We start from the raw sequence: 144,179 nt of genomic DNA, 5'->3' as shown, positions 1-144,179 counted from the left end.
CGAAGTCATCCACAGAGAGGGAGGAGGGAGGGGGAGGAGGAGGAGGATTCAGCAGGGAGGAGAAGGTGGCAAAGAGCTTCCTAGGGTTAGAGGCAGAGGCTTGAAATTTAGAGTGGTAGAAAGTGGCTTTAGCAGCAGAAACAGAGGAAGAAAATGTAGAGAGGAGGGAGTGAAAAGATGACAGGTCGGCAGGGAGTCTAGTTATCCTCCATTTCCGCTCGGCTGCCCGGAGCCCTGTTCTGTGAGCTCGCAATGAGTCGTCAAGCCACGGAGCAGGAGTGGAGGACCGAGCCGGCCGGGAGGATAGGGGACATAGAGAGTCAAAAGATGCAGAAAGGGAGGAGAGGAGGGTTGAGGAGGCAGAATCAGGAGATTGGAGGGAGAAGGATTGAGCAGAGGGAAGAGAAGATAGGATGGAAGAGGAGACAGTAGCGGGAGAGAGAGAGCGAAGGTTGCGACGGCGCATTACCATCTGAGTAGGGGCAGAGTGAGTAGTGTTGGAGGAGAGCGAGAGAGAAAAGGATACAAAGTAGTGGTTGGAGACTTGGAGGGGAGTTGCAGTGAGATTAGTAGAAGAACAGCATCTAGTAAAGATGAGATCAAGCGTATTGCCTGCCTTGTGAGTAGGGGGAGACGGTGAGAGGGTGAGGTCAAAAGAGGAGAGGAGTGGAAAGAAAGAGGCAGAGAGAAATGAGTCAAAGGTAGATGTAGGGAGGTTAAAGTCACCCAGAACTGTGAGGGGTGAGCCATCCTCAGGAAAGGAACTTATCAAGGCGTCAAGCTCATTGATGAACTCTCCAAGGGAACCTGGAGGGCGATAAATGATAAGGATGTTAAGCTTGAATGGGCTAGTGACTCTGACAGCATGGAATTCAAATGAGGAGATAGACAGATGGGTCAGGGGAGAAAGAGAGAATGCCCACTTGGGAGAGATGAGGATTCCTGTGCCACCGCCCCGCTGACCAGATGCTCTCGGGGTATGCAAGAACACATGGTCAGACGAGTAGGAGTAGCAGTGTTTTCTGTGGTAATCCATGTTTCCGTCAGTGCCAAGAAGTCGAGGGACTGGAGGGTTGCATAGGTTGAGATGAACTCTGCCTTGTTGGCCGCAGAACGGCAGTTCCAGAGGCTGCCGGAGACCTGTAACTCCACGTGGGTCGTGCGTGCAGGGACCACCAGGTTAGAGAGGCAGCAGCCACGCGGTGTGAGGCGTTTGTATGGCCTGTGCGGAGAGGAGAGAACAGGGATAGACAGACACATAGTTGACAGGCTACAGAAAAGGCTACACTAATGCAAAGGAGATCTGAATGAAATTAACTAAAAATCTGGGGAAACGAGGCCTCCCTCACTAACCTTTCACTGAAACACTCAAATACAACTCTTCCAACTTCCACTTTAGAAATTATAATTGCTGTAATCTACAGTAGTTCAATGTTTCCAGGAATAGACTAACTTAGTTTATTCAGCTAGCTAACTTGGTACAGTATTCTTCTGTGAAAACCGCCCAGGGCACCGTATCCTATGACGCCATAGCTAACTAGCATGCTAGCATCCAATAACACACGGTTAGTACTATATTTAGTTTAGAAAATAAGTATTTTGGCATTGATAAGCGATTTTATATTCCTTAGTGTTTATTACAGCATTCATGCTGTAAATTTACAGGGATGCTGGAATGTTTTACAGGAAGGAAAATAATACTGTGAAATATATTACAGCATCCTCTTTTTTACAGTATTAAGCTGGCAACTCTGGTGACAAGATAATGCTGTAAATTTCCAGTGAAATTCTCCCTGAAATCTAAATGTAAGAAAAACAATACATTTGTACATAAAATACATTTATTTAAATTGGTATCAACATTAACAAATTAAGAACAGAATTGACAATAGAAGTACCAGTAAACACATACAGTGCATTCGGAAGATATTCAGACCCCTTGACTTTTTACACATTCTGTTATGTTACAGCCTCATTCTAAAATTGATTAAATAAAAATATTCCTCATCAGTCTACACACAATACCCCATAATGACAATGTGAAAACAGTTTAGACATTTTTGCAAATTTATAAAAAATAAGAAACAGAAATATCTTATTTACATAAGTATTCAGACCCATTGCTTTGAGACTCGAAATGGAGCTCAGGTGCATCCGGTTTCCATTGATCATCCTTGAGATGTTTCCATGACTTGATTGGAGTCCACCTGTGGTCAATTCAATTGATTGGGAAGGCACACACCTGTTTATCTAAGGTCACACAGTTGACAGTGAATGTCAGAGCAAAAACCAAGCCATCAGGCCAAAGGAATTGTCCGTAGAGCTCAGAGATAGGATTCTGTCGAGGCACAGATCTGGGGTAGGGTACCAAAAAAATTCTGCAGCATTGAAGGTCCCCAAGAACACAGTGGCCTCCATCATTCTTAAATGGAAGAAGTTTGGAACCAACAAGACTCTTCCTAGAGCTGGCCGCCCGGCCAAACTGAGCAATATGGGGAGAAGGGCCTTTGTCAGGGAGGTGACCAAGAACACAATGGTCACTCTGATAGAGCTCCAGAATTCCTCTGTGGAGATGGGAGAACCTTCCAGAAGGACAACCATCTCTGCAGCACTCCACCAATCAGGCCTTTATGGTAGAGTTGCCAGATGGAAGCCACTCCTCAGTAAGGCACATGATAGCCCACTTGGAGTTTGCCAAAAGGCACCTAAAGGACTCTGACCATGAGAAACAAGATTCTCTAGTCTGATGAAAGCTAGATTTAAATCTTTGGCCTGAATGCCAAGCGCTCATCTGGAGGAAACCTGGCACCTTGCCTACGGTGAAGCATGGTGGTGGCATTATCATGCTGTGGGGATGTTTTTCAGCGGCAGGGACTGGGATACTAGTCAGGATCGAGGGAAAGATGAACAGAGCAAAGTACAGAGAGATCATTGATGAAACCTGCTCCAGAGCACTCTGGACCTCAGACTGGAGCAAAGGTTCACCTTCCAACAGGACAACGACCCTAAGCACACAGCCAAGACAACATAGGAGTAGCTTCGGGACAAGTCTCTGACTGTCCTCGAGTGGCCCAGCCAGAGCCCATACTTGAACCTGATCCAACATCTCTGGAGAGACCTGAAAATGCACTGCTCAAAAAAATTAAGGGAACACTTAAACAACACATCCTAGATCTGAATGAATGAAATAATCTTATTAAATACTTTTTTCTTTACATAGTTAAATGTGCTGAGAACAAAATCACACAAAAATTATCAATGTAAATCAAATTTATCAACCGATGGAGGTCTGGATTTGGAGTCACCCTCAAAATTAAAGTGGAAAACCACACTACAGGCTGATCCAACTTTGATGTAATGTCCTTAAAACAAGTCAAAATGAGGCTCAGTAGTGTGTGTGGCCTCCACGTGCCTGTATGACCTCCCTACAACGCCTGGGCATGCTCCTGATGAGGTGGCGGATGGTCTCCTGAGGGATCTCCTCCCAGACCTGGACTAAAGCATCCGCCAACTCCTGGACAGTCTGTGGTGCAACGTGGCGTTGGTGGATGGAGCGAGATATGATGTCCCAGATGTGCTCAATTGGATTCAGGTCTGGGGAACGGGCGGGCCAGTCCATAGCATCAATGCCTTCCTCTTGCAGGAACTGCTGACACACTCCAACCACATGAGGTCTAGCATTGTCTTGCATTAGGAGGAACCCAGGGCCAACCGCAGCAGCATATGGTCTCACAAGGGGTCTGAGGATCTCATCTCGGTACCTAATGGCAGTCAGGCTACCTCTGGCGAGCACATGGAGGGCTGTGCGGCCCCCAAAGAAATGCCACCCCACACCATGACTGACCCACCGCCAAACCGGTCATGCTGGAGGATGTTGCAGGCAGCAGAACGTTCTCCACGGCGTCACCAGACTCTGTCACGTCTGTCACATGTGCTCAGTGTGAACCTGCTTTCATCTGTGAAGAGCACAGGGCGCCAGTGGCGAATTTGCCAATCTTGGTGTTCTCTGGCAAATGCCAAACGTCCTGCACGGTGTTGGGCTGTAAGCACAACCCCCACCTGTGGACGTCGGGCCCTCATACCACCCTCATGGAGTCTGTTTCTGACCGTTTGAGCAGACACATGCACATTTGTGGCCTGCTGGAGGTCATTTTGCAGGGCTCTGGCAGTGCTCCTCCTGCTCCTCCTTGCACAAAGGCGGAGGTAGCGGTCCTGCTGCTGGGTTGTTACCCTCCTACGGCCTCCTCCACGTCTCCTGATGTACTGGCCTGTCTCCTGGTAGCGCCTCCATGTTCAAAGCACCGCCAGCATTCAAAAGTGACCAAAACATCAGCCAGGAAGCATAGGAACTGAGAAGTGGTCTGTGGTCACCACCTGCAGAACCACCTCTTTATTGGGAGTGTCTTGCTAATTGCCTATAATTTCCACCTGTTGTCTATTCCATTTGCACAACAGCATGTGAAATATGTATTGTCAATCAGTGTTGCTTCCTAAGTGGACAGTTTGATTTCACAGAAGTGTGATTGACTTGGAGTTACATTGTTTTGTTTAAGTGTTCCCTTTATTTTTTTGAGCAGTGTAGCTGTGCAGCGATGCTCCCCATCAAACCCGACAGAGTTTGAGAGGATCTGCAGAGAAGAATGGGAGAGACTCCCCAAATACAGGTGTGCCAATCTTGTAGCGTCATACCCAAGAAGACTCAAGGCTGTAATTGCTGCCAAAGGTGCTTCAACAAAGTACTGAGTAAAGGGTCTGAATACTTATATAAATGTGATATTGTAGTTTTTAATTTTACATTTGCAAACATTTCTTAAAACCTGTTTTTTGTTTGTCATTATGATGTATTGTGTGTGTAGATTAAAATAAATTAAATCAATTTTAAAATAAGGCTGTAATGTAACAAAATGTGGAGAAAGTCAAGGGGTCTGAATACTTTTTTTTTTCACCTTTATTTAACCAGGTAAACCAGTTGAGAACAAGTTCTCATTTACAACTGCGACCTGGCCAAGATAAAGCAAAGCAGTGCGATAAAAACAACAACACAGAATGCACTATATGTAACCAAACGAGCATCACTACAACACATCTAAAAACTATATTGTGTGGGGTGTGGGGGAGAGTTAAAATTGGGATTGGGTACAATCCTAGAGCTGTTATCTGGGGCAACTCTATTTGGGGTAAGGGGGTTCAGAGGCGGTGAAACACACAATGGAACAGTTTGATCAGGAAAGCATCTAGCTGAGAGAAGTCAGTGCAGCATCAGATGTTCCTCATGGGGCTCTCTAGCAATTATCCTCAGTTCTGATTTGATAGATACTCTCACCCCTAGGTGAGCATAGAAAAATAAAGAATAGAATGAGAAACAGAGAGCACCAGGGATGTTACTCTGTGGGTAAAAAGACCGGTGTAAACTGACATATCAAACTGGTGTGTGTGTGTGTGTGTGTGTGTGTGTACTTACCTCATTAGATGTCTTCATTAAAACTCGGTGAGCTCTTGGAAGAATGGGCCAATGTAGGTCGCACAGCAAGATATTTATGCAATTTAGAGCAGACCGAAATGGCTTGTGTCAGCTTGAGCTAACTAACGTTAGCTAGCTAGGTTAGCTAAGAAAACATGCAGTAATTCAACATTGGCTAGCAATAAAGATACTTATAAATAAGTCAAGGTACCTACCCAGCAGCTGCTGAAGATATTCTTCCACTTCACAGCCACTTCAAGAAGATATTTACTCAAGTAGTCTGAGCTTCATGTGTCTCACCTGACAGCATGAGATTGGCGCCTGAAACAAATTTTCATTTAAATCTATAGTAGGCATAAGCCTACTGTAAAGAAAAACAGTATGTTGGAGTAATTTTTACAAGAGGCTTTCAATTACCGTTAATAACAGTATAGGTCAGCATTTTACCCATAATGCAGTGCAATGTACAGCATTAATGCTGTAAAACACATTTACGGTATTTTACTGTGTATTCTACAGTGTTTTACTGCTGAAATTACAGAAAAGTATTTGTGTGCATTTGTTTAAGATATTACAACCCATATCATTAGCACATTCGTCCGTTGCCATGGATTCGCATAATGCATTTTAGGATCCAACCAATTTTTGACTGTCCGGGCGTTAGTGTCAGATCTAGCCGGCTAGCTAGCGAAACACTAGAGCTCTGGCTAAAATGGAACATAGGTATAAATCTGGGGCTCAAAAGTGAAGAGAAAAGGAAGAACATGATAAAAAGAGAGTTTAGGCCTTGCCTTGTAACTTACAACCTTGTGTTCATCATGGTAGATAAAACTTGCTGTACATTTTCGACTTGGGAAATTCTGGTAGCAATTGCCCATACTGCGTAAGATTTTACGCACAAGAGGGCGGCCCCTGGCTCTGCCTCGCATCCATGGGAGTGAAAGCTCTGCCCCTGAAGAATCCTAAATGGATCACCTTGCCTTGTCGCCCACAAGAGAAACACAGGAACAGTCAGCTTAGTTGTTTTTGTTTGAGTATACATCAGCATTAACTGCAGTCCAGCACCATCTGCTCCTCCAGCTCTTGGGCTGGGGTTTGTCATGGACTGTTGACCAGTGGCGATTTTAGCATGTCAATCTTGGTGGGGCAAACTCCCCAATTTGTTTTGTTTAGATGCATGGCAGCAAAGCCACTACACAACACTACAACAATGAACAATACATTAATTGCACTATAACGGTGACAAACGGTGCCCACAAACTGTTAGGGCCTACAAAAAAAGGGACCAAATTATTAGGGTGAGGCACATGGGCTACTAACAGCTTACTCCACAACATACACTTAGTATTACTTTCTTAGCTACAGTATACAGTAAGGGAAAAAAGTATTTGATCCCCTGCTGATTTTCTACGTTTGCCCACTGACAAAGAAATGATCAGTCTATAATTTTAATGGTAGGTTTATTTGAACAGTGAGAGACAGAATAACAACAAAAAAATCCAGAAAAACGCATGTCAAAAATTTTTACAAATGGATTTGCATTTTAATGAGGGAAATAAGTATTTGACCCCCTCTCAATCACAAAGATTTCTGGCTCCCAGGTGTCTTTTATACAGGTAACGAGCTGAGATTAGGAGCACACTCTTAAAGGGAGTGCTCCTAATTTCAGTTTGTTACCTGTATAAAAGACACCTGTCCACAGAAGCAATCAATCAATCAGATTCCAAACTCTCCACCATGGCCAAGACCAAAGAGCTCTCCAAGGATGTCACGGACAAGATTGTAGACCTACACAAGGCTGGAATGGGCTACAAGACCATCGCCAAGCAGCTTGGTGAGAAGGTGACAACAGTTGGTGCGATTATTCGCAAATGGAAGAAACAGAAAATAACTGTCAATCTCCCTCGGCCTGGGGCTCCATGCAAGATCTCACCTCGTGGAGTTGCAATGATCATGAGAACGGTGAGGAATCAGCCCAGAACTACACAGGAGGATCTTGTCAATGATCGCAAGGCAGCTGGGACCATAGTCACCAAGAAAATAATTGGTAACACACTACGCCGTGAAGGACTGAAATCCTGCAGCGCCCGCAAGGTCCCCCTGCTCAAGAAAGCACATATACAGGGCCGTCTGAAGTTTGCCAATGAACATCTGAAGATTTAGAGGAGAACTGGGTGAAAGTGTTGTGGTCAGATGAGACCAAAATCGAGCTCTTTGGCATCAACTCAACTCGCCGTGTTTGGAGGAGGAGGAATGCTGCCTATGACCCCAAGAACACCATCCCCACCGTCAAACATGGAGGTGGAAACATTATGTTTTGGGGGTGTTTTTCTGCTAAGGGGACAGGACAACTTCACCGCATCAAAGGGACGATGGACGGGGCCATGTACCATCAAATCTTGGGTGAGAACCTCCTTCCCTCAGCCAGGGCATTGAAAATGGGTCGTGGATGGGTATTCCAGCATGACAATGACCCAAAACACACGGCCAAGGCAACAAATGAGTGGCTCAAGAAGAAGCACATTAAGGCCTTGGAGTGGCCTAGCCAGTCTCCAGACCTTAATCCCATAGAAAATCTGTGGAGGGAGCTGAAGGTTCGAGTTGCTACAAGAAACGTCTGACCTCTGTGATTGCCAACATTGGTTTTGCCACCAAGTACTAAGTCATGTTTTGCAGAGGGGTCAAATACTTAATTCCCTCATTAAAATGGAAATCAATTTATAACATTTTTGACATGCGTTTTTCTGGATTTTGTTGTTGTTATTCTGTCACTGTTCAAATAAACCTACCATTAAAATTATAGACTGATCATGTCTTTGTCAGTGGGCAAACGTACAAAATCAGCAGGGGATCAAATACTTTTTTCCCTCACTGTACATGTCTCCCTGGCATATTACATAATTTATGCAGCAACATACAAGACATTTTAGGACTCACCATGTGCTGTGCTCACTTGAACAGGAAGGTGGTGCGGCGGCACTTTGTGGGAAATTTTTGTCATCAAACTTTGTCATCAAAGTCTGTCATTCTCTGGATTAATGGCACTTTCAAGACAACTGGGAACTCAGAAAAAAACTAGGTCGAATCATGACGTCTAGAAAGAGGCCAGAGTTCCCGACTTGGAATTCCGAGTTGGATGACCGTTCAAAACGTATTTTCCCAGAGTTACCAGTTGTCTTGAACTCACTGAAGTCTGAGATTTCCCAGTTCCGAGTTTCCAGTTGTTTTGAAAGCGGCAGAAGTAATGCTGGATTGACAGCAGGGCCAATGTATTAAACCTTTTTGGGCCCATGGCATGTGAATGTCTATCCAGTTAAGCTTGGAAAAGAGACCCTTAAACCCAGACTTGGACCACACACCCACTCCACTGAATAGCAGGCTAGTGATTGCTTTGCAACGCTTGCAGTTAGCCACTAATTCTTTCCAAACCACTCATTGTTGAATTTGCGATTTCCAACTTGTGTAAAGTTTATGCCCGATGAGCACCGATACGTTTTATTTATAATTTATATTCATATGACAAGGATTTAACAGGAGATCATCAACTTGATTTATGATGATGACTGCTAGCGTGCTAGCTACGATTTTTAAAGTATGATGTTGACATGATCAGTCCAATCAAAGCTACGGTAGATATAACGTGATTTGACGTCATTTTATCTGTGGCCAATAACCTTGAGTCTTCTTGGATGGGCACTTCTTATGTACAGTGGGGGAAAAAAAAGTATTTAGTCAGCCACCAATTGTGCAAGTTCTCCCACTTAAAAAGATGAGAGAGGCCTGTAATTTTCATCATAGGTACACGTCAACTATGACAGACAAAATGAGGACAAAAAATCCAGAAAATCACATTGTAGGATTTTTTATGAATTTATTTGCAAATTATGGTGGAAAATAAGTATTTGGTCAATAACTAAAGTTTCTCAATACTTTGTTATATACCCTTTGTTGGCAATGACACAGGTCAAACGTTTTCTGTAAGTCTTCACAAGGTTTTCACACACTGTTGCTGGTATTTTGGCCCATTCCTCCATGCAGATCTCCTCCAGGACCTTGAAATGCTTCTTACGAAGCCACTCCTTCATTGCCCGGGCGGTGTGTTTGGGATCATTGTCATGCTGAAAGACCCAGCCACATTTCATCTTCAATGCCCATGCTGATGGAAGGAGGTTTTCACTCAAAATCTCACGATACATGGCCCCATTCATTCTTTCCTTTACACGGATCAGTCGTCCTGGTCCCTTTGCAGAAAAACAGCCCCAAAGCATGATGTTTCCACCCCCATGCTTCACAGTAGGTATGGTGTTCTTTGGATGCAACTAAGCATTCTTTGTCCTCCAAACACGACGAGTTGAGTTTTTACCAAAAAGTTCTATTTTGGTTTCATCTGACCATATGACATTCTCCCAATCCTCTTCTGGATCATCCAAATACACTCTAGCAAACTTCAGACGGGCCTGGACATGTACTGGCTTAAGCAGGGGGACACGTCTGGCACTGCAGGATTTGAGTCCCTGGCGGCGTAGTGTGTTACTGATGGTACGCTTTGTTACTTTGGTCCCAGCTCTCTGCAGGTCATTCACTAGGTTCCCCCGTGTGGTTCTGGGATTTTTGCTCACCGTTCTTGTGATCATTTTGACCCCACGGGGTGAGATCTTGCGAGGAGCCCCAGATCGAGGGAGATTATCAGTGGTCTTGTATGTATTCCATTTCCTAATAATTGCTCCCACAGTTGATTTCTTCAAACCAAGCTGCTCACCTATTGCAGATTCAGTCTTCCCAGCCTGGTGCAGGTCTACAATTTTGTTTCTGGTGTCCTTTGACAGCTCTTTGGTCTTGGCCATAGTGGAGTTTGGAGTGTGACTGTTTGAGGTTGTGGACAGGTGTATTTTATACTGATAACAAGTTCAAACAGGTGCCATTAATACAGGTAACGAGTGGAGGACAGAGGAGCCTCTTAAAGAAGAAGTTACAGGTCTGTGAGAGCCAGAAATCTTGCTTGTTTGTAGGTGACCAAATACTTATTTTCCACCATAATTTGCAAATAAATTCATTAAAAATCCTACAATGTGATTTTCTGGATTTTCTTTCTCTCAATTTGTCTGTCATAGTTGACCTGTACCTATGATGAAAATTACAGGCCTCTCTCATCTTTTTAAGTGGGAGAATTTGCACAATTGGTGGCTGACTAAATACTTTTTTCCCCCACTGTAACTCTATGGCAGCACCCAAGGGGCTTGAATTTTCGAGCTCTCCCCGTAGATTTTGCGGTGACGTAGTATCTACATGAGTGATAGAACACTGAGCCAATCACGGCGCAACTAGAGAACATTACCAACCCCTATATTCCTTATTTTCTGCTGGCTTCCCCACCACCACAGAAAGCACTGAGCTAGACTGAAACACCTGCATTTTGGAGCTGCCTTACTCAAGAAAGCAAAAAAGAGACCATGTTTGTATGCGGCTTTATCATTTTTCTTTTTACATTGTTTGCCAACTGATATGTGACACCTATTACTGTCAAAATAACATGCAAAACAGGGATATTTTTGTATATATATACAGTTGAAGTCGGAAGTTTACATACACCTTAGCCAAATACATTTAAACTCAGTTTTTCACAATTCCTGACATTTAATCCTAGTAAAGATTCCCTGCCTTAGGTCAGTTAGGATCACCACTTTATTTTAAGAATGTGAAATGTCAGAATAATAGTAGAGAGAATGATTTATTTCAGCTTTTATTTATTTCATCATATACCCAGTGTGTCAGAAGTTTGCATACACTCAATTAGTATTTGGTAGCATTGCCTTTAAATTGTTTAACTTGGGTCAAACGTTTTGGGTAGCCTTCCACAAGCTTCCCACAATAAGTTGGGTGAATTTTGGCCCATTCCTCCTGACAGAGCTGGTGTAACTGAGTCAGGTTTGTAGGCCTCCTTGCTCGCACACGCTTTTTCAGTTCTGCCCACACATTTTCTATAGGATTGAGGTCAGGGCTTTGTGATGGCCACTCCAATACCTTGACTTTGTTGTCCTTAAGCCATTTTGCCACAACTTTGGAAGTATGCTTGTGGTCATTGTCTTCCTGACTGATGTCTTGAGATGATGCTTCAATATATCCACATAATTTTCCTTCCTCATGATGCCATCTATTTTGTGAAGTGCACCAGTCCCTCCTGCAGCAAAGCACCCCCACAGCATGATGCTGCCACCCCCGTTCTTCACGGTTGGGATGGTGTTCTTCGGCTTGCAAGCCATCCCCTTTTTCCTCCAAACATAACGATGGTCATTATGGCCAAACAGTTCTATTTTTGTTTCATCAGACCAGAGGAAATTTCTCCAAAAAGTACGATCTTTGTCCCCATGTGCAGTTGCAAACCGTAGTCTGGATTTATTTATGGCGGTTTTGGAGCAGTAGCTTCTTCCTTGCTGAGCGGCCTTTCAGGTTCTGTTGATATAGGACTCGTTTTACTGTGGATATAGATACTTTTGTACCTGTTTCTTCCAGCATCTTCACAAGGTCCTTTGCTGTTGTTCTGGGATTGATTTGCACTTTTCGCACCAAAGTACGTTCATCTCTAGGAGACAGAACGCGTCTCCTTCCTGAGCGGTATGACGGCTGCGTGGTCCCATGGTGTTTATACTTGCGTACTATTGTTTGTACAGATGAATGTGGTACCTTCAGGCGTTTGGAAATTGCTCCCAAGGATGAACCAGACATGTGGAGGTCCACAACTTTTCTTCTGAGGTCTTGGCTGATTTCTTTTGATTTTCCCATGATGTCAAGCAAAGAGGCACTGAGTTTGAAGGTAGGCCTTGAAATACATCCACAGGTACACCTCCAATTGACTCCAATGATGTCAATTAGCCTATCAGAAGCTTCTAAAGCAATGGAATTTTCCAAGCTGTTTAAAGGCACAGTCAACTTAGTGTATGTAAACTTCTAACCCACTGGAATTGTGATACAGTGAATTATAAGTGAAATAATCTGTCTGTAAAGAATTGTTGGAAAAATTACTTGTGCCATGCACAAAGTAGATGTCCTAACCGACTTACCAAAACTATAGTTTGTTAACAAGAAATTTGTGGAGTGGTTGAAAAACAAGTTTTAATGACTCCAACCTAAGTGTATGTAAACTTCTGACTTCAACTGTATATATATATTGTTTTTGCTAAACAGTTGGGGCTCTGCCCCACCTGCCCTGAATGACGGGTCACCACTGCTGTTGACCCATGGCATAGTACGCGGAGCCCCGGCTCCAAACGAATAGCAATGTACAGTGTGTTCTGACATCAGTTTTGTGATCAGGTCCCCTGCCTGTCCGACAGCGGCGTGATCTGTCCATTTACTCTGTAGATCCCTCCATTTTAGAATCCCAATAAGGACCTATTACGAAATACAGGGGAATATTATGATTGCTAATACAGCCTATTACTGACCATCATGGAACAAGAACACTGATAGATACTGCCCTACAGTTCACAAATTATGGTGAAAAATGTATACTGTCATATTGCAAATGAGTTCAGATAAATACTTTGTATGTATCAAAATAGCAGCCATATGCTTGACATACTGTATTACAGTTGCTACATCCCATATGCTGCTATTTCCGAAAGGCCTCACAGCTCGCACCAACTCGATTAGGAGGGTAAAATTGCATTGCGTATATTGCACACTTGTGCTGAGGCTATTCTTTGGGGAATGTCAATGTGACAGTTATTACATGCACAGGGACTATTGCCTGTCTGCACTGTTATCTCCTGCTATTTAAAGTGTTCCCTTTGGGAGCGCGTAGCCTCATACAGCTATCAGCAGCAAGCGTTTACAGTAACTCTCCCCATGCAATTGGGCAGCCCTGGTTAAAACAGGAAAATTATGTATTGGATTTGAACCTCCACATCTGAGAGAACCAGTGTCAATATTAACATGACTGCCCACGGGAACACTTGCAAACAGCATCATTTCCCAACAGTGCCGTAAACACCACCTCACAAAGTGAAGCAACATTTTCCTCTCAGAGAGGCAAGCAATTTTAATGTGCCAAATTAGCAGAGAATGGTGGATCTCTCTGTCTGTCTTGTCTGTCTATCTGTCTGTGTTGTTTGGGGAATTTTGCCTGAAACCACACCACAGAGAATTTTATCAGGCAAATAGGTTTGAATTTATAAAACAAAAGTCATCATTTAACACTAGTAGCATTAGAGAATAAACAATGTAATTCGAGAGATATTGAAATGTGTATAGATGTTTTGATGAACAACTTAATAAGTGTTCTTAATTGTTTTAGTCTCCTTACTTGTGATCATTATCATTTCTCAGCATTTTGGAATGTGTCATTGTGAATTGTGTGAGGTCTTCTTCATACTTAGAGAGTAAAATCTGAAAATGAAACCTTTGCTAAAATAGATAATCCATATACTACTGTTAAAACAAACATAAATGTCTTGATTGAGTAACCCACACTCAGAATAATTTAGTTTCTTGATACAAGAGACCATGTAATTATAGAGTTGTGAAAAGGTGTTACCTATCTGCTGTATTTACCTTTTAGAAAAACGTTTTTTGATAAATGGGGAGCAACAATAAACAGCCTGAATGTAAATAAGACTTATGGAAATTACATCTCATGGCATTAATTAACCTTTAACTGCAGTGGGCTAAATCAGTGTCACACAGAGTGCTTCTTGGTAGTCTTAAACAAATCTACTTTGAAACAAAACTATACACTTCACACACATGGTTAAGGGCTTTAAACCGACACCTGTACCATGTCAGATATACAGTTTAAATGTATTCAATTTTGAGTTTGCATCCCAATATTACACTTTATATACACCAGTCAAAACTTTTAAACACCTACTCATTCAAGGGTTTTTCTATTTTTGTTTTACTATTTTCTACATTGTAGAATAATAGTGAAGACATCAAAACTATGAAATAACACATATGGAATAGTGTTAAACAAATCAAAATGTATTTTAGATTTTAGATTCTTCAAATAGCCACCCTTTGCCCTGATGACAGCTTTGCAAACTCTTGGCATTCTCTAAACCAGCTTCACCTGGAATGCTTTTCCAACAGTCTTGAAAGAGTTCCCATATATGCTGATCACTTGTTGGCTGCTTTTCCTTCACTCTGCGGTCCGACTCATCCCAAACCATCGCAATTTGGTTAAGGTCGGGGGATTGTGGCGGCCAGGTCATCTGATGCAACACTCCATCACTCTCCTTCTTGGTAAAATAGCCCTTACACAGCCTGGAGGTGTGTTGGGTCATTGTCCTGTTGAAAAACAAATGATAGTCCCACTAAGCCCAAACCAGATGGGATGGCGCATCACTGCAGAATGCTGTGGTAGCCATGCTGGTTAAGTGTGCCTTGAATTCTAAATAAATCCCAGACAGTGTCACCAGCAAAGCACCCCCACACCATAACACCTCCTCCTCCATGCTTCACGGTGGGAAATACACATGCGGAGATCATCCATTCACCCACACCGCGTCTCACATAGACACGGCGGTTGGAACCAAAAATCGGAAATTTGGACTCCAGACCAAAATGACAAATTTCCACCAGTCTAATGTCCATTGCTCATGTTTCTTGGCCCAAGCAAGTCTCTTCTTATTATTTAGTAATGGTTTCTTTGCAGTAATTCGACCATGAAGGCCTGATTCACACAGTCTCCTCTGAACAGTTGATGTTGAGATGTCTGTTACTTGAACTCTGTTGCATTTATTTGGGCTGCAATTTCTGAGGCTGGTAACTCTAATGAACTTATCCTCTGCAGCAGAGGTAACGCTGGGTCTTCCATTCCTGTGGTAGTCCTCATGAGAGCCAGTTTCATCATAGCGCTTGATGTTTTTTACGACTGCACTTGAAGAAACTTTAAAAGTTATTGAAATGTTCCGTATTGACTGACCTTCATGTCTTAAAGTAATGATGGACTGTCATTTCTCTTTGCTTATTTGAGCTGTTCTTGCCATAGTATGGTATTTGAAAGCTGCTGCAGGATACACAGGTGAGTAACAGGCAATTACAGGCACTCCCACCCTGTCAGTGTAGTGATGTATTGGCCGGTGGAGGGATGTGCGCTAGTGTCTGCCCATTCATTACCAGGGCCGTGGTTAATACATACCCACCGGCTGAGCATCCATTACATGAAACGACTATATCCTCCACTCACTCTGCTGACAGTGTCAATGGCCCTGAAACTGTGAGTAGGGAGGGGATGTGACATTACAAGCACAAGCAGGGTAAATAGACAGAAGGCCCATGGCATCACATCCATGTGTATTATGACCATGTCAATTAAGCCAAATCCAAGTATTGACATATTCCGGGAAGAAACACATGTTCGTTCTAGTGAGATGCCCGATTTCCCTTTGTTTGAAGACCTGTCACGCCCTGACTCAGGGGACTCTTATATGTTGAGTCAGGGTGTGTGTATTCTTTGTTTGTATATATTCTATGTTGTATATCTAGCATGTGTGGATCTATGTGGTTCCCAATCAGAGGCAGCTGTCGCTCGTTGTCTCTGATTGGGGACCATACTTAAGCAGCCTATTGGCACAGTCTAGTTGTGGGATCTTGTTCCGGTTAAGGTATGTTGTGTGTGCTACCTTGGACTTCACGTTTCGTTTCCTTTGTTGTTTTGTCATGTGTTTAACAGTTAAAATAAACATGTACGCATATCACGCTGCGCCTTGGTCTGACCTGTCCTTCAACGAACGTGACAGAAGATCCCACCAAACAAGGACCAAGCAGCGTGCCGAGAAGGAGCATACGCCTGGGACTCAACAGGAGGTTACGTTAGTAGATGTCCTCCTCGGTTGGGGGAGAATTACGGAGGAGGAGGCCATCCGTTATCGGAGGGCGATGAAGGAGGATGCCCAGGTAGGAGAGGAGAAACGGCGCCAACAGTGCCGACGACGGAGACCCGAGAGGCAACCCCAGTAAAAATGTTTGGGGGGGCACACGTTGTGGACGACGAGGCAGCAGGAGGCTGTTAAAGGGCGGATCTGCAGGTTAGGAGAGGAGGCCACCATGTTACGGGGGCTATTGGTTCAGAGGGAGCAGGAGTTATTCGGTCAGAGGGAGGCGCTACAGGAGGCTAAAAGGGAGAAGGAAAGAGTAGAGGCACGGCGAGAGGAGCTGGTTAGGCAGCAGAGGAGCGGGGGTTAATAAAGGAACCCAGTCCTGCTCCTCGCACCAAGAAAGTGGTGCGTGTCGCCAGTCCAGTCCGGCCCGTTCCTGCTCCTCGCACCAAGCCAGTGGTGGGCGTCGCCAGCCCGGCCCGGCCCGTTCCTGCTCCTCGCACCAAGCCAGTGGTGCGCGTCGCCAGCCCGGCCCGGCCCGTTCCTGCTCCTCGCACCAAGTCAGTGGTGCGCGTCGCCAGCCCGGCCCGGCCCGTTCCTGCTCCTCGCACCAAGCCAGTGGTGCGCGTCGCCAGTCCGGCCCGGCCTGTTCCTGCTCCTCGCACCAAGCCAGTGGTGCGCGTCGCCAGCCCGGCCTGTTCCTGCTCCTCGCACCAAGCCAGTGGTGCGCATCGCCAGCCCGGCCCGGCCTGTTCCTGCTCCTCGCACCAAGCCAGTGGTGCGCGTCGCCAATCCGGCCCGGCATGTTCCTGCTCCTCGCACCAAGCCAGTGGTGCGCGTCGCCAGTCCGGCCCGGCCCGTTCCTGTCCCTCGCACCAAGCCAGCGGTGCGTGTTCCTAGTACGGTCCGGCCTGTGCCTGCTCCTCGCACCAGACCAGTGATGCGTTTGTCCAGTCCGGCACGGCCCGTGCCCGTTCCACCGGTGCCTGTTCGCACAGTCTAGTTGTGGGATCTTGTTCCGGTTAAGGTATGTTGTGTGTGCTACCTTGGACTTCACGTTTCGTTTCCTTTGTTGTTTTGTCGTGTGTTTAACAGTTAAAATAAACATGTACGCATATCACGCTGCGCCTTGGTCTGACCCGCCCTTCAATGAACGTGACAAGACCTTTGCCTTCAATATGTCCTGAGAGAACTATGTAATATTCTCTGTCAAACTTTAGTGACAAAAACTATTAAAATGCAAATTAATTGCTCAATAATTCATTCCAAACCACATAAGAAATATTGAAGATGGATGGGAAACTTGGGGATCAATATGAGCAATAGGCTTAGAGTGTTTGCTCGTATTATTATCTCATATTTATATGCAGAGCTCGAGCCTTGGACATATTTAGTAATTCAGTTCTGCTGGGCTAATCTATACAATGTTATAAAAAACAGCATTCAATATGGGGATGCCACGATTAATATTGATGATGGATAAGATGTGGTGGGGCTGCAGGGTTGCCATAGAGATGGCATTTTCAATTTAAATGATTGAATAAATGACGTGTCATGTTCGGCGTGTATGAGAACAGCTGAACAGTAACTTTTTTATTCATGTCCGTCAAAAAAGACTTCCCAGAATGATGTGTAGGATCCGGCTATGTGATTATCTAACAATTACATTGCTCAGATGTAAAACAGTGCTGGGAAAAGTGACACACTTAATTTATGGTACAAAAGCATATAAGTTAACAAAAATTAATAATAATAACGAATCAAATTAAGAACTGCCTGAAGTGCTGAAGGGCTCATCCCTGACTCCTTCAGGGGCCTTAAGAATCTCAGAGTACTGATTTAGGATCAGTTTTGCATTTTACATCACAATGAATAAAATTACAATGACAGGGGAAACCTGATCCAATACAGCACTTCTACTCTATGATGCTTAATGAATACAGCCCCAGGTGTACACACTGTCCTTCATACTGAATTGCAGGATTTCTCCTTCCTGTGAAACTCCTTGTTTTTGACACTTGCATTTGTGTGAATCAATGCCTTGGCGATTGTGATCCTTCAGTTCTGCGTAAAACATTGTGATAATGACATCTGCAGTAACAGGTTTGTTTATAAAAGTAGCATTTCTAAACTTAGTTGAGTAAAAAAAATCTGGTGCATTGATGACCTCTTAACAAAGTTGCAGCAGATTTTCAAACTGCAGCCACAAATCAGTTATTGAAAATAAATTTACTTGCAAGTTCTTTCAATCTCTCATTCATCTCTTAGAAAAATACCGTACTGCAAACTAATTTAGGTATGACCAGGTAAGACTGCACCAGGCAGAAATTATGGTTTTGCAATGTTTTTAAGTGGTACATTAAGTGAAACTGTATACCACAGCAAACCATTTCTGCTAAGTCAAGAACAAAATAAATAACTTATACTTAGCTTATGTCAAATTAGGTTGACATCAAAGTGCTGATTCTTAAAAGAAGGTACTGGGGTGATATTTGGCTTAGACCAGTCCTCCACTTATGACTCAAATTCAAAATGGGTAAGATGCAATGTACATTAGTGATTCTACAGAAGTGGTGTAAATTGCTGTCTCCAACCTTAGGACATTTATTTACATAATAATATGTTCTAATTCAATCCAAGGCAATAACAAACATTCTTAAATGACTTAGTACAAAGTAATTGTTTATACACATTTCTATTGAGAAGTGGCTGTCCCAAACCCTGACTCATAGACTTCATGTTTGAAAATAAAATAATTCAACAGAACATTATTAATTCAACAGAACATCTTGTTGTTCTATTATTACATTGAAAGATACTAATCTAATTACTAATTTTGTTTATTTAAAAATATATCTTATATTCTGTCCCCAGTTTTGATGTCACTACTGAAACACACACTTTAAAAGACTGTAGAAATAATGTGACCCCTACAAATATCACCAGATGATGGGATTGCACACCTCTCCAGCATGGCCACATGGAGAGTCGTCTGTCTGTTTGCAAACATTTTGGAGAAAATGAGAGAACAAGTTGGTAAATCTTCATGTATTTTTAAGAAGTGTCACTACATAACATCTAATATATAAAGAAATAAGTAGATGTAAATATGTATGTTTTTTGGCTAAAATATACAGTGCATTCGGAAAGTATTCAGACGCCTTTTTCCACATTTTGTTATGTTACAGCCTTATTCTAAAATGGATTAAATTGTTGTTTTTTTCCCATCAATCTACACACAATACCCCATAATGACAAAGCAAAAACAGGTTTTTAGAAATGCTTTAAAATATATATAAAAAACGGATATTACATTTACATAACTATTCAGACCCTTTACTCAGTACTTTGTTGAAGCACCTTTGGCAGCGATTTACAGCCTCGAGTCTTCTTGGGTATGATGCTACACCTGTATTTGGGGAGTTTCTCTCATTCTTCTCTGCAGATCCTCTCAAGCTCTGTCAAGTTGGATGGGGAGCGTTGCTGCACAGCTATTTTCAGGTCTCTCCAGAGATGTTCGATCAGGTTCAAGTCTGGGCTCTGGCTGGGCCACTCAAGGACATTCAGAGACTTGTCCCGAAGCCACCCCTGCATTGTCTTGGCTGTGTGCTTAGGGTCGTTGTCCTGTTGACAGGTGAACCTTCGCCCCAGTCTGATCTCTCTGTACTTTGCTCTGTTCATCTTTCTCTCGAGCCTGACTAGTATCCCAGTCCCTGCCACTGAAAAACATCCCCACAGCATGACGCTGCCACCACCATGCTTCACCGTAGGGATGGTGCCAGGTTTCCTCCAGATGTGATGCTTGGCATTCAGGCCAAAGAGTTCAGTCTTGGTTTCATCAGAACATAGCATCTTGTTTCTCATGGTCTGAGAGTCCTTTAGGTGCCTTTTGGCAAACTCCAGCCAGCTGTCGTGCCTTTTACTGAGGAGTGGCTTCCGTCTGGCCACTCTACCATAAAGGCCTGATTGGAGTGCTGCAGGGATGGTTGTCCTTCTGGAACATTCTCCCATCTCCAGAGGAACTCTGGAGCTCTCTCAGAGTGACCATCGGGTTATTGGTCACCTCCCTGACCAAGGCCCTTCTCCCCCGATTGCTCAGTTTAGCTGGGCGGCCAGCTCTAGGAAGAGTTGTGGTGGTTCCAAACTTCTTCCATTTAAGAATGATAGAGGCTAATATGTTCTTGGGGACCTTCAATGCTGCAGAAATATTTTGGTACCCTTCCCCAGATCTGTGCCTCGACACAATCCTGTCTCGGAGCTCTATGGACAATTATTTCGTTTTTGCTCTGACATGCACTGTCAACTGTGGGACCTTATATAGACAGGTGTGTGCCTTTCCAAATCATGTCCAATCAACTGAATTTACCACAGGTGGATTCCAATGAAGTTGTAGAGACATCTCAAGGATGATCAATGGAAACAGGATGCACCTGAGCTCAATTTTGAGTGTCATACCAAAGGGTCTGAATAATTATGCAAATACATTTTTTATTTTCATAAATTAGCAAACATTTCAAGAAACCTGGTTTTGCATGTCATTATTGGGTATTGTGTGTAGATTGATGAGGATCTTTTAGATGTTTTTACATACAGTCGTGGTCAAAAGTTTTGAGAATGACACAAGTATTGGTCTTCAAAGTTCGCTGCTTCAGTGTTATGAGATATTTTTGTCAGATGTTACTATGGTATACTGAAGTCTAATTACAAGCATTCCATAAGTGTCAAAGGCTTTTATTGACAATAACATTAAGTTTATGCAAAGAGTCAATATTTGCAGTGTTGACCCTTCTTTTTCAAGACCTCTGCAATCCGCCCTGGCATGCTGTCAATTAACTTCTGGGCAACATCCTGAGTGATGGCAGCCCATTCTTGCATAATCAATGCTTGGAGTTTTTCAGAATCTGTGGGTTTTTGTTTGTCCACCCGCCTCTTGAGGATCGACCACAAGTTCTCAATGGGATTAAGGTCTGGTGAGTTTCCTGGCCATGGACCCAAAATGTTGATGTTTTGTTCCCCCGAGCCACTTAGTTATCACTTTTGCCTTATGGCAAGGTGCTCCATCATGCTGGAAAAGGCATTGGTCATCACCAAACTGTTCTTGGATGGTTGGGAGAAGTTTCTCTCAGAGGATGTGTTGGTACCATTCTTTATTCATGGCTGTGTTCTTAGGCAAAAAGGTGAGTGAGCCCACTCCCTTGGCTGAGAAGCAACCCCACACATGAATGGTCTCAGGATGCTTTACTGTTGGCATGACACAGGACTGATGGTAGCGCTCACCCTGTCTTCTCCGGACAAGGTGTTTTCTGGATGCCCCAAACAATTGGAAAGGGGATTCATCAGAGAAAATGACTTTACCCCAGTTCTCAGAAGTCCAATCCCTGTACCTTTTGCAGAATATCAGTCCGTCCCTGATGTTTTTCCTGGAGAGAAGTGGCTTCTTTGCTGCCCTTCTTGACACCAGGCCATCCTCCAAAAGTCTTCGCCTCACTGTGCGTGCAGATGCACTCACACCTGCCTGCTGCCATTCCTGAGCAAGCTCTGCACTGGTGGTGCCCCGATCCTGCAGCTGAATCAACTTTAGGAGACGGTCCTGGCACTTGCTGGACTTTCTTGAGCACCCTGATGCCTTCTTCACAACAATTGAACCTCTCTCCTTGAAGTTGTTGATGATCCGATAAATGGTTGATTTAGGTGCAATCTTACTAGCAGCAATATCCTTGCCTGTGAAGCCCTTTTGTGCAAAGCGCAAACCATGGTTAACAGAGGAAGAACAATGATTTCAAGCGCCACCCTTCTTTTAAAGCTTCCAGTCTGTTATTCTAACTCAATCAGCATGACAGAGTGATCTCCAGCCTTGTCCTCGTCAACACTCTCACCTGTGTTAACGAGAGAATCACTGACATGATGGCAGCTGGTCCTTTTGTGGCAGGGCTGAAATGCAGTGGAAATGTTTTTTGGGGGATTAAGTTTATTTTCATGGCAAAGAGGGACTTTGCAATTCATTAAAATTCATCTGATCACTCTTCATGACATTCTGGAGTATATACAAATTGCCATCATCAAAACTGAGGCAGCAGACTGTGAAAATTAGTATTTGTGTCATTCTCAAAACTTTTGACCACGACTGTACATTTTAGAATAAGGCTGCAATGTGGAAAAAGGGAAGTGGTCTGTATACTTTCCAAATGCACTGTATGTCAAAACTGTAACTCAGCCACTCACTAACATTCACTGTCTCGTTGGTAAGCAACTCCAGTGTAAATTTGTCCTTGTGTTTTAAGTTATTGTCCTGCTGAAAGGTGAATTCATCTCCCAGTGTCTGGTGGAAAGCAGACTGAAGCAGGTTTCCTCTAGGATTTTGCCTGTGCTTCGCTCCATTCCATTTCTTTTTTATCCTGAAAAACTCCCCAGTCCTTAACGATTACAAGCATACCCATAACCTGATGCAGCCACCACTATGCTTGAAAATATGGAGAGTGGTACTCAGTAATGTGTTGTATTGGATTTGCCCCAAACATAACACTTTATATTCAGGACAAAAAGTTAATTGCTTTGCCACATTTTATGCAGAATTACTTTAGTGCCTTGTGTTTTGGAATATTTTTATTCTGTGCAGCCTTCCTTTTTTCACTCTGTCAATTAGGTTAGTACTGTGGAGTAACTACAATCTTGTAGCTCGATCCTCAGTTTTCTCCTATCACAGCCATTAAACTCTGTAACTGTTTTAAAGTCACCATTGGCCTCATTGTGAAATCCCTGTGTGGTTTCCTTCCTCTCCGTCAACTGAGTTAGGAAGGACGCCTGTTATTAATTTTTTTGGGATGGGGTTGGTGCGCATCTACCAATAGGTGCCCTTTGCGAGGCATTGGAAAACCTTCCTGGTCTTTGAGGTTGAATCTGTGTTTGAAATGCACTGCTCGACTGAGGGACCTTACAGATAATTGTATGTGTGGGGTACAGAGATTATGTAGTCATTCAAAACTCACGTTAAACACTAATATTGCACACATTGTCCATGCAACTTATTATGTGACTTGTTAAGCAAAAGTTTACTACTGAACTTATTTAGGCTTGCCATAACAAAGGGGTTATGGCAATATTGTAGTGTATTGTAGTGTATTCGGCTGAGCCCTGTGAAGCACGAGGCTAGCTAGCTAACCCACTACCTGGACCAATAAAGCTAGCTAGCTAGTGGGTAGCTACTGGTAATTTGGTAACTGTTAGCAGCTGTGGATAGTTGTTTCCAATGTTATTTCACGCTTAAGAGTACCTGTAATTATTGTAGGTAGTTATTGTAGGTATTGTAGATAGTTTATCTAGGTAGTTATTGTAGGTAGTTATAGCCAACTTTACCAGTTAGCAGTCAACACCACAGCCACTGCTTGCTAGCCAACCTTACCATCTAGCAGTACTGTAGCAACTAAATACATTTCAACGGAACGATTTGATTAGTGTAAAGTTAGCTAGCTACATAGTTGTCTTGGTATCAAAGACAAAGGTGTAGTATAGAGAAACTATCGAGGTTAGCTAGCCAGCTACATTTTCAAACAGTCAACACCACAGCCACTGCTAGCTAGCCAACATTACCAGCTACCAGTACTGTATCATTTTAGTCAATGAGAATTTTGCAACTTTCTGAACATTCGAGATATGTAGTCCACTTGTGTAGCTAGCATGACTGACTTTGTGCTAGCTAGCCAACGTTTATTTACTTCTGCATTATGAAAGGAACTAGACACGGACATGAATGATCCATTGGTAGTTTGTTGTAACCAAGTATTGGTGCTAAACCGTGTGTTATTGGATGCTAGCATGCTAGTTAGCTATGGCGTCATAGGATACGGTGCCCTGGGCGGTTTTCACAGAAGAATACTGTACCAAGTTAGCTAGCTGAATAAACTAAGTTAGTCTATTCCTGGAAACATTGAACTACTGTAGATTACAGCAATTATAATTTCTAAAGTGGTAGTTGGAAGAGTTGTATTTGAGTGTTTCAGTGAAAGGTTAGTGAGGGAGGCCTCGTTTCCCCAGATGTTTAGTTAATTTCATTCCGATCTCCTTTGCATTAGTGTAGCATTTTCTGTAGCCTGTCAACTATGTGTCTGTCTATCCCTGTTCTCTCCTCTCCGCACAGGCCATACAAACGCCTCACACCGCGTGGCTGCTGCCTCTCTAACCTGGTGGTCCCTGCACGCACGACCCACGTGGAGTTCCAGGTCTCCGGCAGTCTCTGGAACTGCCATTCTGCGGCCAACAAGGCAGAGTTCATCTCAGCCTATGCTACCCTCCAGTCCCTCGACTTCTTGGCGCTGACGGAAACATGGATTACCACAGATAACACTGCTACTCCTACTGCTCTCTCCTCATCTGACCATGTGTTCTCGCATACCCCGAGAGCATCTGGTCAGCGGGGCGGTGGCACAGGCATCCTCATCTCTCCCAAGTGGACATTCTCTCTTTCTCCCCTGACCCATCTGTCTATCTCCTCATTTGAATTCCATGCTGTCACAGTCACTAGCCCATTCAAGCTTAACATCCTTATCATTTATCGCCCTCCAGGTTCCCTTGGAGATTTCATCAATGAGCTTGACGCCTTGAGACATTCCTTTCCTGAGGATGGCTCACCCCTCACAGTTCTGGGTGACGTTAACCTCCCTACGTCTACCTTTGACTCATTTCTCTCTGCCTCCTTCTTTCCACTCCTCTCCTCTTTTGACCTCACCCTCTCACCGTCCCCCCCTACTCACAAGGCAGGCAATACGCTTGACCTCATCTTTACTAGAGAATCTGTCTCCGCAACACGTGCTCTCACCACTGGTGTCCCCCAGGGCTCAGTTCTAGGCCCTCTCCTATTCTCTCTATACACCAAGTCACTTGGCTCTGTCATATCCTCACATGGTCTCTCCTATCATTGCTACGCAGACGACACACAATTAATCTTTTCCTTTCCCCCTTCTGATAACCAGGTGGCGAATCGCATCTCTGCATGTCTGGCAGACATATCAGTGTGGATGGCGGATCACCACCTCAAGCTGAACCTCGGCAAGACGGAGCTGCTCTTCCTCCCGGGGAAGGACTGCCCTCTCCATGATCTCGCCATCACAGTTGACAACTCCGTTGTGTCCTTCTCCCAGAGTGCAAAGAACCTTGGCGTGACCCTGGACAACACCCTGTCGTTCTCCGCTAACATCAAAGCGGTGACCCAATCCTGTAGGTTCATGCTCTACAACATTTGCAGAGTACGACCCTACCTTATACAGGACGCGGCACAGGTCCTAATCCAGGCATTTGTCATCTCCCGTCTGGATTACTGCAACTCGCTGTTGGCTGGGCTCCCTGCCTGTGCCATTAAACCCCTACAACTCATCCAGAACGCTGCAGCCCGTCTGGTGTTCAACCTTCCCAAGTTCTCTCACGTCACCCCGCTCCTCCGCACACTCCACTGGCTTCCAGTTGAAGCCCGCATCTGCTACAAGACCATGGTGCTTGCCTACGGAGCTGTGAGGGGAACGGCACCTCCGTACCTTCAGGCTCTGATCAGTCCCTACACACAAACAAGGGCATTGCGTTCATCCACCTCTGGCCTGCTGGCCCCCCTACCTATGCGGTAGCACAGTTCCCGCTCAGCCCAGTCAAAACTGTTCGCTGCTCTGGCACCCCAATGGTGGAACAAGCTCCCTCACGACGCCAGGACAGCAGAGTCACTCACCACCTTCCGGAGACCCTTGAAACCCCACCTCTTTAAGGAATACCTGGGATAGGATAAAAGTAATCCTTCTACCCTCCCCTACCCCACCCCCCAAAAAAAAAAATATATATATATATATATATATATATATACATATATATTGTAAAGTGGTTGTCCCACTGGCTATCATAAGGTGAATGCACCAATTTGTAAGTCGCTCTGGATAAGAGCGTCTGCTAAATGACACATTTAATGTAAATGGGTTGAATACTTATTGACTCAATACATTTTCATTTTTAATTAATTTGTAAAGATTTAGAAAAACAAAATTCCACTTTGACATTATGGGGTATTGTGTGTAGGCCATTGACAAGAACATCTCAATTTAATCAATTTTAAATTCAGGCGGCAACAACAAAATATAGAGGAAGTCAAGGGCTGTCAATTCTTTCTGAAGGCACCGTACAGTGGGGAAAAAAAGTATTTAGTCAGCCACGAATTGTGCAAGTTTTCCCACTTAAAAAGATGAGAGAGGCCTGTAATTTTCATCATATCAACTATGCCAGACAAATTGAGAAAAAAATTCCAGAAAATCACATTGTAGGATTTTTTATGAATTTATTAGCAAATTATGGTGGAAAATGAGTATTTGGTCACCTACAAACAAGCAAGATTTCTGGCTCTCACAGACCTGTAACTTCTTCTTTAAGAGGCTCCTCTGTCCTCCACTCGTTACCTGTATTAATGGCACCTGTTTGAACTTGTTATCAGTATAAAAGACACCTGTCCACAACCTCAAACAGTCACACTCCAAACTCCACTATGGCCAAGACCAAAGAGCTGTCAAAGGACACCAGAAACAAAATTGTAGACCTACACCAGGCTGGGAAGACTGAATCTGCAATAGGTAAGCAGCTTGGTTTGAAGAAATCAACTGTGGGAGCAATTATTAGGAAATGGAAGACATACAAGACCACTGATAATCTCCCTCGATCTGGGGCTCCACGCAAGATCTCACCCCGTGGGGTCAAAATGATCACAAGAACGGTGAGCAAAAATCCCACAACCACACGGGGGTACCTAGTGAATGACCTGCAGAGAGCTGGGACCAAAGTAACAAAGCCTACCATCAGTAACACACTACGCCGCCAGGGACTCAAATCCTGCAGTGCCAGATGTGTCCCCCTGCTTAAGCCAGTACATGTCCAGGCCAGTCTGAAGTTTGCTAGAGTGCATTTGGATGATCCAGAAGAGGATTGGGAGAATATCATATGGTCAGATGAAACCAAAATAGAACTCTTTGGTAAAAACTCAACTCGTCGTGTTTGGAGGACAAAGAATGCTGAGTTTCATCCAAAGAACACCATCCCTACTGTGAAGCATGGGGGTGGAAACATAATGCTTTGGGGCTGTTTTTCTGCAAAGGGACCAGGATGACTGATCCGTGTAAAGGAAAGAATGAATTGGGCCATGTATCGTGAGATTTTGAGTGAAAACCTCCTTCCATCAGCAAGGGCATTGAAGATGAAACGTGGCTGGGTCTTTCAGCATGACAATGATCCCAAACACACTGCCCGGGCAATGAAGGAGTGGCTTCGTAAGAACCATTTCAAGGTCCTGGAGTGGCCTAGCCAGTCTCCAGATCTCAACCCCATAGAAAATCTTTGGAGGGAGTTGAAAGTCTGTGTTGCCCAGTGACAGCCCCAAAACATCACTGCTCTAGAGGAGATCTGCATGGAGGAATGGGCCAAAATACCAGCAACAGTGTGTGAAAACCTTGTGAAGACTTACAGATAACGTTTGACCTGTGTCATTGCCAACAAAGGGTATATAACAAATTATTGAGAATCTTTTGTTATTGACCAAATACTTATTTTCCACCATAATCTGCAAATAAATTCATTAAAAATCCTACAATGTGATTTTCTGGAATTGTTTTTCTCATTTTGTCTGTCATAGTTGACGTGTACCTATGATGAAAATTACAGGCCTCTCTCATCTTTTTAAGTGGGAGAACTTGCACAATTGGTGGCTGACTAAATACTTTTTTCCCCCACTGTATCTGGTTTTAGTGCAATGTACTCTCTGGCTGTGTTTACACAGGCAGCCCAATTCAGATCTTTCTTCCACTAATTGGTATTTTGAACAATCACAACAGCTCTTTTTCAGATCTGATTGGTCAAAAGACCAATTAGTGAAAAAAAATATCAGAATTGTGCTGCATGTGTAAAAGCAGCCTTATGTTATTTTATTTACGAATAAATTATAAATGTGTTTTGAACAAATAAATACATTTAGTGCTCTCCTTTTTCATCAATCTCTGTGCAGTTGGAAGGTTTGGTCCAAAGATTAATTGGGAACATCATACTTAATGTGTATGAATAGACATTTCTTTATAGTGGAATGCCCCTCTTGTATTTCGTCCATCACAGAAAAGGCAGGTTCAGAGATTCTTAATGTTCATTTGAACAAAGAATGAATGAATAAATGAATAAATAAATAAAACATGTACAATTGTGGAACATTCCAACACTAATCCACATTTCTGTCAAGTTCAGGTAAAAAATCACCCATAATAATCAAACATTGTATTCAAATTCCTATTTCATATAGACCTAAAAGTGTAGTCCTCAGGACTCTCATCTTAAGCACCTGCAACTCTGTAGTGTCCTCGTCACAAGAGGAGACCAATTGTCCTAACCTAACCATAGAGTGGGAGGGAACATTGTTTGAATCGTAAAAAAATATCCCGACCTAACCTCAAAGGAAACCTTGTGCTCTTGGTTGGTGATTGCTTGAGTCATGCCCTGTTCAATGCTAGCTCTTGGTTCTGCTCTCAGTGCTCAGTTGTGGTAATTTGTCTGCTCAGCAAGGGGTTTCAAACTGGGTTGAGGTAAGTGGGACTGGATGGGAGGTTTCGTTAGCTGTGTGGAGCTGAAATTGCTGAGGGAGGTTTTGGAACAGATCCATCCTTATATCGGCTTCATTATCCCTGAGTACCAGAGGAGTTCAGATGCAGGAAAAGGGAGGACAAAACTGACAAGAAAATTATTGTTAGCGTGCATCTTTGACAGGAGCTATACTGTAGTTCATTCGGATTTGATCCTAAAATATGGCTTTTATTTCCTAATGACAAACTGCAGAATTATTGCCTAAAATGTCATTTTCATTTATTTTTCCAGTTAGTATGTCAACAATTACATATGTAAACTTTTAACTGGATGCTAGCTGAGTGAATGCTACCAAGGGCTCCACAGTAAGCCCATCATTGTTGTATCCACCCAGCATTGTTGAACCATGTTTCATTTAGCATAGGAGATGTCTCTTGGAACGGAGCAGAACTGTACACCATTACAATACAGTTAATCCTGCAAGTGCCCAGAGTCTTACATTGTTCACTCCATAGCTCTCCTCCAACACATCACTATGGTATTTTATGTCAGTGTGTATTGAATAACGACCTGTGCACACACATGCGCACACACACTTGCACTTCACACCCAAGGTCTTAGATAAGAAGTGAAACTTCAATTTCTAAAGTATCCCTGGCCTTTCAAAGCTAGAGGGATGAAGAAATGTATTTGTGAATGATGACCCACCATCAAAATGCTACACATAATTCATAAATAGGCCCGGGGAATACTTCAACAGAGCAGTAAATCTCAGATCAACTAGAAATAGTTATATTGCATCTTGCGGCAGTCTTTTTGCCCTCTCCATTTAAATAGGCAAGATTATTAGAATTTGTAATTGCAGTGTGTACATTATCCAACGTTAATGCAGTTCAATAGGTACTGTAATGGTTTGCTACCAGGCAACAGGAAGGCGCCGTGTCAGTGGATGAGAGCGTTAGAACTCCTGCTTATTGCAGTAACCATGCAGGCAAAACCGAGCATCAGGCTCTGGACCAATTGACTTGCCTGCCTTGACATTACTCTCCCATAATGAGGTTCTGTAAAGATCATGATTATGGAAATGCTCTGCAAGAGCCATGTGGTGTTTTTTCACCCCACGTCTATCTACCCCCCAGGTTCGAAGCACATTGATGCGAACACACAAGGGAAGCAAACTCTTCTTTGCTCAGTGACCATAAATGCCCAGATGGCTGAGAAGCTTTGGGCCAGAAACGCTAGGAATCAAAATGCCATCATTTTAAGAGCTGATTTCCCTCAGGGCTGTTCAGATGCTCTGGGACTACCCCAGAACAGTGGGGCAGAGGAAGAGGAGGAGGGGGAAGGGTTAATGTTGGTCTATTACCACTCCGTGCCCATGCAGTCAATGAGACACTCCACTCAAGGGAAGGGAGCATATTGCCAGAACAGCACACAGCCCATGTGCTGTTAAAAGGTGACAATGCCGAAAGTGAGCAGGCTATGAGTTATGAGTTCTCCTGAATGAAATAAGTCCTTGTGGATCGAAGGTATGATCTAGACAATGACCGTTTCTGAGGGGGAGGGAGGGAAGAGGACGATTGTGGGTGAAGGAATGACATACTATGTTTAGACTGCTTGCCGTGACTGGGGAATGGCCTGTGCAGTCACAGGGAGTGAGTTTCACTTAAACATTGTGAAATGGGGCCAGGAGCTGTTTTGATCTCTGTCTGTACTCATCCTTTGTGGACCCTGAACAAGTTTGACCCAAAAGACAGGCTTGCTAACAGACACACCCTCAGGTTGGAGAAAGTTTGGTCCTCTGTTTTATTCTCAGCAGTTTAAGGTGGTGTAGACCAGGACCTTCTATAGATGTGAAGAGGCACTGAATATGTCCATGCCACAAATTCAAGTAAATCAGAAATGTATCCTAAAACATGTTTATTTGGGGACTAGGTTGGAATCTCTGTCCAGTTGACAGAATTAGTTAATTCAAAGGAACTGTTGTTGTAGATACATGCAGAGGGAATGTTGCATTCACAAATCTATATACATTACCCGAGGCTGTCAGAACAGTATTCTGTTCAGATATGCACAAATGCATTCTTGCAAGTAAACATCCATGCACAAATAATTGTTTTGCCCAAGGAAAACTCATCACTTGGCGCCAACAAACTGAAGTTGTTCTGCACTCTACAGCTAAATGGAATCTGATTAGCTGCACAACCATGGTTAAAATTATAATGGAAATGCCTTTATCATATTTTACTGTACACACAACATTCCACTAACTTAATGAGTGACAGGCACCTGAACGCAATGTTTTCTTACAGTATAAAAATATATAATTATTGTTGTAACTACTGAACAAAAATATTATCGCAACAAGTTACTGAGTTACAGTTCATATAAGGAAATCAGTCAATTGAAATCAATTCATTAGGCCCTAATCTACGGCTTTCACATGACTGGGCAGGGGTGCAGCCATGAGTGGTCCTGGGAGGGCATAAGCCCACCCACTGGGGAGCCAGGCCTAGCCAATCAGAATGAGTTTTTCCCCACAAAAGGGCTTTTTTACAGACAGAAATACTCCTCAGCACCCCCCTCCACCTCATTAGACAATCCCGCAGGTGAAGAAGCCGGATGTGGAGGTCTTGGGCTGCCGTGGTTATAAAACGCAACATGTAAAGTCTTGGTCGCATGTTTCATGTGCTGGAATAAAAGAGGCCAGACATTTTCGATTTGCACATAAAGCTTATTTCTCTTCAATTTTGTGCACAAATCTGTTTACATCCGTTAGTGGGCATTTTTTATTTGCCAAGATAATCCATCCACTTGACAGGTGTGGCATATCACCTTGTGCTGAAGTCAATAAAAGGCCACTAAAATGTGCTGAAAATGTCCCAGTTCTTCCATGGCCTGCATACTATTACAGGCTTTGGTTCATCCATTTATGTTTTGAGGTTGGACTTTTAGCACGTGTAGCATGTTAATGCGTAGGTCGCACTGATTGGTGACAACTCGATATGGGTTACACCTGTGCTGGTTACCGTCTCATTAGTGGGAAGGTGTTTCACATGTGCTGGTCCAGGTGCTATTTAAGAGTGGCTGGCCCAGTGCTCAGTTGTCTTGAGAGATGTGGAGGATTAACACCTTTAGTTGGCGCTTCCTGATTTCGTTTTGCTCCACCTTTTTGGTTTGCTTCCTGTCTTTAAGTTTGGTGTCTTTTTCTTTTGTTTGCCTTTTTGGGCAAAATTTAGTCGGTGCTCATGGTGGGTGTCTTAGGTCTCAGTTGTTGTTGCTAGTCAACTTTCAGTGGACAGCCCCATGAGTGTCTTTCCCAACCCCTCCTAAAACACCACATTTTTCGTTTTGGTTGTTGGTCAGTGACTCTATTATTTTTTTATTTTATTTTTTTGTCAGTGTTTATTATGATTTTAGTGGCAAAGCAGAATACAAAAATATATCTTCTGGCGTGTTGATGTTAATGTATTGATGTTCTCCGTATCCATAGCAAGAAAGATTTTGCAGTGCATGGTGATCTAACAGGATTCCTGTTATTTTCATCAGAGGTGTGGGGAGGGTGAAGTCTTGTCCATAATGTAGAGGCCTGTGGGATATTCATTGAAGAGGTAAGGGAGGAGGATGGTAAATGTGATCTGCATTACATACCAATACCAATAGACATACAGTGAGGGGGAAAAGTATTTGATCCCCTGCTGATTTTGTACGTTTGCCCACTGACAAAGACATGATCAGTCTATAATTTTAATGGTAGGTTTATTTGAACAGTGAGAGACAGAATAACAACAAAAAAATCCAGAAAAACGCATGTCAAAAATGTTATGAATTGATTTGCATTTTAATGAGGGAAATAAGTATTTGACCCCTCTGCAAAACATGACTTAGTACTTGGTGGCAAAACCCTTGTTGGCAATCACAGAGGTCAGACGTTTCTTGTAGTTGGCCACCAGGTTTGCACACATCTCAGGAGGGATTTTGTCCCACTCCTCTTTGCAGATCTTCTCCAAGTCATTAAGGTTTCGAGGCTGACGTTTGGCAACTCGAACCTTCAGCTCCCTCCACAGATTTTCTATGGGATTAAGGTCTGGAGACTGGCTAGGCCACTCCAGGACCTTAATGTGCTTCTTCTTGAGCCACTTCTTTGTTGCCTTGGCCATGGGTTTTGGGTCATTGTCATGCTGGAATACCCATCCACGACCCATTTTCAATGCCCTGGCTGAGGGAAGGAGGTTCTCACCCAAGATTTGACGGTACATGGTGCCGTCCATCGTCCCTTTGATGCGGTGAAGTTGTCCTGTCCCCTTAGCAGAAAAACACCCCCAAAGCATAATGTTTCCACCTCCATGTTTGATGGTGAGGATGGTGTTCTTGGGGTCATAGGCAGCATTCCTCCTCCTCCAAACACGGCGAGTTGAGTTGATGCAGAAGAGCTTGATTTTGGTCTCATCTGACCACAACACTTTCACCCAGTTCTCCTCTGAATCATTCAGATGTTCATTGGCAAACTTCAGACGGCCCTGTATATGTGCTTTCTTGAGCAGGGGAACCTTGCGGGCGCTGCATGATTTCAGTCCTTCACGGCGTAGTGTGTTACCAATCGTTTTCTTGGTGACTATGGTCCCAGCTGCCTTGAGATCCTTGACAAGATCCTCCCGTGTAGTTCTGGGCTGATTCCTCACCATTCTCATGATCATTGCAACTCCACGAGGTAAGATCTTGCATGGAGCCCCAGGCTGAGGGAGATTGACAGTTCTTTTGTGTTTCTCCCTTTAAGAGTGTGCTCCTAATCTCAGCTCGTTACCTGTATAAAAGACACCTGGGAGCCAGAAATCTTTCTGATTGAGAGGGGGTCAAATACTTATTTCCCTTATTAAAATGTAAATCAATTGATAACATTTTTTACATGCGTTTTTCTGGATTTTTTTGTTGTTATTCTGTCTCTCACTGTTCAAATAAACCTACCATTAAAATTATAGACTGATCATTTCTTTGTCAGTGGGCAAACGTACAAAATCAGCAGGGGATCAAATACTTTTTTCCCTCACTGTACCTTTGTATGCCTTCTCGTCTGTATACCTCTTTGTTGATTGATATCCATTGAATTGTGTCCATTTGCTTAAATTGAGGAGATCTTTACATTTTTCAGTTAAGTGCCTGCACCTGCCGTCCTTTCAAATTCAAATCCAAATGTTTCAGTTGGGCAGTTAGGTTCACGAGGTGCCTCCAGGGCTGTACAGTTCTGTATACATAATGTATTTTCTAATGTTATATTGTACAAAAAAAGTGCTTAGCTGTTTGTATAAATCAATGATTTGAGTCAAAGTACTTGTTGGTTGTTTAACGTAATAAGAATCTTCTACAAAACTCTAACAAAGCTTGTGAATTTGCTATTTTGAAATGTTATTGGAGCGTTAGTCATCCTCTTGGGTAGTCGAATGAATTGATACATTCCATGTGTCCAACACACATCATTATTCTTACCGAAGATGCAATACCTATTGTTTTTGCTTAAAAGTGATGTGTTATTCCTATCCACTCTGTTTTTCATAAAACACTATTGTAGATCATGCTGAAATATTTATTACGTTATCATGGATGTAGGGTTGCAAAAGGAGGGTATTACTAGTAACTCTCAAAATGTTATATGGCCTTTTTGGGTACTTCAGATTATCACAGGTGCCTGTAATTATCTCTGGCCCTCTGTGTGGCCTTATAACACGTACAATATTGTATATAACATAATCAGATAGGTTGATTATTAAATAAAAAATAGAATGACAAAGCTGTAAAACATTATCCTAAATCTAAACCTTCAACTTAGTGAATACCATTGGTGTTTAATTTTTTTTTAGCAGACACTCTTATCCAGAGCGACTTACAGTTAGTGAGTGTATACATTTTCATACTGGCCCCCCGTGGGAAACGAACCCACAACCCTGGCGGAAGTACTGCCCCCTCGGGACTCCCGTTTGATTTCAGCTTTCTGCAGTCAATGACCTCTGTTGGTGAAGAATCGGCAGTAATTGTTTTTGAAAAAATTAATGTGAGGGCACACTCTTAACCCACTGTTACAACGGGTTACACTGTATGATATCCATCCAATCTCAAGTGATTGGATATCATTGTCTCATTCGATTTAACCGGGAAGGTGAATCGCCAAACAAATCTTTTTCAGGGTTGGTCATTTGGATAAGGTCAAAATGTATTTGTTCAAACCAATGAGACATTTTTAACTTTTCTAAAGCTGCAAACCAAAGACGATCAGTTAATGAACACAATGACCAAGTTGGATGAAAAAACAGCGGATCTCATTGAAGTCACTGATCAAATGAATTATGAGAAAACCCAGGTGAGGAAGGTTCAACTCTAAGCAAGCAAAGGAAATCCCATCACTGAATCTCACGCTACAGACTCAAAACCTCTCCCTGCAAACCATGACAGATAAGTATGAGGCCGAAAGGAGCAAGTGCGACACTCACGTGTCTAAAATAAATACTCTAGGTGCCCAAGTGGACTCGGCAATGCAGCAGAATTCCACCCTTAGGTACTGTATAGAGGAACTCTGAACCAGTCACGCGCTGCAGAGTGACTACCCAGCCAAACAACCAAGCTCGCAACCGGAGTTTGGTACACAAAGGAGTGAAGATGACAGAAGGTTTCAGCCTTTACCTTTCTCAAATGTCCCTCTTGGCCGTTTGGCACAAAGTAATATGGCGCCTCCTCGCCAACCAGAACAAAGCTCGGTTTCTCCTCTTGGCCTTTCGGCCCATTCTTCACCACAGGATGAAGCAAACCCTCCCTGCGCACTAGGCACGGAATGCCTTGATAAGATAAGCAAGACCTTCTGCACCTTTGACCCCGCCCCAGGGAAGCTAAACGACACTGAGACGTTCCTAGCAGACATAGAAGACTGATAGGCTTTACCCGTTGAATGAACGTCGAATAGACACGTGACTAGGTTAATCCGTCTACAACAGCAACACGTGCAAAACGACTACATGAAACTTGCCACAGCTTTGAGAATAGAATTTAGTGGTTCTGCGACTTGCAAACATGACAGCTCACTGGCTAACACTGTCAAACAAGCGCGAAGTGAACATCCACAAGCATACTATCATAGGCTTCGTTCAGCTTACTTTGGCCTACTCACTGAAATAGGAATGGAAGAGCTACTACCATTCAAACGTTTCTGTCAAACATGTATCCCACCTTCATTAACTATTTGGGCCCTACAGCCGATGTAAGTTTGCCTTCCTCAGAACTTCGAGAGCTTGCAAGCAAAGCTTTTGAGGCATCAAAAGTGAGCCGCTCTAAGAGCCCTGACAACTCGGTTTTCAATATTGAGCAGGAGCACTCGCTTCAGTTAGAGGGTGTGGAATCAGGGATAGGAGCGGTGAGTGATGACACACAAAGACTGTATCAACCACGAAACCAATAACCACAGTGGTAAAACTAACTATACAGAACGTTCTCAATCAAACCAGTACCGCAACAATCAACAGGGCCGCCACGTTCCTGCACCCAACACACACAAAGGGTCAGGGTACAAGAGTAACAAGGGTGAAAAAGGGTTCAATGATGACCGAAACATACACAAATACTCTCTACAAGCTCTGCTAAGAGAAATAATGAAGCGAAAATTTTTTGACAAACAGGACAAAGATAAGTCGCCATGACTAGGCATGGACTCGCCGGACAACAAGTCTGCCGAAATTCACTCCATTCGCGAGGACGTTAGTATTCACCGTACCCCCGCCCTCACTCGAATCCCTGTCCAGGGCCCGCTCGGTCTAGACACTAGCCAACAGGTTTTGTCTACAGACTCTGATACAGAGGTTGCGCCGCACCAGGTAAGCAGCGTTGCACAAGTTGATTCCTCTCCCATTCCGATCGAGGACCCACTGGGACACGAAGTATAGCCATCTGTCTTGAAAATCGACACAGGTAACCCACCACTACTTTCTTCCAACCCACTCCACTTTGTTGGGGATATGACGAGAAAAATCTACTCTAACAGGCCATACCTCAAAGCAGTCTTAGAGGACTGTTTGACCTGTGATGCACTGATAGATTCGGGTTCGACTATTTCCCTCATATCTCAAACTTTGCTGGACAAACTCAAAAGGGCGGTGGACCCAGTTTGTTAAAAACAGAACGACACGATACTTCACTTCGAGGTTTCACTCAGACTACCTCGCCTCTCACATTGAGACTCATGCTGAAACTACACTTCCGTATCGCTTGTTCACCCTGTGTATGTTACCAGCCTCAAAAGTGTACCTCTGCTACTCGGCGCAAACATGATGGATCGTTTGATCCCACTGATGGATTGGAAGACCAACCAAGTATAGTCACAGGTAACCATGCCATCTCCACTGACCACACTGTCTTCTCCGAAGCTAGCTGCAACACAGTAATCCACGAGGGGTATCTATCGGAAGACCCCCTTGAGAAAAAGACGTTTTCGACACGTCTCTGTGCAGAATCTGACCCAAGGAGATATTACTATATCTCTTCACATACAATCAGCAAACCTGATTGACCATTCTTGTCATGATTTTGAGCAAGCAATCTCTGTGAATGAGCAACTTCCCTCCTCCTTGGAGTCGTGCGATACTGTAGCTGAGATGAACTTATGTTGTCCTTTGAACACTTCCACAAGCACTGCGGCCGTCTCAGCAATAAAAACATCGACATGCAGACTGTACTCTGCTTCCGATGATACATTTTCCGATTTGAGCGGGACTGAAACCCCTTACAATTAGTCTAACGGCATCAGCCCCGCAACTGACTTGATGATTCCCACTGGTGAAACGCTGTGCCATATATCCTCGCTGTGCCAGATATCCTCGTCTCAGTTTGCAGGTACTGGAATGGTCGCCACACACGGACGCTGTGGTGACTAACAGGGCATGACAGCCACTGAGCGTTTTGAAGCACAAACACCAGGAGATTTGGTTGAAAGGTTACAGCCAATCTACAAACAACGCAGCTGCTGACAACTCGTACAATGGGTCCAATCTTTTCGTTTGTGCCTCGGACACCAATACCCAAAGACACAAAAGGGGAGAATACTAGCCCCATGATGAGCCTCGTCGAGGCTGGTGGGGGGGGGGGGTTGAGACTACGTGCAACACTGTACGAGACCGCCAGAGCAGGAAACAAAAAGGAGCGGACAAGCCCCTCGACAGGGATAACCTTAGAACACATCTGAGATATCACTGGTCGTAAAAGAAGTCCAGTGGACTTTCCATCTCCAAAACAAATGGCAACAATAATAATTCCTTGCCATGTGTAATTTCAACTACAATGCAACTAATAAAATGCTCTAATCATGTATTCCGGTAGGATAACATTTCAGAATACATCGGTAGGATAGCTGGTCCCCTTGAGTACCAGTACATTTACATTTTAGCAGATGCTCTTATCCAGAGTGACTTACAGTTAGTGAGTGCATACATTTTCATACTGGCCCCCCGTGGGAAACGAACCCACAACCCTGGCGTTGCAAGTGCCATGCTCTACCAACTGAGCTACAGGGGACAGTACCAATGCCAGCAACAGTCAGTCTAGCCACACTCAGTAAGAAGGTTAGAGACCTAACAAGTCGAATTGCCCTTGATAACAGCGACAGAGGTGTTAGTAGTCACTCAGATTGCAACACATGGAAGGGAATCTCCCAAAACACTCTTCTGATGGTTAACACACATGCCACTAATAAATATAACCCTCCATTCAGGAGGAAAGTTAGTAGAAGTCATGATCACACCACGTACGACTGGTTCAGTGATTATAGAGTACTTCTGTCGTGAGGTTAGCTCCTCCGTGGATAATATAGCTATGAAATAGACTCCTTCATATCTATCGCCACCACAATGGTGTAAGACACATTGACTTGTGGTAAAACCACTGCAGGTCCCCTTGGCATATAGCTTGAGGTCGGCACCGATTCTTACTGGCCTCCAGTCATTGACATGGAAATTATCTGATGACGTCAGACTCATTCTGAACAGGTTCCAGCCTACCAGGATACTTGGTTTTCTTTCCCTTGGCATGTGCGCTTGTGTAAGCATAAACGCACATGTACAACAGAATGTTTAATGAGGAATTATGCTAGGATCACTTAAGTGTGCCGGTCTTGACGCCTTAACACTGCCATAAATTAGAGAGGAGGAGAATCTCGTCAAGCCAGGTGTGCCCAATTTCTTACTCACTTTCAGTTTATTCTGTCCTACCGCCCAGGATCCCAGAATGTGAAAGCCTACGCACTCTCCAGGATGCACCATACCGGAGAAAGGAAGGAACTGGGGGTCCCATCCTACCTCCGTCTCTCATCGTGGCACCTGTCGTTTGGGATGTGGACGAAGATATCCGCCTGGCAGCAGTGGAGGACCTAGCGCCTGCCAACGCCCCTCCGGGACACGTATATATATCCACCAGGGTCGGTGACAGCCTGCTGATCTGGGCGCACACCACCCTTATGGCAGGGCACTCCGGTATTACGCGCACACTACATTCTCTCTCACTAAAATACTGGTGGCCCACCTTGGCTACTGATATCTGCCGCTATATCAACTCCTGTTCTGTATGCCCAAACGAAGACACCTCGGAACGCCCCGGCAGGCAAACTAGTTCCTCTCCCAATGCCTCAGCGACCTTGGTCACACCTGTCCATAGACTTTGTCACCGACCTCCCACGTACTGACGGCTTCACCACAGTCCTGGTGGTCGTAGATCGGTTCTCCAAATCATGCCGTTTTTTCCACTAACTGCTCTTCCTTCTGCTCTCCAGGTCGCTGAGGTCCTGTTCCAACAGGTCTTCCGGCATTATGGACTTCCGGAGGACATCGTCTTTGACGGTGGCCCCCAATTCACCTCCCGAGTGTGGAAGGCTTTCCTGGAGAAGATCGGGGCCACGGCCAGCCTCACTTCCGGGTATAGGCCTCAGTCTAATGGGCAGGTGGAGCGCATGAACCAGGAGCTGGGGAGGTTTCTTCGTTGCCACTGTCAGGACCGGGAAGGGTGAGTGGGCGAGGTTTCTTCCCTGGGCAGAATATGCCTAGAACTCCCTCGTTCACTCCTCCACGGGGCTCACTCCCTTCCAGTGCGTCCTGGGGTACCAGCCGGCCCTGGCCCCTTGGACACCCAGCCAGACCGATGCGCCCGCTGTCGACGAGTGGTTCCACAGGGTCGGACAGGTCCATCTCCAGAGGGTCACTCATCGGCAGAAGGACCAAGCCGACCACCACCGCAGTGAGACCCCCATATTCCAGCCCCATAAACCTCCCTCTCCGCCTGCCCTGCAAAAAACTGAGCCCCCAGTTTGTGGGGCCGTTTAAGGTCCTCCGGCGGATAAATTAAGTATCGTACCGGCTGCTCCTTCAAACTCACTACCGTGTCTCACCCACTTTTCATGTGTCTCTCCTTAGGCCGGTGGTTCCTGGTCCTCTGGCGGATGCTGTCCCCCGGGGTACAACCCCCCCCCCCATATTTTTTTTCAACAGGACAATGACCCAACATACCTCCAGGCTGTGTAAGGGCTATTTTACCAAGAAGGAGAGTGATGGAGTGCTGCATTAGATGACTTGGCCTCTGCAATCCCCCGACCTCATCCCAATTGAGATGGTTTGGGATGAGTCGGACGGCAGAGTGAAGGAAAAGCAGCCTAACAAGTGCTCAGCATATGTGGGAACTCCTTCAAGACTGTTGGAAAAGCATTCCAGGTGAAGCTGGTTGAGAGAATGCCAGGAGTGTGCAAAAACTGTCAGGCAGTTTGGCTAAGGGTGGCTATTTGAAGAATCTCAAATATAAAATATATTTTGATTTGTTTAACACTTTTTTGGTTACTACATGATTGCATATGTGTTATTTTATAGTTTTGATGTCTTCACTATTATTCTACAATGTAGAAAGTAGTAAAAATAAAGAAAAATCCTTGAATGAGTAGGTGTGTCCAAACTTTTGATCTCTTTTTCGTTGAAAGGCGGTACAAGCCGGCTGTTCTGACCAAGACCAAACTCTGAGGGTGCAGGATGGCCTAACTTCGGAGTGCTTCCAGATCTTTCTCTCTTAATCAAATGGCATGTTCACGTTCTTGATGTTTAGCTGTGCGCGCTACTTCTAATCTGTTGCTCAATTTCTAATTTCTGTTGGTTGAACTTTGCCTTTTAGTTCTGACTTCCTCAGTTGCACGTCTACGGGACTCACCCCACTACCCGTAGCATCCTTTTCAACTTCTCTCTCCGAGAGGATTTCCTCCTCCACCAAAACAGTACCGATCAACTCTTTGACTGCTGCTTTTGTATCGCCAGATGCCACTTTGATGTCATAATGCTTTGCAATGATGAGCAGATTCGCCTTTGTACATTTTATCTAGCATCTCCCATGTAGGGTTTTCCACAAATGCTTCCAACTTAAAGTCCATGTTTTTTATTAGCTTGTGTTTATGCAACTTTTTAAATTATTCCACCAATCTTATAACCCCTCAGGGTGGATGTCAGTGACAGAAACTATCACAAAAGTGTCTTTTGAACACTCATATCTGGGAACAGCTGAGCTTCAGAGTAGGAGATTAGAGTGACTATCATTGGAAACAATATCCCGAATGAGCCCCCATTTTGTTACGTTCCACAGCAAGAAAACCAAATAATGTCGCTCAAACAGAAGGAACTTAACTAAGAGTCAATTAACATAACCAAATCAAAACAGGTGGGGTTTTAGGAGGGGTTCTGAAAGTCACTCATGGGGGTTTCCACTGAAAGTTGACTAGCAACAACAACTCGAACCTAAAAGACACCCACAATGAGGGCTCACTAAATTTGCCCAAGAAGAGGCAAACAAAATAAAAACCCACACCAAACTTAAAGACAGGAAGCAAACCAAAAAGTGGAGCAAAACGAAAACTGGGAAGATCAGATAAAGGATTGTTTTTCTAGAAATTTAACAGCCAACTAAAAGTGTGGAATGTGGACGCGGACATCCGTCGAGCCCTGCGACAGGAGCCCTCAACTGCCCACTGTCCTGAGGGGCATATCTACGTGCCCTCTGATGTGCGGGACCGTCTCCTCGCCTGGGCACACACAGCACCTGTGTCGGGGCACCCGGTTATAGCCCGTACTATCGACTGTCTCTCCGCCAAGTACTGGTGGCCCACCTTGGCCCGGGACGTCCGGGTTTACACGGGGGTGCACTGTCACACCAGCCTTCGCTTTGGCTCCCCTTCCTGTCCAGCTCAGGCGTTCGGCGTCGCCGGCCTTCTAGCTGCTGCCGAACCTGCTGCTGGCGAACGCCCTTCACTCATCAACCCCAGACTTGTCTCGTCATCATTACACACACCTGGTTCCAATCCCCACTCTATCACTGTATATATACTCCCTCTGTCATTTGTCTTTGTTGGTCATTGTATATGTTGCTTGTTTTCCTGAGAGGTACAGTGGGGAGAACAAGTATTTGATACACTGCCGATTTTGTAGGTTTTCCTACTTACAAAGCATGTAGAGGTCTGTAATTTTTATCATAGGTACATTTCAACCGTGAGAGACGGAATCTAAAACAAAAATCCAGAAAATCACATTGTATGATTTTTAAGTAATTAATTTGCATTTTATTGCATGACATAAGTATTTGATCACCTACCAACCAGTAAGAATTACGGCTCTCACAGACCTGTTAGTTTTTCTTTAAGAAGCTCTCCTGTTCTCCACTCATTACCTGTATTAACTGCATCTGTTTGAACTCGTTACCTGTATAAAAGACACCTGTCCACACACTCAATCAAACAGACTCCAACCTCTCCACAATGGCCAAGACTAGAGAGAGCTGTGTAAGGACATCAGGGATACATTTGTAGACCTGCACAAGGCTGGGATGGGCTACAGGACAATAGGCAAGCAGCTTGGTGAGAAGGCAACAACTAATGGCGCAATTATTAGAAAATGGAAGAAGTTCAAGATGACGGTCAATCACCCTCGGTCTGGGGCTCCATGCAAGATCTCACATCGTGGGGCATCAATGATCATGAGGAAGGTGAGGGATCAGCCCAGAACCACAGTCTCAAAGAAAACCATTAGTAACACACTACGCTGTCATGGATTAAAATCCTGCAGTGCACGCAAGGTCCCCCTGCTCAAGCCAGCGCATGTCCAGGCCCGTCTGAAGTTTGCCATTGACCATCTGGATGATCCAGAGGAGGAATGGGAGAAGGTCATGTGGTCTGATGAGACAAAAATAGAGCTTTTTGGTCTAAACTCCACTCGCCGTGTTTGGAGGAAGAAGAAGGATGAGTACAACCCCAAGAACACCATCCCAACCGTGAAGCATGGAGGTGGAAACATCATTCTTTAGGGATGCTTTTCTGCAAAGGGGACAGGACGACTGCACCATATTGAGGGGAGGATGGATGAGGCCATGTATCGCGAGATCTTGGCCAACAACCTCCTTCCCTCAGTAAGAGCATTGAAGAAGGGTCGTGGCTGGGTCTTCCAGCATGACAACGACCCGAAACACACAGCTAGGGCAACTAAGGAGTAAGAAGCATCTCAAGGTCCTGGAGTGGCCTAGCCAGTCTCCAGACCTGAACCCAATAGAAAATCTTTGGAGGGAGCTGAAAGTCCGTATTGCCCAGCGACAGCCCCGAAACCTGAAGGATCTGGAGAAGGTCTGTATGGAGGCGTGGGCCAAAATCCCTGCTGTAGTGTGTGCAAACCTGGTCAAGACCTACAGGAAACATATGATCTCTGTAATTGCAAACAAAGGTTTCTGTACCAAATATTAAGTTCTGCTTTTCTGATGTATCAAATACTTATGTCATGCAATAAAATGCAAATTAATTACTTAAAAATCATACAATGTGATTTTCTGGATTTTTGTTTTAGATTCCGTCTCTCACAGTTGAAGTGTACCTATGATAATAATTACAGACCTCTACATGCTTTGTAAGTAGGAAAACCTGCAAAATCGGCAGTGTATCAAATACTTGTTCTCCCCACTGTATCTCTCCTACTATTTCCTGAGTACTTTATATTTTGCACTGTGGGTTTCGTCCCGCTTTAAGCTATGGTGCTTTAATAAATTCAGTAGTTCTAAACCTGCGACTGCCTCCTGCCTACTCCTCTCTAAACTTGTGACAAACGGCATCATGAACTCTACCAAGTACCAGGACATTTTAGGCAAAACCTGGTTGCCTATGCCAGGAGGCTGAAACTCAGCCGCAAGTGGATCTTCCAGCAAGACAATGACCCCAAGCACACATCAAAATCCACAAAGAAATTGTTAATTGACCATACAATATAGCTCAGTATTTGTATTGTTTATTTTATACAGTATTCTTTGCTCATCTTTATCAAAGGTGCCAATAATTTTGGAGGTGGCTGTACCTTACATACAGTAGATGGTGCCCCCTGTGAGGGGAATCCTTTACAGATGAAACATTTGACTGCACCGATTGTTGCTTGCAAACTCAATGCTGCCTCCAAAACGAATAAGATGGCTCCGCTAATGTTTACATTTTAACGTTTTTCACAGTCTTTCCAAGCGTATTATCTAGTGTAATCGTCTTTACTTTGTAAAAACTGGTTTTGACTGCTTAGTTAATACTTGCCCTGTGGACTGCCACCCTATTATGCTGTGTCCTGCAAGCACATGCGAGAACAGGAACGAGGGAGAACAGTTCTGGCGAGAATTCAGAGGGACAGCCCAGAGCGCCAGAAAGTTTCCCCAAACATTAAAAAATATATATTATTATGTAAACAGTGAGCATAATTTTGCCTCCTTGAGTTTCTTCACCGAGTTGCCTGCAAGGATCAACGGACAGAACAAGACCATGACCCCAAGCACACATCAAAATCCACAAAGAAATTGTTAATTGACCACAGAATCAACATTTTGCAATTGCCATCTCAGTCTGCGGACTTGAACCCCATTAAAAACCTGTGGTTTGAATTGTAGAGGGCAGTCCAAAGGATCCGAAAAGATTCTGTTTGGAGAAATGTGTTCTCCCATCTCATAAAACATTATAGAAAAAAGCTATGTTTCGTTATCATTGCAAAGGGAGGGTGCACAAAGAATTGAACACAGGGGTGCCAATAGTTTTGACATCTATCTTTTTTATATTTTTTGTATTACTTATTAAACACTTTTTTTTAGCATACAATATAGCTCAGTATTTGTATTGTTTATTTTATACAGTATACTTTGCTCATCTTTATCAAAGGTGCCAATAATTTTGGAGGTGGCTGTACCTTACATACAGTAGATGGTGCCCCCTGTGAGGGGAATCCTTTACAGATGAAACATTTGACTGCACCGATTGTTGCTTGCAAATTCAATGCTGCCTCCAAAACGAATAAGGTGGCTCCGCTAATGTTTACATTTTAACGTTTGTCACAGTCTTTCCAAGCGTATTATCTAGTGTAATCCTCTTTACTTTGTAAAAACTGGTTTTGACTGCTTAGTTAATACTTGCCCTGTGGACTGCCACCCTCTCATGCTGTGTCCTGCAAGCACATGCGAGAACAGGAACGAGGGAGAACAGTTCTGGCGAGAATTCAGAGGGACAGCCCAGAGCGCCAGAAAGTTTCCCCAAACATTAAAAAAAATATATTATTATGTAAACAGTGAGCATAATTTTGCCTCCTCGAGTTTCTTCACCGAGTTGCCTGCAACGATCAACGGACAGAACAAGACCAGTTAGCTAGTTAACTTGCTAACCAGCTAACACATGCTAGCTGGCCAACAGTTGTTCCTGGAGCAGCTCATCCCTGTCAGCTTCACTTCAACAAGCAGTTTGTGAGTACTGGAATTAACACTGGAAGCCATCATGTTTGCAGTATTTATTCGACTCCCCAACCTTGGAGCCCCCTTGTTATTCAGTGTTCCCCTCAGTAAAGAGCTCAGAAACTGACGGTAAAAACATGACTTCTCAATACAGAAGTTGAAACATTCATAACCGATGGGCACTACATCAACATACAAATTATTTTGCAATCTTGGGAGAAAATAGAATGTCTATGTTGCACAGTAATATCGCTATTATTTGATTTCACCACGGGTTACGAGAATTAAGAATAAAGAGATGGGACCTGGGTTCAATCAGGGTGGGGCCTATAAATAGGTGAGAGGCAGTAATAGATAATTAGGGATTAAAATGGGTAACTGGGATCCCAGGACTTTCCCGGGAACACAATTTTTATGACAAGACCCTGGAAATTACAAAAAATTTCCCCAATGTGGCGTTAATGCAATTCCACAATATAAACATGCGCATCAGCATATTAGCAAAAAATTAAATAGCACATTATCCAAACATATATATTTACTTCACACAAAGTCACCATGAATTCAAAGCTGTGGTCCTCTGTAGCTTAGCTGGTAGAGCACGGCGCTTGTAACGCCAAGGTAGTGGGTTCGATCCCCGGGACCACCCATACACAACAAAAAAAAATTATGCACGCATGACTGTAAGTCGCTTTGGATAAAAGCGTCTGCTAAATGGCATATTATTATTATAAAGCACGCATAATTGACACTGCCAGACTGCACACGCGACCCGAATGCAGTTAATAAACCCTACAGGAAACCCCTACAGTATAGTCTATAAAATAACCTGTGCCCCTTTGAGCTGTCATTGTGACTCTTCAGACAGTCACTAATATGATAGGCCTACGCACAATTCACTACATACAGTGCCTTCAGAAAGTATTCACACCCCTTGACTTTTTCTACATTTTGTTGTGTTACAAGGTGGCCTTGAAGTAGGTTTTCCTCTAGGATTTTGCCTCTGCTTAGCTATATTATGTTTCTTTGTATCCTAAAAAGCTCCCTAGACAAGCATACCAATAACATGATGCAGCCACCACCATGCTTGAAAATATGAAGAGTGGTACTCAGTGATGTGTTGTTTTGGATTTGACGCAGACATAAAGTAAAAATGGTTGCCAAATTTTGTGCAGTTTTACTTTAGTGACTCATTGCAAACAGGATGCATGCTTTGGAATATTTTTATTCTGTACGGGCTTCCTTCTTTTCACTCTTATTTTGGTTAGTATTGTGGACTAAGTATAATATTGTTGATCCATCCTCAGCCATTAAAATCTGTAACTGCTTTAAAGTCACCTTTGGCCTCATGGTGAAATCCCTGAGCAGTTACCGTCCTCTCCAGCAACTGAGTTAGGAAGGACGCCTGTATCTTTGTAGTGACTGGGTGTATCGATACACCACCCAAAGTGTAATTAATATGCTCAAAGGGATATTCAATGTCTACTTTTTTTTATCCATCTACCAATAGGTGCCCTTCTTTGCGAGGCATTGGAAAACCTCCCTAGTCTTTGTGGTTGAATCTGTGTTTGAAATTCACTGCTCGACTGAGGGACCTTACAGATAATTGTATGTGTGGGGTACAGAGATGAGGTAGTCATAACAAAATCATGTTAAACACTATTATTGCACACAGTGAGTCCAAGCAACTTATTATGAGACTTGTTAAGCACATTTTTACACCTGAATTTATTTACACTTGCCATAACAAAGGAATTGAATACTTATTGACTCAAGACATTTCAGCTTTTCATTCTTAATTTGTAAAAATGACTAAAATCATAATTCCACTGTGACATTATGGGGTATTGTGTGTAGGCCAGTGACACAAAATCTAAATTTAATCATTTTTAAATGCAGTCTGTAACACAACATTATGTGGAAAAAATAAAGGGGTGTGAATACTTTCTGTAGGCACTGTAGGCATCTCTGTCACATGTGTGAAGTTTTAGAAATGTTCATCATGCCTCTGAATTGTTATCTTCTCCTGTCCTAGAGCCTAGGCTATTTTCCTATCCTGTCCCAGTCCCAATCCCACTGAAACCCCAAATCCTGACACCTGTTTCATATGAAAATTCCTAACTTTATTCTGTAATCCATAGGTTGCATTATCAAAGCACGTCTCTCGCCTGCATGTCTCTCGCCTATGCATGTCAAAATACTGTTATAGCACTTCCCCTGCTTCTCTGCGCTGTCTCGGCTACTTGCAGCCCATATGAGAGCTTCAGTAGAGAATATGTGATCAACAAACGGTATGGGTGTAGATATGTTTACAGTATTTAAAACAGAGTTGGTCTCTGTTAAGATACCTTGATATTTAAACTATTTCCACTCGTCATCTCCCCTTTATTCGAGCTGATAATGATCTGTATAATCATTAACTCGATTTTGCCAAATATAGGAGATATTCTGTCATTCGTTGAAGGAGGTTATCTAGAAAGCTTAGCAACTTTGGTCATTTGGCTTTTGTTTGACTGTCATTACAAAGTTTGTATGATTCGACAATGCTATACTCGGGGTGCGCTCTGTGCGTCCTACTGCTGAAATGTGCTGAATTAGGCCTAATTGAGGAACATGATAACGCTCTGAATTTATGAATGGCCTAATTCACAACAATGTCATTGGCAATCAAAGACGGTTACTCTATTATTGCTAAATATCAGTTTAATTTGGTCTGAAATCTTTACATAGTGATGCAGCCAAGCCGACCAGGTGGGGAGAACCCTGGCATAGTGACCATATCTTGGTTTTAAACACTTTAAATTTGCACTAACGATTTTTGTTGCATTTCCCGGGACTCTTGACATAAATTTGAATTATTCCTGGTATTGAAACTTGGTAGATTTTCGGGAAAATATGAATGCCTAGTCTATATGTACATAAGTAGCTAGATAAATAGTGTGTGTTATTGTGAGTATGAGTGGTTCAACCTCAAAATGTACCACTTGACCATGATCAGGTGTTTATACCTAATAAGCATAAACACTTGAAAGGCTTTATTTACCAGGAAAACGTCAGTATAATATAGCTACATAATGGATGACACAATGGAATATCTTTCCTCCACACAAAGTGGAATGATATTTTTACTATTTTAAAGGAATAATTTACAAAGACAAAAACAGTCAAGCACAATATATTCAGTTTAAAACATATTCTCTTTACATAAAGGTAAACACTATTAGAATAGATTGTGAATTAATAAAAACTCAACCCTCAGAATGATTGATAAAGCTGATGATGATCAAATATTACTCAAGTTTCTCTAGAACTATGCAAAACAGTAAAACCAGAAAATACCCTGACAGTGTAGAAGTGTTGGAAACCTCTATCAAATACCTGGGTGTTCGATAACCCATACTGGAAAGAAATGTCACCACACATTTTCCGGAGGCGAAAGAACCCTACAACTGTTTAGGTGAGGTGCTGGCTAGCGGAGTAGAACACTTTAAAAAGAGAAGGAGAGCCGCACCCTCTAGGAGCTCAGATGCAATAATTTAATAATCAACATCACACATTTTCCCACAGAACCCTATGCCGGCTGATATACAATAGATAAATAAATACATTGATAGCTGCCCTAAAATAAGTACACTACATGACCAAAAGTATGTGGACACCTGCTCATCAAACATCTCATTCCAAAATCATGGGCATTAATATGGAGTTGGTCCCCCCTTTGCTGCTATAACAGCCTCCACTCTGTTATAGCTTTCCACTAGAAGGCTTTCCACTAGATGTTGGTACATTGCTGCAGGGATTTTCTTCCACTCAGCCACGAGATGTAGTGAGGTCGGTCACTGATGTTGGGCGATAAGGCTTGGCTCGCAGTCGGTGTTCCAATTCATCCCAAAGGTGTTCGATAGGGTTGAGGTCAGGGCTCTGTGCAGGCCAGTCAAGTTCTTCCACACCAATCTCGACAAACCACCTCTGTATGGACCTCACTTTGTGCACGGGGGCATTGTCATGCTGAAACAGGAAAGGGCCTTCCCCAAACTGTTGCCACAAAGTTGAAAGCACAGAATCATCTAGAATGTCATTGTATGCTGTAGCGTTAAAAGATTTCCCTCACTGGAAAGTGAGGCCTAGCCCGAACCAAGGGGCCTAGCCCGAACCATGAAAAACAGCCCCAGACCATTATTCCTCCTCCACTAAACTTTACAGTTGGCACTATGCATTCGGGCAGGTAGCGTTCTCCTGGCATCCGCCAAACCCAGATTAATCCGTCGGACTGCCAGGTGGTGAAGCGTGATTCATCACTCCAGAGAACGCATTTCCAGAGTCCAATGGTGGCGAGCTTTACACCACTCCAGCCGATGCTTGGCATTGCGCATGGTGATCTTAGGCTTGTGTGCTGCTGCTTGGCCATGGAAACCCATTTCATGAAGCTCCCGACAAACAGTTATTATGCTGACGTTGCATCCTGAGGCAGTTTGGAACTCGGTATTGAGCGGTTCCGTTCTGTGAGCTTGTGTGTCAGCATAATAACTGTTTGTCGGGAGCTTCATGAAATGGGTTTCCATGGCCAAGCAGCAGCACACAAGCCTAAGATCACCATGCGCAATGCCAAGCATCGGCTGGAGTGGTGTAAAGCTCGCCACCATTGGACTCTGGAAATGCGTTCTCTGGAGTGATGAATCACGCTTCACCATCTGGCAGTCCGACGGATGAATCTGGGTCCACTTCTCGGCTGAGCCGTTGTTGCGCCTAGACATTTCCGCATCACAATAACAGCACTTACAGTTGACCGGGGCAGCTCTAGCAGGGCAGAAATTTGACGAACTGACTTGTTGGAAAGGTGGCATCCTATGACTGTGCCACGTTGAAAGTCACTGAGCTCTTCAGTAAGGCCATTCTACTGCCAACATTTTGTCTATGGAGATTGCATGGCTGTTTGCTCATTTTTATACACCTGTCAGCAACGGGTGTGGCTGACATTGCCAAATCCACTAATTTGAAGGGGTGTCCACATACTTTTGTATACATAGTGTATATACTATGCAGTCAAAACCAGACTTTACAAAGCAAAGAGGGCTACACTAGTAATAATACATTCTGTGGAGGACAATGGAGTCTTAAAACATAGGTTGTAGGGGGATGACAGTGTTGTGAGGTGGGAACATATGAGGGAAAATAGTGCGAGGCAGGGGGTGAAAGGACATGGTCATGGGGTGCAGGCTCGGTCGTGCCATGACCGAAATTGGGGCTGGGTAAATAAAGGGAGGGTGACTGGGTGGGCAATCCTCTGCCCCCAGTGGCAGGTGAGTGAAGGGGAAGATAGGTGACATGAGTTGGGGCTGTGGCTGGAGGAAGTCTGTGTGGTGCTGGAGGAAAGTCTGGTGGATGGTGATGGAGGTGGATAAGGGTAGAGGGAGTTGTACAGGGTGTAGTACTATGGGGGAGGACACAGGGATGTGCGGGCTGGCTAGGACTGGTTTCAGTTTGTCAGGGAAGGCTTGATGGTGCATAGCCTTCCTGTGGGCTTGGAGATGTTGGAGGCAATTCTTCTCCAGACTGTCCAGTGTGGACCTGTAACAGTCCTTTGAGTTAAATGATTCCTCCTCTAATTCTGTGTAGCTAGCATTGAAGGTCTCTGACATTTTCTCATTGCCTATTGGTAGAAATACTTTACAGGAGCCATCGCTCTTACTGTGAAAGCTGGGCTGATCTGGGCTCATCACAGATTTATGTGCAATAATAACATCTGAGCCCTTAGCTCCGGAATCAAAAATATCCCTCTTGAGATCTGACCTATTGATCTGGCCTATGCAGTTGGATCTGCCATTTACACTGTCAATACTCTTCTCAAGTGCATCAGGGTTCAATCTATCCTCAGGTCCAGGGGAGTCGGAGCCAGTGCATGGGCAAAGGCCATCTGCTCCTCGACTCTGCTCATATCTCACTCCACTGCTCACATCAGCCACTGAACTCTGATGAGCTCCACATGCTCTTCTCCTCCTTCTCCGTCTCTTGTTCGGTTTATGCAAAGGGTTCACACAAGTACTACCGACAGTTTGGTCATCCATAGTCCTTTTTCGACATCTTCCACCTTCCTGTAACAACACTGATTCAGGGAGTGGCTGGTGTTTTAAAGGTGTGGGATCTCTTTTATTCATCTGGTCTGCGCTTCTGATGACCAGGTTGGTCTGGAGAGATCCACAGTTGAGAGATGTGTATTCTGTAGCATTTACATGTTTGGACAGTTGGCGCATATTGCCCTCGTAGATCTGTACGATCTGTCCTGGACCCTGGAGAGCCTCATCAGAGTGGGCCAGACTGGCTGTTGGGCCATTCACACACTCTGCCACTGCCTGCCTCACAACACCTGCTGTGTCTCTGTTAGCTGTAATTCTCCTCTCGTTGCCTTCAATTGAGGGTGATTGCTTGTGCTCGTCTGGCTGAAATTGTTTTGCACTGTTATCTCTCATTTGGTCATCAAGTCTTTCATAATGATTGGGAAGTGTCAGGCAATTACCTAATCTTTCTGTTGCCCCATCATATCTGTCTCCCCCCCAGTGAGTCATCCGTCTGTGCCCCCGCCGCCTTCTCCTCCTCTGGCTTCTGCTACAACACCTGCGTGTGTCCACAGCCATAGCTGTGTGTGTCAGGCTTGTGGTTGCCAACTGTGCTGAATAATTGCAACACTGCTCATCCTTTCTGATGAGTGTGTTGCTTGGCTCCTCGCATCCTTGACCTTTAGGCCTCTCGCAACATTCCTGAACAAGGCTGCGCTCTGGGCTTGGCGAGCTCCTATACAGCTCACGTGTTTCCAGGGTTGCTTCATCACTGCAGGACTTCTCAGCTAATTCAGCTGATTTCTCGACATCTCTTTCTACCACTCTGCAGCCAGTGCTTTTAGTGGGGGCTCTGAAGTCAAAGTGGAGGGGGTTGCAGCTGTAGGAAATAGATGGGTTTGTCCTGGTGAATGTCAACATCTCGGAGGGCCACTGGAGCACCGTTCTCCCATCTCTACTGAGGATAGAGCAGAAAGGTTTACATGGCCTTGCAACTGTAAATTCCTCATCCTCTGACACACTTAGGTCTTTGTCTGGGGGTTGAGTGTAAATTGCTTCGTTCAAATGATCAGCGCAATTCGACAATGGGTGTCCTCCCTTATGGGAGACATTATCTGTTAACATGATTTCGTCAGTCTCTGTCCCCTGTCCTTGTTCTACCTCAGTTTCCTGTCTTTGTTCAGCCAAGTTGCTTTTTAGACTTCCCTGCACCATGTCCAGTCCACAGTCCTCTAATGTGTTTGAATGGGAGAGAAACACAGAGGATTGGGCTGTGCAGGGAAGAGCCACATCCTCAGAGTAAACGAGGATAGCGCACAAATCAGCCGGGGACATCAAGCTGTCTGACCCTGATGGTGCATTGGTTAACCCCTGACCCTGTGAGCCTGCAATGTGAATCTCTCCCTTGTTATGCAGAGCCTTTTCACTGTCAGAGGGGCTGGGGGAGTCAAGGCCAGCGGGAGGCCGTGGGGAGTTGGGCTGCATGGGCAGCACACTGAGCCTCTGTCTACATGCCTGCCTGCTTGATCCCTCCTCCCCAGCCTGGCAGAACACCGCCGCCGAAGACTCCAGCTTCACAGAGGCCTTTTTGGGGAAAGAGAAGGAGAAAGATATTTTTTGGCCACACTTTCTGGCCACACTGTTGGGAGTTTGCTGGGCCTGAATGGTGCTCGTGTTATCTGTAACTGTGTCTAAGGTGATGTTTGGGCACATTGTGTGTTCCTGGGTGCTGGTCTGTGCTCGGCTGCTGGCTCTGTCACCACGGGCTCCCCCGTAGCCTCCCTCCACGGCCACAGTGGTGGATCGGAACATGGGGCCACTACCAGGTGCGCTGCACAGAAAGGAGTTGACACTGGAATCAGTATGACAGCAGTCAACATCCAAAAATCAACACCAAAAAACAACTGGTGACAATGAGTATGTTTACATGCACACTAATAATTCTATATTAAGATGATTTTGTCAGAAGGCTGAGTATGGCATTAGTCATGTAAACACCTTACTCTGCATATTTTAATCGGCGTAAGGTCATAATCAAAGTAAGCATACACTGATTAAAACAACTCGTTTTCATACACACTTTATATATCTGATTCAAATATTGTTTGCAAAAATAACATGGTCACTGTGGTAGAACGTTTATTTTGATTGGCGATTTTCTGCATTTATCAAAAGTCCCATCAGCAGCCTGATTTCAGATGTGTCCATTTAAACATAATTATTCGGGAAATTGTTCTTCTTGCAAAGCATGTAAATGTTTTAAACTAACTATTATATTAAACTATCCACAATAATCACATTATTGTGTGCATGTAACCGTGCTCATTGTCTTATCTCAAATACATCTAACATGAACGTTTTTTAACTTACATAATTGCAATTTGTTATAAAATTCATTTACAGCCTTCCAAGGTCATACTGTTGAAATTATGTCATATAGGGACACACGAGTCCACCCACCATTGGACTTCCCGCCGCCGTTCAGCCAGCTCATGTAAACGTCGTAGTGCTCTCTCTTGCTTTCTGTCATCCTTCTTGGATTTGGAGGCCATGTTCCGGGCAAACTCCCGCTGCTTCAGCTCTTTCAGTCTCTGGCAGAGAGAATAAATATCACCAGACTCATTATCTACTGTACTGAGTCAGCCATTGAGGAGCATACTCTAGCCAAACTAATTGAATTAAGTGATATTACTCTTCCAGAGAGAATTTGTATTTCCTTAGAGGGTCCTCTACAATATAAGGCATTGGAACCCAATGAAGACGGAATATCTCTATGGAGAAGGTTTTAAACTAACTGTACAGTATCAGACAGCCACCCACAGTGCTGTAAATCTCTGGATGCATGTGTTGTAAGAATATCCTATGTACAAATGTTATTCCACAACAACTCACATCTCATTAATTCATGTTGGCTAACCTTATACAATTTATTCTAAACCAGCACTCCTGACGTTTACTAATTGGTTACCATATCTTCACAGTTACCCTACACCTGTTTCTAATTAATTGAAGCGAATATCAACAAAGACAATATTGCAGAGATTGGGAAAGTGAGGTTTATTGATCACATTGCTTCATAAGGAATAACTGATACGACACAATTTACAGCATGTTTAATTATAGACTCAGACTCTAGGACTGAGTTCACACTCAGTGAAATAGCGGTTGTACAATGCATTTTTACACAACTGTTGTGTGATAACCAAGGATGTAGTGGACCATAAATGCAAATGCAGATGATGCACATTTTGCAATTAGCGTTTACGCACCTATTGTGCTTAGTGTTCTTTAAATTAGCGTTACTCGCCACAACCATTGTGTGTACAACTGTTGTTACCCTGGAGTGAACTAACCCTACATTTTGCATAATACATCAATATTTTTCACTTAATAATCTTCATATGAAACAGACAGCTTCTATAGGGCTCTGTAATTACCCGAACCCATGAATGGCACCCCAGCTAGTCCTGCCTTATGTAGGCTCCTTTGTATTACACACAACTCAACAAGGCTATGTGACCTTTCCTCTTTGAAGTAGCTCTGATGGTTGCATTTCGAGTGGCTGGGTCACAAAGCCAGGAGATTATTTGTATGCATCCAAGATCATTTTGTCATGTTAAGTAGCCTCTTCTCTCAGGGTTATCGAGCAGAAAGGCAATTGTTAATGTTCTGGTTTTACAGTATACAGGACGAGCCTGTCCAATAGACAAATGTTATTGAGCTTCTACCTCTTGCAGGCTCTCCAAAAGGTTTTGCCTTTTCGTTTTTGAAAGTGCAGGTGACTATTGATGCAAATGTTGCCCTCAAAGGTATAGGAAGGATGTAATGTAGATAAAGTACTGTATATATAGACACAATGTTTTGTTCAGCCAAATTTCATAGTCTAAGAAAATATAATTACATGACTTATTAATATATTATACAACAACTGAACAACTGAGTCGCGTCTCTAGCAACTGAACCGATAGAATGAATGACCAGCCGGCTTGGGTAGCAACCCTAGATTTGTGTCGGGACTATATCTTGTGGAAGGATAATAAATGTCAATCATTATTTGAATTTGTTGGTAACCCCCCTCAAAGCCGGTGATTGGAGGATATATTTGCACAGTTTGCCAGCCTGAGACGAACAACACCTGTGCCAATATATCCTCTAAACACCGGCTTCTCGGGCATTGTGACTTAAATGGAAATACATAATGCACAATGAGGTGCATGTGACATTGTCATGGTATTGTTTTGTAGAATAACGTTTATTTTTTGTCACCTCTTAAGGGATCCTGTTGGGACAACCATCACAGAAGTAGTCTAATTTTTGACACCTTTAAACAGTCACCTGCTAGCCTAGACCAGATCTGTGTGATACGTTAGCTAGAACTGCCCTGGTCACAGGGGTTGGCTAAAGCACATGTAGATCTAAACCAGGCTACTGTCTGTCTTGGTTCTCATCAATCTGCTTTTTAGCTGGGGTCAAAGTGGCACTGATATTTAGACTGTTCCAACTCTGCTGTTGTAGGCTGCTCTGGGATGAAGTTTACACTAGGCACAGGTCTAGGTTCAGCTTCCCCTCCCCCAATCCTAACTTTGCAATACTGACAATGCAATACTGACTCAAGATCAATGTCAAAGGGAAACTTCAACCTACTCCTTGTGTGTAGGATTATGCAGCCAGCTAGAGGAATTAGCTCTGTCAATGTTATGTATATGTCTGAAAACAGGTGTATTCATTGACCTGTGCTTGTTAAGTGAGAATGGATGTGATGCTAAACTAATAATGCAGATACAGTTCAGCTTAGGTTAGCATGTGATCTTTAAACAAATATGAATGACATTTGTGACTGGTTACAGGATTGGGGGGCGTTTGACACTAGTTCCTACCTCACAGTAATGCCGTTTGAAAGAAACATTTATATGACATTTTTTTCTCCAGAAATGCCTTCTTGAATATGTGAACTTTCTAGGCCTTAATTACAAACGTGTATGTGATCCATCAATATGATTAATTATTAGCCTAGTTTAGCGAAGGAGAGAGCACTGAGCTTTAAATGGAGAAAGACAGGATACTTCCTGGCTAACAAAGATTGGCTGAGATAATGGAGAGGTTGACCATGCTGATGGTTGGCCATGTGTTTGCATCTGAATTCTTAAAGAGATGGATGGGGCTAAGGCTTGAGAGGTTGTGAACGATGCTGAATGGGAGTAAACAAAGAAGAGCTCTCTAGCAAGTGTGAACCTCGTCAAAATCTTTCAAGGTTATGTTCTGCTTGTCTCCTAAGTGGGATAACAAGTTTATCAACTTTCAAAGCATCATAACTTTCCCATGTTTCCTCCAACTACGGTGTATGTACCATTTTGAAGCTCTGAGTCTGTACTTTTATCAAATAAAAAAATTAAGTGAACCACTTTTCATTGAGAAATCTGGTCACATTTGATCAAACCTCAAAAACCTGAATATACACTGAGTGAACAAAATATTAGGAACACCTTCCTAATATTGAGTTGCACCCTCTTTTGCTCTGAGAGGCATACATACACAATCCATGTCTCAATTGTCTCAAGGCTCCTTCCTTAACCTGTCTCCTCCCCTTCATCTACACTGATGTGAAGTGGTTTTAACAAGTGACATCAATACGGGATCATAGCTTTCACCTAGATTCACCTGGTCAGTCTATGTTCCTAATGTTTTGTGCACTCAGTGCCTTCAGAAAGTATTAATACCCCTTGACTTATTCCCAAATAAATTGTGTTTCAGCCTGAATTCAAAATGGATTAAAATGATATTATTTCTCACCCATCTACTCACAATACATTTTACATTTTTTTCTTAATTTATTGAAAATGAAATACAGAAATATCTTATTTACATACAGTACCAGTCAAAAGTTTGGACACACAAATTAAAAAAATACGGAAAAGTGGTGCGTGCATATGTATTCACCCCCTTTGCTATGAAGTTCCTAAATAAGATCTGGTGCAACCAATTACCTTCAGAAGTCACATAATTAGTTAAATAAAGTCCACCTGTGTGCAATCTAAGTGTCACATGATCTCACTATATATACACCTGTTCTGAAAGGCCCCAGAGTCTGCAGCACCACTAAGCAAGGGGCACCACCAAGCAAGCGAAACCATGAAGACCAAGGAGCTCTCCAAACAGGTCAGGGACAAAGTTGTGGAGAAGTACAGATCAGGGATGGGTTATAAAAAAATATCCAAAACTTTGAACATCACACATAGCACCATTTAAATCCATTATTAAAAAAGGGAAAGGATATGGCACCCCAACAAACCTGCCAAGAAAGGGCCGCCCACCAAAACTCACGGACCAGGCAAGGAGGGCATTAATCAGAGAGGCAACAAAGAGACCAAAGATAACCCTGAAGGAGCTACAAAGCTCCACAGCGGAGATTGGAGTATCTGTCCATAGGACCACTTTAAGCCGTACACTCAACAGAGCTGGGCTTTATGGAAGAGTGGCCAGAAAAAAGCCATTGCTTCAAGAAAAAAATAAGCAAATAAGTTTGGTGTTCGCCAAAAGGCATGTGGGAGACTCCCCAAACATATGGAAGAAGGTACTCCGGTCAGATGAGACTAAAATTGAGCTTTTTGGCCAGCAAGGAAAACGCTATGTCTGGCGCAAACCCAACACCTCTCATCACCCCAAGAACACCATCCAGTGAAGCATTGTGGTGGCAGCATCATGCTGTGGGGATGTTTTTCATCGGCAGGGACTGGGAAACAGGTCAGAATTGAAGGAATGATGGATGGCTCTAAATACAGGGAAATTCTAGAGGGAAACCTGTTTCAGTCTTCCAGAGATTTGAGACTGGTACGGAGGTTCACCTTCCAGCAGGACAATGACCCTAAGCATACTGCTAAAGCAACACTCGAGTGGTTTAAGGGGAAACATTTAAATGTCTTGGAATGGCCTAGTCAAAGCCCAGACCTCAATCCAATTGAGAATCTGTGGTATGACTTAAAGATTGCTGTACACCAGCGGAACCCATCCAACTAGAAGGAGCTGTAGCAGTTTTGCCTTGAAGAATGGGCAACAATCCCAGTGGCTAGATGTGCCAAGCTTATAGAAACATACCCCAATAGACTTTTAGCTGTAATTGCTGAAAAAAAAATTATGCGTTTTTTTGTCTTATTTCTTGTTTGTTTCACAATAAAATATATTTTGCATCTTCAAAGTGGTAGGAATGTTGTGTAAATCAAATGATACAAACCCCCTAAAAATCTATTTTAATTCCAGGTTGTAAGGCAACAAAATAGGAAAAATGCCAAGGGGGGTGAACACATTCGCAAGCCACTGTACTATGTTGTTGATCCATCCTCAGTTTTCAGCTATCACAGCCATTAAACTAACAGTTTTAAAGTTACCATTGATCTCATGATAAAATCCCTGAGCGGTTTCGTTCCTCTCCGGCAACGGTGTTAGGAAGAACGCCTGTATATTTGTATTGATTGAGTGTATTTATCCAAAGTGTAATTCATAACTTCACCATGCTCGCAATTTAATACATTTTTCATGCAGTCTTTAACACAACAAAATGTGAAAAAAGTGAAGGGGTGTGAATACTTTCTGATGACACTGTATATATAGCATTTTGTAGATGTTTTTATCCAAAGCGACTTAGTCATGCGCGGTCCTCTGTAGCTCAGCTGGTAGAGCACGGCGCTTGTAACGCCAAGGTAGTGGGTTCGATCCCCGGGACCACACATACGTAAAAATGTATGTACGCATGACTGTAAGTCGCTTTGGATAAAAGCGTCTGCTAAATGGCATATTATATTATTATTATTATATTATGCGTGCATTCATTTTAAATATGGGTGGTCCCGGGAATCAAACCCACTACCCTGGCATTACAAGTGCCATGCTCTACCAACTGAGCTTCAAAGGACCACAAACTTTGTTGAAGGCATGAACAAGAAGCACATTTAGTTGAATAATGTGTACACTGTAGTTCAGCTTTTCCCAAACTCAAGGGGTGCACGTTTTGTTTTTTGCCCTAGGACTACACAGTTGATTCAAATAATCAAAGCTTGATGATGAGTTCATTATTTGAATCAGCTGTGTAGTGCTAGGGCAAAAAACGTGCACCCCTTGGGGTCCACAGGACCGAGTTTGAGAAAAGCGGCTGTAGTTAACGGGGGATATAAATGTGTACACTGTAGTTAATGGGGGATATGCTCATTCAGGGTACAGGTCAAATGTTTTTCTCAAGTTATGCAAGTCATGCAAATACTGTAGTATGGAAGAACAATAAACATCCTTTATCCCATCATATTCTTCTGATATGCACTTTGAAATCAAATATGCCCTTTTGTTGGAGATTGCTATGTTTGTTTGCTTTGTCATTCGTAGATAAAAATAGTTTGGCAACGTTGAAATGTAACTAGTCTGAATGAATTGCATGGTAGGAGGTATTAGGTGCACCATACCTGTTTGTGAGCATGGTCGTAAGAGTTGATGTGGTTGTCAAACTCCTGATGCTTGTAGTACTGCTTGTCACACAGCTCACAGTAGAAGTTAGCCTTCAGGTCCTCAAGGGCCTCAGTCATAGTCCTCTCCTTCTGTGAGTAATCCTGGTCAGGGAAAATTGAGAAAAAATATTAAATTCAATTATATGTATCACTAGCTAGGTTTCAATTCAATTTACCATAGATTTTCATGTGAATATTCAAAACTCTGCATAAAATAATATGCACCTTTTCCATCAAAGGATAAGTCTGTGCGTGATGGCGTAGTGCACATTAAAATATTGTTTGCAATTAAATTCCAATGTACCAAATGAAAAATACAAGTTAAATGGGTTTCCATCGCATTTTCAACTCTACTGATGATGTTGTTACAAACTGTTGCGTTATATAGCAAATGTGCACACTCTGGTCTTGGCACGTGCGCTTTAGCCAACAGCTCGCAGATACAGTGCGGGCAGGCTACCTACATTATGAGATTATTAGGGAGATCAAAATTTACACAACAGTTACCCGGAGGAAAATGGGGGAGGGTCACGCTTTTTCAATATCAGTCAGGGGGAGGGTTTAGTATTTTTTTTTACATTTAGTCTAGGGGAGGGTCATGTAATTTGTAATCGATTAAATGTCATATTGCTCAGGGTTTGAGAATTAGTTTCTTATTATAGTATCTCATGTGTGCCCGATGATGCCCCTCATCCCTGATTCTCTGCAGGGCGCTCAATATAAGTGTGCCTAGTGTGGTCTCAATAAAATGATCCATAGCCTATACTATAGGCTATACGAAGAGCATACTCGGAGAGGCACAGGGCAAAGTTAGATTTCCAAGAAAATGTACTTATTTTCCCAGTTTTTGCACTGCTGGGATGGTGTATATAAAACTAGGCTACCCTGCATTACACTCTGCAATGGAGAGGCGTTCCCAATCATGAGCCCTGGCCCGCCCTGCTCTTGCTGATGTAAACCCTTATGTACTGCCTAACCAATGACTGTGCTTCAGTGGCACTTCAGGAGGCGAGTCAATTTGTCAAAAAAATGCAATATCTGTGTGCGCGGACTAGGCCTACTGATGTCCTGTTCAGTTTTAGAGGGAGAGCATGAAGATGAGAAGGAGACCGGAGGTAAGCTTAATAATGTTACGGCTATAATTGATTTGAATAAAAACAATATGTTTCGTTGCCCATAATGAAGGTATTTTACAGAGTTATTGATTTCACAATAAGCCATATTCGAGTAACGTACATTACTATGAAGCGGCAGCTGCGGAGATGGACAGCGCATGGGTGCTGAAAGTAGGCTAATTCGAGAAGGCCTAATTCATTTAAACAGTCTACATTTTAATTTATTTATTCCTGTAGGCACCAAATAGGTCATATTTTATATTTGCATGTTTCCAATTCAGGATGCATTTCTGTTGTATGTGTGTTTGCCATTAATCCCCTGTCAAGTGAGTGTACCCCCTCTACAGGCCAATGGAGAATAGGCATGCATGCTCCAAGGCCTACTGGGAGTGACTGGAATGGCAGCACACAGTCTTTTGACCATACCAGACCATGTTTACCATGCTGTTTGTTTCTTTAGTTTAATGATCAGAATTTATTTTGGTAGAATTCTATACATTTTTGTATCCAGAAGAGTGACAAATACATGTATTATTATTTTTCAACTTGAATCAAACTCTGGACACTGGATTTGTATGTGTCAAGACTAACATTTCACCACTCTCCATTGTGACTAAAGGATTAGAATGGAAATTGTATTGGGACAATTATATTGGACCATTTAACCACTACAATTTCTATTTAAGAAATAAGTGGTAGTCCTACCTGTTTCAATTCATTCAGTCACCCAGTATTTTACAAATGTTCCATCCTGAGAAAAAATCACTTTTCTCCTGGGTAACCTGGTATTTCCCACAGAAAACTGGAAGTGTCATTCAAACACATAAATATGTCTGGATTTGATTAGAGCTTTGATCGGCATAAAAATTCAACCCTGATGCTACCTGAGCCTGATGAGCCATACATTAAATACGTTTTATGAGCCCTACTTTAAAGACATTTTATGAGCCCAAGCCCAAAAAAGCCTAAATGTTTGTGCCCTTATCCAATACATAGGCTAACGCACATTACGCACTACAGAAAAACATAAAAGCCCATTGATGTAGCTATACTCTCTCTTGGGTAAATAAATGAAACAAGCTCCAGTAGGCTAATCTTTTTGAGTGTGGATTGTATTACTTTATTGTATTGTATTATATGGGCTGGAATTACGCACCTCGTTCAAACCATGAAGCTGGAAGAGAACATGCGATGCTGGTGCAGGACATGCGGCCTACAAAGTTATGTAGCTACTTAGCATATTAGCTAACCCTTCCCCTAACCTTAACCCTTTAACCTAACTCCTAACCTTAACCCTAACCCCTAGCCTAGCTAACGTTAGCCAGTTAGCTAACGTTAGCATTAGCCACCTAGCCAATGTTAGCCACAACATATTGTAATTCATAACATATAATACGTTTTGCAAATTTGTAATATATTATCCTTTTTTTGCATATTGTAGAAATTGCAATTCGTATCATATCATACGAAATGGATGATGGAAATCCACAAATTAATACATAACATATCATAATAAATGGAGTGTCGCTGGTTTACGTACAGAATAATACGAAATGCTCTGAGACCAGGTTGGTCGGCCATGATTAAGAGCTTTGCTGAATGTGTCAATGTTCTGTTCATTGATGACCTGGTGATGACCAGGTCATTTTGGAAAACCATGTCTGCTCTGACAGCACCAAACAGTAAATCAATCAGCTTTCTCCTGCCACACCGCTTACAGTTGAGGTCAGAAGTTTACATACACCTTAGCCAAATACATTTAAACTCAGTTTTTCACAATTCCTGACATTTAATCCTAGTAAAAATTCCCTGTCTTAAGTCAGTTAGGATCACCACTTTATTTTAAGAATGTGAAATATCAGTATAATATTATAGAGAATGATTATTTAAGCTTCTATTTCTTTCATCACATTCCCAGTGGGTCAGAAGTTTACATACACTCAATTAGTATATGGTAGCATTGCCTTTAAATTGTTTAACTTGGGTCAAACGTTTCGGGTAGCCTTCCACAAGCTTCCCACAATAAGTTGGGTGAATTTTGGCCCATTCCTCCTGACAGAGCTCCTTGCTCGCACATGCTTTTTTAATTCTGCCCACTATTGGATTGTGGTCAGGGCTTTGTGATGGCCACTCCAATACCTTGACTTTGTTGTCCTTAAGCCATTTTGCCACAACTTTGGAAGTATGCTTGCAGTCATTGTCCATTTGGAAGACCCATTTGCAACCAAGCTTTAACTTCCTGACTGATGTCTTGAGATGTTGCTTCAATATATCCACATAATTTTCCTTCCTCATGATGCCATCTATTTTGTGAAGTGCACCAGTCCCTCCTGCAACAAATCACCCCCAAAGCATGATGCTGCCACCCCCGTGCTTCACGGTTGGGATGGTGTTCTTCGGCTTGCAAGCAACCCCCTTTTTCCTCCAAACATAACGATGGTCATTATGGCCAAACAGTTATATTTTTGTTTCATCAGACCAGAGGACATTTCTCCAAAAAGTACGATCTTTGTCCCCATGTGCAGTTGCAAACCGTAATCTGGCTTTTTTATGGCGGTTTTGGAGCAGTGGCTTCTTCCTTGCTGAGCAGCCTTTCAGGTTATGTCGACATAGGACTCGTTTTACTGTGGATATAGATACTTTTGTACCTGTTTCCTCCAGCATCTTGCCATGGTCCTTTGCTGTTGTTCTGGGATTGATTTGCACTTTTCGCACCAAAGTTCGTTCATCTCTAGGAGACAGAACCTCCTTCCTGAGCGGTATGATGGCTGCGTGGTCCCATGGTGTTTATACTTGCGTACTATTGTTTGTACAGATGAACGTGGTAACATCATGCGTTTGGAAATTGCTCCCAAGGATGAACCAGACTTGTGGAGGTAAAATAAAAATAGTCTGAGGTCTTGGCTGATTTCTTTTGCTTTTCCCATGATGTCTCCCGAGTGGCACAGTGGTCTAAGGCACTGCATCGCAGTGCTAGCTGTGTCACTAGAGATCCTGGTTCGAATCCAGGCTCTGTTGTAGCCGGCCCTCGACCGGGAGACCCATGGGGTGGCGCACAATTGGCCCAGCGTTGTCCAGGGTAGGGGAGGGAATGGCCGGCAGGGATGTAGCTCAGTTGGTAGAGCATGGCGTTTGCAACGGCAGGGTTGTGTGTTCGATTCCCACGGGGGGTATAAAAAATAATGTATGCACTAACTGTAAGTCGCTCTGGATAAGAGCGTCCGCTAAATGACTAAAATGTAAATGTAAATGATGTCAAGCAAAGAGGCACTGAGTTTGAAGGTAGGCCTTGAAATACATCCACAGGTACACCTCCAATTGACTCAAATTATATCAATTAGACTATCAGAAGCTTCTAAAGCCTTGACATCATTTTCTGGAATTTTCCAAGCTGTTTAAAGGCACAGTCAACTTAGTGTATGTAAACCTCTGACCCGCTGGAATAGTGATACAGTGAATTATAAGTGAAATAATCTATCTGTTAACAATTGTTGGAAAAATTACTTGTGTCATGCACAAAGTAGATGTCCTAACCGACTTGCCAAAACTATAGTTTGTTAACAAGAAATTTGTGGAGTGGTTGAAAAACAAGTTTTAATGACTCCAACCTAGGTGTATGTAAACTTCCGACTTCAACTGTAGATCCACTCACCCACACTCTCACACTGTGATAAACCAATATATGGACCAGCATGGCTCTAGTAGTAGGAAGAATCTTTCATACGCTCACAAAATGTCTACATTTGGAAAGTTTGGAGAGTTAGAGCATGTTTCAGAGTGAATCAAAGTGAATCGTTTTGATTCACAAATTATCTCAGTAAAAGAGAAGTAAAGCAAAATGTTTTTTTCTTCTGTTTACTCAAACTTATTGCTAACCAAAGATTACATAATGCTTATGTAACGAGTATTAATATTGCCTTGTGTATTTCACCTAAATCCTTTCATTTGTTTTTATTTTCCATATCCATGGATTGTGAGAGTATCGATTGCTTTGTGGTATATTGCTCTTGCCTGCAGTATCTTCAAGTCAGCCGCGGGAGTTTCCCCTCCTCAGTCTGTTTTGATTCAACTGAGGAGAGGTATGGGTGCAAATGTACATATGGTATAAATGTTTACAAGTAAAACGTCATGTAATTTTGATAGAATGTATTCCAACATTGTTGTATTGCTAGCAAACCTTTTGTGATTAAATAGTATTCTGCTGAAAGAGTTTTCTACCGAGTGGTGCAATGTTATGCTAGCTAGCTACAGTACATGCTAGCAGGCTGTCTGTAACATAGTGTCATGACTGTCCACGAGAATCCAAATAGATCAGGTTTGCAATGAATACCTTCAACCAGACACCCTCTCACCTGCAGAGGGGGAGGTGGGAACTGGTGGGGGGTTTGCACCTCACGCCCTGTTGTAAATCAAGGAGAGAAGATTCAGGTCTCCCTCTCCAATGTTCACCAGAGGAATGTGCCTTTGTTTCCACAGACTTTTCCTGCCAAAACTCTAACACGTTCTAAAGCGAATACTGGAACAATATTTCTAACATAGAAGGTGGGGAATGGTCAGAGGCGATCTAAAGAACACTAATGTTGTTTGTTTTGTTATTTTGAGAAAATGTTATAAAGGAAATACTGTAACTTGGAAAGTATACCCACTACATGTATGAAGTTTCCATCCGATGCGTTGTGCATGAAATATGAAAGTGTTTTTGTTAAGAGAGGGATGCGATTTTAGGAGCCATAAGAGGTAATTGTTTTACATAAACTTGCACAGTGACAAGTCACGCCACTGAGTGAGGTCAGAGAGCGTGTCAGCCTGACGGAACCACCCTTTTGAACAAACTGTATAAAATGATGGGTTATGAATTAACATATCAGACCAGAAAGACATAAAGCTGCAGCTGCACGTCTAAAGTGGTTTGAACTCTGAATTGCAACACGGGGTGGAGAAGGAAAACTCACTTCCCGGACAATCACTGGTACGGCTGATTAGCCTATCTTCAAAGAAGCAACTTCTAGAGCGAATGGAAGGAAAATTAATTCTGTAGTTCTGTTCAGGACTATATGACAAGTCACCGGATACCGGACAACTACAGAGGAGGACAACAGTAGAATACATTTTGGACAATCACAGCCTTACAAGCGGGCCGCGAGAAGGCACAACTCCCTTTCCAGGGCGGTCCTGTCCACCGAGAGATACACAGCGAACCAGACATTTCAAGTAAATACATTCATGATTTCTTACTCAAAGAGGGTGGCGGTTCGTGTGCAAAGGCAATGGGTACTGTACATGTAAAGTGTGGTGTACCGCTGGCCAGCTCTCTAGGTGCTCTACTCTTTTCTATTTTTACCAATGACCTGCCGCTGGCATTAAATAAAGCATGTGTGTCCATGTATGCTGATGATGCAACCACAGCTAATGAAGTCACTGAAACCCTTAACAAAGAGTTGCAGTCTGTTTTGGAATGGGTCGCCAGTAATAAACTGGTCCTGAACATCTCTAAAACTAAGAGCATTGTATTTGGTACAAATCATTCCATAAGTTCTAGACCTCAGCTGAATCTGGTAATTAATGGTGTGGCTGTTGAACAAGTTAAGGATACCTTAGATTATTACCTTAGATTGTAAACTGTCATGGTCAAAACATATAGATTCAATGGTTGTAAAGATGGGGAGAGGTTTGTCCGTTATAAAGAGATGCTCTGCTTTTTCACCACACTCCAAAAAGCAAGTCCAGCAGGCTCTAGTTTTGTCTTATCTTGATTAATGTCCAGTTGTGTGGTCGAGTGCTGCAAGGAAAGACCTAGTTAACCTCTACGGGATCGGTGTCCCGTATACGGGACGGTTGAGCTAATGTGCGCTAATGTGATTAGCATGACTTTTGTAAGTAACAGCATGTCCAGGACATAGACATGGGCAGAAAGCTTAAATTCTTGTTAATCTAACTGCACTGTCCATTTTACAGTAGCTATTACAGTGAAATAAAATACCATGCTATTGTTTGAGGAGAGTGCACAACAACAAAAAACGTATCACGGTGACTGGTTTGATACATTCACCTCTGAAGGTAAATAATGTACTTACATTCAGTAATCTTGCTCTGATTTGTCATCCTGAGGGTCCCAGAGATAAAATGTAGCATAGTTTTGTTTGATAAAATCAATTTTTATATTCAAATATAGGAACTGGGTTCTACAGTCTGAACCCTTGCTGTCTCTGGCTCCACACCCACCCCGCCCGGCCATCTAGATGTGTGAAAGTTAGTGTATAAGTAAATTATCCATCATGTATGACATTCCTGGCTGTATATAAACTTACATTTTGTATTACCATATCATTTTTGTATGTTCTCTGTAGTTATGTACTTGAAAATGTGTCAATTGATCAAATCGGCAAATTTGGGCAGACTTGATACAAAATAGTCCAGTATTGCAGTGCTTCACTGGATCAATCTGAACCTTTGCACACACACTGCCCTTACACAGCCTAAATTGCGCCGAAATGGCAATATTATATTGTGGCCTTTCTCTTGCATTTCAAAAGAACGCATATTTTTTTGTTTGTATTATCTTTTACCAGATCTAATGTGTTATATTCTCCTACATTAATTTCACATTTCCACAAACTTCAAAGTGTTTCCTTTCAAATGGTATCAAGAATATGCATGTCCTTGCCTCAGGTCCTGAGCTACAGGCAGTTAGATTTGGGTGTGTCATTTTAGGCGGAAATTTAAAAAAGGGTCCGATCCTTAAGAGGGTAAGCTGCAGCTGGCCCAGAACAGAGCGGCACGTTGTCACGATCGTCTGAGGAAACGGACCAATACGCAGCGCGTGGAGTGAACATGATGACTTTATTTAAATAAAAGCAACCACGAAAACAACAAACAAATGACGAATGTGAAGTCCTACGGTACACTGACCAAAAGGAACAAAAACCCACAACTCCCACAAGAAAACATACAGATTAAATATGGCTCCCAATCAGAGATAACGAGCCGACAGCTGACACTCGTTACCTCCGATTGGGAGTCATAGACCAAACCTAGACATGAACCCAACAGAAAGGCAAACCTAGAAATACACACAACAGAACTACCAACATAGAAATACACCCCAAATAATGAAAATGAACAACCCTGGCTCAACAATCAAAGTCCATGGAGCCAGAGTGTCACAGTACCCCCCCCTAAAGGTGCGAACCCCGGGCGCACCAACATAAGGACTAGGGGAGGGTCTGGGTGGGCGTCTGTCCACGGTGGCGGCTCTGGCCCCGGTCATGATCCCCACCCCACCACAGTCACAACCTGCTTCAGTAGCCTCCTCCCAATGACCACCCTCCAACTAACCCCACCTGGACTAAGGGGCAACACCGGACTAAGGGGCAGCACCGGACTAAGGGGCAGCACCGGGATAAGGGGCAGCACCGGGATAAGGGGCAGCACCGGGCTAAGGGGCAGCACCGGACTAAGGGGCAGCACCGGGCTAAGGGACAGTACCTGACTAAGGGGCAGCACCGGACTGAGGGGCAGCTCCGGACTGAATGGCGGATCCTGGCTGGCTGGCTCTGGCGGATCCTGGCTGGCTGGCGGATCCGGGCTGGACGGCTCTGGCGGATCCTGGCTGGACGGCTCTGGCGGATCCTGGCTGGACGGCTCTGGCGGATCCTGGCTGGACGGCTCATGGCTGGCTGACGGATCTGGCTGCTCATGGCTGGCTGACGGATCTGGCTGCTCATGGCTGGCTGACGGATCTGGCTGCTCATGGCTGGCTGACGGATCTGGCTGCTCATGGCTGGCGGAAGGCTCTGGCTGATCCTGTCTGGCGGACGGCTCTGGCTGATCCTGTCTGGCGGAAGGCTCTGGCTGATCCTGTCTGGCGGAAGGCTCTGGCTGATCCTGTCTGGCGGAAGGCTCTGGCTGATCCTGTCTGGCGGAAGGCTCTGGCTGCTCCTGTCTGGCGGAGAGCTCTAGCGGCTCCGGTCTGGCGGACGGCTCTGAAGGCTCATGGCAGACGGGCGGCTTTGCAGGCTCAGTACAGACGGGCAGTTCCTGCGGCGCTTGGCAGACGGACAGTTCAGACGGCGTTGGGCAGACGGGCAGTTCAGACGGCGTTGGGCAGACGGACAGTTCAGGCCCCGTTGGGCAGACGGGCAGTTCAGACGGCGTTGGGCAGACGGACAGTTCAGGCCCCGTTGGGCAGACGGCAGACTCTGGCTGTCTGAGGCGCATCGTAGGCCTGGTGCGTGGTGCCGGAACAGGAGGTACCGGGCTGAGGACACGCATCTCAGGGCTAGTGCGGGGAGAAGCAACAGGGCATGCTGGACCCTGGGGACGCACCGTAGGCCTGATGCGTGGTGCCGGAACTGGAGGTACCGGGCTGAGGACACGCATCTCAGGGCTAGTGCGGAGAGAAGCAACAGGGCATGCTGGACCCTGGGGACGCACCGTAGGCCTGATGCGTGGTGCCGGAACTGGAGGTACCGGGCTGAGGACACGCATCTCAGGGCTAGTGCGGGAAGCAGGAACAGGACGCACAGGACTCGGGGAACACACAGGAGGCTTAGTGCGTGGTGTAGGCACTGGTGGTACTGGACTGGAGACAGGAGGTGGTGCCGGAAATACCGGACCGTGCAGGCGTACTGGCTCCCTTGAGCACTGAGCCTGACCAACCTTACCTGGTTGTATGCTCCCCGTCGCCTGACCAGTACAGGGAGGTGGAATAACCCGCACCGGGCTATGTAGGCGAACCGGGGACACCATGCGTAAGGCTGGTGCCATGTAAGCCGGCCCGAGGAGACGCACTGGTGACCGGATGCGTGGGGCCGGCCTCATGACATCTGGCTCAATGCTCAGTCTAGCCCGGCCGATACGTGGAGCCGGAATGTACCGAACCGGGCTATGCCTGCGTACAGGAGACACCATGCGCTCTACTGCGTAACACGGTGTCTGCCCGTACTCTCGCTCTCCACGGTCAGTCCAGGGAGTAGGCGCAGGTCTCCTACCTGACTTCGCCACACTCCCTTCTAGCCCCCCAAGACATTTTTGGGTAGTACTCTCGGGCTTCCAGCCTTGCCTCCGTGCTGCCTCCTCATATCGCCGCCTCTCGGCTTTAGCTGCCTCCCGCTCTTCACGAGGACGGCGATATTCTCCCCGGTTGATCCCAAGGCCCCTCACCATCCAGAATCTCCTCCCATGTCCATGAATCCTTTATGGGAGTCCATAAATCCTGTGTAGGTAGGTCCTGTTGCCGCTTGACACGCTGCTTGGTCTTTTTGTGGTGGGTTTTTCTGTCACGATCGTCTGAGGAAACGGACCAATACGCAGCGCGTGGAGTGAACATGATGACTTTATTTAAATAAAAGCAACCACGAAAACAACAAACAAATGACGAATGTGAAGTCCTACGGTACACTGACCAAAAGGAACAAAAACCCACAACTCCCACAAGAAAACATACAGATTAAATATGGCTCCCAATCAGAGATAACGAGCCGACAGCTGACACTCGTTACCTCCGATTGGGAGTCATAGACCAAACCTAGACATGAACCCAACAGAAAGGCAAACCTAGAAATACACACAACAGAACTACCAACATAGAAATACACCCCAAATAATGAAAATGAACAACCCTGGCTCAACAATCAAAGTCCATGGAGCCAGAGTGTCACAGTACCCCCCCCTAAAGGTGCGAACCCCGGGCGCACCAACATAAGGACTAGGGGAGGGTCTGGGTGGGCGTCTGTCCACGGTGGCGGCTCTGGCCCCGGTCATGATCCCCACCCCACCACAGTCACAACCTGCTTCAGTAGCCTCCTCCCAATGACCACCCTCCAACTAACCCCACCTGGACTAAGGGGCAACACCGGACTAAGGGGCAGCACCGGACTAAGGGGCAGCACCGGGATAAGGGGCAGCACCGGGATAAGGGGCAGCACCGGGCTAAGGGGCAGCACCGGACTAAGGGGCAGCACCGGACTAAGGGGCAGCACCGGACTAAGGGGCAGCACCGGGCTAAGGGACAGTACCTGACTAAGGGGCAGCACCGGACTGAGGGGCAGCTCCGGACTGAATGGCGGATCCTGGCTGGCTGGCTCTGGCGGATCCTGGCTGGCTGGCGGATCCGGGCTGGACGGCTCTGGCGGATCCTGGCTGGACGGCTCTGGCGGATCCTGGCTGGACGGCTCTGGCGGATCCTGGCTGGACGGCTCATGGCTGGCTGACGGATCTGGCTGCTCACGGCTGGCTGACGGATCTGGCTGCTCATGGCTGGCTGACGGATCTGGCTGCTCATGGCTGGCTGACGGATCTGGCTGCTCATGGCTGGCGGAAGGCTCTGGCTGATCCTGTCTGGCGGACGGCTCTGGCTGATCCTGTCTGGCGGAAGGCTCTGGCTGATCCTGTCTGGCGGAAGGCTCTGGCTGATCCTGTCTGGCGGAAGGCTCTGGCTGATCCTGTCTGGCGGAAGGCTCTGGCTGCTCCTGTCTGGCGGAGAGCTCTAGCGGCTCCGGTCTGGCGGACGGCTCTGAAGGCTCATGGCAGACGGGCGGCTTTGCAGGCTCAGTACAGACGGGCAGTTCCTGCGGCGCTTGGCAGACGGACAGTTCAGACGGCGTTGGGCAGACGGGCAGTTCAGACGGCGTTGGGCAGACGGACAGTTCAGGCCCCGTTGGGCAGACGGGCAGTTCAGACGGCGTTGGGCAGACGGACAGTTCAGGCCCCGTTGGGCAGACGGCAGACTCTGGCTGTCTGAGGCGCATCGTAGGCCTGGTGCGTGGTGCCGGAACAGGAGGTACCGGGCTGAGGACACGCATCTCAGGGCTAGTGCGGGGAGAAGCAACAGGGCATGCTGGACCCTGGGGACGCACCGTAGGCCTGATGCGTGGTGCCGGAACTGGAGGTACCGGGCTGAGGACACGCATCTCAGGGCTAGTGCGGAGAGAAGCAACAGGGCATGCTGGACCCTGGGGACGCACCGTAGGCCTGATGCGTGGTGCCGGAACTGGAGGTACCGGGCTGAGGACACGCATCTCAGGGCTAGTGCGGGAAGCAGGAACAGGACGCACAGGACTCGGGGAACACACAGGAGGCTTAGTGCGTGGTGTAGGCACTGGTGGTACTGGACTGGAGACAGGAGGTGGTGCCGGAAATACCGGACCGTGCAGGCGTACTGGCTCCCTTGAGCACTGAGCCTGACCAACCTTACCTGGTTGTATGCTCCCCGTCGCCTGACCAGTACAGGGAGGTGGAATAACCCGCACCGGGCTATGTAGGCGAACCGGGGACACCATGCGTAAGGCTGGTGCCATGTAAGCCGGCCCGAGGAGACGCACTGGTGACCGGATGCGTGGGGCCGGCCTCATGACATCTGGCTCAATGCTCAGTCTAGCCCGGCCGATACGTGGAGCCGGAATGTACCGAACCGGGCTATGCCTGCGTACAGGAGACACCATGCGCTCTACTGCGTAACACGGTGTCTGCCCGTACTCTCGCTCTCCACGGTCAGTCCAGGGAGTAGGCGCAGGTCTCCTACCTGACTTCGCCACACTCCCTTCTAGCCCCCCCCCAAGACATTTTTGGGTAGTACTCTCGGGCTTCCAGCCTTGCCTCCGTGCTGCCTCCTCATATCGCCGCCTCTCGGCTTTAGCTGCCTCCCGCTCTTCACGAGGACGGCGATATTCTCCCGGTTGATCCCAAGGCCCCTCACCATCCAGAATCTCCTCCCATGTCCATGAATCCTTTATGGGAGTCCATAAATCCTGTGTAGGTAGGTCCTGTTGCCGCTTGACACGCTGCTTGGTCTTTTTGTGGTGGGTTTTTCTGTCACGATCGTCTGAGGAAACGGACCAATACGCAGCGCGTGGAGTGAACATGATGACTTTATTTAAATAAAAGCAACCACGAAAACAACAAACAAATGACGAATGTGAAGTCCTACGGTACACTGACCAAAAGGAACAAAAACCCACAACTCCCACAAGAAAACATACAGATTAAATATGGCTCCCAATCAGAGATAACGAGCCGACAGCTGACACTCGTTACCTCCGATTGGGAGTCATAGACCAAACCTAGACATGAACCCAACAGAAAGACAAACCTAGAAATACACACAACAGAACTACCAACATAGAAATACACCCCAAATAATGAAAATGAACAACCCTGGCTCAACAATCAAAGTCCATGGAGCCAGAGTGTCACACACGTCTTGTTCTTCATTGTAATCAGAGGGCTGATATAAATACTATGCACTCCAGTCTCTCTTGGCTAAGTGTTGAGGAGAGACCGACTGCATCACTTCTTCTTTTTCTAAGAAACGTTAATGTGTTGTAAATCCCAAATGGTTTGCATAGTCAACTTACACACAGCTCTGACACATACACTTACCCCACCAGATGCCACCAGGGGTCTTTTCACAGTCTCCAAATCCAGAACAAATTCAAGAAAGCATACAGTATTGTATAGAGCCATTATTTCTTGGAACTCTGTTCCATCTCATATTGCTCAAGTGAACAGCAAACCTGGTTTCAAAAAACAGATAACGCCTCTCCCCTATTTGACGTAGATAGTTTGTGTGTATGTATTGCTATGTAGGCTACGTGTGCCTTTTGTATTTATTTTGTAGTTCTGTCCTTAAGCTGTTCTTGTCTGTTAATGTTCTGTATTATGTCATGTTTCATGTTTTGTGTGGACCCGAGGAAGAGTAGCTGCTGCTTTTGCAACAGCTAATGGGGATCCTAATAAAATACCAAAAATACCACTCTCTACCGCAGATGCGGAAGGCCGACATAGGCGGATAAGGTGTATTTAGATGCAGCCCATGCAATTTTTTTTTTAAATATTTGATACATGTAATTCTGTTTCCTTTGTTATGCAGTACACAAAAAACCTGTCCAGTAAATATACCACTTTGTGGTTAAAGGAATTCCTGCCTCAGTCTCCTCCATTCCTCTCAGTCACCTGACCCGTGACCACCTGTTCACCTTCTCTATTGTCAGTCATCCTACCTGTCCGGCTACACACACAGATTCCAATAATCTTTCAATTGTCCTTCGTGCCGGATCATGACTGAACCAAAGGCAGGTGAAAAAGAAATGGAGGAGGATAAGGAAGAATTGTCTCCACTAGAAGGGAGGAAAGATGAGGAAATAGCAGCTGAGGCTAAAGATGAGGGAAAAGTCCTGGAAAGAATAAAATATCCAGGAGTTAGGCCTAAAGCACCGAAGAAGGCTTCATCCTCAACCACCAGCAGCACCAGGAGAACCAGGCAACAAATGAGCAGACAACCACCTGGTTATCATAAGGAATATGTGGTGGAGTTTCCCCCACCAAAGGGCAAGCCCACTAAGGCTCAAAGCAGCGATGGATCCTGTATGTTTCAGACATCAACCATCCCGTCCAAGCCACGGACCGGAAACTGCTTTGTAACAGGATAATGGTCTACTGGAAGAACCCATGGAAGAGGTAACAGCAGAGGTCGACCAACTCTCCAAGGCAGGCTCAGCTCACCCCTCAAGTTATGGGAAATCGTCGAGGCACTCTAGAAGGAGTGACTCTAGATGGAGTGAGAGTTCAACCAGTGGATACCCCTTTGGAGGTGGCCATGGCAGACGCCATGCACTAGCCCTCAGCGATTCACAGACAGCTGTCCTACAAGAGAGGATAAAACTACTAGCGTTGGAGGAAATTGAGCATCAGATTGAGGAGGAACGACAGTCTGATGAACGATGTCACCGATTGGATGTGCAGGCCCGTAAAGATCTACAGGAACGGGAATTCATTGCCAAAGACCTGGCACAGCAGCGGCGGTGATGTCAAGTAAGAAGGGAATTGGAGGAGGCACGGATAGTCTCATCCTTCCTGGAGTGGAACGAATAGGGAGTTGACCTGACCACAACTCCACATGGAACTGACCTGTCTGCCTCTCTTTCCCAATCTGTTCCTCTGGTACAGCTTGGCACACAGTCCCGGGAGGCTCCGAGGTCAACAGCCAGCACAGACCACGGGGGACAGGTCGCTCTGCCAGCAACACAAGTTAGCATTCCCACTCCATCTAGCCAAAGCACCTCTCCTTCGCCTTTCCGCCAATTACCAACAATGGCAAATTGTTCCTCTCATCCAGGGCCTGGGCCAGGCCAGTCATCAACCATCAGGTGGGTTAACTCTCACTCATTTCAGGCTGCCACCAATGGAGGGTCTGGAACAGTAGGGGACAAGCCCAACGAGGCCATAGTGAGCTCACCAGCAGTCCTGGTTTTATCCTTCATGCAACCAGAAGAGGGAGCCAACATCATGGAACTGCTAGTAGCCTCAGCCTATGGAATTCCCAGATCCAAACTGCCATACTTTGAGAGAGGAAAGGAGAAGTGGAAGTGGCTTGGAAGTGGCATTGGAGAGCCTACTGGGTATTCAGTCATATGTCAGAACGCTACAAATACCAAGTACTGATGGATCACTTGCGGTTCCCCAGTGCATACAAGCTGGCCAAGTCCTATATGCACTCTGCAACACCATACACTGCCACTCTCCAGGCCCTGAAAGCGAGATATGGTGAGCCACGCCAGCTAGTCCAGAATGAACTACACAACATCCTGAACGCACCTCCAATCAAAACAGGAGACCATGCTGCCTTCCAAGAGTTCTCCCTTGCTGTCCAATCCCTGACCTCAATACTCCAATCCGTTGAAGGAGAAGACGGGAATGAGCTGAAATGTGGCTCCCACGTGAACAGGCTCCTTGGCAAGCTTCCAGCCTACCTCATAGACAATATCATTGAACATTGTTTGAACAAAGGCATCCTGAAAGAGGGCTTGAGATGCACCTATGCCTTCAAAGACCTGGCAGCATGGTTGCAGGTAAAGGTGAAGAGCATCGCTCACCAGGCCTCAATCTCAGCCACAGCTTCTGGGGTAAGGAAAGGAGTTTAAACGCAAGGAGGGTCATCAAAGGCAGAATCCCACTACCATGTCCTTAAGTAGTGAAACCAGGGAGGAACCCGGAAGGGAGGAACCCTGGAAGAAGGCCTCTCTCAAGAGCAAGAACATCAAATTCCAGCCGTACTGCCCCTATTACAATATTAAGAGGAACTTCCTGGGCTCATGCCTCAAGGTACAAAAGCTCACTCGACCCCAATTGAAAGCCTGTGTAACTTCAGGTGAGCGATGCTACAAGTGTGCCCGTAGCCATAAAGCTGAGACCTGCACGTTGAGGAAACCCTGCAACAGCTGTAAGGAAATCCATCTCAAAGTGTTGCATGATGTAATTCCTCAAGCACCGAAGGAGGAGAGTATGCTCATGGTAGGAGCCGCAAAGGAGCTCTACCTCGACCAGCCTAACTGGTCTCAAAGGGTCATGTTGAAGGTGGTAAAGGTCACTTTGCAATGCGAAGGGAGGGGTATGGATACATTTGCCGTTCTAGATGATGGGTCTGAACGAACAGCTTAACCTGAAGGGGACCCCCGAGACCCTTATCCTCAGAATGGTACGACAGGATGTTATACAAGTGAAGGGCTCTGCCGTGACCTTCTGCGTTTCACCTTCAGGACAGAGGGACGTGTCCTACAACGTCACATTTACATTTACATTTTAGTCATTTAGCAGACGCTCTTATCCAGAGCGACTTACAGTTAGTGAGTGCATACATTATTTATTTATTTTTCATACTGGCCCCCCGTGGGAATTGAACCCACAACCCTGGCGTTGCAAACGCCATGCTCTACCAACTGAGCTACATCCCTGCCGGCCATTCCCTCCCCTACCCTGGACGACGCTGGGCCAATTGTGCGCCGCCCCATGGGTCTCCCGGTCGCAGCCGGCTAGGACAGATCCTGGATTCGAACCAGGATCTCTAGTCACCAATGCCTTCACTGCCTGGTGAGTGTTCTACAGAAGCAATATCCTCAACTCAGAGGACTGCCTCTTTCCAACATGGCCAGAATTGCGCCACTCATCCTGATCGGGTCAGACTACCCACACCAAGCCGCTGGTCAAAGCCTGAATGACTGTCTGCTCCCCGGATCAACCTTAGGTCCTTCCTTGCTCTGTGTCCTTCTCAGGTTCCGACAGCACTCCACAGCCATCAGTGGAGACATCAAAGCCATGTTTCATCAGATTTCGTCTGCTGCCTTACGACACCGCACTGCTCCGGTTCATATGGCGGGATATGGAATGAGACGCTGAGCCCACAATCTATGAATAGCAAGTACTCCCATTTGGCACCTCATGCAGTCCTTGCTGTGCCATATATACAGTTGAAGTCGGAAGTTTACATACACTTAGGTAGAAGTCATTAAAATTGGAGGTGTACCTGTGGATGTATTTCAAGGCCTATCTTCAAACTCAGTGCCTCTTTGCTTGAAATCATGGGAAAATCAAAAGAAATAAGCCAAGACCTCAGAATTTTTTTTGTAGACCTCCACAAATGTGGTTTATCCTTGGGAGCAATTTCCAAATGCCTGAAGGTACCACGTTCATCTGTACAAACAATAGTACGCAAGTATAAACACCATGGGACCACGCAGCCGTCATACCGCTCAGGAAGGAAACGTGTTCTGTCTCCTAGAGATGAACGTACTTTGGTGCGAAAAGTGCAAATCAATCCCAAAACAACAGCAAAGGACCTTGTGAAGATGCTGGAAGAAACAGGTACAAAAGTATCTATATCCAAAGTAAAACAAGTCCTATATCGACATAACCTGAAAGACCGCTCAGCAAGGAAGAAGCCACTGCTCCAAAACCGCCATAAATAAATCCAGACTACAGTTTGGAGAAATGTCCTCTGGTCTGATGAAACAAAATAGAACTGTTTGGTCATAATGACCATCGTTATGTTTGGAGGAAAAAGGGGGTGCTTGCATGCCGAAGAACACCATCCCAACCGTGAAGCACAGGGGAGGCAGCATCATGCTGTTGTGGTGCTTTGCTGCAGGAGTGACTGGTGCACTTCACAAAATAGATGGCATCATGAGGAAGGAAAATTATGTGGATATATTGAAGCAACATCTCAAGACATCAGTTAGAAAGTTAAAGCTTGGTCGCAAATGGGTCTTCCAAATGGACAATGACCCAAAGCATACTTCCAAAGTTGTGGCAAAATGGCTTAAGGACAACAAAGTCAAGGGATTGGAGTGGCCATCACAAAGCCCTGACCTCAATCCTATAGAACATTTGTGGGCAGAACTGAAAAAGCGTGTGCGAGCAAGGAGGACTACAAACCTGACTCAGTTACACCAGCTCTGTCAGGAGGAATGGGCCAAAATTCACCCAACTTATTGTGGGAAGCTTGTGGAAGGCTACGCAAAACGTTTGACCCAAGTTAAACAATTTAAAAGCAATGCTACCAAATACTAATTGAGTGTTGAATGTGATGAAAGAAATAATAGCTTAAATAAATAATTATCTCTAATATTATTCTGACATTTCACATTCTTAAAATAAAGTGGTGATCCTAACTGACCTAAAACAGGGAATTTTTACTTGGATTAAATGTCAGGAATTGTGAAAAACTGAGTTTAAATGTATTTGGCTAAGGTGTATGTAAGGTGTAACCCAGAAGATTGGGATTCAATGGAGAATGCCTTCTATATGGATAATAACTTACAGAGTCTCCCATCAACTGCTGAAGCGAAAGCACTCCTCGACAAAGTCAGGAATCTGCTGTCCAAAGGGGGATTCGAGGTCCTACAGTGGGCCAGTAACACAGCAGAGGTTATCCAGCACCTCCCACCACAAGCCAGGTCAAGTAGCATTGAACTATGGCTGTCGCAGTCTGGCGCTAAACCACAAGAGCCCTCTAGGACTGAGATGGAGCTGCATACCAGATACCCTGGGGTACAAGCACCGCTCAGCCCTGAGCACCAAAACCCCAACTCTGCGCACCATCGGACCCTGGCAAGTCAATACGATCCCCTCAGGTATATCCTGCGATACACAACCCGGGCCAAAGTCCAGGACCTGTGGCAGACCAAGAGGGACTGGGATAATCTGATCCACCCAGCTGATCTAGTGGAACGATGGATCTGTTGGGAAACAGAGTTGTCGGAGCTCTCCAAAGTACAGATGCTAAGGTGTTATGTGCCACCCTGTGCTGACCAACTAGGATCAAGCCGGGAACTTAATGTGTTCTGTGACGCTTCAGAGTGGGCTTCTGGAGCGGTTTCCCATCTCCGAGTGGCGGACGATGCAGGCCACACCCATGTCTCCTTTGTCATGGCCAGGTCCAGGGTCGCACCCAAGAAGCAGTTGTCAATACCTAAGCTGGAACTCAGCGCTGCCCTTTCCAGAGCCCAGTTGGCCTCCACCTTGCAAGCCGAGCTCACCTTGACAATCCAAAGGGCCATCTACTGTGGTGATTCGACCACATTACTGACCTGGCTCAAGTCGGAGTACGGCAGGTATAAGGTGTTCGTCGGAACTCGCATTGGAAGACCAAGACCTAATGGAAGTCAATGATTGGCGGTATGTTGACAGCACAAACAATCCTGCTGATGACATCCCTCGTGGTAAAACTCTCCAGGAACTGGCTCCACCCCATCGCTAGAGCTTGGGACCACCATTCTTGTCCCAACTGGAGAACGAGTGGCCGACAGCCCCCGTGCCTGTGGCCCCTCCACAACCAACTGAAGCTCATCAGTTGAGGAAGTCCGCCCAATGCTACAACATCTCTATGGAGCCAACAACAGCTCTCCCTGACCCAGCACAATCCCAAACACTGAAGGATCTGATCGCCACCACCAACCAGACCTCAGATGGGGTGGCTTCCATAACCACCTCCCTCACTGCAGAGACACTCATCCTACAGCATGCACAAGCAGTCAGCTTCCCTGAGGAAACCCGTCTGCTCTCTCTTGCCCCAGAGTATGACCAAATACTCAGAATGTGCCAAGCAGAAGTCTTTGATCCCGATGCTATGCATCCAATTATCATCGACTCCAGACACCCTCTCACCAGCCTCATCAAGTTATGATGAGAAGCTTCTCCACCCAATGCCAGAGAGAGTCTATGGGAAGATGAGGCAGAAGTACTGGATACTTGGAGGATGAGGAGCCATTCGCAAGCACCAATACACCTGCATGGAATGTCAGAGATGGTGGACAATTGTGCCCAAAAAGGGCGGATTTGCCCTCTGCTCGCTCCTCAAACCTCCTTTCTGGTCAACAGGAGTAGATTGCTTGGGTCCTTTACAATCAAGTTAGGTCGTCGAGTGGAGAAGCGCTAGGGCATTCTGTTCAAGTGCTTGACAACTAGATGTGTCCACCTAGACCTACTTGTGACTTTGGATGCTGAAACCTTCTTCATGGCCCTACGGCAGTTTATCTACCAACGGGGGAAACCCTACGAGATCCTGGCTGACAGAGGCACAAACCTCAAGGCAGGAGAAGCCAGGTTGGAGGAAGCTTTCCAAGCAATGGAACCAACCCTACAGGATCAACTGATGGACCAACAAATCTCTTTCAAATTCAAACCTCCAGGAGCTCCTCATTTTGGAGGAACATGGGAGCGAGAGATCAAATCGGTGAAGATGGCCTTACGAGTCATCCTGGGGGACCAAACTGTCACTGAAACCGTCTTGCGGACTGTCCTGATAAAGGTGGAAGGGATACTGAACTCCAAACCTTTGGGATATCTCTCTGCAGACATCGCTGACCCAGATCCGGTCACACACCGAATCTGCTCTTGATGGGGCGCCGAGACTTCCTCAAGCCATGTATGCTGATACCAACCTCATTGGCAGATGCCGGTGGCAGCACAGCCAGATCTTGGCTGACCTTTTCTGGGCCAGATTTATTACCTACCAAGCCTACAACACAGAGAGAAATTGCGGAGAGAAACGGACAGCCTGGACAATGGTCAAGTAGTAATGATAGTGGACCCTCAACTGCCTCGAGCCTCCTGGCCGGTGGGCCATATCACCAAGACCATGCCTGGTACCGACGGGCGTGTTAGCTCAGTGGAGATCCAGGTAAAGAATCGGACATATATCTGGCCAGTTGCCCAGATAATTCCTCTCCCTGAGGATGTGGAGGGATGAGCCTTTTGAGGAGTGTGGTATTCAACATAATTCCGGGGTGGCTGTTGAAAAGGCCCATGGAGTTGGTGTAATTGCCCTTTAATTCATGGCCACTTGCGCAGCTGGGCCAGAGTGTTTTAATTAGGTCAGGTGGAAATGTCCAACAGATATCAATTCATTAAAAGAAGGAAATCGCCACCGCCCAACCTTGCTGCTTACTCTCCCCCAAATTCAGACATTGTGTGTGTCCACGAATCAACGTAAGTCCACCGAATCTGTTATCTTTCATCTGAACTATCTGTTGCGCTCGGGAGAGCGGGCCATCAGTTATTGTTTATAGTTATTACCACGGAGTGTGGCTTGGATCGCACGCTTCAAACCTATTGTGTTATATCAATGGACCCTGATCACGGCCCTACAGATCATCACAGGACAATTATTCCATTGATATACAGTATCAGTCCAAAGTTTAGACACACCTACTCATTCAAGGGTTTTTCTTTATTTTTACTATTTTCTACATTACAATGCCAAGAGTGTGCAAAGTTGTCATCAAGGCAAAGGGTGGCTACTTTGAAGAATCTAAAATCTAAAATATTTTTTGATTTGCATAACACTTTTTTGGTTACTACATGATTCCATATGTGTTATTTCATAGGTTTGATGTCTCCACTATTATTCTACAATGTAGTAGAATAGGTGTGTCAAAACTGTTGACTTGTGACTCGTTTCAGGAAACTAGGCGTATGTCGCGCGTCACTACTTCACAGAAGCGCCATTTGAACGTAAACTTTTTTAAAAAAATCAAAATGCATTTTATGGCAGAAATGCCGTCTGGAACATGTGAACTTTCATGTGCCTTAATAACAAACATGTATGCCATCTGCAAATATGAATACAATTGTTAAATTACAAGCCTAGTTGGTTTAGCAACGGAAAAAGACAGCAACCTTCCTGCTAGCCATGATTGGCTGAGATAATGAGTGGGCTGGACATGCCGAGAGATGAGTTTGGATTGGTCTGCCATGTAGCGCGCTTCAGTCTATAATATGAGCTGGTCAGTATGTGTAGGTATTCCTTTTCAACACGCTTTTTTGAAAGATATCACATAGTAGAACTGCGTAAGTGTTGCTCTCCACTTTCTGGAGGACTGAGTTTTGAAATCAGTTGGAATTAGAGTATGATAGCTAAGGAGATTGAGAAAATTCTAGTGTTTGATAGTAAATATGCAGACAAAGTTGAAAAGAGAACACACAGCAGGCTGTTGTATAAAACACCTGTCTCCGGATTACATCTTCAAACTAAGGGCAACCATGGCATCTGTGAAAGAGAGGGATAATCATCCATCCATGTATATGGGTAAGAGAATCTAGCTAGCTACATTTTCAGATATTACACGTTTCTAATTTTGTCAGAAAGTCACTTTCATTTCAAGTTAAAGTGTACTGTTAGCTAGCCAATGTTAGCTGGCTGGCTCACTAGCTAACGTTACATGTATTTTTTTAAATATTTTTTTTCACTTTTATTTAACCAGGTAAGCCGGTTGAGAACACGTTCTCATTTACAACTGTGACCTGGCCAAGATAAAGCAAAGCAGTGCGATAAAAACAACAATACCGAGTATGTAGTTATATTCTTCGTATCTCAGAGCCATTTGCATTGCTAGTTATAGCCTAATGTTAGCTAGCTAACATTGATCCTGGTTGGTTAGCTACCTGCAGATTCATGCAGGGTAGTAACATTATGAGTTGGGATTATGGTTCATTGTTTAGCTAGCTAGCTACATGTCTAAACAACTACTATGCAAGTAACCATTTCAACAGAATGTTCATGATGTCACTGGGACAACTGTCGATAGACGTAGCTGGTAAATTCGGTCTGGCTATCTACTCCGATTTCAGAGCACTCTCGTCTGGGTGTGCCAGAGCACAGAATAACTGATACATATACGAACACTCAACACCCGTTGAATATGTCCGGTGTCAGTAAACGTTGGCAAAAAGCGTAATGAAATTGTTGTCAGCAGCACAGTTGCAGTCACCAACGCTCTGGATAACATAAAAACAGCCAAACAAGCTCTGCTAGGGTGAGTAAAATGTGAGCTGTTCTCTCATTTGTGTCTGGAAGTGGCTGGCAAGCTAGCCAATGTTAGCCAGTCAGCTTGGGTGCTTGACTGCTGTTGTTAGGTCAGAAAGCTCGGATCAACCCTACTCCTCGGCCAGAGTGTCCAGTGTGTGCTCTGAATGTTCAGAGAGCGAAAAGCTCTGAATTTAAGAACAGACAATCTGACAACGCTCTGAGTTTACGAACGCCCAGAACGCACTCTGAGCACACTGGCCCTCCAGATTACATTTACGAAAACACCCATAATATAAACCAGCCTTTAGTCTTGAAATCTTTGGTTGTTTAGTACATGGCCTCACATGTGAATCCTTAAAGAGATGGGTGGGGCTAAGTCTTTAGAGGGTGTGAACGATGCTGAATGGGTGTAGACAAAGAAGAGCTCTCCAGTAGGTGTACCAAAACATTCAAAGGCCATTTTCTCAAAAGTGAGGTTACAAGTCTATCAACTTTCAAAGCAGAATTACTTTCTCATTGTTCCTCAACTATAGTGTATCCAATGTAAAAAACACAATTTCAAACTTTGCTACATAAGATCGAGCCGGTTGGTCACATATTTCTGCCTTGTTTGAAAGCATGTTTTTTTCCTTCAGTTTTAACCTCTCTCCCAACCATAGCCCTAACCTGAAACATGTTGGTGTTCTTTCCTAAGCTTTACCAATTCAGTTTCATTGTGTCACTGAATACATCATTTTGACGAGTTAATGTCATAAAGTTGACGAGCCAAGTGACATAATTCAAGTCAAAATCTGAGGCAAGAAGGACATACAGATGAGTTCATGTTGGACATAAAGTAAGACGGATACAGCCATGTAGCATACCTCATTGAAGCCCAGGGCAGACAGACTTCTGCAGAAACTGTTAACGAGCTAAAGAGACATCTGTGGATGTCTGCGGGAGATGATCTCACTCACACCTGCAGTTTAGGGTCATTAAAAATAATGTCCACACTATAATTACAAACAAAACCAATGTGAAAGAACAACCTGCCTTCTGGCACACACACCCAAAGAGACACTGGGACGGTCCCCAAATGCTCTCTTACAACCCATTACAATGAAAATGGCGTTCATTAGCACCCCTTTCGTCCAGATTGAGCACCCCTTGTGGAAATTAAATTATGGTGACAGACTTTTTATATCCCCACATGAAAGGGAATATCTGGCCAATAGGACCTGCCTGGTGGGCCCCAATAGCAGTTGTTGGATGTTGAATGACTGTCACAAGCGATGATGTTCCAGAGGTAGAGAGTGGGCATGGGCATGTGTTCAGTGATCATGACCCTGTCGGGTGACATTAGCAGCAGGGACCCTTTGTGTGAATGATGAAGCCCAAAGGCAGTGGAGCGAGGATGGCAGACATTGGGGACACATCTGCTCAGGACACCACCAGGGACAGCATGACATCTGGGCTCCATAGCCCCAGGGTTCGGAGCCTGGGCTGTGATTTGCCTCTAGGATCTGGATCCTCACAGATCACTGACCCATTGTATTGAAGCTCACCAAGCTGATGCTGTTTAATAGATAGGTAGAAGGTAGATGAGATGAGTAGGAAATCAAAATATTAGGATATTTATGTACATGGCAAGCAATACTTCTAAGCACCTGTAAGAAGCGCTTTAACTGAGTATGTTTGTCCAATTCATACACATATGAACCTAAGCAGCTAATAAAGCCTATTATATTTTGGAAGTGGTGTCTTTATTTCAAATGTTGTTCATATCGTCTCTGCACTAACAAGAGTGACTCCTAAAAGACTAAAACATAATGTAAATCATAAAAGCGGTAAGATTCTTAAACAAACCTTGTGCACAAAATCCTTGTGCTTGTTCTAAGCCTTATCTGACCCTCCATCATTCCCTCTGGCTGTGTTTGTTTATGTTTACGCTGCTGTCTGGCACATTTTTTATTAATACTGCCTGATTACCATGCGTATGTTTGTACTTTAGGTAGGCTACTATTTTTAGAGTTTTTAAGTGCCTAGAAGCATCCTGTCTCTTTTCATCAAATCATGCTATGAATCTTATGGCAGTGTAATACACTATACTAAATATTTATTTCACTGGGAAAACATACTGTATTATGTACTGTGCATGTCATTCATAATTATATAATATAATTTACACTGATGCTGAGTGAAATCCACCATCATCAACAGCATCATCTGTCAGCGTGATAGAAGATAAAAATATTGCTGACGTTGTGATTAGCTTAACCAGGAAATTTCAAGAGCCATTTATTTATTTCTCATTCAGCGTTATAGGGATTGGAAAATGAAAAGGATGAGTAAGGGCCTCCATTCCTCCATGGGAATTTCCTAAAAACTTGAGAATTAATCTTATATAACGGCAGCTAATGAAGAATGAAACATTCATTGATTCTACAGAATCCCTGACTCTATAGGGTACCAACTTTAGAAGTGTTAATTATACCCATATTGGAGGAAGTGCTCTGAAATGTGCTTACATCAACCAAAAGGATAGGTACATGATGGATAATTGCAATGAGTCACAGTGGTCTCTGTTATTATAGTTATTTATTGATGAGTGCCAAATACAGCTTATAAAGACACTTTAATAATTCCACTGATACAAACTGCTCGAAATAAGTTCACATCATTATGGTAAAGTAATTGGGCCTAGACAAGGAGCGAGGATACACCTCTCTGAGGGCGAAATCCCCACTTGAGATCTGCATGAACAACTAAAGCTAGGAATACATCGGACGACGATAAAAATCTTTACATCGTTGGAGCACTCACATTATACAAATTGTTTGCATAATCTTGTCATCCTGAAGTTTGTGAAAGGTGCGCTCACATTACATGAGTTTGCTCACATTGCGACCTGTCTAGACCCCTCCATGTCCTGCGATTTCCAGATGTCGTGGCCTACCTCCTACTCTGTGGCTGTAGCCAAGCAACGGAGAACAAGTTGCAATTCTCATCATAGCACCCCATCACTACACAAGATGTTACCAAAAATGACTGGCGTGTCGGAAAAATTATCGGGACCTAAGATGTGGATCGGGAGAGTGCAAGACCCATAATCGTACGTCTTTCATCTGCTCACATTATGCGACCAACGACGTCTTGGTCGGCGCCTACGACGATAGGATTTAACTGCGATCCCAGAAATTTGCCATGGATCCCAAATCATGGCAAAGTCGCAGTTTAAAATCATGTAATGTATGGCCAGCTTAAGTGGCATTCAAATCTCTTAAATGCTATTTCAAGTTGGATTCGGCTCATAGTTTGCAAGATCTGCATAGGCTACCATCAAAGATTTGACCAATCACCAAATGTAAACAATGAAGCTAATGCGTTCCCATGACATTTTCACACGCAAATAGCGTGATATAATATGATATACTGTAGTGCTCAAGAAATGTTTTAAAATGGTCAATTCTGATCCTGGATGCTAACGGTTGATAGCCGTTAGTTATTCACGATAATCCACGTGTTATGCCTGTTAACAGTTCCATTTGAATTATCAATGCACATCCACTGTCCCACAGCCCAGCCAGGCAATTCCTAAACCTTATATCCGCTGGAAGAAAGCATCTAGACATTACTTCCCCATGGTTCTAGCCTAGCATTTGGTTTGCAACAGTGGGGGATTGTCTAAACCTTGCCTCTGACCTCTGCAACAATGTTGCAATTTACAAATTCGATCTCCACTGTGCCATAGGAGAATGAAGGTGTCTGGGCTAGCCCTGTTTATACCTGGTTCTATATCTTGTTCACATTCTGACTGTGCCCACATTTTTAGATAGGTGTAGACGATTAAAAGACGCATTGTGATCTGATTGTGATCAGCTCTTATAAGTGTAAACAGACAAGATCAGGACAAGATCAGGAAGAAGGACGCATGTTAGAAGCAGGTATAAACGGGGCTTCTGAGCCAAAATCAGCATCATTATAATGGATATATCCAAAGAAATGGCAATAGAAACAAAGGTAAAACAAATGAAAATGCAACTAGTTTGATGTCATTCCAGCTGCTTGATGTGATTGTGTTAGCTTATGTAGGCTAGCTAGCAAAAGAGAAGTAGCCACCCTGCATAGCAACCTTTTTTGTTTAGAACGGACCACCAGTCCAGTTGGCTAGCAACCTAGACCCTACACATCCAAGTATAACTGACCAAAATATGAAAGACAAGCATTGTCATTTTGAATTCTGTAAAGTGAGTGTAGAAGCGGTGAAAAATATATATAGTTGTCTATCAACAATAACAAGCCACCTGAGTCTGACAACTTGGAAGGAAAATTACTGAGGTTAATAGACGACGATATTGCCACTCTTCAATACAAGCATACAAGAAAGTGTGTGCCCTCAGGCCTGGAGGGAAGCAGAAGTCAATCTGCTACCCAAGAACAGTAAAGCCCTTTTTTTCCCCAAGATGGCGTAGCAGTGCGGTCGCGGTTTTATTCATTGTCCTTGTGTAAATATCCCGTTTCTAGTTTTTTTTGTCTATTTTGTATATATTTCTCAATTTTTACTTTTCTTTCTTTAACTAAATATACTTTCCTGCAACCCGCCTCACCCAACGTGGAAAGGATTCTATTATTTCAAGAACCTTAAGCTGAAACTAGTGTAGCTGCAACTGAATGGCTACTTGCTATTAGTCACCATTAGCGTCTTCACCATTGTCCGTGGCCTACACTATCCACCAGCCAGCTCTAGCTCTAGCCTGGACAATTCGTCGGCCAGTCTGCACAGCGTGCTATCGACCCAGAGCTTATCGGACTTTCTGCCGGAATCACTGGACCCTAGCGCCGGATCATCGCAACCAGCTAGCTAGCTGCAACCTGTTGTTGGCTAATTACCATTGCCCTATAGCAAGCACTAGTTAGCCTTGAGCTAGCCTCAGGCCCATCTCCCGGCTATCTACCTCTCTGTCAACCGGACGGGACCTCCTAGTGTTGACACTGAGCCCCGCCGATCCAACACGACTGGTTTGCCGACGAAATCGTCTGATGTGGTTTCAACAGGCTTCCCGTTGCGACGTCCACGAAGATCCATCTGCCAGCCCCGGCCCGCTAGCACACGCAAACTACAACTGTGCTCCCTGCTAGCTGTGCTGAAGCACCAATTTGAACTGCTCTCGGACTCACATATTGCTGTTCACTGGACCTTATGATCACTCAGCTGCACAGCTGATGCCTGCTGGACTGTTCCTTTACACGGTACCCTGTCCTGTTTATTCTGTTTAGCCTCAGCCCAAACTTTATCGCTATTACCAGTTGTTGTCTTAGCTCTCTCTAATAACACCTGTGATTGCTTTATGCCTCTCTCCCTTGTCAATTATGCCTTGCCTATTGCTGTTTGGGTTAGTTCTTATTATACAATTTCACTGTAGAACCCCTAGTCCCTCTCAAACTGCCTCAAATAGTTTCTTTGTTCCACCCCCCATACACGCCGAGACCGGCTCAATCGGTGCCTCCAGTGATGCTATCTCTTTCATTGTTACCCAACGCTTAGGTTTACCTCAACTGTACTCATATCCTTCCATATCCTTTTCTGTACATAATGCCCTGAATCTTTTCTACAACGCCCGGAGAACTGCCCCCTTTATTCTATGTACCCAACGCACTAGAAGACCAGTTCTTAATGCCTTTAGTCGTATCCTTATTCTAGTCCTCCTCTGTTCCTCTGGTGATGTAGAGGCTAACCCAGGCCCTGCAGCCCCCAGTATCACTCCTACTCCCCAGGAGCTATCATTTGTTGACTTCTGTAACCGTAAAAGCCTTGGTTTTCTGCACGTAAATATCAGAAGCCTCCTTCCTAAGTTTGAGTTATTCACTGCTTTAGCACACTCCGCCAACCCTGATGTTCTAGCAGTGTCTGAATCCTGGCTTAGGAAGGCCACCAAAAATTCTGAAATTTCCATCCCCAACTATAACATTTATGTCTAGATAGAACTGCCAAAGGGGGTGGAGTTGCAATCTACTGTAGAGATAGCCTGCAGAGCTCTATCATACTATCCAGGTCTGTGCCCAAACAGTTTGAGCTTCTACTTCTAAAAATCCACCTTTCCAGAAATAAATCTCTCACTGTTTCCGGTTGCTACAGACCCCCCTCAGCCCCCAGCTGTGCCCTGGACACCATATGTGAATTGATTGCCCCCCATCTATCCTCAGAGTTCGTACTGCTTGGTGACCTAAATTGGGATATGCTTAACACCCCGGCCATCCTACAATCTAAACTAGATGCCCTCAATCTCACACAAATTATCAACGAACCTACCAGGTACAACCCTAAATCCGTAAACATGGGTACCCTCATAGATATCATCCTGACTAACTTACCCTCTAAATACACCTCCGCTGTCTTCAACCAGGATCTCAGCGATCACTGCCTTATTGCCTGTGTCCGTAACGGGTCCGCGGTCAAACGACCACCCCTCATCACTGTCAAACGCTCCCAAAAACACTTCAGCGAGCAGGCCTTCCTAATTGACCTGGCCCAGGTATCCTGGATGGATATAGATCTCATTCCGTCAGTAGAGGATGCCTGGTTGTTCTTTAAAAGTAATTTCCTCTCAATCTTAAATAAACATGCCCCATTCAAAAATACAGAACTAAGAACAGATATAGCCCCTGGTTCTCCTCAGACTTGACTGCCCTTGACCAGCACAAAAACATCCTGTGGCGTACTGCATTAGCAACAAATAGCCCCCGCGATATGCAACTTTTCAGGGAAGTTAGGAACCAATATACACAAGCAGTTAGGAAAGCAAAGGCTAACTTTTTCAAACAGAAATTTGCATCCTGTAGCACTAACTCCAAAAAGTTTTGGGACACTGTAAAGTCCATGGAAAATAAGAGCACTTCCTCCCAGCTGCCCACTGCACTGAGGCTAGGAAACACTATCACCACCGATTAATCTACAATAATCGAGAATTTCAACAAGCATTTTGCTACGGCTGGCCATGCTTTCCACCTGGCTACCACTACCCCGGCCACCAGCTCTGCACCCTCCGCTGCAACTTGCCCATGCCCCCCCCGCTTCTCCTTCACACAAAACCTGACAGCTGATGTTCTGAAAGAGCTGCAAAATCTGGACCCCTACAAATCATCTGGGCTAGACAATCTGGACCCTTTCTTTCTAAAACTAGCCGCCGAAATTGTTGTAACCCCTATTACTAGCCTGTTCAACCTCTCCTTCGTAACGTCTGAGATCCCCAGAGATTGGAAAGCTGCCGCGGTCATCCCCCTCTTCAAAGGGGGTGACACTCTAGATCCAAACTGTTACAGACCCATATCCATCCTGCCCTGCCTTTCAAAAGTTTTTGAAAGCCAAGTTAACAAACAGATCACCGACCATTTCGAATCCCACCGTACCTTCTCCGCTATGCAATCCGGTTTCCGAGCTGGTCATGGGTGCACTTCAGCCATGCTCAAGGTCCTAAACGATGTTATAACCGCGATCGATAATAGACAGTACTGTGCAGCCGTTTTCATTGACCTGGCCAAGGCTTTCGACTCTGTCAACCACCGCATTCTTATTGGCAGACTAAATAGCCTTGGTTTCTCAAATGACTGCCTCGACTTCTCTGATAGAGTTCAATGTGTCAAATCGGAGGGCCTGTTGTCTGGACCTATGGCACTCTCTATGGGGGTGCCACAGGGTTCAATTCTTGGGCCGACTCTTTTCTCTGTGGATATCAATGACGTCGCTCTTGCTGCTGGTGACTCTCAGATCCACCTCTACGCAGACGACACCATTTTGTATACATCTGGCCCTTCATTGGACACTGTGTTAACAAACCTCCAAACGAGCTTCAATGCCATACAACACTCCTTCAGTAGCCTCCAACTGCTCTTAAACACTAGTAAAACTAAATGCATGCTCTTCAACCGAACGCTGCTTGCACCCGCCCACCCGACTAGAATCACTACTCTCGACGGGTCTGACCTAGAGTATGTGGACAACTACAAATATCTAGGTGTCTGGTTAGACTGTAAACTCTCCTTCCAGACTCACATTAAGAATCTCCAATCCAAAGTTATATCTAGAATCGGTTTCCTATTTCGCAACAAAGCCTCCTTCACTCATGCTGCCAAACATGCCCTCGTAAAACTGACTATCCTACCGATCCTTGACTTCGGCGATGTCATTTACAAAATAGCCTCCAACACTCTACTCAGCAAATTGGATGTAGTCTATCACAGTGCCATCCGTTTTGTCTCCAAAGCCCCATATACTACCCACCACTGTGACCTGTACGCTCTTGTTGGCTGGTCCTCACTACATATTCGTCGCCAAACCAACTGGCTCCAGGCCATCTATAAATCACTGCTAGGCAAATCCCCGCCTTATCTTAGCTCATTGGTCACCATAGCAACACCCACCCGTAGTATGCGCTCCAGCAGGTATATCTCACTGGTCATCCCCAAAGCCAACACCGCCTTTGGCCGCCTTTCCTTCCAGTTCTCTGCTGCCAATGACTGGAACAAATTGCAAAAATCTCTGAAGCTGGAGACACTTATCTCCCTCACTAACTTTAAGCATCAGTTGTCAGAGCACCTTACCGATCACTGCACATGTACACAGCCCATCTGAAATTAGCCCGCCCAACTACCTCATCCCTATATTGTTATTTATTTTGCTCATTTGTACCCCAGTATCTCTATTTGCACATCATCTCTTGCACATCCATCATTCCAGTGTTAATACTAATTGTAATTATTTTGCACTATAGCCTATTTATTGCCTTACCTCCATAACTTGCTACATTTGCACACACTGTATATATATTTATTTCTGTTGTATTTTTGACTTTGTTTTGTTTTACCCCATATGTAACTCTGTGTTGTTGTTTTTATCGCACTGCTTTGCTTTATCTTGGCTAGGTCGCAGTTGTAAATGAGAACTTGTTCTCAACTGGCTTACCTGGTTAAATAAAGGTGAAATAAAATCAATTTAAAATAAATTTAAAAAAGCCCCCTCTACTGGCTCAAATAGCCCACCAATCAGCCTGTTACCAACCCTTCGTAAACTTTTTGAAAAAATGGTGTTTGACCAGATACAATGCTATTTTACAGTAAAAATCTAATCAAATCAAATGTTATTGGTCACATACACATATTTAGCAGATGTTATTACAGGTGAAGGATAAATGCTTGTCTTCCTAGCTCCAACAGTGCAGTAGTATCTAACAATTCACAACAATAGACAAATCTAAAAGTAAAATAATGGAATTAAGAAATATTTAAATATTGGGACGAGCAAAGTCGGAGTGGCATTGGCTAAAATACAGTAGAATAGAATACAGTATATACATATGAGATGAGTAAAGCAGTATGTAAACATTATTAAAGTGACTAGTGTTCCATTATTAAAATGGCCAGTGATTCAATGTCTATGTAAATAGGGCAGCAGCCTTTAAGGTGCAGGTTTGAGTAGCCGGGTGGTAGCCGGCTAGTGATGGCTATTTAACAGTCTGATGGCCTTGAGATAGAAGCTGTTTTTCAGTCTCTCGGTCCCAGCTTTGATACATCTGTACTGACCTCGCCTTCTGGATGATAGCAGGGTGAACAGGCTGTGGTTCGGGTGGTTGATGTCATTGATTATCGTTTTGGCTTTCCTGTGACATTTGGTGCTGTAGGTGTCCTGGAGGGCAGGCAGTGTGCCCCCGGTAATGCGTTGGGCAGACCGTACCACCCTCTGGAGAGCCCTGCGTTTGCGGGCGGTGCAGTTGCCGTACCAGGCGATGGTACAGCCCGACAGGATGCTCTCAGTTGTGTATCTGTAAAAGTTTGAGGGTCTTAGGGGCCAAGCCGAATTTCTTCAGCCTCAATGATGTGTCAGTGATGTGTATGCCGAGGAAATTGAAGCTTTCCACCGTCTCCACTGCGGTCCCATCGATGTGGATAGGGGCGTGCTCCCTCTGCTGTTTCCTGAAGTCCAAGATCAGCTCGTTCGTTTTGTTGACATTGAGGGAGAGGTTATTTTCCTCGCACCACTCTGCCAGGACCCTCACCCCCTCCCTGTAGGCTGTCTAGTCATTGTTGGTAATCAGGCCTACTACTGTTGTGTCATCTGCAAACTTGATGATTGAGTTGGAGGCGTGCGTGGCCACGCAGTCATGGGTGAACAGGGAGTACAGGCTTTCAGACTTTCAGCACGCTTATAGGGTTTTGCATTGAACACGTACGGCACTTACACAAATGACTGATGATTGGCTGAGAGAAATTGATAATAAAAAGATTGTGGGAGCTGTTTTGTTAGACTTCAGTGTGGCTTTTGACATTATCGATCATAGCCTACTGCTGGAAAAACGTATGTGTTATGGCTTTACACCCCCTGCTATATTGTGGATAAAGAGTTACCTGTCTAACAGAACACAGATGGGGTTCTTTAATGGAAGCCTCTCCAACATAATCCAGGTAGAGTCAGGTATTTCCCAGGGGAGCTGTCTAGACCCCTTACTTTTTTCAATCTTTACTAATGACAAGCCACTGGCTTTGAGTAAAGCCAGTGTATCTATGAATGCGGATGACTCAACACTATACACGTCAGCTACTACGAGTGAAATGACTGCAACACTTAACAAAGTGACCAATCGTGTGATCAGGTGCTACCAAGAGGGACTTAGGAAAATTACAATCGGCTCATAAACAGGGCAGCACGGCTGGCCCTTAAATGTACACGGAGAGCTAACATTCATAATATGCATGTCACTCTCTCATGGCTCAAAGTAGAGGAGAGAAAGACTTCATCACTACTTGTTTTTGTAAGAAGTATTGACATGCTGAATACACCGAGCTGTCTGTTTAAACTACTAACATACAGCTTGGACACCCATGCATACCCCACAAGTCATATAACCAGAGGTCTCCTCACAATCCGCAAGTCCAGAACAGACTATGGGAGGCGCACAGTACTACATAGAGCCATGGCTACATGGAAATCTATTCCACATCAGGTAACTGATGCAAGCAGTAGAATCAGATACATTTTTTAAAACATGGAACAGCAGGGACTGTGAAGAGACACAGACACACGCTAACACATGCACTCTACACACACGTGCACATGGATTATGTGTGAGTAGTGGCCTGAGGGCACACACTTAATGTGTTGTGAAAAGTGTAATGAAATGTAATGTCATGTAATATTTTTAATTGTATATAACTGCCTTAATGTTGTTGGACCCCAGGAAGAGTAGCTGCTGCCTTGGCAGCAGCTAATGGGGATCCTTAATAAATACAAAAACCTTGCCAATAGAACGAACAACCAGTACTTTTGGCTTGCAACCTCAGATATAGAATGAATGACTAGGATTACTCATAAAAATGTTAATATTTTCTGAAATGTTATAAAAGCAATAAGGCACTCGAACCCGTAAATTATTGTAAATAACACACTCTAAAGGGCTGTTTCCCAGTACTCCACTTCTTGTTGTGCATAAGAACAGCCCTTTTCGTCGTGGGTTATTCATAATAATCCACGGGTTCACAATAATCCATTAAAGATGGCATGATGGTTCTAACAATGATCTTAATGCTATGTACCTGGTAAAAAAGGCCCAGATAAAAATGTACCAAGTCCAACTAACGAGGCTGCATTAACCAGGTGTCTGGCTTGTGGGGGCCTAAAGAAATAGCTGGCGTAAAACCATCTGTAAAAGCACTTAAAGGATGAGAAGACCAAAGGGCACAAAAGGTGACTCTTAATGGAAACCCAACTCGCTGAGACAATATCCAATCTATGGCCAGTAGTGGCAAAATGAATTGCCGTCACAAAAGAAATCAATACCCACAGTGGCCTTCTCTTTCCCTCATACACTCATTTGTCATTTGAGCAGGGGAATGCCGAGAGAGACCCTGAAACATGCTGTTATTAAACGCAGTCCCCACATGGCACCACTCTCAGTTTTGCTTAAGCAGTCCATTACAGCTCACTCTATCCCAGGAAAGAGGGGGAGAGATAACATTGTCCTTCCAAAAAATCTATCAACTGCAGGAGGATTGCTGGATTGCTTTTCCTCTCTCTCCCAAAATGGAAGAATATAATACACATTATTTAGAAACATTCCAGCAAGCACAAAGTGATAGGGCTGAATTGATAGGCTTTGGGTGCCAAGCTGGTCCCTGGAAAAGCTATTTCCCCTTTCCTGATATCCACCCCTCTGTCCCCAACAGCGAGAAAGGGAGCGCTCTGGGTACATTAACAATTGCAAGCCCACACAATTGCATTTTAGGAGAGCTGAGCGTGTTAAGGTTTGACAGCATGAACAATACCCCAAGCAATTCAGCAAATGGATATGAAGGAATATGTTCATTCCAGCCGGGTCAATTGTGTATTTGTGTTACGACCCTACGGCCATGGTTTTCAGCTCACAACAAGTGTCTCAATCCATACATTCAACTCTAGGAAGGGAATAGCACTGTAAATACCAACCATGCACAAATCAGCATTAATATGTAGTGTGATCAATACAGTATGGGGCTGTCAGGTACAGGCACTCTCTGCATTAATTAGCTCCAGAGGGTGAAACTCATCTGGGTGTACACCTCTGCACTCAGACTGCCGGGGCTCTGTGTTATGTATGTATGTATGACTGTGTGTGAGTGTGAGTGTGTGTGTGTGTTTGAGGAGGGAGCATGGGGGACTGGATCAGCTGATGTTTGCGAGACAGATTGGAGCTTGACATCAGAGAAGGATAAGAGATGTAAGGTGGTTGGGCTATAATTGGTACTGCCTCCTCTATCAGCTGAGCATCTGAAGCACTGTGCACAACGCACAGTACTGCTCTGCACACATGTTTCAGAGTCTGACTGCAACATCAAAACAAAGCAGGGGACATTGTCTGTGCACATCCATTAAAAATATAAAATTTTCTCCATCCGTAAGCAGACACTTCTTTTGCAGGGTATTTTCTAGACACAAGATAACCAGACATTGCGCTCACCCTCTTGATAACCAGATATTGTGCTCAGCCTTTGAGAGGAATCTTGTTCAAGGCACTGTAATTGCCAATGAAAAGCATGGGGGTTGAAAGAGAGTGTATGAGACGTAGCAGGGTTTTATCTCGGGCGAGAAATCTTGTTGATGGCACTTTATTATTTACTTGGTATTGTCGGTCTCATCTGAAGAGAGAAAACATGTTTTGTTTTCTTCCAAGGGTGCACCCAAAGCCTGGCGATGGAAAAAGCACAAAATCTGTGAAAGTCGCCTCTAAATGATCAAATCTCTTTTTATCTGCGAATTTAAGCCTGATACCAGTTCATAGGCTTGCTGATGTTTCTTGTTCCATTCCTACAAGATGGATTTGGCTAGCGCTGGCGCTGCAATAAACCACACAGCACTTATCCATTAGGACATCAGAGCCTGGCCTGGAAGAGAGCCAGGTGCTGCACTGAATCCCTAAGGCTTTCCCACACACTAAAGCATGTGCATACAGAGATACACAAACACACACGCAACAGGCTGGCAGGGGTGCACACATGTACATGCACACACACATAGTAGTGTTACCTTGGGATTGCCCAAATACTACTCACACCTGATTGAGGCTGACCCAAAAATCTACTCATCCGTCAACTTCATTTCAAAGTTGGGAAGCTCTTCTGAAGCTAAGATGGGATATTGTATATAGCAATGCATGTTGGTCTCTGTTGCAAAGTGTTTGTGTGTTTTCTGACTCCATAATGCTGTGATGAACAGCAGTAATATACAGAGGGCAAGGTGATTTTAATCTTACATCTCTCCCTATCTTCCTCCCTCTCTCTATTCCTCTCCATGGTAAATTTCTCATGACTGACCGGAGGCTGACAGGAGGGCTGAGGTCTCATGGCCTTGGTGCAAAGTCACTGACCTGAACTCAGCCAGCCCACATGCCTCCTGGGCCCCCTCAGCCCTCTGCCTTGATAAACCCAAACTGACAAGCACCTGCTTAATTAGGCCTTTGTCTTGCAACACAGCAATGCCCTCTGAAGTTAGTTTAAGCATCATGATACATAGTGATCCGGCTCCTTCAGTCATGATTACTTAAGGTGGAGAAGGACTTGTTTTAGGACCTGCTTGTGTCTGGGTGCATGACAGTCAAATTTATTGCGTGGAGTCGAACCCTTCTCTCTATAGTTTATGGCCAGACTCATTGATCAAGATGCAGAGCTGATGGGACTAGAGACAATATCCTGGTTCCTTTCTCACTCTGTCCCAGATATTGAGACCCCACTCAGATAGTCTTCCCTATCTCCATTTTCCCTCCCATACCTGTCCAACCACTCCATCCTCCATTTTCCCCTGTCCAACCTCTCCATTCTTTCCCCCTGTTCAGTGTCCTTATTAGGACAGCCTCAACACCACAAGGAGTCAGTGTCAGTCACAAAAGGTTAGTGTTGCAAGAAGCACTGACCAACTGCTCCATCCTCCCTTTTCCTTGTCCAACTTTTCTATCCTCCCTTCTCCCCTGCAGTCTGATCACTTTAGATGGCAGTTGATGGCAGAGGAGCCGGGGGATGGTTGTCTGAACAGCGCTACCCCTCATTACAGCAGTGACTCAGCGCTGGGAGCACCAGATAGACCATTAAGCAGGCGGAGAGTTACAGTATAATAAGCCATCAAGCTTACAGCAGGTGGTAGATCATAGTTTATAACATATGATTCTCATACATTTCCCCTAGCCCTGCTAAAAATCTTCACAACATCCACCCACAAAAATCTATGTTAGCTTAGTTTATATCGAACAGCCATGTTGAGGAATTACATTCGGATGGTAAAGGTCATGTAAGAATGTAAAAGAAGCAAATAGCAAAGTATGTTCAATTGAGGTGTCATTGATCATGAAATCTAAAATAGTACAAACACACACACAAAACCAGAGAACCCTTCTTTAATCTAAAGTCTCTTTCAGCTAGCTTGAATTCTTTAATTCACACAACCAGCCAGCAAAAGCACGGCCAAGCTGACCATGCACATTTCCCATGGTTCCTTCCACTGCTATTAGCTATGCAGCTGTTTCAAGCTGAGCTGAAGTGCGACACGCCACAGATACATTCTGTGGGATCTGCCGTGAGACAGAGGAAAAATCTATGCTTTACTATGGGAGAATTTTAATGAATGCCCAGAAGGTCTGGCCCTTACAAATCATGGCAGGCTAATCCTGTCTAATGCCGCCTGTTGGATCTGAGCCTGGCTGTGTAATGCTCAGCAAGGAGCAAATTGGGGGGATATATCTTAAAAGTACACAATTTTGTACGCATCTGCCCCTATATACATTTGGATAGGGTTTCTGCTTAAAGATACACATGTCTATTTGAGCTCATCATATGATATGACTTACTGATGGAATTTTTTTTTAACATAAATGACATAACAATTACATAAATTCACATGAGGACGTCGAAGACATCACTAATTTTATGCTTATTGTGTCTATACATTCTTGTGAAAACAGTGAACAACAAAGTCAGTGGCGTCAGTTCAGCTAAACCTAGGATATGGAAAAGTGTGGGGGGGGAGGTGGAGTGGGTGGTTGGAAGTTGAAGCTCATTTACTGCCTTTCTACGAAATAAAAAATTATAATAATATCATCGCAATATTACATTCAAAGGTCTGTGGAACAGCATATACAATGTCAACCACTACTCAACCTCATCATAAATTGACTCATTTACTTGTGGAACGGCGCATACAGTGCAACGTGAAATATATGCGTAATACAGCTATCAAGTCACAAAATGGATGTTGGCACTTCAAATGCCAACATCCATAGGCGGCTTGTGAGTTTTAAGTTTGGGGAAGCAATTTATTCACCATAAAATTGCACCTTTATATTAAAGGATTTTATGCATCTATTAATGTAAGATATGCTAATATTCCTAATGTGAATAGTAGATTGAATAGTCGTAATTTAGTCTAATAACATACACTACCAGTCAAAAGCTTGGACACACTTACCCATTCAAGGGTTTTTCTTTATTTTTACATTGTAGAATAATAGTAAAGACATAAACTATGAAATAACACATATGGAATCCTGTAGTAACCAAAAAAATGTTATTCAAATCAAAATATATTTGAGATTTAAGATTCTTCAAATACTGTAGCCACCCTTTGCCTTGATGACAGCTTTGCATACTCTTGGCATTCTCTCAACCAGCTCTTCATGAGGTAGTCAACTGGAATGCATTTCAATTAACAGGTGTGCCTTCTTAAAAGTTACAGTGGCTTGCGAAAGTATTCACCCCCCTTGGCATTTTTCCTATTTTGTTGCCTTACAACCTGAAATTAAAATGGATTTTTTGCGGGTTTGTATCATTTGATTTACACAACATGCCTACCACTTTGAAGATGCAAAATATTTGTTATTGTGAAACAAACAAGAAATAAGACAAAAAAACAGAAAACTTGAGCATGCATATCTATTCACCCCCCCAAAGTCAACACTTTGTAGAGCCACCTTTTGCAGCAATTACAGCTGCAAATCTCTTGGGGTATGTCTCTATAAGCTTGGCACATCTAGCCACTGGGATTTTTGCCCATTCTTCAAGGAAAAACTGCTCCAGCTCCTTCAAGTTGGATGGGTACAGCAATCTTGCCACGCTCATACCACAGATTCTCAATTGGAATGAGGTCTGGGCTTTGACTAGGCCATTCCAAGACATTTAAATGTTTCCCTTTAAACCACTTGAGTGTTTCTTTAGCAGTATGCTTATAGTCATTGTCCTGCTGGAAGGTGAACCTCCGTCCCAGTCTCAAATCTCTGGAAGACTGAAACAGGTTTCCCTCAAGAATGTCCCTGTATTTAGTGCCATCCATCATTCCTTCCATTCTGACCAGTTTCCCAGTCCCTGCCGATGAAAAACATCCCCACAGCATGATGCGCCACCACCATGCTCCACTGTGCGGATTGTGTTCTCAGGTTGATGAGAGGTGTTGGGTTTGCGCCAGATATAACATTTTCCTTGATGGCCAAAAAGCTCAATTTTAGACTCATCTGACAAGAGTACCTTCTTCCATATGTTTGGGGAGTCTCCCACATGCCTTTTGGCGAACACCAAACGTGTTTGCTTATTTTTTTCTTAAAAGCCCAGCTCTATGGAGTGTACGGCTTAAAGTGGTCCTATGGACAGATACTCCAATCTCCGCTGTGGAGCTTTGCAGCTCCTTCAGGGTTATCTTTGGTCTCTTTGTTGCCTCTCTGATTAATGCCCTCCTTGCCTGGTCCGTGAGTTTTGGTGGGCAGCCCTCTCTTGGCAGGTTTGTTGTGGTGCCATATTCTTTCCATTTTATAATAATGGATTTAATCGTGCTCTGTGGGATGTTAAAAGTTTCAGATATTTTTTTATAACCAAACCCTGATCTGTACTTCTCCACAACTTTGTCCCTGACAACTTTGTCCTTGGTCTTCATGGTGCCGCTTGCTTGGTGGTGCCCCTTGCTTAGTGGTGTTGCAGACTCTGGGGCCTTTCAGAACAGGTGTGTATATACAAGATCATGTGACAGATCATGTGACACTTAGATTGCACACAGGTGGACTTTATTTAACTAATTATGTGACGTCTGAAGGTAATCGGTTGCACCAGATCTTATTTAGGGGCTTCATAGCAAAGGGGGTGAATACATATGCACGCACCACTTTTACGTTATTTATTTTGTAGAATTTTTGGAAACAAGTTATTTTTTTTATTTCACTTCACCAATTTGGACTATTTTGTGTATGTCCATTACATGAAATCCAAATAAAAATCAATTTAAATTACAGGTTGTAACGCAACAAAATAGGAAAAACGCCAAGGGGGATAAATACTTTTGCAAGGCACTGTAATTTGTGGAATTTATTTCCTTCTTAATGCGTTTGAGCAAATCAGTTGTGTTGTGACAAGGTATGGGGGGTATACAGAAGATAGCCCTATTGGGTAAAATACCAAGTCCATAATATGGTAAGAACAGCTCAAATAAGCAAAGAGAAATGACAGTCCATCGTTACTTTAAGACATGAAGGTCAGTCAATCTGGAAAATGTAAAGAACTTTGAACGTTTCTTCAAGTGAAGTCGCAAAAACCATCAAGCACTATGATGAAACTGGCTCTTATGAGGACTGCCACAGGAATGGAAGATCCAGAGTTACCTCTGCTGCAGAGGATAAGTTAATTAGAGTTACCAGCCTCAGAAATTGCATCCCAAATAAATGCTTCACATAATTCAAGTAACAAACATCTCAACATCAACTGTTCAGAGGGGACTGCGTGAATCAGGCCTTCATGGTCGAATTGCTGCAAAGAAACCACTACTAAAGGACACCAATAATAACAAGAGACCTGCTTGGGCCAAGAAACACGAGCAATGGACATTAGACCGGTGGAAATTTGTCCTTTGGGTTGTTGTCGAAATTTGAGATTTTTGGTTCAAACCGCCGTGTCTTTGTTTGACGCGGTGTGGGGGAGCGGATTATCTCTGCATGTGTAGTTCCCACCTTAAAGCATGGAGGAGGAGGTGTTATGGTGTGGGGGTGCTTTGCTGGTGACACAGTCTGTGATTTTTTTAGAATTCAAGGCATACTTAACCAGCATGGCTACCACAGCATTCTGCAGCGATTCGCCATCCCATCTGGTTTGGGCTTAGTGGGACTATCATTTGTTTTTCAACAGGATAATGACCCAACACACCTCCAGGCAGTGTAAGGGCTATTTTACCAAGAAGGAGAGTGATGGAGTTCTGCATCAGATGACCTGGCCTCCACAATCCAGGAGGGGGCTGAGCATGCACCCTTGTGGGGCCCCTGTGTTGAGGAACACCCCCCCAGTTTTGTCATTGGAATGTGATACAAAACAATGCAACGGTGTGCTTTAGGACCATGCGGACGCCTTTGAGCAGTCGGGTAGTTTGTTTGGAGTGTTTATCCCCCTCCCCCAAAGAAAGAAGGTTATTTGCTACTTTATTTATAGGCACAAGTAATTATATAGCTAATTTTGGCAAATTTTATTCCATTTATTTCAGGGGAAGCTTATCTTCCCCTAGCCTATTTGACGTGCCTATGCTGACATTGATGTGAAAGTAACAGGTACATAAAACAGATGGCCCGAGGCTTACAAGGCTGAGTTCAAATGCAGACATCAAATTCAAGGTGATCAGCGCACTGCCTAAATGGCTGACGGGGCAAAGCAAACTGTCTGGCACTGTCAAAGTGGCACGCTGGCAGCTTCTCTCCAAGTGATGCTCTGCATGGTCCTAAAGCCAGCCCACCAATACGTTAATCAGCCATTGCATTTTAATCGGGATTGGAATGATTTTGTCTTTCTTTTTGTAGCCTAATTGTACATTTTTGGTCTCGAGCTAGGGTATGGCCCTTCCACATCCAACTGACGCCCCTGAGCAAAGTACACTTTTCCGAGTATTTGTATTTATTATGGATCCACATTAGCTGCTGCCAAGGCAAAATTAAGGCAGTTCATACAATTTAAAAAACATTACAATACATTCACAGATTTCACAACACACTGTGTGCCCTCAGGCCCCTACTCCACCACTACCACATATCTACAGTACACAAATCCATGTGTACGTGTGTGTATAGTGCGTATGATTTTGTGTGTGTGTGTGCATGTGTCTGCGCCGATGTTTGTGTTGCTTCACAGTCCCCGCCGTTCCGTAAGGTGTTTTTTTATCTGTTTATTAAATCTAGTTTTACTACTTGCATCAGTTACTTGATGTGGAATAGAGTTCCATGTAGTCATGGCTCTATGTAGTACTGTGCACCTCCCATAGTCTGTTCTGGACTTGAGTGAAAAGCCACGAGGTGCAGTAATGTAGTAGTTAGTGACGATGAGAGCAGCTGAGTAGCTGGTCCATGAGCGGCACAGTATTGTATTCAGTGAAGATGACTGAGTGAGTGTGAGTCACCTCATCATTGCTCCCAGACCACAGCACAAATCAACACGGAATATCCACACAAGACGACAAGATAACATTGTCCAGATACCAATGGGACATTTAACAAGAGGTACTTAAGGGTTTAAGGTCACACAAATTCCCCGGTGTCCACATCACTAAGGACCTATCATGGTCCAAGCACACCAACACAGTCGTGTAGAGCGCAGGACAATGCCTCTTCCCCTCAGGAGGCTGAAAATATTTGGCATGGGCCCTAAGATCCTTAAGGTTCTACAGCTGCATCATTGAGAGCATCTTGAATGGCTACAACACATCAACACTTGGTATGGCAACTGATTGGCATCCATCTGCAAGGCGCTGCAGAGGGTAGTGTGTACGGCCCAGTACATCACTGGGGCCGAGCTCCCTGCTGTCCAGGAACTCTATACCAGGCGGTGTCAGAGGAAGGCCCTAAAAATATTGTTTAAAGACAGATTATTTCACTTATAATTCACTGTATCACAATTCCAGTGGGTCAGAAGTTTATATACACTAAGTTGACTGTGCCTTTAAATAGCTTGGAAAATTCCGGAAAATTATGTCATGGCTTTAGAACCTTCTGATAGGCTAATTGACATCATTTGAGTCAATTGGAGGTGTACCTGTGGATGTATTTCAAGGCCTACCATTGCTTGACATTATGGGAAAATCAAAAGAAATCAGCCAAAATTGTAGACCTCCACAAGTCTGGTTCATCCTTGGGAGCAATTTCCAAACGCCTGAAGGTACCAACGTTCATCTGTACAAACAATAGTACGCAAGTATAAACACCATGGGACCACGCAGCCGTCATACCGCTCAGGAAGGAGACGCGTTCTGTCTCCTAGAGATGAACGTACTTTGGTGCGAAAAGTGCAAATCAATCCCAGAACAACAACAAAGGACCTTGTGAAGATGCTGGAGGAAACAGGTACAAAAGTATCTATATCCACAGTAAAACGAGTCCTATATCGACATAACCTGAAAGGCCGCTTAGCAAGGAAGAAGCCACTGCTCCAAAACCACCATAAAAAAGCCAGACTAAAGTTTACAACTGCACATGGGCACAAAGATCGTACTTTTTGGAGAAATGTCCTCAAAAATAGAATTGTTTGGCCATAATGACCATCGTTATGTTTGGTGGAAAAAGGGGGTAGCTTGCAAGCCGAAGAACACCATCCCAACCGCGAAGCACGGGGGTGGCAGCATCATGCTATGGGGCTGCTTTGCTGCAGGAGGGACTGGTGCACTTCACAAAATAGATGGCATCATGAGGAAGGAAAATTATGTGGATATATTGAAGCAACATCTCAAGACATCAGTCAGGAAGTTAAAGCTTGGTCGCAAATGGGTCTTCCAAATGGACAATGACCCCAAACATACTTCCAAAGTTGTGGCAAAATGGCTTAAGGACAACAAAGTCAAGGTATTGGGGTGGCCATCACAAAGCCCTGACCTCAATCCTATAGAAAATGTGTGGGCAGAACTGAAAAAGTGTGTGTGAGCAAGGAGGCCTACAAACCTGATTCAGTTACACCAGCTCTGTCAGGAGGAATGGGCCAAAATTCACCCAACTTATTGTGGGAAGCTTGTGGAAGGCTACCCGAAATGTTTGACCCAAGTTAAACAATTTAAAGGCAATGCTACCAAATACTAATTGAGTGTATGTAAACTTCTGACCCACTGGGAATGTGATGAAAGAAATAAAAGATGAAATAAATCATTCTCTCTACTATTATTCTGATATTTCACATTCTTAAAATAAAGTGGTGATCCTAACTGACCTAAGACAGGAAATGTTTACTAGGATTAAATGTCAGGAATTGTGAAAAACTGAGTTTAAATGTATTTGGCTAAGGTGTATGTAAACTTCCGACTTCAACTGTAGATCTCAGGAGTGCGAACAACCTGGTGCGTTTCCGGGAAGGGGACAAATGGAAGACAGCATTTAGCACTACCATGGGGCATTATGAATATCTGGTGAAGCCGTACGGGTTGATGAATGCTTTGTGAACGAGGTGTTTCGCGACATGCTTGGTCGCGGTGTGGTGGTCTACATCGATGACATCCTGGTGTATTCCGCTACAGGCGCCGAGCATGTGTCCCTGGTTCGCAGAGTGCTTGGGCGACTGTTGGAGCATGACCTGTATGCCAAGGCAGAGAAATGTCTGTTCTTCCAGCAATCCGTCTCCTTCCTCGGATACCATATCACCACCTCAGGTGTGGCGATGGATGGAGACCGCATCTCTGCCGTGCGGAATTGGCCGACTCCCACCACGGTGAAGGAGGTGCAACGCTTTATTGGCTTTGCCAATTACTATCTGAGGTTTATCCAGGGCTTTGGCAAGGTCGCTGCTCCCATCACCTCTCTGTTGAAGGGTGGGCCGTCCCGGCTCCACTGGTCTGCTGTGGCTGACAGCTTTCTGTAACATGAGGGCTCTGTTCACCTCAGCCCCGATTCTGGCCCATCACGATGCGTCCAAGGTACGCATTGCTGCGGACAACCTTATTGGGCTGAATAAAGCATATTCCTTCTTCACCCTGCTGTGCCTGATTCTGTCCATCCCATTGCTACAGGATCACACCTTACTTATTCAGAAACTCTCTACGATTGGCTTAGACCAGGCTGTTTGTAGCTGGTTTGAAAATTATTTAAAAGACAGAACACACTGATGGCTTTAAATCAGGATTTTTAGACAAATGGTGTCCCACAGGGTTCGATTCTTGGTCCAGTTCTTTTCACTATTTATATTAGCAGCATTGGTCTATCTGTACAAAACTGTAACTTTCATCTGTACGCAGATGACACTGTTGTATACGCTACTGCCCCTACGGCAGCTCAGGCTCTGTTGACTCTTCAATCTGCTTTTACTACATTGCAGAAAGCCTTGGTTGACCTGAAGTTGGTCCTAAATGCTGGCAAAACCAAGTATATGTTATTTTCCAAATCATGTAATAATGTAACTGATGATTTGTGCATAAGTACGTTAGATGGTGCCCCCATTGATCGTTTCCCCGCCTATAAATATCTGGGCATCTGGATTGACGAAAAGCTATCTTTTAAAAAGCATGTTGACGAGTTGGTCAAGAAATTATGAATTAAGTTGGGCTTCTTCTATATGAATAGGGCTTGCCTTTCATTAACAAGTAGAAAACAGATCATTCAGTCTACATTCATTCTTGTTATAGATTATGGTGATATTATATACATGAATACAGCTACCAGTGTTTTGAAGCCCTTGGAAACAATATATCATAGCGTACTTTGTTTTATAACATCTGACCGTTTTGTCACTCACTACTGCATCCTTTATCATAAAGTTGGTTGGACCTCGCTAAAAACACATAGGCCACTTCAATATTCTGTTTTTGTTTATAAAGCCTTACTCAATAAACTACCAATTGACTTAACATCATTGTTGAAATATAGAAACTTGGATTACAAAACTAGATCACTGTCAGTAGGTGCTGTAGGTGGGTGTGGTGTGGGAATCAGGCGCAGGACGCAGAAGATAAGTCCAAAAGACTTTAGTAATGCACACACAAAAACACAATCCAACAGCCCGGAGGCGAGAAAATGCGCACACAGGCGTAAACAAAAGGGCACACAAAACATGTGCGAAAATACTCTCCTAAAATACAAAGGAGGCAAGCTACAATAGCGCACCGAAAAGTGTAGCGCACCAACACGACATCGAAAACAATCACACACAACACCTGACAAACACAACGAGAACTTATAGGACACTAATGACACTAAACGACAACAGGTGTACAATTCCAGACAAGACCAAACGAACATAGAAACATACAACGGTGGCAGCTAGTATTCCGGAGACGACGAACGCCGAAGCCTGCCCGAGCAAGGAAGAGAGGCAGCCTCGGCCGAAACCGTGACAGTACCCCCCCCTTGACGCGCGGCTCCAGACGTGCGCCGACTCCGGCCTCGGGGACGACCAGGAGGACGCGGAGCAGGGCGCGTCGGGTGACTACGATGGAATTCCGTCAGGAGAGACGGGTCCAAAATGTCTCTCCTCGGTACCCTGCACCGTTCCTCCGGGCCGTACCCCTCCCACTCCACCAGATATTGGAGACCCCCCATCCGACGTCTCGAATCCAAGATGGACCGCACGGAGTACGCCGGTGCCCCTCGATGTCCAATGGGGGCGGAGGAGTCTCCTGATCTCATTTTCTTGGAGTGGGCCAGCTACCACCGGCCTGAGAAGAGACACATGGAACGAGGGGTTAATACTTTTATACTCAACTGGTAGTTGTAATCTGTAACACACCTCGTTCAATCTTCTCAGGACTTTAAACGGCCCCCACAAACCGCCGACCCAGTTTCCGACAGGGCAGGCGGAGGGGCAGGTTTCTGGTAGAGAGCCAGACTCGATCACCAGGTGCGTACACCGGTCCCTCACTGCGGTGGAGATCGGCGCTCGCCTTTTGACGACGGAGGGCCCGCTGCAGGTGGACGTGTGCAGCGTTCCACGTCTCCTCCGAGCGCCGCACCCACTCATCCACCACAGGAGCCTCGATCTGGCTCTGCTGCCAAGGTGCCAGAACCGGCTGGTAACCTAACACACATTGGAAAGGGGTTAGGTTAGTGGAGGAATGGCGTAGGGAATTCTGGGCCATCTCGGCCCAGGGAACGTACCGTGCCCACTCCTCCGGCCGGTCCTGGCAGTATGATCTAAGAAACCTACCCACATCCTGGTTCACACGTTCCACCTGCCCATTACTCTCCGGATGGTAACCCGAGGTGAGGCTCACCGAGACCCCCAACCGCTCCATAAAGGCTCTCCAGACTCTGGAGGTAAATTGGGGACCTCGATCAGACACAATATCCTCGGGTACCCCGTAGTGCCGGAAAACATGGGTGAATAGAGCTTCGGCGGTCTGTAGGGCAGTAGGAAGGCCCGGCATAGGGAGCAAACGACAGGCCTTAGAGAACAGGTCCACAACGACCAGTATAGTAGTATTCCCCTGGGAGGGAGGAAGGTCAGTGTTGAAATCCACCGAGAGGTGAGACCATGGTCGTTGTGGAACGGGCAGGGGTAGTAATGTGTCATACCGCCGAGACAGTGCGTCTGCCTTACCGTTCTGTGACCCAGGGATGTACGTGATCTTAAATACGAACCGGGTCAAAAACATATTCCACCGCGCCTGGCGAGGGTTCAGTCTCCTAGCTGCCCGGATGTACTCCAGGTTACGGTGGTCCGTCAAAATGAGGAAAGGGTGTTGAGCCCCCTCAAGCCAGTGCCTCCACACCTTTAGGGCCTGTACCACGGCTAACAGCTCCCTGTCCCCTACGTCATAATTTCGCTCCGCCGGACTGAGCTTCTTGGAATACAAAGCACAGGGGCAGAGTTTAGGTGGCGTGCCGGACCGTTGCGAAAGCACGGCTCCTATACCGGCCTCTGACGCGTCCACCTCTACCTGAAATGGTAAAGAGGGATCCGGATGCGCCAGCACCGGAGCCGAGGTAAACAGGTCCTTCAGCCTCCCAAACGCCCTGTCCGCCTCGGCTGACCACTGCAAACGCACCGGACCCCCCTTCAAAAGAGACGTTATGGGAGCTGCCACCTGTCCAAAACCCCCGGATAAACCTCCGGTAGTAATTCGCAAACCCCAAAAACTGCTGCACCTCCTTCACAGTGGTTGGCGTTTGCCAATTACGCACGGCTGACACCCTGTCTACCTCCATCTTCACCCCTGACGCAGACAACTGATAACCCAAAAAGGAGACCGACTCCTGGAAAAACAGACACTTCTCTGCCTTGACATACAGGTCGTGCTCCAACAGCCTCCGCAACACTCGGCGCACCAGAGCCACATGCTCGACTTCGGGTAGACGAGTACACGAGAATGTCATCTATGTACACGACCACCCCCTGCCCCTGCATGTCCCTGAATATCTCATCCACGAATGATTGGAAAACTGAAGGAGCGTTCATCAACCCGTATGGCATGACAAGATACTCGTAATGGCCCGAGGTGGTACTAAAGGCTGTCTTCCATTCATCGCCCCCCCTAATGCGCACCAAGTTGTACGCACTCCTGAGATCTAATTTAGTGAAGAAACGCGCCCCGTGCAATGACTCCGTCATGGTCGCAATCAGCGGGAGTGGATAACTGTACTTCACCGTGATCTGATTGAGACTACGGTAATCAATGCACGGGCGTAACCCACCATCCTTTTTCTTCACAAAAAAGAAACTCGAGGACGCAGGGGAAGTGGAGGGCCGTATGTGTCCTTGTCTCAGAGATTCGTCTATGTAAGTCTCCATAGCTCTCTTCTCCTCCTGAGACAGAGGATACACATGGCTCTGTGGGAGCGCAGCTCCTGCCTGGAGGTCTATCGCACAATCTCCCTGCCTATGGGGAGGCAACTGCGTCGCCCTCGACTTACTGAACACCATAGCCAAATCCTCATACTCGGGGGGAATGTGCAATGCGGGCACCTGGTTTGGACTCTCCACCGAGGTAGCCCCTACGGAAACGCCTAAACATCGACCCACACACTGGTCAGACCACTCCATCAGAGCCCTCTCCTGCCACGAAATAGACGGGTTATGGGTACTCAACCAGGGCATGCCCAGCACCACCGGATACGCAGGCGAGTCGATCAGAAATAGCTGGATCATCTCCTGATGACCCCCCTGCGCACACATCCTAAGTGGCGCCGTGACCTCCCTGATCAAGCCCGATCCCAACGGACGGCTATCTAGGGCATGAACGGGGAAGGGACGTCAACAGGAAGAAGGGGAATCCCTAAATCTAAACAAAATTTCCTATCAACAAAATTCCCAGCCGCGCCTGAATCTACCAGCGCCTTATGCTGGGAATGAGGTGCTACCTGTGGAAAACGCACAGGTATACAGAAGTGCGCAACAGAGAGCTCTGGGTGAGTGGGGCGCCTACTCACCTGGAAGGACTCCCCAGTGCGGGGCCTGTCGTCTTCTCCCCTAGGAGGCCATCCCCAGCACCTAGCCGCGGTGTGTCCTCCCGACCACAGTTGGTGCAGGAGATGGACCCCCTCGTACTCCGACCCCTCCTCTCTCTAGCGCCAGCGCCCCGAGCTCCATGGGGCTCGGCTCGGAGGCGCTGGAGGGTGAAATGGACGGACCTCCCTCGGGACGTCCGCGGGTAGCCAGCAGGGTGTCCAGCCTGATGGACATGTCGACTAACTGATCGAAAGAGAGGCTGGTGTCCCGACAGGCCAGCTCCCGACGGACGTCCTCACGTAGACTACAGCGGTAGTGATCGATGAGGGCCCGCTCATTCCACCCTGCATCCGCCGCTAGAGTACGGAATTCCAACGCGAACTCCTGGGCACTCCTCTTCCCCTGCCGGAGGCAGAACAGACGCTCCCCCGCCGCTTTCCCCTCCGGTGGATGGTCAAACACCGCCCTGAAGCGGCGGGAGAACTCAGCGTATGTGATGGTGGTAGCGTCTATCCTCCTCCACTCGGCGTTGGCCCATTCTAACGCCTTGCCGGAAAGGCAGGAGATAAGGGCGGACACGCTCTCATGTCCCGAGGGCGCCGGGTGCACGGTGGCCAGGTAAAGCTCCACCTGGAGAAGGAAGCCCTGACACCCGGCAGCGGTCCCATTGTAGGCCCTCGGGAGCGAGTGTCGAACTCCTCTGGGTTCCGGAGCGGGAATGGGCTGACTTGCTGATGGTGATGGCAGGGACGGTGGCGTTGGGGGTGTCCCTCGGATCTCCCAGCGTTGGAGTGTGTTGATCACATCCTGCAGGGCGGTCCCGATCCGCAGGATCTGGTCATTCTGCTCCTGGACCCGATCCTCCAACGTCTCCTGTGCTGCTGCGGCTCCTGCTGATTCCATTCAGATGGTGTGTGATTCTGTCAGTAGGTGCTGTAGGTGGGTGTGGTGTGGGAATCAGGCGCAGGACGCAGAAGATAAGTCCAAAATACTTTAGTAATGCACACACAAAAACACAATCCAACAGCCCGGAGGCGAGAAAATACGCACACAGGCGTTTATTTTATTTTATTTATTTCACCTTTATTTAACCAGGTAAGCCAGTTGAGAACAGGTTCTCATTTACAACTGCGACCTGGCCAAGACAAAGCAAAGTAGTGCAACAAAAACAACACAGAGTTACATATGGGGTAAAAAAAACATAAAGTCAGAAATACAACAGAAAATATATATACAGTGTGTGCAAATGTAGCAAGTTATGGAGGTAAGGCAATAAATAGGCTATAGTGCAGAATAATTACAATAGTATTAACACTGGAATGCTAGATGTGCAAGAGATTATGTGCAAATAGAGATACTGGGGTGCAAAAGAGCAAATTAAATAACAATATAGGGATGAGGTAGTTGGGTGGGCTAATTTCAGATGGGCTGTGTACAGGTGCAGTGATCGGTAAGGTGCTCTGACAACTGATGCTTAAAGTTATTGAGGGAGATAAGAGTCTCCAGCTTCAGAGATTTTTGCAATTCGTTCCAGTCATTGGCAGCAGAGAACTGGAAGGAATGGCGGCCAAAGGAGGTGTTGGCTTTGGGAATGACCAGTGAGATATACCTGCTGGAGCGCAGACTACGGGTGGGTGCTGCTATGGTGACCAATGAGCTAAGATAAGGCGGGGATTTGCCTAGCAGTGATTTATAGATGGCCTGGAGCCAGTGGGTTTGACGACGAACATGTAGTGAGGACCAGCCAACAAGAGCGTACAGGTCACAGTGGTGGGTAGTGTATGGGGCTTTGGAGACAAAACGGATGGCACTGTGATAGACTACATCCAATTTGCTGAGTAGAGTGTTGGAGGCTATTTTATAAATGACATCGCCGAAGTCAAGGATCGGTAGGATAGTCAGTTTTACGAGGGCATGTTTGGCAGCATGAGTGAAGGAGGCTTTGTTGCAAAATAGGAAGCCGATTCTAGATTTAACTTTGGATTGGAGATTCTTTATGTGAGTCTGGAAGTTGAGTTTACAGTCTAACCAGACACCTAGATATTTGTAGTTGTCCACATACTCTAGGTCAGACCCGTCGAGAGTGGTGATTCTAGTCGGGTGGGCGGGTGCTAGCAGCGTTCGATTGAAAAGCATGCATTTAGTTTTACTAGTGTTTAAGAGCAGTTGAAGGCTACTGAAGGATTGTTGTATGGCATTGAAGCTCGTTTGGAGGTTTGTTAACACAGTGTCCAATGAAGGGCCAGATGTATACAAAATGGTGTCGTCTGCGTAGAGGTGGATCTGAGAGTCACCAGCAGCAAGAGCGACATCATTGATATACACGGAGAAAAGTGTCGGCCCAAGAATTGAACCCTGTGGCACCCCCCATAGAGACTGCCATAGGTCCAGACAACAGGCCCTCCGATTTGACACACTGAACTCTATCTGAGAAGTAGTTGGTGAACCAGGCGAGGCAGTCATTTGAGAAACCAAGGCTATTTAGTCTGCCAATAAGAATGCGGTGGTTGACAGAGTCGAAAGCCTTGGCCAGGTCGATGAAGACGGCTGCACAGTACTGTCTATTATCAATCGCGGTTATAATATCGTTTAGGACCTTGAGCGTGGCTGAAGTGCACCCGTGACCAGCTCGAAACCGGATTGCATAGCGGAGAAGGTACGGTGGTATTCGAAATGGTCGATGATCTGTTTATTAACTTGGCTTTCGAATACTTTCGAAAGGCAGGGCAGGATGGATATAGGTCTGTAGCAGTTTGGATCTAGAGTGTCACCCCCCTTTGAAGAGGGGGATGACCGCGGCAGCTTTCCAATCTCTGGGGATCTCAGACGTTATGAAAGAGAGGTTGAACAGACTAGTAATAGGGGTTGCGACAATTTCGGCGGCTAGTTTTAGGAAGAAAGGGTCCAGATTGTCTAGCCCAGCTGATTTGTAGGGGTCCAGATTTTGCAGCGCTTTCAAAACATCAGCTGTCTGAATTTGTGTGAAGGAGAAGCGGGGGGGCATGGGCAAGTTGCAGCAGAGGGTGCAGAGTTGGTGGCCGGGTTAGTGGTAGCCAGATGGAAAGCATGGCCAGCTGTAGCAAAATGCTTGTTGAAATTCTCGATTATTGTAGATTTATCGGTGGAGATAGTGTTTCCTAGCCTCAGTGCAGTGGGCAGCTGGGAGGAAGTGCTCTTATTCTCCATGGACTTTACAGTGTCCCAAAACTTTTTGGAGTTAGTGCTACAGGATGCAAATTTCTGTTTGAAAAAGTTAGCCTTCGCTTTCCTGACTGCTTGTGTATATTGGTTCCTAACTTCCCTGAAAAGTTGCATATCGCGGGGGCTTTTTGATGCTAATGCTGTACGCCACAGGATGTTTTTGTGCTGGTCAAGGGCAGTCAAGTCTGAGGAGAACCAGGGGCTATATCGGTTCTTAGTTCTGTATTTTTGAATGGGGCATGTTTATTTAAGATTGAGAGGAAATTACTTTTAAGGAACAACCAGGCATCCTCTACTGACGGAATGAGATCTATATCCATCCAGGATACCTGGGCCAGGTCAATTAGGAAGGCCTCCTCGCTAAAGTGTTTTAGGGAGCGTTTGACAGTGATGAGGGTGGTTGTTTGACCGCGGACCCGTTACGGACGCAGGCAATAAGGCAGTGATCGCTGAGATCCTGGTTGAAGACAGCTGAGGTGTATTTAGAGGGTATGTTAGTCAGGATGATATCTATGAGGGTACCCATGTTTAAGGATTTAGGGTTGTACCTGGTAGGTTCGTTGATAATTTGCGTGAGGTTGAGGGCATCTAGCTTGGATTGTAGGATGGCTGGGGTATTAAGCATATCCCAATTTAGGTCACCAAGCAGTACAAACTCAGAGGATAAATGGGGGCAATCAATTCACATATGGTGTCCAGGGCACAGCTGGGGGCTGAGGGGGGTCTGTAGCAAGCGGCAACAGTGAGAGACTTATTTCTGGAAAAGTGGATTTTTAGAAGTAGAAGCTCAAACTGTTTGGGCACAGACCTGGATAGTATGATAGAGCTCTGCAGGCTATCTCTACAGTAGATTGCAACTCCACCCCCTTTGGCAGTTCTATCTAGACGGAAAATGTTATAGTTGGGGATGGAAATTTCAGAATTTTTGGTGGCCTTCCTGAGCCAGGATTCAGACACTGCTAGAACATCAGGGTTGGCAGAGTGTGCTAACGCAGTGAATAACTCAAACTTAGGAAGTAGACTTCTGATATTTATGTGCAAGAAACCAAGACTTTTGCGATTACAGAAGTCAACAAATGATAGCTCCTGGGGAGTAGGAGTGATACTGGGGGCTACAGGGCCTGGGTTAGCCTCTACATCACCAGAGGAACAGAGGAGGACTAGAATAAGGATACGGCTAAAGGCTTTAAGAACTGGTCTTCTAGTGCGTTGGGTACATAGAATAAAGGGGGGCAGATTTCCGGGTGTTATAGAAAAGATTCAGGGCATTATGTACAGACAAGGATATGGAAGGATATGAGTAAAGTGGAGGTAAACCTAAGCGTTGGGTAACACTGAAAGAGATAGTATCTCTAGAGGCATCAATTGAGTCGGTCTCTGAGTGTATGGGTGGAGGGACAAAAGAGCTAACTAAGGCAGGTTTAGCTAGGCTGGGGGGTCTACAGTGATATAGTACAATTAGAAATAACCGAAACAACAATAAACTAACCATGTTTGGGCTGAGGCTAAACATAAACAGGATGTAGTACCGTAAAAAAGGAACAGTCCAGCAGATATCAGCTGTATAACTGAGTTATCATAAGGTCCGGTGGTGAAGTGCTAGTGAGTAAGAGGCCACGGCTAGCGTGTGCTACGTCCGTTTTGTTGTAGCCAGCTGGTAGCGAAGAATCCGGAGTTAAAGGTCCAGTGATTCCGGCGGAAAAACTGATATGTTCTGGGTCGATAACGCGCAGTGCTGACTGGCCGAATATCCGGTGATCAAAGTCCAGTGATTAAAATTAATCCCGCGGAAAAAAATCAAATGTTCTGGGTGAAACACTGCTAGCTGTGGCTAATAGCAAGTAGCTAGTCCAGTAGCTAGTTCAGTTTAGTGAGTAAGCGTGTGCTAACGGGCCAGGGCTAGCAGATGGATGGAATCTTCGTGGTTACGTCGTAACCACATCAGACGATTTCGTCGGCAGACCAGTCGTGTAGGATCGGCGGGGCTCCGTGTCAATACTATGTGGTCCCGTCCGGTTGATAGAGAGGTAGATAGCCGGGAGATGGGCCTAGCTCAGGTTGATTAGCCAGACCACAGCGTCCGATTTGTTGTAGCCAGCTGGTAGCGATTAATCCGGAGTTAAAGGTCCAGTGAATCAGTGATTCCGCGGAAAAACTGATATGTTCTGGGTCGATAATGCGCTGTGCAGACTGGCCGAATATCCGGTGATCAATGTCCAATGATGAAAATTAATCCCGCGGAAAAAAATCCAATGTTCTGGGTGAAAACACCGCTAGCTGTGGCTAATAGCAAATAGCAAGTAGCTAGTTAGCTGGCTAGCTAGTTTCAACTGGAGATTCTAGATTCTAGATAAAGGTAAGTCAATAATAGAATCCGTTCCACATTGAGTGAGGCGGGTTGCAGGAAAGTATATCTTGTAGAAGGATGAAAAGTCTGATAGGGAAATATGTACGAAAAATGTACGAAAATAGGGTATTTACAGGCTATTTACAGACAGACGATAAAAACACAACTGCACTACTTCGCCATCTTGGAATGAACAAAAGGGCGCACAAAACATGTGCGAAAATACTCTCCTAAAATACAAAGGAGGCAAGCTACAATAGCGCACCGAAAAGTGTAGCGCACCAACACGACATCGAAAACAATCACACACAACACCTGACAAACACAACGAGAACTTATAGGATACTAATGACACAAAACGACAACAGGTGTACAATTCCAGACAAGACCAAACGAACATAGAAACATACAACGGTGGCAGCTAGTATTCCGGAGACGACGAACGCTGAAGCCTGCCCGAGCAAGGAAGAGAGGCAGCCTCGGCCGAAACCGTGACAATCACAGGGTTGGTTAATGCTGGAGACTCCACATGTATCCACAGAGTTGGGTAAATCTGCCTTTTCCTACCAGGCCCCTATCATGTGGAATAATCTCCAAGTAACGTTTCATTTGGATATGTTGTTGTCTCAGGGTCAGTTTAGGAGAAAGGCTAGGGATTAATACATTGAGACGTGTTTGTTTTGTTTGTTTTGTTTGATTGTTTATTGTGCATAATATTAGCTATTTATTTATTTTGTGTTTGAAATTGTGTGTAATTTTATTTTCTGTATTGTTCCCAGGGTACATTTGCAAATGAGACCTAGATCTCAATGTGTTTTTCCCTGGTTAAATAAAAAATAAAAAAATTATGGTGTCAAAATTGATTACAAAGTGTAAATAGGATGAAAACAGAGATTTGCGAGATAATTAGGAAAAAATATATATCACGGAATGAAGAGTTTTCCTTGGGTTGGGTTTGTTTCAATCCTTCCCACATGCCCACAAGTAATCATCAATTCGAAGCGCAGCTGAACGCGACAGATCCTAATTCCCATGGTCAATTTGGTTTGACATTCAATATCGCTATGGGGCTAGTTAGGGACCGTCAGTAAATTACACAATGTAAATGGGAGAATATTAAACAATTTCAATAGCTCCAAATTTCAATGACTTAAAAACCTCAAACCAACTATAAATTGTAGACATTCATGTACAAATATTGAATGCATTTAATGAGACAACTAAAATGTGTGCAACATGAAAATATTCTCCAATTTACATTCTGTAATTTATTGTCGGTCCCTAACTAGCCCCGGAGATAGGCTATCCAAAGTCAAACCAAATTTGCCACGGTTGCACACAAGCCGTCTTAAGCTTATTGGCGAAGAAGTTGGCTAGCACTAGCTAGCCTAGGCGACTTCAAGACAAGACCTGGTTAGACTGTTTCAAGTTATCTGAAAGGGTGTGTGACTGTAACTCTGTACTGTTTTGGCAGAGTGAATGTACAAACGCTTGCCACATGTGAACACACACACACACAACAGACACACACACACACAACAGACACCCATTTTAAACTACACCCCAAAGACAACTCTCGTTTGGCTTTAGTCATGGCTACTGCGTTTCTTAATGAGCAAGTAAAATAACGTGGCCAAATCAGTAAGTTCTGCCCCCCTTTAATCAATTTATACTCCATTAGCTGAGCAATGGACAGGTTGTAGTCAGACTTCCTTCTCGCCAGTGTTTGTCTTTTCAGCGCTTTGGCTTTATACTCAAACCCAGAGGGCAACGTTTGGCACATGGTGACTTAAAGGGGATATCTGCAGTTTTGGACTTATAATTTAATGATGTTTCAACTGCTTATTGCCACTTTAATTACATAGGGCCTATTGCAACCATCGATGGTTTTGGAGGCGGCAGGCAGGGCACTCTCGCATCACCCCAGGTATCGAACGATCACACTCGTTCAGAGCCCTCTGCTGCGCACTGTAAAATACTTGTCTCCTTTCCTGAGCACATGGTAGTTCCCCAGTGTAAGGCTCTAGTCGATTCAGGTGCAGCTGGGAACTTTATGGACAGGGCATTCGCACACCGTATAGGCATTTAATTGATTCCCCTATCCATTCCACGCCCCATCAGAGCACTTGATAGTCGACCAATAGGGTCCGGGTTGGTTAAGGAAGTTACTGCACCAGTCACCATGATTACCCAGGAGACTCATTGTGAGTAGGTAACTTTTTCCATTATTGAGTCTCCTGCTTTCCCTGTGGTATTAGGTATAACTTGGCTATCATTCCACAACCTCACCTTCTCATGACCACAGAGGGTTCTCACGGGTGGTCGCGAGAGTGTCAGGGTAGGTGTCTAGGTGTTTCCGTTGGTACAACCATGATGGAAAGTCCAGACAGTACCTCCACCGTGCGCATTCCCTCTGAACACCTCGATCTGGCGCAAGCGTTCTCTAAAACACAGGCGACTAAATTACCACCTCATTGGGCGGGGGATTGCGCGATAAACCTCCGGGTAGACGCTGTACCTCCCAGGAGTCATATATACCCCCTGTCACAGGCTGAAACGGTGGCTATAAAAACATATGTCACCGAGTCCCTGCGCCAGGGGTATATACGTCCCTCCACTTCACCCGCCCCGCGAGTTTCTTCTTTGTGAAGAAGAAGGACAGAGGTCTGTGCCTGTGCATTGATTATCGACCACTGAACAGGGAGACGATAAGATTTAGTTATCCTCTCCCCCTCATTCCGTCAGTGATTGAATCAATGCATGGGGCGTGCTTCTTCGCTAAATTAGATCTCAGGAGTGCGTACAACCTGGTGCGTATCCGAGAGGGAGATGAGTGGAAGACAGCATTCAGCACAACCACGGGGCATTATGAATACCTGGTGATGCCCTATGGTTTGATGAATGCTCCCTCAGTTTTCCAGTCCTTTGTGAACGAGGTGTTTCGGGACATGCTTGGTCGTGGTGTAGTGGTCTACATCGATGTCATCCTGGTGTATTCCGCTACGCGCGCCGAGCATGTGTCCCTGGTTCGCAAGGTGCTGGCCCGACTGTTGGAAAATGACTTTTATGCTAAGGCAGAGAAGTGTATGTTTTTCCAGCAGTCCGTCTCCTTCCTTGGATACAGCATTTCCACCTCAGGTGTGGAGATGGAGGGAGATCGCATTTCAGCCGTGCGTAATTGGCAGACTCCAACCACGGTTAAGGAGGTGCAGCGCTTCCTTGGCTTTGCCAACTACTATCAGAGGTTTATCCGGGGCTTTGGCAAGGTCGCAGCTCCCATTACCTCCTTGTTGAAGGGTGGGCCGTCCCGGCTCCGCTGGTCTGCTGAGGCTGATTTGGCCTTCAGGAGATTGCGGGGTCTGTTCACCTCCGCCCCGGTACTGGCTCACCCCGATCCATCACTACCGTTCGTAGTGGAGGTGGATGCGTCCGAGGTAGGGATAGGTACTGTCTCATCCCAACGCTCGGGCACGCCACCCAAGCTCCGCCCCTGTGCCTTCTTTTCAAAGAAGCTCAGCTCGGCGGAGCATAACTACGGCGTTGGTGATCGGGAGCTGTTGGCTGTTGTCCGATCTTTGATGGTGTGGAGGCATTGGCTCGAAGAGGCGAAACACCCTTTCCTCGTCTGGACAGACCACCTTAACCTGGAGTACATTCGGGCAGTGAGGAGGCTGAATCCTCGCCAGGCCAGGTGGGCCCTCTTCTTCACCCGGTTTGATTTCACATTCTTATACATTCCGGGTACAAAGAACGTGAAGGCAGACGCACTGTCTCGGCTCTATGACACAGAGGAGAGGCCCAGAGACAACACCCCCATGCTACCGGCCTCATGCATTGTTGCACCGGTAGTATGGGCGATGGAGGCGGATATAGCGCAGGTATTACGCACAGATCCATCTCCATCGCAGTGTCCAGCTGGGCTGCAGTACGTGCCTGTGCTTATCCGTGATCGTCTGATCTACTGAGCACACACGTCACCCTCCTCTGGTCATCCAGGTATCGGTCGTACAATGCGCTGCCTGACCTAGAAGTACTGTTGGCCTACCTTGGCTAAGGATGTGAGGGTGTATGTTTCCTCCTGCTCAGTGTGCGTCCAGAGTAAGGCACCTAGGCACCTCCCAGCGGGTAAGCTACAACCTTTACCAGTTCCACAACGACCATGGTCTCACCTTAGTATTGATTTTTTTTACTGATCTTCCCCTCTCTCAAGGTAACACCACTATCCTGGTCGTTGTGGATCCCTTTTCGAAGTCCTGCCGCCTCCTTCCTCTGCCCGGTCTCCCCTCGGCCCTACAAACTGCGGAGGCTCTTTTTACTCACGTCTTCCGGCACTACGGGGTACCAGAGGATATAGTGTCCGACCGAGGTCCCCAGTTCACATCTAGAGTCTGGAAGGCGTTCATGGAACGTCTGGGGGTCTCGGTTAGCCTGACCTCTGGATTTCACTTCGAGAATAATTGGCAGGTGGAAAGGGTGAATCAAGATGTGGGTAGGTTCCTGTGTACCTACTGTCAGGACCGGCCGGAGGAGTGGTCAGTGTTCCTGCCATGGGCAGAGTACGCTCAGAACTCTCTCCGCCACTCCTCCGCTAACCTAACACCCTTCCAATGTGTTTTGGGTTACCAACTGGTCCTTGCACCATGGCATCAGAGCCAGACCGAGGCTCCTGCGGTGGATGACTGGTTTCAGCGCAGACTTGGGACGCTGCGTCATCAGAAGGCGAACGCTGACCGCCTCCGCAGGGAGGCCCCAGTTTTCGTACCCCTCCGCCTGCCCTGCCGGAATCTGAGCCCGCAGTTTTTGGGGCCATTTAAAGTCCTGGGAGGATAAACAAGGTTACATACAGGTTGTTACTCCCCCCTGATTACCGTATTAACCCCTCCTTTCATGTGTCTCTCCTCAGGCCGGTGGTAGCTGGTCCGCTCCATTAAAATTATAGACTGATCATTTCTTTGTCAGTGGGCAAACATACAAAATCAGCAGGGGATCAAATACTTTTTTCCCTCACTTTATATATATATATAATATGTGTGTATACATACAGACATATATACCCACATTAATTTACTCTGGTATACATTATATGTAGTGTTTTCAATAATACCACTACCGATCATGAGCTCCTTAATCCCAATGCATGATCCATTACACAAGGCCAAACATGTAGCATATCGTTTTCACTCTGGTGATACTGAGAGCTAAATAAAGGCTAGTCCCACCTCTAATGAAGGTAGATTTTCATTATGTGTGGAAGGAGAAGGAGAACTCCACCTGCTGCAGATTACCCAGAAAATGAAGGCGAGGACACTTGAATAATAAACCACTGCCAGTATAGACTTCAAACACTTCTCTCTGGAGAGGAGAGGAGTAGAGAGGGGAGTTCTCGCTCTCTTCAAAAAGTGTGAAGCTGAATGCGCTCCTCAAACTGAATCAAACACTGTGCGATCCTAGCTCATTAGTGTGGCCATCAGGGGCTCTGGAGCATGGGCATGATGGGGGAGAGAAAGAGAGAGAAGGCTAATTGACTTGTGCGGCAATGGTGGCTCGCTTGCCATCCTCCTACAATATTCCCAGGGTTTGACAGAGTTGTGAGATGTGTGAACGCCCACGCGCACCCCACACACTCCCAGAACGCTCCTTCAGTTTCCTCGGTAACGTGACAGCATGTCAAGGCAGTGTTCCCCAGTATACATTGGGGAAAAAAAGTATTTAGTCAGCCACCAATTGTGCAAGTTCTCCCACTTAAAAAGATGAGAGAGGCCTGTAATTTTCATCATAGGTACACGTCAACTATGACAGACAAATTGAGAAAAAAAAATCAGAAAATCACATTGTAGGATTTTTAATGAATTTATTTGCAAATTATGGTGGAAAATAAGTATTTGGTCACCTACAAACAAGCAAGATTTCTGGCTCTCACAGACCTGTAACTTCTTCTTTAAGAGGCTCCTCTGTCCTCCACTTGTTACCTGTATTAATGGCACCTGTTTGAACTTGTTATCAGTATAAAAGACACCTGTCCACAACCTCAAACAGTCACACTCCAAACTCCACTATGGCCAAGACCAAAGAGCTGTCAAAGAACACCAGAAACAAAATTGTAGACCTGCACCAGGCTGGGAAGACTGAATCTGCAATAGGTAAGCAGCTTGGTTTGAAGAAATCAACTGTGGGAGCAATTATTAGGAAATGGAAGACATACAAGACCACTGATAATCTCCCTCGATCTGGGGCTCCACGCAAGATCTCACCCCGTGGGGTCAAAATGATCACAAGAATGGTGAGCAAAAATCCCAGAACCACACAGGGGGGACCTAGTGAATGACCTGCAGAGAGCTGGGACCAAAGTAACAAAGCCTACCATCAGTAACACACTACGCCGCCAGGGACTCAAATCCTGCAGTGCTAGACGTGTCCCCTTGCTTAAGCCAGTACATGTCCAGGCCCGTCTGAAGTTTGCTAGAGTGCATTTGGATGATCCAGAAGAGGATTGGGAGAATGTCATATGGTCAGATGAAACCAAAATATAACTTTTTGGCAAAAACTCAACTCGTCGTGTTTGGAGGACAAAGAATGCTGAGTTGCATCCAAAGAACACCATACCTACTGTGAAGCATCGGGGTGGAAACATCATGCTTTGGGGCTGTTTTTCTGCAAAGGGACCAGGACGACTGATCCGTATAAAGGAAAGAATGAATGGGGCCATGTATCATGAGATTTTGAGTGAAAACCTCCTTCCATCAGCAAGGGCATTGAAGATGAAACGTGGCTGGGTCTTTCAGCATGACAATGATCCCAAACACACCGCCCGGGCAACGAAGGAGTGGCTTCGTAAGAAGCATTTCAAGGTCCTGGAGTGGCCTAGCCAGTCCCCAGATCTCAACCCCATAGAAAATCTTTGGAGGGAATTGAAAGTCCGTGTTGCCCAGCGACAGCCCCAAAACATCACTGCTCTAGAGGAGATCTGCATGGAGGAATGGGCCAAAATACCAGCAACAGTGTGTGAAAACCTTGTGAAGACTTACAGAAAACGTTTGACCTGTGTCATTGCCAACAAAGGGTATATAACAAAGTATTGAGAAACTGTTGTTATTGACCAAATACTTATTTTCCACCATAATTTGCAAATAAATTCATTACAAATCCTACAATGTGATTTTCTGGATTTTGTTTTCTAATTTTGTCTGTCATAGTTGACGTGTACCTATGATGAAAATTACAGGCCTCTCTCATCTTTTTAAGTGGGAGAACTTGCACAATTGGTGGCTGACTAAATACTTTTTTCCCCCACTGTACATACTTACAGTAGCTATACTTTGTGTTGCTCTAGACTAGAGGGAAAGCCAAAGCACACATTTATGTTGGGGTACTTCATCTTGGAGCTCCTAAATTTAGTTTATACTATATTAGAGTTATGAAATCCTGTGTTTTATTCCTAAAAACGTTTCAGTCTGTTTTCTTCTGTTTGGTGCTTAATTAACACAACCCTGGAGTTGTAGAGAGAAATGAAAAAGTGTCTAAAATCACAGTTCCGTTTCCTCAACAAATTACAGTTCTAATCCCCTGACCATTGGATCCCCATAGGGTAACAGATGGAGGCTCTGTCATATCAGACGGTGAACAAGCATCATTCACACATACATGTAGCACTCTGTCCTCCTTGCTGCTAATTAATGGGGAGCAAATGTCAAGGGAGCAGCTGCTGTCATGAAAAGAAGCTCTGGCATAGTTTTTAGATTACAATTGGACTGAACCAGTGTGCAGTGGGCTATGACCAGTCACATGACCGGCAAAACCGGTGAGGGCGGAGCGCCCTGCTCAAACTGAACAGTAGCATGTGAAAATGGAATTTTAACTACAAATTCCAGATGCTTGACATACATCACTTTGTTTTGAGCCAACTTCACCATCACTGTTCATAAAAAAGTTTACCGTATATACCGTATACCGGGGTATTTGGAAATAGCCACAGGATGTTTTTTCAATGCCGTCAATACTGTTGAAACCATTTCTTTTTTTCTATACATTTAAATATTTGTAGCTACCTTTTAAGTAAATACCTGCAGTAAACTTGTGCAATATGTTGTAAGATAAAGCAGGACGTGCAACTATAGTTTTCCTTCACAGAAAATACATTAATGCAACACATTCGGCAGAAAATAGCTTCATCAGATGACAACAGAAGTGCAACACGATTTGGCTGGCAGCCACACAAGTAAGCTAAATGAGCTTACAATGAAAAAGCAAGTAATTGTTTTGCAAACACTATGCATGGCCATCACATTTCTGTTTATCATAGAAGGAATGTAGCTGGCTACATTTTCTAATGTTTTTCTCAAACATAATCTTGTATTTTACCTGAGAAAAGCAGGCTGGCTACACCTAGAAAAGTACTGGAGAAAAGTAGCTACACATCAGTCAGAGCGCTGTCTAATGATAGAATGCCAGTTCGTGAATTCTTATCAGAGTGGAGAAGTGCAACTGAAGCACAAAAGTTGTCTGATGCCGAGCAGAAATTATAATAAGAAGCATTTTAGATCAGCGTTTACAAAACACAGCAATATTTTTCTTATGCATTTTATCTCTTTTTTTTCTGCATGAAAAACAACGAATTCTGCATTAACACAACCCGTAAGTTTAACTTGCTAGTTATATAAGTAAGTGGCTGAATTAATAAGGTTAATTAATAAGGTGACGCATCATATTGTGTTGGCTTTCCGCCGTGTTTGAGAAGTCAAAGTCCTTTGGATAAGTAAGATGTACAGCTGCCACTGCTATTTTTTGATTTCTCCTCTCAGTTCTCGCCCAACTGCTCCTCCCCCCATCTTCACCGAGCAGAGCAGGCAGGCCCGTTGCCCTAGCAACTCCAGACTCCACACTGACACAGCATGTGTACACATGCTGCACAAGAGCCAGTAATGTTCATTTGCACAATGTCTCTCATTCACACTCGTTTGTAAATGTCCAAACTCACCCAAAATTAAATTCGGTAGCTCCTACCTATATACAGTACCAGTCAAAAGTTTGGACACACCTCCTCATTGTAGGGTTTTCTTATTTTTTAAAACTATTTTCTACATTGTAGAATAATAGTGAAGACATCAAAACTATGAAATAACACATATGGAATCATGTAGTAACCAAAAAAGTGTTAAACAAATCAAAATATATTTTAGATTTTAGATTCTTCAAATAGCCACCCTTTGCCTTGATGACAGCTTTGCAAACTCTTGGCATTCTCTCAACCAGCTTCATGAGGTAGTCACCTGGAATGCATTTCAATTAACAGGTGTGCCTGTTAATTTGTGGAATTTATTTCCTTCTTAATGTGTTTGAGCCAATCAGTTGTGTTGTGACAAGGTAGGTGGGGTATACAGAAGATAGCCCTATTTGGACCAAGTCCATATTATGGCAAGAACAGCTCAAATAAGCGAAACGACAGTCCATCATTACTTTAAGACATGAAGGTCAGTCAATACGGAACATATCAAGAACTTTGAAAGTTTCTTCAAGTGCAGTCGCAAAAACCATCAAGCGCTATGATGAAAATGGCACTCATGAGGACCGCCACAGCAATGGAAGACCCAGAGTTACCTCTGCTGCAGAGGATAAGTTCATTAGAGTTACCAGCCTCAGTAATTGCAGCCCAAATAAATGCTTCACAGAGTTCAAGTAACAGACACATCGCAACATCAACTGTTCAGTGGGGACTGTGTGAATCAGGCCTTCATGGTCGAATTGCTGAAAAGAAACCACTACTAAAGGACACCAATAAGAAGAAGAGACCTGCTTGGGCCAAGAAACACGAGCAATGGACACAAATTTGTCCTTTGGTCTGGAGTCCAAATTAGAGATTCTTGGTTCCAACCGCGGTGTCCTTATGAGACACGGTGTGGGTGAACGGATGATCTCAGCATGTGTTTTTCCTACCGTAAAGCATGGAGGAGGAGGTGTTAGGGTGTGGGGGTGATTTGCTGGTGACACTGTCTGTGATTTATTTTATCTTTTAAATAAAGTAAATATACAAATCAATAATGTAGCCTCAGGCAGCCCTGGTACACCACTAAAGCAAAAACAGTCTAAGTCCTGTAGCCATTCGGAGATTGCGTTAAATGAATTACATTATTTGCAGAGATTGTACATTGAAAATGAGAGCTGTGTGAGGGAGCACAGGAACACAGTTCTCACGTCAGCTGCTAGATGCACATCAGCCACTCTCTGTGAGCACAGGCTCTGATAAGTGTTCACAAGCTCAGCAGTTACACTGCATAACATTTAATTTTCTGCAAATGATAACAGTTTGGGGCCTTTAAAGTGGTGCTGCACTGGGTTGCTGAGACTGATTTTTCCCTTAGAGCGCAAGGTGCACTGGTCTGATCTCAGCTACAATTAATTAATGTACCTGAATGTTTTTTAAGCTGTATTTATATATGGCTGGATCTGGATGGACTTGTGACCTGACCCCTCTTCACCCGACTAGCAATCATGTCACTAGCATGTCACTACTCAAATAATGTAGCGTACATGTAATATAATGTAGCATGAAATATAAGGTAAATACAAGGTAGGATCTTCAAATCAGGCCGTTAATTAAATAGCCTGGATAAAAGATTTATAAATTATCAGACCTCAGGATAAGACCCAGATACAGACAGTTCGAAGTAAGAAAGGTGTATTACAACAACAGGGGTAGGCAAGCAACAGGTCAAGGGCAGGCAGAGGTCAGTAATCCAGAGCAGAGTCCGAAAGGTGCAGAACGGCAGGCAGGCTCAGGGTCAGGGCAGGCAGAATGGTCAAAACCGGGAAAACGAGAAAACAGGGACTAAAGAGAAAACAGGAATACAGGAAAACCACTGGTAGGCTTGACGAGACAAGACGAACTGGCAACAGACAAACAGAAAACACAGGTATATATGCACAGGGGAAAATGGGTGACACCTGCAGGATGGTGGAGACAAGCACAAGACAGGTGAAACAGATCAGGGTGTGACATAAATAAATAAATACATATCATTCACAGCTAGAACAACAAGTGAATGAGTCTCTTCCTATCAACAAGGGAAGTTATTGCTGTGCATATCTAAATACATCATCTAGTGAAGTGTAAGTGAGATGACTCTTAGCGAGTGTAGTATAGTGAGAGTAGCATAGCTCTAATTACAGGAGATCTCACTAAGTCTTACTGAGTGCCTAAGAATCAGACAGAGTCCTTATCCACCCCATTAAGGTGGCCTCTTAGCAGTCACATTGATTCCACATGTTTAGACTGAAACCACTGGCATATGGTAAATGTGGGATCCTTACTGATGATATGGACAAGGTGCGTACAAGTTTGTGTGTTATACACTTGGCAAGTGTGTTGACTGTAGTGAGAAATCAACTGTCATATAACATATAAACATTGTTTAAAATCAAATATCCATTGTACACTCATTTTCTGAACTCAATTGTCTGTGCCCCCAAGGCAAAAGCAGTGGGGAAATATATTTCAATGACACCACATGTAAAATAAGGAAGCTATATTAAAGTGACTTCGTGGTCCTCTGTAGCTCAGCTGGTAGAGCACGGCGCTTGTAACGCCAAGGTAGTGGGTTCGATCCCCGGGACCACCCATACACAAAAATGTATGCACGCATGACTGTAAGTCGCTTTGGATAAAAGCGTCTGCTAAATGGCATATTATATTATATTATATTACTTCAATTAGAGACCAGACCTTTTCTATACTGTAAATGACCTCTGATTGTTACCATGCCACCCAACACTCAGGGGATGTGACTAATCGCCCCTCTATTCAGTTCCCAACCTCATAATTATATCAAACAGAATGAGCTTCAGACTTCTAGAGATGCGTGCAGTTGGGATGACAGTGATCGAGCTGGATGGAGTGGGACCACTGAGGGAGGATTGGGTACCCCTTTGCTTTCCAGTTGACTGGAGACAATCTGTTGCTGTTTGATGGCGACGAGGCCCAACACTCCAGATGCATTAGTCTATTAAACCCTGGGAACAGGGTTCCTACTGAGCAGTGATCTCTCATAGCCTCACAGTGAGTGCATCAGTATTTCATCTGATATCATTTCCACTTCTTTAGAGCGGAAACTCCTCCGCCGGGAAAGTCCCCGGAGCGCCTGAGCAAGGTGTAAATATTGAGGAGAGAGAGAGAAAGAAATGGAACGAGGGAATGTGTACATTTTCATTAATGCTTTGAAAGCTTTCCAAGGCTTTTCCTTCCAGGAATCCACTAATTTACTGTAATTAAATTACACTTCATGGCTACCGCCTTATCATTGTTATCTGCATATTTTTCACCAAAATCAATAGACATTGCAGTTCTAATATATTATTCTGATCTTTTAATTCTAGAGCCCTAGTCAGAGGTCGGTATGGATAATATGTAATAATGTATAATGTTGTTTGTGATAAAGAGGTGGCCCATGGTTTGGACACAGGGAGGCTTCCTTTGAAGCTTTAAGTTCAAAGGACTGGTTGTGTGTGTGTGTGTGTGTGTGTGTGTGTGTGTGTGTGTGTGTGTGTGTGTGTGTGTGTGTGTGTGTGTATCATCTATTTTACAGAGCTGATATTCTGTTGGATCACACAGTCCCAGATCTTTAACGTTTTATCACTGTTGTAATTACTTATAGCCGACTTCCTCAGCAGACAATCAAACAGCACATCGTTTGATAAATTAATGCATATGGTACAAAATGCAACATTAGTTGAATGTTGCCTTTTGTCTTGTCTGAGGTTTATGAGATGGTGCAGTTCTTACCAAGTTCTTGCTTCCATTCTTGTTGAGGGGTCCCCGGAAAACTCCCTTGATGCTCCTGAAGTGTCCATTGCTGAGGTGTGTGGAGCTGATGACAATGTAGTAACAAGCCATCAGAGACCAGTGGCTTCCATGTGCAAAATGCACACTGTCTGGCCAAGCGAGAGAAAAAAAGTCAAGTAAAGTGTGCGGATGTAAACAACTTTACTAATAACGCATAGGACGTACTCAGTAAGGCGTGAGAGTCAGGGCTGTCCAGGCGCGGATGAGGAGGGTGGGGGGGCTTTTTCAGATTCTCTCCTTACAGCAAGGGGAGACTCTTTAAACTCTGCAGCCCATCAAAAGAGAAGGCTCAGACACTCTGGGCTTCTATGTTCCTCTCACACACTCTCACTCGCTCTCTCTTTATTGCTCTCTTCTCTCTCTCTCGTTCTCTACGGCAGCGTGCTCTCGTTCCCTCACTCATCTCTTGCTGAGGTGCTCATGCTCCGGCTCAGTCTGCAAGCATCTGCTGCGGAGAGGATGTTGCCACAAACCGTGGTGACAGGCATGCCGTTATACAGCATTTGGCGTTGCTGGTCTGCTGAGCTGAGCCAATGGCTGAGAGCCCTCTACTCTGATGGCCAGGGCTGGGAGGAGAAGTGGCTGTCGCACACTCTAGCTACCTCTCCTACATTCCCAGCTCAGCCTGTGCTTCCCGGCCAATCAGCGGCCATCTCTCTCTATCTCCCCCTCTCTCATTCACTTTAACACTCTCTCACTAACTCTCTCTCACTTTCTCACTCTTACTCACTCTCTCTTTGTCTCTCTCGTTCTCTCTCTCTCTTTCACACATTCCCACTCTCCCCTTCTGTCATTCTATCCCACTAAAGAGCAGATCGACGGATTATTACATGAGTGGTTCATGATTGTAGGAATTCCTCCAACAATTAATGTTGTAGCCTCCTCATTTGTCTTCCATTACAGTAATTCATTCATAAGAATGAATACATTACCACAGGCTGATGTGTTCAAGACACTGAGGTGTACTCAGATGCGTCACGCCCATACACACTTAGAAAAAAAGGTGCTATCTAGAACCTAAAAGGGTTCTTCGGCTGTCCCCATAGGATAACCCTTTGATGAACCCTTTTGGTTCCAGGTATAACCCTATTGGGTTCCATGTAGGACCTTGTCCCCAGAGAGTTCTACATGGAACCAAAATTGGTTATCCTATGGGGACAGCCAAATAACCCTTCTGGAACCCCTTTTTCTAAGAGTGTAGGTAGCACAGGGGCACGTACCCCCTCAGATTTGTCCTGTTAAATATATATATATATATTTTAATGTATTTGTATTCTTTGTTAATTTTGTTGTTTCTCTGTAATACTACTAGCCACCTAGCAATTTTATGAAGTTGGCTTTTGCTAGCCCAGATTGGGAACCTATCTCCCAACCTCAACTGGCTACCAAGAAGCCATTTCAGACTGTACACTAAAAACAAATGGTTGTATATAGTGCCAAATAAGGGTTATTTGGCTTGTAACCATAGCGGAACCCTTTTAGGTTTTATAAAGAACCATGGTCATAAGGTTCTAAATGGAACCTGTATGGTGGTTTAAATAAGCCTTTCCTGCGGTTCTATAAAGAAGCCTTAAAAAAAGGTTTAATATAGCACCAAAAAAGGGTTCTGCTATGGTTACAACTTTTTGGGGCTATACAGAACCCTTTTTTATGGTTCTTTATAGAACCTTTATGGGGAATGGTTCTATAAATAACCTTTCTCAAACTCAAAGGTTCTTTGTAGAACCATACATGCTTTTCTATTATGGTATAATAGCCATGTTATATAGTTAAAATTCCGTAGATTTTATTATTGTATTTATTAACAAGTTGAATCAGGTGTGCTAGCTCTGGAACGGCTGGGGGTCCCTGAGAAGAGAATTGAGAACTACTGACTTAGTCAACCGTTCTCAATTGACACAAGGCCATACGTGAGTCTGGGCATAGACACAAGGCCATCACTGGGCATAGTCATATATAACATAACACAACAGAATAGATCAACTTGAATGACACTCACGGTTGCATAATAAGAGCTGTGTAAAAAACATTCGAGTGAGCTGCCCCTACATCTTAATTATCACTAAAAGAGGAAGTAACCCTTTTTTGAACTGAAAAGAACCGTTGAAGGACTCAAAGGGTTCTTTGGGTTAGTATTGTTCCACATATAACCATCACCCTTCCCAAAGAATCCTTGAAGAACCCTCATTTTTGTGTGTGTATCAATCAAGTTAGAGTAGATAGCTTGTCTAACTATCTTAGATGGCAGGTTGGTAGACTTTAGAAAAGCAAACAATTACTACATTTACTGAATAAGACTCACATTCCTTACAATCTTTTACCCAGATTTTAGCAGAGATGCAGAGAAGCATATTACGTTTATTTCAAACATTAACCACCAGTCAAGAAGATACAGACAGTTCAGGAGGTATGCTTAGATATGCAGAAAAATATTTTTGACATAGAATTAAGTATAAGGATTATGGCTCTAGATTGCAGGAAAAAGCTGTTTCAGGTGTGAAAAATTCAAAATTCTCCAACTTCCAGAAGGGGCTCCTAGCTCCACTCTGGACTACCCTCCAGCTATCCTAATCTTACTTTGTGCCCCCTCAGATTTCTGGAGTGCATGATGCCTCTGTACACAGTCCAGAGGGTATGCACCTTATTTTTCACCACAGTGTTTCTTAATCCTGGTCCTAGAGACCCAAAGGTGTGAAAGTGTTTTTTTTTCTACCTATTACTACAAACCTGATTCCAATAATAAAAGTCTCCTACCTTTCACCTCTATCTCTCCCTATCCAATAAACATACCAAAAACCTATAAGGTCATGACATCTGCAATAGGTATTTCAAGGAGAGCTAAAATAACACACTGTTCAACAACTAAGACCATTGATTGAAAAGGTTCCACTAATTATAGTATGTTCTAATGCCACAGTGACATATAAAAAGCACTCAGTCGTCCGTTAGACAACATTTATAGTTGACAGAAATTGACTTATTGATAGTGATAAACAGTAACCTTCCTTGTAATGGAGCAGACTGATGAGCACAGCAGGCCGTGGCTGGTGCATTTCAATGTCAAAGCTGACAATTGGAAGAGTCTCAAAGCACAATGCAGACTAACCTTGTACACTTTCCTCAATTTTTATTCATTTTAGACAGTAGAGAGGGAGACAAAAAGAAAGGGCATTGACAGAATAGGCTCGACCAGACTATGGCAGACAACACTGAACTTGAAATTCGAATGGTATAAAGAGAATCTCAACATATACAGTGGGGAGAACAAGTATTTGATACACTGCCGATTTTGCAGGTTTTCCTACTTACAAAGCATGTAGAGGTCTGTAATTTTTATCATAGGTACACTTCACAAAAATCCAGAAAATCACATTGTATGATCTTGAAGTAATGAATTTGCATTTTATTGCATGACATAAGTATTTGATACATCAGAAAAGCAGAACTTAATATTTGGTACAGAAACCTTTGTTTGCAATTATAGAGATCATACGTTTCCTGTAGGTCTTGACCAGGTTTGCACACACTGCAGCAGGGATTTTGGCCCACTCCTCCATACAGACCTTCTCCAGATCCTTCAGGTTTCGGGTCTGTTGCTGGGCAATACGGACTTTCAGCTCCCTCCAAAGATTTTCTATTGGGTTCAGGTCTGGAGACTGGCTAGGCCACTCCAGGATCTTGAGATGCTTCTTACGGAGCCACTCCTTAGTTGCCCTGGCTGTGTGTTTCGGGTCGTTGTCATGCTGGAAGATCCAGCCACGACCCATCTTCAATGCTCTTACTGAGGGAAGGAGGTTGTTGGCCAAGATCTCGTGATACATGGCCGCATCCATCCTCCCCTCAATACGGTGCAGTCGTCCTGTCCCCTTTGCAGAAAAGCATCCCAAAAGAATGATGTTTCCACCTCCATGCTTCACGGTTGGGATGGTGTTCTTGGGGGTTGTACTCATCCTTCTTCTTCCTCCAAACACGGCGAGTGGAGTTTAGACCAAAAAGCTCTATTTTTGTCTCATCAGACCACCTTCTCCCATTCCTCCTCTGGATCATCCAGATGGTCATTGGCAAACTTCAGACGGGCCTGGACATGCGCTGGCTTGAGCAGGGGGACCTTGCGTGCGCTGCAGGATTTTAATCCATGACGGCGTAGTGTGTTACTAATGGTTTTCTTTGAGACTGTGGTCCCAGCTCTCTTCAGGTCATTGACCAGGTCCTGCCGTGTAGTTCTGGGCTGATCCCTCACCATCCTCATGATCATTGATGCCCCACGAGGTGAGATCTTGCATGGAGCCCCAGACCGAGGGTGATTGACCGTCATCTTGAACTTCTTCCATTTTCTAATAATTGCGCCAACAGTTGTTGCCTTCTCACCAAGCTGCTTGCCTATTGTCCTGTAGCCCATCCCAGCCTTGTGCAGGTCTACAATTTTATCCCTGATTTCCTTACACAGCTCTCTGGTCTTGGCCATTGTGGAGAGGTTGGAGTCTGTTTGATTGAGTGTGTGGACATGTGTCTTTTATACAGGTAACGAGTTCAAACAGTTGCAGTTAATACAGGTAATGAGTGGAGAACAGGAGGGCTTCTTAAAGAAAAACTAACAGGTCTGTGAGAGCCGGAATTCTTACTGGTTGGTAGGTGATCAAATACTTATGTCATGCAATAAAATGCAAATGAATTACTTAAAAATCATACAATGTGATTTTCTGGATTTTTGTTTTAGATTCCGTCTCTCACAGTTAAAGTGTACCTATGATAAAAATTACAGACCTCTACATGCTTTGTAAGTAGGAAAACCTGCAAAATCGGCAGTGTATCAAATACTTGTTCTCCCCACTGTAAACTGGATTCAATAAAAGGGGAAATCTGGGATTGATATATCAATTTTTGGACTTATGATAGCTATTGATTATTTAAGCTATAATGCTCAGGAAGGTGTGGTATATGGCCAATATATCACGGCTAAGGGCTGCCCTTACACACGACGCAACGCGGAGTGCCTGGATACAGCCATATACCACAAACCCCCGAGGTGCCTTATTTCTATTATAAACTGGTTATCAATGTTATTAGAACAGTAAAACGTTATTTTTTGTCATACCTGTGGTATATGGTCTGATATAACACGTCTTTCAGCCAATCAGCATTCAGGGCTCGAACCACCCGGTTTATAATGAAGAATATAACTTACGCCATGAGCTGAGTTCAACTGTCTTACCCCTAAACATAACCTTGCTTTACTCCATTGCTTGTAAACAATGTAATACAAAAATGTTATAGCTTCAAAACATTGTTCAAACTACAATTTTTAACTACCATGGATGGTCAGTCCTTGCATCCATTTCTCCAGCCCCATCCCTCAGCTGTTTAGCCCAAAAAGTGGCCGGGTAACCGCTTTGTTGTTGTTTGAATACTAGATTGCCCCTTTAAAGTACTTCTTTAAAGGGTGTATATGAAACAAGGAAACCCTTTACCAGGCACCATAGTATTGTTTTTCAATGTATTTATAAACATTTGATCCCTAAAAATAAACAATATTAATTTTAAACCAACAATTTTAAAAGTGCTTTTGAACGTTCTTGACGTTTGGCGTTCTGAATCAATGGATGTCACTCGGGGAACCAGTCAATCAACTGCAGCATAATATTATAGCAGAGGCCATAGAAATAACTGGGAAAAGGATGAATATTGTTGATGTAATTGATAGCCAGTTGCCTAATACCATAATTTAGATGGACCTGCCTATTCATTCATATAGGTATCTGATTCTAGAAATAAAAATACAGCTACTGTAGCATTCAGACCTTATGACTGTACACTCTTAGTCAGTAGGCGTATGGGTAGGCTACGCTACTCCCCTGGATAGGCCTTGAGTTGGATAGCGAATGGGTTGTTTGTTGAATGAACATCCCCTGATCCCTGCGTCTCATATGTTATATTACAAAATGACTGTTATTATTATGATATTACAGCTGTTATGATTGGCACATTTCAGTGATGAATATGCCTATAGCTTGTAAATCACCTCGTCATCTATTTATCACTCTATCATAGGACATGGACATATGTAAATTATCCAAAATGTTGTGACGTAATTTGGCTACTGGGCTATTGTGTTAGAACATTTTGTTGCAAAATAATTTCATAGGATAGCTACATGATCTAAAATGCTGAACATGTGTGCAATGTTTGCAATGCCAGTGCACTTAGTCACATTGATTCCTATGCCACCAGTTTAGCGAGTTGTTCCCCCAGTGATGTCACAGAGCAATTGACAGAAACCAACTGTTTTTCAGAATGTCTCTACAAATGCACATAAAACGTATTGTAGTTTTATTTTTTTAATTAGGTGAAATTTAATTTATATTGGTTGTGAATAGGCTACTTTGTTTCATATACTCCTTTAAAAAAAAACGATAATATGCTTACTTGTATGATTGCTGCTATTATCTGTGTGAAAGCAAAGACGAGAAACACCTTGACTCAAACTACTCCCTGCAAAATGCCTATTCATCTTGCACTCCCACCGAAATATGCAGGGCCTCCACTTTAGGTTTCACTGTGTATCTCACAGACTCCATCACACAGGGTCACACATTTCAGAAGGAATATTTCTTACCTCTAAAACCCCTTTCAAGGATGCGTCAGTCTCAGAGGCTTGGTGTACAGTGGGAGGAGAGGAGGGAAAAGTGCCATATGGATGCCCTACAATTCAGCTTGCCATCTCAATCAGCACCCTAAATCAAATCTGCTACATCAGCCACACTCACATAGCACGGACACCATATGCCATATGTAAGACATTTGGGGGGATATTATCCTCAGACAGTACAAGTCATGCCCGATCCATGTTGACATTAATCTCTTGATTTAGAGGTAGCAGGCAAGTGGGTATAACAAAAGTTCTGGTTGATATGTGTTGTTATTGTTGATGCAAAATAATGTCAGATAACCAGATAGATTACACCCAGGTAAAGATGTATTTCTGGACACAACAATGATGTCTATACACAAAACAGAGTAAGTAAGTAAGCCTTGGACAAGTTAGCCTTGTCCGTGCCAGACCGGTCCATAGGGGCAGGAGCATATCTCCTGTTTCTGTAGCGTGAGGCAGCTTGATGTACAAGTACACCCCCTGGTGTTACAGGAGGGTGTCACAGTTCCGGAGCGACCCACTAGGTGTCATCCTCCGACAACCTTAGGCACCTCACTCACAGTCTGGACTAATCAGTATCCCATTGGTGTCACCTGTGTCTACCTGTTCACCTGTGTATTTATGCCCTCACTTTCCTTGCTCAGTTTTCTCTGTTAGTTTCTCTATGTCCAGCAGTACTACTCAGTGTCTGATCGGAGACCTATGTACAGGTACTTGAGAAGTGTTCTCCCTGTTTCGTTATTTGTTTCAGTCGTAGGTAGTATTTCGTATTTTTGCTGTCAGATGGTTTTTGGAGACTTATTTGCTCCGCCTTCCTTTTAACGTGACAATTCCGTTATTTTGTATTCTGGCATCGGGACCACCAGTACCTGTCACCCTAGACCCACTTCAATTTGCTTACCGCCCCAATAGATCCACAGACGATCCAATCGCCATCACACTGCACACTGCCCTATCCCATCTGGACAAGAGGAATACCTATGTAAGAATGCTGTTAATTGACTATAGCTCAGCATTCAACACCATAGTACCTGGGTCCTGCACTTCCTGATGGGCCACCCCCAGGTGGTGAAGGTAGAAAACAACATCTCCACTTCGCTGATCCTCAACACTGGGGCCCCACAAGGGTGCGTGCTCAGCCCCTTCCTGTACTCTCTGTTCACTCATGACTGCATGGCCAAGCACGCCTCCAACTCAATCATCAAGTTTGCAGAAGACACAACAGTAGTAGGCTTGATTACCAACAATGACGAGACCACCTACAGGGAGGAGGTGAGAGCTCTGGGAGTGTGGTGCCAGGAAAATAACCTCTCACTCAACGTCAACAAAACAAAGGAGATGATCGTGGACTTCAGGAAACAGCAGAGGGTACACACCCCTATCCACATTGATGGGACCGCAGTGGAGAAGGTGGAAAGCTTCAAGTTACTTGGCGTAAACATCACCGACAAACTGAAATGGTCCACCCACGCAGACAGTGTGGTGAAGAAGTGCGCAACAGAGCCTCTTCAACCTCAGGAGGCTGAAGAAATTTGGCTTGGCACCTAAAACCCTCACAAACTTTTACAGATGCACAATTGAGAGCATCCTGTCGGGCTGTATCACCACCTGGTACGGCAACTGCACTGCCCGCAACCGCAGGGCTCTCCAGAGGGTTGTGCGGTCTGCCGAACGCATTATCGGGGGCAAACTACCAGCCCTCCAAGACACTTACAGCAACCGATCATCAAGGATATTAACCACCCGAGCCACTGCCTGTTCACCACGCTATCATCCAGAAGGCGAGGTCAGTAGAGGTGCATCAAAGCAGGGACCGAGAGAATGAAAAACAGCTTATCTCAAGGCCTTCAGACTGTTAAATAGCATTCACTATCACATTAGAGGCTGCTGCTGCCTATTGAAATCACTGGCCACATTAAGAAATGGAACACTAGTTACTTTAATAATGTTTACTACTCATCTCATATGTATATACTGCATTCTATTCTATAATATTATACTGCATCTTAGTCCATGCCACTCTGTCATTGCTTGTCCATATACAGTGAGGGAAAAAAGTATTTGATCCGCTGCTGATTTTGTACGTTTGCCCACTGACAAAGACATGATCAGTCTATAATTTTAATGGTAGATTTATTTGAACAGTGAGAGACAGAATAACAACAAAAAAATCCAGAAAAACGCATGTCAAAAATGTTATAAATTGATTTGCATTTTAATGAGGGAAATAAGTATTTGACCCCCTCTCAATCAGAAAGATTTCTGGCTCCCAGGTGTCTTTTATACAGGTAACGAGCCTCCAAGTACTAAGTCATGTTTTGCAGAGGGGTCAAATACTTATTTCCCTCATTTAAATGCAAATCAATTTATAACATTTTTGACATGCGTTTTTCTGGATTTGTTTGTTGTTATTCAGTCTCCTTCCTGGTTTTCTTCGTCACCTAAGGGGACCTACGGATGGATTGGCCCCAGCCCCAGCCCTCATCCCTCAAACAACTTCAGTGGTTTCTAGAGTTCGCTTATTTTTATAGGCGTTTTATTCACAATGTTAGCTCCCTAGCCGCTCCTGACAGCCCTCACCCAGACAAGCGTGTGCTCCTTTGCCTGGACCCCGGAAGCGGGGAACGCATTTGATGCGCTTAAGTGGCACTTTACATCGGCCCCGGTCCTAGGGCATCCTGATCCATCCCTGCCATTCATTGTGGAGGTGGATACTTCAGACGTTGTGGTTGGAGCAATCCTGTCCCAGTGGTTCCTCATGGACGGTAAGACTCACCCCTGCGACTTTTTTCCCATTGGCTGTCCCCGGCGGAGCGGAATTATGACATGGTGAACCGTGAGTTGCTAGCGGTCAAGCTCGCCCTGGGGGAGTGGAGGCATTGGCTAGAGGGGGCCGCCCATGCATTCGTCATATGGAAGGACCATAAGAAATTAGCCTACATTCATGGGGCCAAGAGCCTCAACTCGCGCCAGGCCAGGTGGGCGTTGTTCTTCACCAGGTTCTGGTTCACCATTTCATACCGTCCGGGGTCGAAGGACACCAAGCCTGACGCGCTCTCCTGGCAGTTGGACCCCGTGGACCTGGTGTAGAGGGACAACCCCATTGTCCCCAACGCCCTGATTGCTGCCCCAGTTTCATAGGGAATCGATAGGCTGGTCAGAGCAGCGCTACGGCGGGAGCCAGATCCGGGCAGAGGTCCATCGGAGAGGATGTACGTACCCAAGACTGCGCGCTCGTGACTGCTTCAGTGGGCGCATGCGTCTGACCTCACCAGCCATCCGGGGGGCGCCAGAACATTGGAGTTCCTGCGTAGGAGGTTCTGGTGGCCATCTGCTGATGGGGATACGCGCGCCTTTGTGGCTGCTTGCCCGGTGCGCGCATGCACAAAGAGGTCACGTCAGCCCGCGGCAGGCTGCTCCGACCCCTGCCTATCCCCAAACGCCCCTGGTCCCTCGCGACTGCTTCAGTGGGCGCACGCGTCCGACCTCACCAGCCATCCGGGGGGCGCCAGGACATTGGAGTTCCTGCGTAGGAGGTTCTGGTGGCCATCTACTGATGGGGATACGCGCGCCTTCGTGGCTGCTTGCCCGGTGCGTGCATGCACAAAGAGGTCACGTCAGCCCGCGGCAGGACTGGTCCGACCCCTGCCTATCCCCAAACGCCCCTGGTCCCTCGTGACTGCTTCAGTGGGCGCACGCGTCCGACCTCACCAGCCATCCGGGGGGCGCCAGGACATTGGAGTTCCTGCGTAGGAGGTTCTGGTGGCCATCTACTGATGGGGATACGCGCGCCTTCGTGGCTGCTTGCCCGGTGCGTGCATGCACAAAGAGGTCACGTCAGCCCGCGGCAGGACTGGTCCGACCCCTGCCTATCCCCAAGCGCCCCTGGTCCCACATCTCGCTGCGGAGTACGCCCACAACACCGTTCTCTGCTTGTCCACCGGCCTGTCCCCCTTCCAGTGCCAATACGGAGAACTCTGATAAGATGTAGCTACTTACACTAATGTTAGCTTTCTGAAAAGGTCATGTATGGTGATTATAACAATATTTGTTCATTTCTAAGAAAGAGAATTACACAGCCCAATAATGAATAACCTTTTTTGGTTCCAGGTAAAACTATTTTGGGTTCCATCTAGAACCCTCTGTAGAAAGGCTTCTACCTGGAACCAAAAGGGTTTTACCTGCAACCAAAAAAGGTTTTTCAAAGGGATCTTCCGTGGGGACAGCCGAAGAACCCTTTAAGGTTCTATCTAGCTTTTTTTTATGTATAAGTGCCATATCAGCATCCCTATGCCTGTTCCTGTGCCCATTTTAGCCCACTTTCATCCAAAACATTATCATTCTCATCTGCAGATCCACACCATATTAGCATATATATTGTGCTGCCCCTCTGTGCCTCTGAGCAGAGCCAACATGGGTGTTTGTTCAAAATAATATTTTTCTCTTCTGATTCTCCCAGTACAGCCCACTACGATAGAGTCCCTGCTTTGGCGTTAAGAACTGTCATATTCAGCCAGTCTCACATACCGGTATACATATTAGTAATAATAAATTGGTTGTTATTGTTGAGCATGTGGGTGGTAATCAAAAACTGCGAAACTCTACAGCCAACTTCATTTGGCAACTTTAGAAGGTCGGCACAGAGGTTGGTTTATGCTTTAAATTAGCTACATGTAAGATTTTAGACATTTGATTTGTCCATGTTTTTGTTTTTTTAACACTGCTTAGAGAAACCTAAAATGGCTTAGTACTGCTTCTTACCATATCATAACCCAAAATTCATCAGTTGCAAGGACATAAAGAAGTTTTTTATTGCTAATGTTTTTTGCTATTGTTGTCAACCTCACAAATGAGAACCAAACGCAATTCAGGAGGTTGTGTACAGTCGTGGTCAAAAGTTTTGAGAATGACACAAGTATTGGTCTTCACAAAGTTTGCTGCTTCAGTGTTTTTAGATATTTTTGTCAGATGTTACTATGGTATACTGAAGTATAATTACAAGCATTCCATAAGTGTCAAAGGCTTTTATTGACAATTACATTAAGTTTATGCAAAGAGTCAATATTTGCAGTGTTGACCCTTCTTTTTCAAGACCTCTGCAATCCGCCCTGGCATGCTGTCAATTAACTTATTGGCCACATCCTGACTGATGGCAGCCCATTCTTGCATAATCAATGCTTGGAGTTTGTCAGAATTTGTGGGGTTTTGTTTGCCCACCCGCCTCTTGAGGATTGACCACAAGTTCTCAATGGGATTAAGGTCTGGGGAGTTTCCTGGCCATGGACCTAAAATGTCGATGTTTTGTTCCCCGAGCCACTTAGTTATTACTTTTGCCTTATGGCAAGGTGTTCCATCATGCTGGAAAAGGCATTGTTCATCACCAAACTGTTATTGGATGGTTGGGAGAAGTTGCTCTCTGAGGATGTGTTGGTACCATTCTTTATTCATGGCTGTGTTCTTAGGCAAAATTGTGAGTGAGCCCACTCCCTTGGCTGAGAAGTAACCTCACACATGAATGGTCTCAGGATTATGGTTGGCATGACACAGGACTGATGGTAGCGCTCATCTTGTCTTCTCCGGACAAGCTTTTTTCCTGATGCCCCAAACAATCGGAAAGGGGGTTCATCAGAGAAAATGACTTTACCCCAGTCTTCAGCAGTCCAATCCCTGTACCTTTTTGCAGAATATCAGTCTGTCCCTGATATTTTTCCTGGAGAGAAGTGGCTTCCTTGCTGCCCTTCTTGACACCAGGCCATCCTCCAAAAGTCTTTGCCTCACTGTGCGTGCAGATGCACTCACACCTGCCTGCTGCCATTCCTGAGCAAGCTCTGCACTGGTGGTGCCCCGATCCCACAGCTGAATCAACTTTAGGAGACGGTCCTGGTGCTTGCTGGACTTTCTTGGGCGCCCTGAAGCCTTCTTCACAACAATTGAACCTCTCTCCTCGAAGTTCTTGATGATCCGATAAATGGTTGATTTAGGTGCAATCTTACTAGCAGCAATATCCTTGCCTGTGAAGCCCTTTTTGTGCAAAGCAATGATGACGGCACGTGTTTCCTTGCAGGTAACCATGGTTAACAGAGGAAGAACAATGATTTCAAGCACCACCCTCCTTTTAAAGCTTCCAGTCAGAGTTATTCTAACTCAATCAGCATGACAGAGTGATCTCCAGCCTTGTCCTCGTCAACACTCTCACTTGTGTTAACGAGAGAATCACTGACATGATGTCAGCTGGTCCTTTTGTGGCAGGGCTGAAATGCAGTGGAAATGTTTTTTGGGGGATTAAGTTCATTTTCATGGCAAAGAGGGACTTTGCAATTAATTGCAATTCATCTGATCACTCCTCATAACAGTCTAGGAGTATATGCAAATTGCCATCATAAAAACTGAGGCAGCAGACTGTGAAAATTTATATTTGTGTCATTCTCAAAACTTTTGACGACGACTGTACACAACAACAGCCGGACAGCTATTCGCTGAAAAATTTGAATTAGCTGTAAAGATGCTAATAACCAGCGTCAAGCGGCGTTCTAGATATATTTGTATTTTTTATGAATCCCCATTAACTGCTGCCAAGGCAGTTTTTAAATTATTACAATACATTCACAACAAATTTCCCAACACATTAAGTGTGTGCCCTCAGGCCACATATCGACAACACAACATCCATATGTACGTGTGTGTATGCATGTGTCTGTGCCTATGTTTGTGTTGTTTCACAGTCCCCACTGTTCCATAAGGTGTATTTTTATCTGTTTTTCAAATCTGATAATACAGCTTGCATGAGTTACTTGATGTGGAACAGAGTTCCACATAGTCATGGCTCTATATAGTACTGTGCACCTCCCATAGTATTTAGCAGACGCTCTTATCCAGAGCGACTTACAAATTGGTGCATTCACCCTATAGCCAGTGGGATAACCACTTTACAAATATTATTATTTTATGTTTTTTATATTTTTTTTAGTGGGGGGGGGTGGTAGAAGGATTACTTTATCCTATCCCAGGTATTCCTTAAAGAGGTGGGGTTTCAAATGTCTCCGGAAGGTGGTGAGTGACTCCGCTGTCCTGGCGTCGTGAGGGAGTCCTGAAACCTGACTGGTTTGGGTCAAGAAGGTCATTCTGAGAGAGATAGCAAGAGAGTTGGCTAAAGACGGCACGCTCAATAGTTTTGGAAAGAAAAGAAAGAAGGGATACTGGTCTGTAGTTGTTGACATCAGAGGGATCAAGTGTTGGTTTTTTGAGAAGGGGTGCAACTCTCGCTCTCTTGAAGACGGAAGGGACATAGCCAGCGGTCAAGGATGAGTTGATCAGCGAGGTGAGGTAGGGGAGAAGGTCACCGGAGATGGTCTGGAGAAGAGAGGAGGGGATGGGGTCAAGCGGGCAGGTTGTTGGGCGGCCTGCAGTCACAAGTCGCGAGATTTCATCTGGAGAGAGAGGGGAGAAAGAAGTCAAAGCATAGGGTAGGGCAGTGTGAGCAGGACCAGCAGTGTCATTAGACTTAACAAACGAGAATCGGATGTCGTCAACCTTCTTTTCAAAGTGGTTGACGAAGTCATCCACAGAGAGGGAGGGGGGATTCAGCAGGGAGGAGAATGTGGCAAAGAGCTTCCTATGGTTAGAGGCAGATGCTTGGAATTTAGAGTGGTAGAAAGTGGCCTTAGCAGCAGAAACAGATGAAGAGAATGTAGAGAGGAGGGAGTGAAAAGATGCCAGGTCCGCAGGGAGTCTAGTTTTCTTCCATTTCTGCTCAGCTGCCCGGAGCTCTGTTCTGTGAGCTCGCAATGAGTCATCAAGCCACGGAGCTGGAGGGGAGGACCGAGCCGGCCGGGAGGATAGGGGACACAGAGAGTCAAAGGATGCAGAAAGGGAGGAGAGGAGGGTTGAGGAGGCAGAATCAGGAGATTGGAGGGAGAAGGATTGAGCAGAGGGAAGAGATGATAGGATGGAAGAGGAGAGAGTAGTGGGAGAGAGAGAGCGAAGGTTGCGGCGGCGCATTACCATCTGTGTAGGGGCAGAGTGAGTAGTGTTGGAGGAGAGCGAGAGAGAAAAGGATACAAAGAAGTGGTCGGAGACATGGAGGGGAGTTGCAGTGAGATTAGTAGAAGAGCAGCATCTAGTAAAGATGAGGTCAAGCGTATTGCCTGCCTTGTGAGTAGGGGGACGGTGAGAGGGTGAGGTCAAAAGAGGAGAGGAGTGGAAAGAAGGAGGCAGAGAGAAATGAGTCAAATGTAGACGTAGGGAGGTTGAAATCCCCCAAAACTGTGAGGGGTGAGCCATCCTCAGGAAAGGAACTTATCAAGGCGTCAAGCTCATTGATGAACTCTCCAAGGGAACCTGGAGGGCGATAGATGACAAGGATATTAAGCTTAAATGGGCTAGTGACTGTGACAGCATGGAATTCAAATGAGGAGATAGACAGATGGGTTAGGGGAAAAATTGAGAATGTCCACTTGGGAGAGATGAGGATTCCTGTGCCACCACCCCTCTGACCAGATGCTCTCGGGGTATGCGAGAACACATGGTCAGACGAGGAGAGTGGGGTATGCATGGGTTTTCGTGCATTCAACATGTCAATACCTCTCACAAATACAAGTAGTGATGAAGTCAATCTCTCCTCCACTTTGAGCCAGGAGAGATTGACATGCATCTTATTAATGTTAGTTCTCTGTGTACATCCAAGGGCCAGCTGTGCTGCCCTGTTCTGAGCCAAATGCAATTTTCCTATGTCCCTCTTTGTGGCACCTGACCACGACAGAACAGTAGTCCAGGTGCGACAAAACTAGGGCCTGTAGGACCTGCCTTGTTGATAATGCTGTTAAGAATCCATAGCAGCACTTTATTATGGACAGACTTCTCCCCATCTTAGCTACTGTTGATCCATATGTTTTGACCATGACAGTTTACAATCCAGGGTTACTCCAAG

At 44.8% G+C, this 144,179-nt stretch overlaps 1 protein-coding gene across 2 annotated transcripts; it reads right to left on the bottom strand.

Annotated features, from left to right (window-relative positions):
• Positions 1-50,592: 50,592 nt before the first annotated feature.
• Positions 50,593-129,169, bottom strand: LOC121555923 (zinc finger protein 804A-like). 2 transcript variants are annotated; one of them, XM_045213645.1, is made up of 5 exons: positions 128,770-129,169; positions 128,545-128,693; positions 60,134-60,277; positions 54,147-54,277; positions 50,593-53,517 (listed from the first exon to the last, which is right to left on the bottom strand). In XM_045213645.1, the coding sequence occupies exons 2-5, from the start codon at positions 128,653-128,655 to the stop codon at positions 50,748-50,750; spliced, it is 3,156 nt and encodes a 1,051-aa protein (XP_045069580.1). In that variant the 5' UTR covers positions 128,656-128,693; positions 128,770-129,169; the 3' UTR covers positions 50,593-50,747. The 2 variants fall into 2 exon arrangements, with proteins under 2 accessions (XP_045069580.1, XP_041725712.2); XM_041869778.2 differs by having other exon boundaries at positions 128,545-129,169.
• Positions 129,170-144,179: the final 15,010 nt, after the last annotated feature.

This window comes from Coregonus clupeaformis, unplaced genomic scaffold (assembly GCF_020615455.1).
Source record: "Coregonus clupeaformis isolate EN_2021a unplaced genomic scaffold, ASM2061545v1 scaf0133, whole genome shotgun sequence".
NCBI lineage: Eukaryota > Metazoa > Chordata > Actinopteri > Salmoniformes > Salmonidae > Coregonus > Coregonus clupeaformis.
Note: the sequence above shows the minus strand (reverse complement) of the source record. Positions and strands in the feature narration are given on the sequence as shown.

Excerpts from the sequence above, each read along its gene's own strand:
- LOC121555923 (XM_041869778.2), bottom strand. The coding sequence starts at position 128,655 with ATGGCTTGTTACTACATTGTCATCAGCTCCACACACCTCAGCAATGGA. Across the intron at positions 54,278-60,133 it reads ACGACCATGCTCACAAACAG|AGACTGAAAGAGCTGAAGCA; the intron begins GTATGGTGCACC and ends TCTCTCTGCCAG. Across the intron at positions 53,518-54,146 it reads CGGCGGCGGGAAGTCCAATG|CGCACCTGGTAGTGGCCCCA; the intron begins GTGGGTGGACTC and ends CTTTCTGTGCAG.